Genomic DNA, 128,759 nt, shown 5'->3' on the forward strand with positions numbered 1-128,759 from the left:
CTAAAGTCCTTTCAGGGTATCACTGTGGTGATGATTGATAAATGCATCAATGATAATTTCAATGTGTTTGATACACTTAGATACTATTTATATTAATTAATTAATTACCGTCATTAATAATTATAGTTTTATATATCTTAGGTTTATGGTGCTGAACAAAATATGAACAACAGGTTCGTGTGTATATTTTAGGACAATGGATATTGAACATTAGAAACCTCAAATAACTTCTACAGTTTAGTGCAATGGAAGAACATAGTATTATTATTGTCCCGACGTTAAATTTTTGGGGTTTTTTTTTAAACTATACAAGGACTTTATTTTTTCAAAATTATTTTTTATAGTGATACAAAGAGTTTGGACGAATCGTATTAGAGTCTTAGAGGATGATAAATCATAAACAATATAGTATACATTATGTATATAATATGATCAGATGAACGGAGACTCCCTTTTTACTGAGCATACGGACCATGGAACCAGTTGAGGAAAGAGGGGCGTTACCCTGGAGCGTTGTTTTCCGAGGGAAGCTGATCCGGTTTAGTTCGGAAACATGGCCGCGGGTATGTTTTATGGGTACCTAATACTACCTACACGAATGCCACGGATACAAATAGCTGCTAGCTATAATAGTGTAAAAACTCATCGTAATGCCTATTCTTCGAGCCATTAGGGTTTCATATGTTTATTCGGATAAACATTTGTCCCCACAGACAAATCCGGTGGTGTCACTGACGACAATATTTATGGTCTGCAAACAAAAGCGATTCGAATTATTATTACTGTGGTTCGGCTGGGCTGTTAAACGACCAGATTGGCCGTGGTTGAGAGGGGTAGAAAACTGCAGAGATTATTAAATGCTCCATTTACTGTTGTAGTTGTGTTGTACGCTGCTAATGTTTAATACACACGAGACTAATATATACTATAAAAGTACTATTCGGCCGAAAGTCATTCGGTGTTTATTTTATATTTTGAATATAAAAATAAAAAAGATATTTTTACAAGACTATTTAAATAAAAAAAATTATGACTTATACAGGGGCGTTTGGGATAAAAAGAGATGAATTATGTTTTTGTGAATTAGGAATCAAACGCTCAGTGTAACGGTACAGGCGTACAGCGATATTCAATTGCAAAACGTTGTAAAGAATATTATTACAAAAAAATTCTTTTAAATTCGAAAAATGTATTTGAGAAAAAAATTATATCAAAAAAGGGGAGGCCGTAATGACCAATGATCACTTATCTCATTAAATATAAAAAAAGCATAATTAAGCTTTAAAAAGTATTCATAGTGATAACATCCTATTATTAAAATTAATATTAAAATATTAATTAGGTAATTAGGTAATTTAATGAAGATATTTTTTTATACCTACAAAGCCTTTGTTAATCAATCAACTTATATCAATTATAGCCTATAGGTACATATTTTTAATTTAAAACTAAATATTTACAGTGAAATTATATATAAGTTCAGTTTTTTACAAAAATAAGACGCAGATGATAAAGATAACAATATTTGTATTACATAATTAGTAGTAACTATACCTAACCATGTTTAACGATTTCACATAATATTAGCTACTTTTGACGAAAGGTGAATATTTGATACACGGAGGACTTTAACGTATATCTTACAAATTGAAAAAAGTTATGCCTATTACATAATATTTAAAATATTATAATTTGAATCAACTTATAATAAATAGTAATAAACTTCATTGTTCTTAATTATTATATAATATTATATAATATATGTAATTTAATAAATATTTTCTATCTACCATCTTGTTTATTTATATATTATTAGGTATGCAGGTTATTCATTTTCTAGTATAAGTTATTAAAAAATAAATTGTTTCTAAAAATCCAATATAATAATTAATTTATGCCAAGTTGATGAAACATTGGTTTATTAAAAATTAATTTTTTTTTTTTTTAATAATACCCATATATTATTTAAAACTTTTAGTCCAGTCTTAGTAGAATTAATCAAAAAAACAATAATAATTATAGGTAAGTTGAAACTCTTTCTAAAGTAATATAACTTAGACATTGCTAATAGTCAGTGTTGAGCCGAGATAAATATAATTGTATCTAGATAAAGATTAAGATAAATTATCGGATAATTTTTTTTTATATTGGTTTATGGAACTCTCTGTAGGCTCGTAGAAATATAGAATAACTTAATAGTATGTTATCAAAAATGTCGCTAGTTGTTAATAAAAATCACCTACTTAATAAATTACTTAATTGTCTACTTATAAATTATAATGAATAAAAGCCGTTTAATAAATTAAACTATCTGGATAAATTCATCTAGATAATGGTGATTTTTATCTTAGATAACTGTGTAAATTAATAATCTTTATTTATCTAGATAAGATAAAAGATAAAAGAATATTTATCTAGATAAACTCAACACTGCTAATAGTGGCCTGTACCTACCTAGTGAATACCTGTAAGTTTTTTTAATATAATAATCCTATAATATTTTAATGGGTATCGTTAAAACCACGGTATATTATAGCTATAATACAATTTTCATGTATTTAATTGAGGGGATGTACGATAAAATAAAAAAGGACCGATCAGCCATTAATAATTATTACGAGGTATAAATTAATGTATACAAAACTTCAAATTGGCAAAAACATTGGAAAAAACAAGACAAATTGACAATAATTGTCAATAGACAAAATGTTAGAATTTTGGTGCTTATTTTTCCGTGCATAAAACATATTAGGTTCAATTAAAAATGTGGAGAAAATCGTTTGAATATTTAAAAAAATTATAGGCAATTTGTATTCAGAAAGTTATAAGAGCTCTTCTTCACGTCTTACAAAACTTAGTGACATATAAGGCATAAAATATATACCTACCGAACTTACTTACTTAAAATTGATACCATAAAGTTTTAAATGTTTTCCGGTATACAGTACAATCCACTCAATTCTGAACTATCGATGGAAAACACTATTGTTACCTCATCACTGATGACTGCTTAAAAATAAAGTTTATTCGATGATCCTACACCATATCACCGTTCAACGACAGTGTAATGGTTTATTCGAAAACGATGCCAACGCTGCGACACGCTGATACGTTCATTCGTAAAACCTGAAGGTATCCATTTTTTTTTTTTTTTTTTTTATTATTTCTGACTATTCAATGTGTCCTCATTTTCCTTTGTACTATGCACCATAAACGTCTAAACTGTAAACGTCAAGTCGTATGGCAGTATAAATAATCGCAGCAGATTGAAACGATGCCCCGGAGACGACAATGAAACATGCCTATTGCCTATGGCCATTGCGAAATCCTTGTGATAAAAATCTTCAACAACTACGTGGCACATTCTCTTTATATTGCTCAGAGAGAGACTTGAAAAAAATACACCAAAACAAAAGAAAACGAGCCACTTAAAAAAAATAAAATATAAAGAGAGCGAAGATTCTGCAGCGTGACATATTGGCTCAAAAGCCAAACGTCGCGAAAACGAATTAAATTTTCAAAACAACCGCTCTGCATTATATAACAATTTTACCGCTGACATTTCCCGACGTCGAAAACCTTTTTATTTTTGTTTTTGTTTTATACCAATAATATATATTTATATATAACCTACCTACAATCCAAATTAGTGAAAAAGTAAATTGTAAATATTCAGTAACTGATACAATTTTAAGTTAAAATACCAGATAGGAAGCAATACCTCTACGGAGGCAGAGTATTCGTTACTATTTATTTTCCTAAGCACTAATCATTTGTTCAAAATTCAAAACATTTATAATGTGTAAGTCGCCATCAAAAACTATAGTAGTTATGCGTTATTGCTTTCATATACAACGTTAATAAATAGGTACATATAATGTAAGTACATTGTACATAATATAATATATTATAACATACATTTAAAAAATATTATATTTAATTATATACCAACGCCTACAGTGGCAAGAGGCCAAGATTTACATATTAGTTATTACATATAAATACGTTATAATATGTTATTCGACGATACAAACCTTATTTCGTCACTTGACTATCTTGATTAAGGTTGATTTTGTTTTACAGATTTAGAATATGTATGAGTAAGTCTCACAACTCTTCTTGTTTTGTGACTTAAAAATACAGTAAATCATCTCTATAACGGACCCCTTATTAGACGGAAATCTCCTTACAACGAAAAATAACAACAGTCCTTATATCCCGTATATTTTAGTCTCCCTATATAACGGGGACTTCTCTTCAGCGGAAAACTCAGTTGGTAATGAGCGATTCTGTTATAAGGAGATTTTACTGTATTTAATCTTTAAACAAAATATATTCTATATAGGTAATACAAATATTTTTAAGATTTCATATTTAGTATTATATTCTCATTGTTCTTCGTCAATTTTATTCAATTATACATTACAATTTACGTTTGCTTTTAATGTACGATAATAATATTATCGAGTCATGCTTATAGAATACATTGACAATAATAGGGATTTTTATACATACTTACACAAAGTTGACGAGGCCACATAGACATATTGTGCCTGCCTAAAGTCAATGTGGACTGAATTAGTCCTATGTTTTACATTGTACCCTATGCATATTGAAATACATAGGTAGTAAAAAAGAATAAACCACACAAATAAATTAACCAAAATTGTATTTACATATTAATCATATAAAAACTATTATCTACATAAAGCTATAAAGATAATAAATAATATACATTACTAGCTGACCCGGCAAACATTGTTTTGCCAAAAAGTTTTTTTAAATATTAAGTGGACCCGGCGAATTTAACGCCTTCTGATAAACTTTAGAATGATAATAAAACATATAGTTCAAGAATTTATTTATTGATTTATTTGAATTGAAACAGAAATATGATAAACAATGTTTTTCGTTTTGTTTTCTGGCGCAAAAACAAATAACGAAGACGGTTTGCCAACACGCGAACTGGCAACGTACAGCTGACCGTGCGAAAAACATGAAAATTCTAAATTGATCCCACAGACATCCAACGATTGGCCTTGCGATTTATTGATTGTCATCGCAAAAGCCAATCGAACGGGAAACTGAATCCGCTTGAATTGAAATGGAAGATCTGTTGGAATGATTGGAATTCGTGGGGTAAGGACTTCTTCTCCTTTGAATTTGCCCTTGATGATATTATAAATATATTTAGCTCTTATTTTTATACTAAGTCATCGTTTTAATTTACATAATCAACAATATTTTAATATTGCTGCTGTTACAAAAATATAATATTTAAAAATAAAATAGATTACAATTCACATTATAATTAGTATTTTCGAATCATACATGAATAATAATTATTGTTATCGTTAATGCGTTTTTAAATTCAATATTATACAATTTATAGGTATCGTTATTTTATTTAAAGTTTTAATACATATACTGTGAGAGTAATTTACCCATCAGTATATAACACGTGTCGTATCTTTTTCCAGAGTTCATAATAAAACATCCCTACTCCAATTTTGTCTGAGTATACGAGGGAGAAGTTTTTAGCAAGGGTGATTGAAAGCGTGTAGGATAAAAGTGGGTTGTTGTGGTTGTTGAGTTTGACGTGTAACCTTTAATAATGTCGCCAGGGGCAGAATAGCTGTTATAGTTTCTAGGGGCACATTAACTGATGTTGAATAATGTCGGTTTGAATAATTTTCAAGATAATTTATCAGGTATTTTCAGCAGTTGTAAAAAAATTAAACGAACACGATAATATATGCACTAATCAGCTTGCTATTAAAGTATAATACACTAATATGTATAGTTGAAGTTATTTTATAATTTATTATTAAATTATTATATGACGATTATTTATTTAAAATACTTACCTATACATATATACAGACATACAATATTATACGTAGATTAATTAATTATTATACATTAATATTATGTAATTATTCCATATGTACTGTATAATATTATTTATATAAATATTGAAGGCTTTATATTATGAATGCATATTCTGTATACATACCCTTTCCAAGGATTAAACCAATAACATAGGTACGTTTATCGTTTATGTCTAAATTAATTATTAAATTGCGTTTTTATCAATCGGTATTGTATTGTTAATCAATTGCTTAGACTTAAGGGAGTTGAAAGCGCACCTTTTCTAAGCATTATTCGATAGGCAATTATTTTAACTTGTGTGTTGGCTTCAGCTTTTGTGTGAGTAGTAAATGAACTTTAGTGTGAGTAACTCCAACACGCCACCACCGCCACCCGCACTTCGACATCAGACGCATGCACATATCAAAGAACACGAACAAAAGTATTTTTTCTATGGCATAACTATAAACAGTACCAAAAGCAAAAGAATAATTCACCTTGTTTAGATTGACTAATATAATATTAATTATGAAAACATATTTTAATGGATTAGGCAGCCTATTTTTTAGGTTTACTCGAAAATACATTTCCGATTTTGTTTGTTTAGTTAATATTGTGTGATGTATAATACGTTTACTTCTATTCACGAAATATACTTAACTTGACTTTTATTTAATATAATAATGGAATTAAAAAATAAAAATAAATTTCCGATCAAACTTACAAGCAAGGCATACAAATTAAGATTAGTTTTCAAAATTCAAGTCAAGCTGCTGCAGGAGTCTATATTTATTTTTCTTTCGTATATTTTGGTTTAATCACACGAACACTACATAATTTATTTCTCTGGCCCACTATATCTGTATAATTTACGATGTTGACCATATTTATTTGACTTTTAGTGATCCAATTTTATAACTATAATAATTAGTAAAATATGTGTAAAATATATTTCAAAATAGTTATAACATTAAATAAAGTGTTCAATAATTGTTTCTTTTTTTGAAACTGTTTTTTTTATATATAATAAATTCAAGAAATAACTACTCGACCTTTAAGATAAATAGTTATAAAAGCACTGGGTATTAAATAGATTGGATTTATTAAATAGTATTAACTAATAATAAATGAATAATTTGTCAGTCTGACAATCTACCGAACGTATACATTTGACATTATAAATTTTAAGTAGTCTCTATCTCTAAACATATATGTTTTTGCAGGCAGAATTTGAAATTGTTATAATCAGGTTATCATCGTTTATTTTAAGGGGACGCTGAAACTGCATGTGTTGCCTTTGTTATACAACCGTACAACATAGCCAATTTTCGTTCAGCAGCTGAACCATTCATTTTGTGTTGTTAGCTTTATTATTAAAGAGAATCAACCTAATATCAAACTTTGAGGTAAGAACATTATCCCCCAACTAATAGCCTTTTTTTTTTTTGATCTTTTAATTTTAAAGTAAGTGATAAACATTAAATACATTAAATTTATATTTAGTTTTAAAATGCTCATATAGTCCACTTCAAATTAAAATATAAATAAAAGCCCGAGAATTTTCCTAGATATTATAGATATTATTATTATACCTTTAAGTTTATAACAGGTTTCTTTATATGGATCAATTCACTCAAATAGTCTATTAAAGAATTAAAGTTTAAAACGAACAACATATAGGCGGGTTCATCATTCTCTTAGGATAGCCTTTTTTTTTTCTACTTGCAATGTATAAAATAATGTTATGTCGTACCTATTCCTTAATACTCCATGGGTACTCCATGGGTACCTCCTACTATAAAAGGGTTTTAGATTTAACTTTCATATAATATTATAGAGTTTTAAAAGTACTGCAATTTATTTAATAAGTACTAAAAAATCGCTAGTTAGAATATAATATAATGAAATGAAATATAACTTTCCATTAATTGTTATAATTTTAAATATTATTTAATTGATTTATAAGATATTTTTAAGTTAATGATGATTTTTAAAAGTCTTAAAAACCCGTTAATGATAAATTAAACAACTTAATTCAATATTAATTTTATATAATCTTAAATATTTTCTCGGATATTACAGTATTTTTATTTTAATGATATTGCTCCAATAACGTCGAGTAAATGTAATCATCAAATAAAAAAAATTAAAACGTTTTTTATTTGAACCTACGTACATTTTAATATTATCAATTTTATTAAATTTGTAAATATTGTAAAGTACATTATAATCAATAAAATTCATGAATGTTTTTTAACATTTTCAAGTGAAGTGAAAAACAATTGATTCTGCAATTATGTTTTTTTCGTTTAAAGGTATTTAAACCAATCCAACTCCGGGTCCATCTGGGTATCTTGTACGGATTTGGACTAAGTTTTATTTCGATTGTTTGTACTACTATTACACGTATCGTAGCTAGGCATTTTCGATGAATAGACTAACTTTAAAATTTGATGAAATCATCTAAAAATGTATGTCTCATTTGGAAAATTTAAAAACTGGTCTATTTATGGAATTTACACTCATTATTATAGGTAGCACTAGGTACTATTTATTTAATAAATTATCAGCCATTTTTATCTCACTACTTATATAATTGGGCATTGATTATGAATGTTATATGATTGGACATATATTTAAATATATTTAATCTATAATAGTAATTCGTTAGCATTTGATTTTTATGTTATCTTTATTATATTGTACTGAAGGTATATTATATTATAATATGGTGCAATGTCTGCTTTCAATTGGATGAAAATTAATGTAATTTTTCGATTGTAAAATGTTATATGGTGCCAAGCTTGCTTCTTCTTGCGATAAAGTGTGATCAATGGTCTATGTTTTTTTTTCTTTAATATTACCCATAAGAAAATATATACTGCAAAGTCTTTAAAGTTCTATGATTCATAATGAGGATTCATGGATTCACGGATCAGCTTCAAATTCTCATCAAAATGTCTGAGCTTTTCATTCAGTAAGGCACTGGGGCCATTTTAAAATATGTTACTATACTTTCTACTGTATAGGTACTATTGATCGGAAAGTTTTTATCAATATATATAAATCGACTCGGACGCTATTTATAACGTCAGTTACGTCTTAAAAATTGAAAAAGTTTTACTTTTTAGATAAATCACATATTTTTTAAGTCCCGATAATGACAATTTATTGTCCGTAATTCTATAAATTATTTTGATCGTATTAAGTTTTTTGTACAGTCCTATTATGTTCCTTTTTTTTATATAATTTTCACAAAATATTTAATATTTATACTTACCACAATGTGCTTCCATGAATTTGGACTATTAGATTTTACAATTATGTGTTCAATATAATTATTTTGAGTACCTAGATATGCAGACCAACTATATTGATAGTTCAGATTATTAGTTCTAAAGTTCCACACTTTACACGAGATTAAAAAGGTGATGTCCATCAACGAACGTCTTTCTAAATAAAAACAAGATAAGAATAAAACAATTCAGTATTATATTTTATTGCACATAAAATACACAACTATTTAAACGTAATATAATAATATATATTAAACTAAGTATAGTAATAATTTAGTGGTATACAATAACTTATTTTTTGATAAAATATTTTAGATAATTTGTAAGAGACATAAATCATTAATTAAAATATAGATTTGATAACATAAATGTAGCCTTACATAGCCACGTAATTATTATTAATAATATACCTATAAACAGTTTTGATGTAATTATATAAAGTTTGATTCCTTAAATTGTGTTTGGTGTTTTATTACAATTATCTAAATAAGGAATTTGTCTGTAGAAATAACGAAAAAAAATATTTAAGAACAACAGTAAAATCTTAATAAAAAAAAAAAACTGAAACTTATAAATTAATATTTTATAACAAAAATCTAACTTAAATCCTGTAATAATATTATATGATACATAAAATTGTAACTAAATGTAGTTATTAGGTAATTAATTAAGTCAAATAATACATTACATACATGGTTAAAGTATACCTAATGCTTTTCTACAATAATAAATAATTATTTATTCATCTTAACAAGTTAAATAAATGACCCATTTATATTCTTTAAATTATTTTACAAATTATCCAGTAACATTATTATTATAAAATACTTTAGTATAAATTGACCATAATATCGAGACTGTATCTAAAACAGTTTGATTTTTTTCAATTGTATGAAACAAATTATTTATTATTATCATACATTTATTGATAATTTGTATTATCAATTATCATAATATAATATAATTTAAAATTATTTTTTAGTACAATTCAAGATATTTATTATTGATTTTAATGTTAGTTTAGGCTTGTGCAGGATTTGTAGGTTAATTGAAAGCATTTGTTTTTTGAGTATTTAATTGTTAACGAATCATTTTGAAAACGTCGTATAACCACGTAGAATTTTATTTCGCGTATACTATTGTGTTGTAGTAGCCTACGTGAACCCTAAATATATATATATATATGTGGAATGTTGAATTATATCCTTTACTAAAGGTGACTTTTTTAACGGGTTATTCTAATATAAAGGAGAAATCCATCTGTTGAAGTACAGGAAAATGAAAAATGTCTTTTGTTCTTTTTAAGATAGTTAAAGTCAGGTTAATTTAGGATTTGTTTTCTCTAGACCAAAATCAAACTTAATTTGAAATTAAATATAATAATTATTATTTTAAAGTTAACAGTTATTAAGAATAAATTAATATAAAAATGTACTTATTTTACAGTTTGTAGGTAAATACATTAATACATTTAAAAACTTAATAAGTTTAGTAAATATGACCTAATTAATTGCCTGTTTAAATCAAGAAAAAAATGTATTTTTAAAACTGAAGAAACGGACTTAGGTAGTCTTATTATGAAACGGATTTTTATGTCAGAGTTACAATTATATATATATTTTTTTAGTTCAGCTTTCCAAATTGTTTTCTCATTGTTGCTTACACAATAATAATATAATTTTTGAAAATTAAAACGAGTTTCCATAATAATTTAATAATAGTACAATAATCATATTATTTATGAACAGCTAATAAGTTAATTAATGTGTTATTAGTTATTACTAATAGTTAACAATTCGATTTACTCTTTTTTTAAGTTGTATCAAAAAACTAATATTATTTGGAATGTACCAATCGTTATATTTTAAGGTAAAACAATAATTTAGGGTATATGATATAATATGCAAAATTGTGTTTAATGCAATATATGTAGGTATACATGTCTAGTTTACAGGAAACTCGAAGAATTTTTTTTTTAATTTTCTATTATTATATTATATCTTTAACAGATAGAAAAAATCACACATTTTGTTAGATGAAATGTAATATTTTCTCACTAACAGCGAAAACGTTCATAAGCATGAGGTTTTGAATTGTATCTATTCGTTTCAAACCGATATTATTTACAATTCAAGAAGTATTTTCGATCCGTGTTATTAATTGGCTGTAGGTATTGATGAGGAGTCCTAACTAAGAGTACACCTACTTTTATAGCAAAGATATCCAATTTAAGAATTATCATTAAACAGCGTATTTAATTATTTATAATTTTATCAACCAATAATTAATTATATTACAGTGATAACTTGAAATTTAAGTATACATTTTCTCAAATATTTAATTCATCGTTTTCAACTTATTGGTCTTGAGAAAAAATGGAAATCGATCAACATTCCTATTTCCTATGTGTATCTGATCTATATTATATTTAACAATAGCACAACGTATAATATGTTTTGAACACAAAGTTTTTACATAATAATATATTATTCAAAGTAGTTTTTCTCTGCATCATTAAAATGATAATTATGAATTTGGTTCATGCCAACTATAATACTTGATTAAAATACATATGTGATATTAAGTACATATTTAACAACGCAAAGACGATTTTTTATAGAAATAAATTATAACATTGAATTGTTATTTTTTTTTTTGTTCTAAAATAACATCAAAAATTATCGATAGTTTTTATTTTTAACTACCCATTTCAGTAAATATTTACGGCAATATTAAAATATCTGTATAGTAAATAATGATTGTAAAACTGTATATTAAACAAAAATTAGGTTACGGTTGCACAACAAAAAAAAATCAATATAGGTACAGCTAAAATATTAACGATTTTGTGTTTTATAAAAGTTCGTACGAAGATCTTTAATATTATACGAGTGTTTATGTTTTAACCTTTATTATTCATTATTGTATTATAATATCGACAAATTTAATTTCCATAAAAACTGTTGTACAGGAATATCATATACAATTTTGTTGGAATCTCTAATTATGAGTTTTAAAATAATTACTCTCAACGCAAATTATTATATTTTAAAAATAATTTTAAATATTAGTTTTTAATTTATGGGTATACATTAGGAATTCAAAACGCCGTATTTTAGTTATACTAAATGTATAGAAAATATATTAAAAATATTGGGTATCTTAAGGAAACAAGAAGGTACTTATGGCTTAAACAAATAAATGTTAAAAATATAATTATAGGCTATACTTTTATTACATTGAAGTATAGTAAGTCAAAGTAAACATAATTTCATTGAAAATATTAATTTTTATATATAGGTTTATGCCAAAAATATAGAACTTAAAAGGAAAAAAATTTGATTATTTTTATAATCTATAATACGATCACATCTTTGATATTTTTAGTATGATATGGTTAGTATTGGTTTAGGAAATATTATTTAATACATACATTATAAATTATATTCTATAAAGACTCGATTGAATTATATAAATTCTACTATTTTGGTCCCAGCATTTATAATATTGTTAATTGTGTAATCTGTATGAAACAGATAAGTTTAAACACGAACCTCATTTTTGATGTAGGTACATATCGATAATAATTCAATATAAATCCACAAATCTACAAACAATTAAATGCACATGGTCATACAGGACAATATTTGAAATAAATAATATTATATTTAACTGTATTAAAGAAATCAAATGTGGTTTAAAAACTATTCGTGTTATAGGAAGATCGGATGGATAAAAAATATAAATACATGGTTATATTATAGAATTTTAATTTAATAGTATTAAATTCCTATAAAACAAATGATTTACCACTTTTAATTATAATTTATAAATACTTAATTTTTGGGTTTACATTGCTGAAACATGTTTTCATTATTGTGTTGACACTAGGTACTGAATGATTCGTTTTTAATTTCACATATTGTCTTTAAGTTTGTATACAATTGTGTACGGTGTAAACATGAGCAGGAAGGCTCTTGAGAGAAAATTGAAACGAATTGTTAGAAACACCAAAAACCCTAGGGGACAACAAAATACAGGGATTTGCCGTTTACATTTGGACAATAATAATTTATTGTTAGGTAGTTTATATCGACACTGGGAGAGCGACCGAGTTAATTGCAAACGTAAACACCGGTATATAGTGAATAAATAAAATCATTGTCACGCCTTAGGCAGGGAGATGATTCTGGGAAACAAAAATAATAAAAACACCAACTTAAGTATTAACGGACGGACAGGATATTTGGAAATTGGATTATTTGGTTATAAAATATCAATCTTTTCAATGATAGGTTATAGATACAACGATGTGAAACAATGTCAGTTTCAAGTCTTTCATCCCGAGTTCTAATGTTTTATTTGTATATAATATAATATTATATATTTATATAACATAAATGACCTGCAGTTCAATTATAGTCCCAGAATTATTTTTGTTTTAGAACAATAATTAAATGTATCAATTTTTGACCAAGACTATACACTTTTGCTGATAAAATGTTTACATAGAAACCTATTTTGAATTTTAGGAGCATAAATAAAACTATTTGCGACAAATATAATATAATTTAATATCTTGACATTATATTTACTGGACTTGAATAAATACAATTTTGTACAAACAATTTGAATGGCTTATTTGGATTTTGTTACGTACCTATAGTATACATACCAATTTATTTTAAATGATTCGAATATAATTTTAACAGTTAATTATTGAAGATTATAGTACAATATTATAAACATTAAATACCATTAAACGTTTTTAACCAAAAACCAAATTTAATTTTAATGGTAGTATTTAATTTTGAATATTGATTCATATTAAATTAGACCAATTCATTACAGACATTAAAAATAATAAAAGAAACTTTATTTTATTTGTCACAAATTAATTTTTATTTGACTCTAAAGGTTAAATCCTATTTTTTTATAGTTAGATATTTTAACCCTAAATGTTTTTTTTCAATATCAAATTTGACGGATAAACTGACACGAATTTTCGATCACAATGGCCTAAGTCATAATTTTTTCTACACACACAATTTAAAAATGATAAACATGATAAATAACATATTATTTACGTTTATATTGATATTGTATATTATAACAATAATGACAATTACCTAACACTAAATTCATTGTTATTTATTATCTAGGTAGCTATTTTACCGTAAAAGAGTCCATTAATTGTTATAAATTCAGGTCACTCTGAACCTGCGCACTAAAAAATATATCTAGACGGTGAGAATAATTTTGACGGTTACCTGCGGGACTTAATGTAAGCATTAAAGTGCTAACTCGCAACCTTCCGCCATTGTCGTCCTCAACTTAACTCATGTCACGTACTCACGTCCAAACACTTAAAATCTTTTAGTCATTGATACCAATGGTCATAAATCAGAATGATATATCTGTTTTGCATTCATGCGAATACTCGTTAAACGAGTAGAATATTAATTTAACTTTTAAAAGTATTCTTACTGAATTATTTTTGTTGTATTCACGAAAATAATAAAATAATTAATAATCAATGAACGCGCAGAGTGCGTAATATATGAACACGCACTTATGCATATGAGTTTAATATACGAGATAATAACATGACGAAACGTCGTAAAAAAAACATTCAAAACCAAATTTAATAAAATAACACGCACCGTAGAACAATTATTATTGTGATACATTATGCGTGATTAAATTTAGGTTCACAGAATAAATTTAATAGGCCATCCTCTTACCATAATCCAAATCACGCATGACATAGCTATAATTACTTTTAAAACTTTTACCAAATTTAAGTGTTAAGTACAATGCCAGTACCTAGTGACTGTTTACTTGAACCATTTTATGATATCATAATTAAAATTTACAAAAGCAACAGAAATATTTAAATTGAATGACAGTTTATATTAACCTATGTTTAATTGTATGCAATATACAAACAATTATTTCTCCAGATACGAGTAGCTTAGTTCAGACATAACAATAATGAACTAATATAGCTAACTTCACTATACGATGTAATAAATATTAAAGGGACTTAATCGTTTGCTTTAGAATCTTTATGACTGCGATTAACTTGTTTGTTAGGTGAGTTAAACTATTATTTTCCCCTTCTTAATCAATCTAAAATAAGCATTGTACTTATATTAAATATATATTACAACACATTTGAATTTTGAATTAATCTGAGTATTGAATAAAGTCACTGTAAAATACTAAAGTATATTGTAAATTTAAGTATGTTTTCATTTTTCAAAAATGCATATTACCTATAAATTATAATAGAGTAGGTATAGACTCAACTGTAATAATTTATATCATAATAATATATGATTAATACATTTAACATGACATGTCAGGAGACACAATACTTTTATTACAATTATAACAATAATAGAACGAATCATATACACATTTTCTTTTAGTTTTTAATTAAGTAGATATAATATATATAGTGTTGAAACAACGAAGGTCTCTTATTATAATAATATGTCTTATGTATGTATATATATTTTTTTAATACTTATTAATTTAAAAATGACGAATATTACACTGTGTTACAAGTTAAAATACATTATTTTATAATAGCAAATTAAATATTATAGTAATATTATCCATCAAAATGTATTAAATAATTTAAATGCAAAGATAAATCAAATTGTCGGTTGAACAACGAAACGCATTTAAACATTTTTAAATTGTTTCAGTTCGTTAAACACGTGTTGGGCACCAAACTTTTAAGTAAAACAGAGAACAAGGATTTCGAAAAGGACGAAATGACTTCAATAATTAAAACGTGAATTTATACGATAAAAATAACAATAACAATAATGGAGCGAAACGAACGAGAATTGCTAACGAAATAGCATACGTACATATGAGCACATGATGCATTTATACACAATGATAGGTGAACTAGCGTACGATGTAGGAATAATAAGAAGTTAGTTTAAGTTAGTTTTCCTGGTGAGCGTTGACCCGTGTGCAGTGAAACAGGCCGGGAATCGAGGGGGGGGGGGTGCATTATTATTATTATTATTATTGTTATTATATGGGTGTCACATATAGGGTTGTGGATTAAAAAAGACCATTCTGAGGGAAGCAAAGAATGTAAAACGTTTATAGTGACTTACATTCGTTAAATTACACTTAAAGTTACACAGGGTATCTCACCGTTTTTATCTGTATCCCACATATATTATCCGTCACCCGACAATATATTATATTCCTCTACCCACCGGCTGCATGAACTTTAAAACTTTCTTAACTATTTAAATAGGTAATGAAAATTAGTAATTCTACTTTTAAAATATTTACAATCGATTTTTACGAAACACGGTTTCTAAAGTTTAGATATATCGTACAAATATGAGAAATTATATTATTAACTGCAACTTGGTAATGCAATAATCGTAAAAAAAAAGTTATTTACGGGAACGAACACGGTGAGACACGGGCGATAAATATCCTACAATGCGGCGCACATAAATTACAAATTATAAATTATACGCCATAAATTATTATACCTACGCGTCTTACATGGTGTCGGATCTGTGCCACAACACATCGGTCGTATATTTCGACAATGAGCGAAACAACTCGACGACGCGACAACTAGTGCACATGACACAGACGCCGTACCTACCTACTAAGGTACCTAACTAATAATGTGGATGCACACGAAATGACTTTGCGTAGCGACGCGTAATGCGACGATCGCAATATTATTATGATGAATACAAAGAGGACACCGATACGAGTGATACTTACCAGTTACCAGCAAACGTTACATTATACACACAACGTTATACCATTATAATATTATTAATATTTGTAGATTTCTCAGCCGTAATCTATTCGATTAAGAGGTGTTCCTCATAACTTTACCCTAACGCTGCAAACGCTGATATAATGATCGTGATGTTGAGATCCTTACACCGCCGCAGCCGTACACGAGAGTTCTAACCTAACCGTACATTTAAGGCAAAACAATATTTTTATACTTTTAAAATTATTTTTGTAAATATAATACATCTATATACATAACCGTAAACAAGTATTAATTCTCAATAGCCCGTAGTATTTTATTGACTCAATACACGTTATTTCATATTTGTCACGCTTTAATATTGTTTTATTAGACGTTTCACGAGTGGCCACCTATATTAGAATATTAATTTATGGATTTTGTTAGTTATGTTGAGGAAAAAGTCTGAATTATTGTATTTGAAAACTGTATAAATTCTTTCGAATATCGCATGTCATGTATCGTAAGTGCCCGAATATCGATGAGTTCCCATACTTACACTGTGGCACGATCAGCTGGATGCGTGCAAAATAATGTGTACGACGATCGTATACGACTGCAACAAGTCGCAACCACCTTTCGACCATCGTCCGAGGCATCGCAGTGGTCTTGGCGTTGGGGATGAGCGTCGGGGGTCGGGACCGTGGAGGAGTGTCGGGTGAGGGTGGCGTAGCGGGATGGTCAACACGACTACAGGGCCACGTCACATCCACCGTCGTCGACTGGTTGGGTGACGCTGATGTGTATGGCGCTGTACGGCAGTATGCTGGTGATGGTCATGCGGCGGCTGCCGTGGTGGCCGTGGGCGCAACCGCACAGCGCCGTGTTGGCCGTATGCTATTTGAACCGGAGCGCGCACTGCTGGAACACCAGCACGGCCACGACGGCGGCGAGCACTACAGCGCCGGCCACGTACACGAGTGCCAGGTGTACGAGGCTGGTGACGTACAGCGTCCGGTTGCACCACACGTTCGGCTCGTACAGCGACGACGGTTCCGAGTCGGGCCAGTACACGGACAGGATCCAATAGTTGCCCAGCGCGAACCAACCGGCCAGGAACGCGGCCAGCCCGACGGACGCTATGCGCGACCCCATGGACGACACCATGTCCTCCCGCGTGCCCATGTCCGGCCGCCGGCGCTTGTTGTACCGCAGCGACTTGACCTGCCGGCACAGCAGCCACACCATTTTGATCATGCCGAATATGCCGCCCACGATCATGTACACTGGTATGTGCGGTTCCCGCGGACAGTCCCGGACGAACTCCACGCCTGCAACACGCCAAAACCGACGACGACGAGCGCCGTCGTCATCCGCCGCATTATAATCATACGATCATTTATAACGTTATATTTATTCATACGGCCTATTCGCTGGCTGGCACTGTCACGACATTGACTATCGTTACATAATAATATACCTGGCAAAGTGTGATGTGCATGTGCAAACGCGCGTGGTATATCGTGTCATGTCAGGGTGATTATTATAACCCGGGACAATCGATATTCCTTGACCCGACCTATAGCGCCCACGCCTGTATAGCTCCGACTGAGTTCGGTTCGGTTGGTTTCGTTTGGGTCGGGGATTAGTTTTGAGCTAATCAATTCGTGCGCAGCGGTCCTAGAGCTGCGGGTAAAAAGGTGGATATTATTAGGATACGACAAAGCGTATATTATCCGCCGGCGAGACAATCATACTGTGATATTTTTAAAATTTTTAAAATTTTTTTTTCTTGTCATATCCGTTTTAGCGTGTGGCGCACAACCCTCAGGTAATATTGGTAATATTTATTTCACCGAAAAGCGATGCATAATAGTAGAAAAGTAGTGCCTGAAAAGGAAGTAAAAGTACTGAAAAGTAGTGAAATTACGAGTCGGTTTCTCCGCCATCTCTGCACAAAGATCTGTCTATTCACGTAACTGTTATATTACTATTATTATTATAAACTATTCTTGTTGTCCAAGTTGCTAACTAAAACCTATGTAACAGTTGGTTAATATATAAAATTATGTTGAAATAACACACACTTCATTAAAAGAACGAATTAAACTGATTGATGCGACATATAAATTAGCATAATATAATTCATGAACTAATTAAAGGTATATTCTATATAATAAACACAGTGTGTCTCTTTATTTTATCCCGTCAATGGCTCTTCTACTAATTAGTGTTTTGAAAAATAATTACCAGGTAATAATTGCAAGTCACAATTAGTATGTATCTAATAACATAATTTAAAAAAAAATTGTTTACCTAAACTACTTAAATGGATGTAATTAATGTTCAAAAAAGTCTTTAGTCTAAATCAATGTTTATTACAAACATGTATATTACCTATGCATTATGTATCTTCTGAATAGGCATTACTTTATATCTTAGTTTATATTTGTAATTACTGGAGTAGGTAGGTAGTTATGTTTAAAATAATTTCTTCAAATAGGCAATACCATATAAAATAAATAATGCATTTACAAAAGTTAAATTTTTGGTGTAAAATAAATAATTTTCTGCCTCCCTTCCTATAAGCTGAGTTTCAAAACATGCAATTTCCAATGGTAAAATAAAATATTTCCATTTTTTTTCCAATTGACACTACAATTATAGTATGCACCAATACTTTTAACAATTAATACATTAAATGTTGACTATTCAGCTAATTTGGTTCCCACCTGTGAGCTGAAATTGTACAATAATATTGTTAGACTGCACACATTATGATTGTTATCTCTTCTTAACTTGTTACTAAAGTAAATTTCAGTATAATACATTACGGCAGAAAATAAAAGTTACAAATAAGTTTTTAAGAAATTATAATTTATCAGAGAATTAGAAACATTTCATCAATATTGCCCCTACTATTTTTTTTAGTATGTATTAACTATAGAACACACTATTTCTGAAAACCGAAGAATTGTATAATTAAATAAAAACCAAAAACACGGAATTTGCTGTAGCTGAACTCACTTAATGTGTTGGCTTATAAATGTATTTATTTTTTAGACGTCTAGTATCCACATTACATATTGACATAATAAATTTAATTTATATATTAGGCTTTAACGAAAAATCTACAACAAATGCGAAAAACAATCTTGAAAGAGTTGATGGTTCCTTATTTTTATTTTATGAAATTCACACTAGAAAACAATATCCAACATTTCAAACAGTTATTCAACAATAGGTAACCTCTAAGGCTCTACATCGTGTGATATACATATTATGTACCTAATGAATTATATTATAAAACTGAAGAGTTATTCAATCATAATGTAGTCTGTACATTTTTTAATTGCAATCTACTACGTCAAATATTAATATTTAACAGTGAACTGACCGAATAAATAAACTACTAAACGTTTAATATAAGATTAAATTATTTTGAGTCGTAGGTATAAAATATCTCCCCAAAATGGATTTTAATTAATTTTATAATTCTTAGAAACTATGGCTTGCTTACTTAAGTTTATATTTTGTAAAGTCATATTATGCCAGATAAAAAATGTATTTTAAAATGTATATTTTGTGGCTTCATTTTGATTAAATCAAATAATTCGGTGATTATTAATCATTGTTAACGTAGGTAATTAAAAATTGTATTTGATACCAGGCATGACACTGCGTTCACTTAAACCCTAGAAGGAGAAATTTAAATAGTAAATATAAGAATGACCATTTAACAATTAGGTACAATGAATTTGCGGTTTCTGGAAGATCAATAAGTATCTAAGAAAAGTCAAACGTTGGCTACCTAAGTATTTTTCATTTGTTTCTAATTTATGACAACTATAACATAAGAACGCATGTATCGATCTTACGCTATTTTTGTTTATTTAAGTCATATCAACTTTTGATTTTTAAATTAAATATATTTTTTTATTTTTTTTTTTTTATTAGATACAAATAGAGTACTTACAATCTATAATATTTATATACAATACAATAAGTAAATTTGATACCTAATATAAGGTACATAACATGAAATGGCGTGAGGAGGGAGGCCCACCAGTGTGGATACCCTTTAACTTGGGGTAGAGAGTTTTATTTTTTTTTTAATTAGTGCAGGTCGGGATTCAGGAGATCTCGACACCAGTGTCTTTTTAATCGACGTGGGGGGTTATTTGGCATGAATTCACTGGCTAAGTTAGAAAAAGATGAATTTGTGTGGTTAACTGTTTTGGTGTTAACATTTTTATAGTAATTTGTAGCTGTTTTAGAGACTGTTTCAATTTTAAGATCTTTATGTAGTGAGAGGTTCGAGACGTACCATGGCGCAGATGTTATTTGGCGAAGGGAAATAGACTGGAAGGCTTGTATAGTCCGTATTTGGGAAGGTTTGACACATCCCCATATTTGGATGCCCAGATAGGTTTTAACATTGATTTGTATATTAATAATTTGTTGTCAATAGAAAGTTTGGACTTAAGGATAGGCCGTAAAAGATGAAGTCTGGTGTTAAGAGCCTTTCTTTTAATTTTGAGGTGTGGGCCCCAGGTTAGACGCGTGTCTAAAATTGGACCTAAGTATTTGGTTTGAGTTGTGGTTTGGATTGGATTGTTTTGGAAATAGATTGTAGGTAGAACAGCTTTTCTTAAAGTAAAAGGAATGTGAAAGGACTTATCTATATTGATTTTTATTCTCCATTTGGTGGACCATTTTGAAATTGTATCAAGATGTATTTGGAAGTTTTGGTATGCTGTTGTGGAATCGGAATGGGATGAGAAATATATTTTATATTTCTTTATTAGAAGAGAACTTTGACCAACAGTTTTATCAAAATAAGAATGTTTTGAGTTAACACATCATAAACTATTTATTTAGTCATTACATAATCGTAGTATAAAATCATAAATAAATAATATAAATTGATATAACTATATAAAAATATAAACATATAATATTTAAGATTTATTGTTATCTTATAATATGTATTATATAGTGAAACTGTAATGTTCATATTAAAAAGTTAAAAATAATACACCCCATGTGTATTTATTATTTTTGTTATATTAATATCGTCCGTAAAATATTTAAGTATAGAATTTCGAAGTTGACTAAATTGTACAACTGTTCAACTTCTTCATATACTTATTCTAATATTCAGTTATTGTTTGTCGAATTAAATAATTGAATATAAACATTTTTAATATTATATTTTTATAAGTACTTACTTTACATAAAACAACAATATTACATAAGTAAAGTAGTTAGACTAAAAGATATGGGTATAATGATTAATATGATCATTCATACATAAACATCCCAAAATATTTTGTACATTTAAATTTGATTTCCAATACCTATCTGAAATACTTAGGGAAATTTACCTGTACTATTTATATATTATTATAAATTGTAATTAAATGCCGATCGATGTTTTAAAAAATAAAATTAAAAAAATTAAAAAATAACTTATTACAATGATAAAATTTATATAATTCATAAACCTTCGATATGCTTGCATATTACATGTTTACATTAACTATAGGCAAATTGATTAAAAAACTGTAAATAATGACGTTTGAGGTTTTTTTTAAACCACCATATTTGATAAACATGAAAATATTAAATTAAACTTTAAAATTACTTTAATTAATTGTATATTTGTATAGGCACTGGGCAGTAAGTACACATAGACAATATTATACTTTAAAATTATTTTTGATAGTTAATATATATGCTTGCATTCGCATAATGTGATTAAATAGTATTTGCTTTGATCAAAAGTATATTTTATATTATAACAAAACTTACCAACAACGAACATAATTAAAGGCACCACCGTGAAAATGGACAAAATTACCGTCATTATCACTGAAATCATAAAAATTATAAATCCATTATTATAATTGAGCAGTCAAGAACTATAAAATTCAACGATTCACAATATTTATAACGTAATTTGAAGAATTTCTTGTTAAGAATAACTGAAATACTAAATAATAAGTTTAATATATCCGGCATGTTAGTCAATGCAATCCGTGTCAAAGTTATTGACAAAAAATGATCTATTTAGTATAATATTTATTCTTAAAATATATATTTCATATTTATTGAATTTCTAATCCTATTATTGCTACACCCTAGTTTTTAGAATTACTTTTAGTATGTTTTATTTACCTATCTGATAATTAATTCTATCAGAAATATAAATAATAGACTTAACATTGGATGATACTTTAATACGTTTACTTATTAGTTTTGTCATTGTGTTAAGTATGTAACATTAGTTCAAAATACAATATAACATTATATTCAAAAGAATAGGATTCCCCCACAAATTGTATTTCTTTTTCAATAACGATAATAAGACACAAATGGTTGGTAGGGAACTATTTCTTCAAGTGGCTCACAAGTGAATTTTATTGTCCTCTGGTCCGGTGAGTTCGTGGTTCAGTAGTTCGAAATCCTTTTCAGGTAAATTTACCGGAGAAACCAATAAAATACAACAGCTCTCTGTGAGAATCGTAACATATAACATAATCTCGTGGGAACTTCTAAAATCTTTGTTAGTGCCAATTAATCTCGAGACAGGGACAGATTTATAGGGAGACATTGAAATAATTGTTCAGATTATATAACGTACCTACATATTATATAATACGTTTTCAAAAAACATTTTTATAGACAATTATAACTTAATATTAATAATACAATTTATTATGATACCTAACACACATTTTTGTTGGATTCCCGTTATTAGTATTTCAACAGTATTCTCTCTTTCCGAACTATACCTACACAGTTTAAATGTTTATTAACCATTACTTCAATGCTCGAGTGTCTTAAAGCACACTTAAAAAACAAATTTTATTGTAGGTAGATTCATGATATTTTTTAATTTGTTAAGTGCTTAATGATATTGTATATTTTACAAACTTATAAATTCCTAATTTATAGTGTCAATTTTATTTTTCATGAAAACTATACAAGGCCAATGTATATTAATATATTATTCTATTTTTCATTTATTGCAATATACCTAATGGCTTAATCATTCTATTAAATACAGCAATAATTTTTATCAACCAGCTTTAAGTTATTAAATATTAAAATTAATGTTACACGTCAAATTATATGCTTTCATTTCACAATATCTAAAAAACATTTTCTAAAAGTTTCTATAAATATAAATAAGTAGAATCAGTATGATTTTCCAATTTGTCATAGATAAAAGTTAATTTGTTGTATAAAAAAGTGTTTTGATATTAATTTACTGTCGTGTATAAGTAATAATACCTACTTATACATTTTTAGTATTACCTATTGTTTTTATTTTATAATATTATTTATAGAAAATAATTATAAATCCGAAAATTTATAAATATGATAACTAAAGAACATAAATGGATTTTGTTACATACATTTTCAATTTAGAAACTGAATCAAATTAAAATCAAATTTTATTAACTCATGCACGCCCCGGGCAAGCATCATAATGGACTATTATTAACATAATTCGTAGAAGCAAGGGAGAAGCATGAAAACAAATTATTTTTAATTAATATAATATACATAATAGTGTTTATTTACTTTTGTTTTTAACCATCGTTAATCTGAAACTAAATTAATCTTAATAATCAAATATGCCAACTTATAATTTAAATTTAAATAAATACTTGTTTAAATTAATATTTATTTGCGGTGTTATTATAATATATACATATAGTATGTTATGTTAATTCTTGAAATAATAATTGATTAGTACCTCTATAAATAATACGCTGTGGTCGGAAATATTTAATATGATATTAACAGTTCAATCCGACCTACATTTTTGTCACTGGAATCAATACGTTTTATAAATCTGTGGGTGCTTTATACTCTTTAATCAACAATCGTATTATACTAGTAGGTATACAATAATAATTTGCAATTTGCACATGATGTGAATATTTTCATTTACTAAAATTATTTTAAAATTGAAAATATTATCTATACCATATAACGTTTACATGTCAATAATCTATAATTGGTATTAATTCATGCAAACTTTTGTAATTTTTTAACCTTGTTCAATATAGATGGGATACATGGATGATAATGATATTTTTTTTAAAAACTCAGTTAATATATTAAATACAATTTAAAAAAAAATCCTTATGTTCCATAAAAAAATTAATGTATATACAGTATGAATACATCACTCGGTAGATGTATTAACTAGTAAGGTAATATTTTCTTCTAATATAAAATTAAGTAGTTATTATATTTTTGGTAATATCAAATAAATATTAATAATTGTACAAACATTTATTTACGACATAAGTTAAAATGAGAAATTAAGTAAAATTCCACTATAGCTTTAAAATAATATCAGCAGAGAGCATATGAATCATTAAATTCAAAAAGGGCACATGTCGATCTTTTTCATAAAATCACATTTTTAAAAATGTTTGTTTAGGTGATAAATACATCTTCTATACAAACGAGGCACATTTCCAGTTTACAGGTACCTACATTATAGTACAATGTCTATTTAGGTAATGTGAGTTTTTCAATTTGTTTCTTCAATTTTTCCGGTGGATATTAAGTTTTTTGTCCCTGCTGAACAATTTATGAAATTTGGATGTGTGCCCTTTTTGCATTTAGTGATTTATTTCATATAATATTCCATATGCACCCCCATTAGAATTTAAAACGTCGAAGCACCATGTGACTCAACAGCATATTATCGATAAACATTGAAATGTATTTCCTTATTCTATTATTAAATATTGCGATTATTTATTTATTTTAAAAAAACCATGTTATATTTTCCTTAAATAAACATTTGTAACAAAAGTAATATTTAGTCAACAATTTGTGTTATGCCATTGTTATCCCCATGAATAGCGTTTTGAAAAAAACGCCACGGGTAATGTAAATATAAATATTTAAGTTTCTTTATCACATTTACTATAATTGTATTAAGGTACAATAAAATAATTTATTATTCGTACAATTATACTTGCATTTTGAAATACCCCTAAACAACCTAAACATATTGGTTTTAAAGGGCTCTATTTTTTTTTTTTAAGTATTATCATTTTTTGAAACATTTAAACACGAGCAAAAAGACTTACGGAGCAATTTTATTAATTGAATACCTTTAAAGATGATTTTAAAGTTATGTTTCATGTTTGGTTTTTCTTGTACAGTTATACTAATTTAAAAGCGTGAACCATTTAGTCTAAACAGTATAATATAAGGTGATCAATTTTAGTTTTTACGCTCGTTATTTAAAAAAGTTTTATACAATTTTTTAATTTTTTGTTTTAATATAATTCAATAATATAGTAAAACAACATTTAAAATAAATGATACATTTTACGATATTTTTTTTTTTTTTTTTTTTTTTTATTGGTCTTGAAATCTATAAAATTTCTGCTTCGACAACTTGGTCATTAGCATGTTACTATAAATAATAGATACATAATATTTATAGTGGGTAACAGATCTAAGAATTAAATACAAAAAGATACAATAGAAACAGTTTTAGATTAGTTCGTTTAGTAATTTGTACATTGAAAAGGGGTTGACTAGAGTAGCTTGAGTAATTTGGTTGTCTTAAAGAATTCGATGGTGTTGATCTCATTTTCAGGATTTGGGCCTAGACTTGCTCCAATTTGGTGGCTTATATTGAGCTCCTCTCTTTGTTGTACGTAAATTCTACATTCTTCGAATATGTGTTTTATTGTAATTGTTGTGCCACATGATTGGCATATTGGTGGATCTCCTTTGCTCATTATGTACTCATGAGTTAGTCTTGTGTGGCCAATTCTGGCCCTATTTAGTTTTTTTTCATTTGTGGTACTAATATTGGGATTTCTTCTCCATCTTTGGACCGTTTGTTTAACTTGGTTTAATTTGGTGTTTTGGATGTTCCATATATTTTGCCATATTATAGTGGTGTCTCTTTGAATTTGTTTTCTTATGTCAGAGTATGATGAAATGTTAATATATTGTGAATTCGGTGAATTGATTGCTAATTTAGCTTGTTTATCTGCCCTTTCGTTGCCGATTATTCCAATGTGTCCAGGTATCCAGATTAATTTTATATTGTTGTTCTTTTGGTTTGCTTCCTCTAGTCTATTCTGAATTTGAATTGCTATGTCGCTCGGATTGAATTTATTTTTTACACTAATTAGTGTACTTAACGAGTCGCTTAGAATGATATGTTTTTGGTTTTCCTTTTTGTTTATATATTTTATGGCTAGCAATATAGCAAGTGCTTCGGCTGTATATATGGAACATGTCGATGGTAGTTTGAATGATGTCTGTGAATTGTTTTTTATTATGGCTATTCCTACCCCTTCGTCATTTTTGGAGGCATCTGTATATAGTTCTTGAAATTCATTTTGGTTCTCTAGAGTATTTTTCAGAAGGTTTTTGTATATAAGTGGAGGCGTGTTTTCTTTACGTAGAGTATTCAATTCTGTGTTTATTTTATATATGCTTGTCCATGGAGGACAAATTATTTTTTCTTTTTTTATTATTTGTGGAATCTTGGTGTAGTTTTTATTATTTTGTAGATCAAGGGTTATGTTGCTAGTTGAAGCTGGGTTATTTGTTAATCTGGTTAGTCTCGCAGCGTATAGGAGTGTCAACTCTGTTCTTTTTAGGTCTGGTGTTGGTTCACCCGCTATATTATAAATACTTTTAATTGGGCTGCTTTTAAAGGCCCCTATAGCCATTCGCATCCCCGTGTTGTGGTTTGAGTCTATATATTTTATTAATGTGTTTTTGGCCGTGTTATAAAGAAATGAACCGTAATATAATTTTGCTTGAATTGTTGATTTAAATATTTTGATCAATGTTTCTGTTTCACATCCCCAATTTGTGTGCGATAATAGTTTTATTAAATTAAGCGCTTTATTTGTAGATACTTTCAATGATTTTATGTGCTGCGACCACGTGAGCCTAGAATCGAATGTTATACCCAATATTTTTATACATGTTTTGTTGGGTATATTTTTATTATTCATTTTGATATTTAGTTCTCCTACATTTGATTTCCTGGTAAAGGTTATGCTCTTTGATTTTTCTATTGAAAAACCGAATCCCGTTTTTGCTGACCATTTTTCTAGGTGATTTGCTGTTGCTTGCAGGTGGTATTTAACTGTTTTGATATTTTTACTTCTACATGAGAAATTAGCATCATCTGCAAATATGTTGGCTTTTATCGGAAATTTACAATGTTTATCAATTTTGTTAATTGCCACTAAAAATAGTGTAACTGAAAGTGCGGATCCTTGTGGTACTCCATTTTCCTGTGTAAAGGTATCAGAGATATGGTTTGATGTTTTGACTTGGAATGTTCTATTTTTTAGGAAGTTCGTTATAAAATTTAGCATATTACCTTGGCATATGACTTTATTTAGCTTAGAAAGAATGTAGTGTCTCCAGGTGACGTCATATGCTTTTGAAATGTCTATACTAAGTAAGCCTAAGATTTGTTTATTTTGAAGAGCTTGCTGAGCTTCTTCCTTTATTGCGATGAGGTTGTCGTATGTGGAGCGATTTTTTCTAAAGCCACTTTGGAACGGCGTTAGGTAATTAATTTTTTCTAGATACCAAATAAGTCTAAAATTTACAATTTTTTCTATGACCTTACACATGGTGTTTAATAATGTGATTGGCCGATAACTTTCTGTGTTGAATCTACATTTTCCTGGTTTGTTAATAGGGATGACTATGCCCTTTTTCCATGTTGAGGGGAAGATACCGTTACACCAAATGGTGTTGTATATATTTTCGAGTAAGAGTTGACTTTTTGGACCAAAATATTGTATAAAAATAAATGGAATCCCATCAGGTCCTGGGCTTAGACTTTTACATTTTTTTAGTGTATATGCTATTTCTTCCCTTGTTATCTTTGAATTAATTTGAAGTTGATTTTCATTGTTGTGGTCAACTATATTAATGATGGGTGTATTTTCTTTTATGTGTTTGAGATTGATAAAGTTTGGACTGTATGATGTGTTATTACTGTTTAAATGGAAGTACTGTCCTAATTTGTTAGAAATTTCATTTGGATTTGTTATTAGTTTATTGTTGATTTCATCGATTAGGTTTATTTTATAGTTACGTTTAATTCCTTTAAGAGAGTGTATTTTATTCCATATGAGTTTGGTATCTGCCTTTTCGTTTATATTATTGATGAAGAATTCCCATGACTTTTTTTTACTTGATTTAATTATATATTTAGTTGCTGCCCTATGTTTTTTTAAATTAATATAATCACTTTGGTTTTTTGTTTTTTTGAATTTATTAAGGGCTTTATTTTTAGTTTTTATTGCGTTTTTGATGGTCTCATTCCACCAGGGTACCTTTGGTTTTTTCCCCCATTTCTTATTTTTTCCTATCGTAAGTTCAGCTGTTTTTATTATTGCGTCCGTGAATAATTTTGTTAGACTGTCTATGTTTAATGAGTCCATATATTGTATGTTGTCCACTTCCAGTTCTAGTGTCTCTGTGTATCTGGCCCAATTTGGGTCTTTTTTACGATATTTTATCGTTGTCATTTTTAAGAGTTTTACTTTTATGAATGTCAATTTTCATTTTCAATTTCATAACCTGAAGCATAATATTTTTCGGAATACTTCGCGATACCTACATATAAAACTTGAATTTCGAACGAGTAGTAATTATTTAATTATTTAATTAGTTAATTAGTTAATTAGTTAATTAGTTATACCTACCTAGTTTATAAGTATTCAAAGTTTGTATGAGCGGAGTAGTGAACCAACATTTTACAGAGTAATGTGTTATGTGACAATACTAAATAATCCGCTCATTATACCTTTTTAATACTGACGACTGATAAGTAATAATTAATAACAAGACATGTACGAAATTAGATTATTATGTATCGAAATATTTTAAGAAATATTCTGCTTCAATATATACAATTTTAAATGTATACTAGTATGTTTGCAATAACTTAAAATTATGTAAAAATGGTATTTTGAAAGTAATGTAAGAGTTATCGAAATAATTAGTATAACAGACACTTAAGACGATCACGTTGTATAATATTGTTCTTTGATAACTCTTATTGAGTATTACAAATTTAAATATAATTTACTTCGTGTTCGAAGTTCAATTATGTCATCATTCTAAATCCTTGAAAAAAATTCTGCTTCAGAATAAGATAAAGTATCATGTACCTATGTGTTGTATTCAAAAAAAAATTATTACTTAAAAAATAATGACACAAATAGTAATAAAGTTGTTTTTAATAAATTTAAATTATGTGAATAGGTGTTATTGAAAATATTAATAATTTTAAAGATTATGCGTGTTTACTGTTAAAATGTTAAAGAATGACACTGTAGATTTTCTTGCTAATATGTCAAGTGTAATAAAATAATCAGAATATAATTATTATTTCGAAGTTCGAGCCATGCTATTAAAGATATAATTAGTAATATATTTAGTCGTAACTTATAAAAAAAATACATTTTAATTTATTGGAATATAAAAAACGATAATAAGTACTATTTTTGTTAGAAACTATTAAGAATTCTACGAATTCATTATTTGAAAATAACGAACCTTTAATTATTTTTGGAAACCATATTATACATACCCATAAAACATTTTAGTACTAGAATTACACGTGCATAATAAATTATCATTATTATTGTTTTATATTCATCATAAACAAAGTGTAACCCAACCTAAAAATTATGTACCATCTAATATATTATTATTTTAAACCTAATATTTGGCTATTACACGAGGGGAAGTAATGAATACTAATTATACCTATTCATAAAACTATTACCATATCTCATGAAATAGAAATAAGCTTTTGAGTAGGTTTATGGTTTTATTTCATTTTTATCTGTATTATGAATTAATATAGGTAATAAATGTTATTTATAGAAAGCTTAGAAACATTACGTTTGTATTGGTGATCGCATAATTATCATAACCCATCACATCAACTCACATGATCGGGATAAAAAAGATATCCTTGATTTTCATTTTTTATTACCTACCTCTAATTATTTTCATTCACATAATTTATGTTCTTACTTAATTGTTAATTTTCTTTAAATATGTCATTCCTTATATAAATATATAATCATGAACACAAATTTTAAATTCATTATATTATTATAGGTATTAAATTTTCATTTTAACTAAAATCTAGTTACTGTTTAGTATATTGTATGTGTGATTATTTTGTTTGTATGATAAAAGTGTTATAATATAAAGTATAATCAACTTGACCAATAGAATATAGTAAATTATACATTAAATATTGTTTCTATACCATAATTTATTGTAAGTAACTCTCCTCACTAATGATGTTCCTTTAATGCGTAAGTTGTAACAATTAAAACTATAAAATAAATAAGAACTAAGTATATAAATATAGTAGGGACTTCTTATATACACTTTGTAATTAATAATTATCTTTTAATCATTGTATGTTTTCATGAAATACGGTCCTCATTATAAATGTATAATTTATAAATTTAAGAAATATACATCAAATTAATATTTATATTATATCAACTTTTATACACAAATATTTGGTTAAGACTTAATATTTTTCCATGGGTCTGCATAAATGAATAAGATGAGTATAATTATATGTCAAAAAGATTAATAATATTAATGAAATTAGTATCTACATTTTACATTTACCTATTTTAAAATATAAATTTAATTTTTACTTTTTAATCGAACTGCCATTTAATAAGTAGGTATACAATAATTGGATTTCTTACGTGCGTGTATATTTCCATTTCATTTTCAACGTATAGGTAACATTCATAGTAGTATTCATCTAGGTATCTTATAATTATTATGTTCTAAAAATTTAAAAGAACCGTACAAATCATATGATATAATAATATTATGTCAATTAAAGAAATTTCAGATAACTAAAGAAAAATATTTTGATTAACTTGTAATTAAATATTATTGAACTATAACATATTAGTTATTTGGTATTATTATTATTTATTGAAAATTGTTACTTGTATATGTTAAGAAGTAATTCAATCCTTAACTATAATAAAAAGAACTATTCCTATCAATTATTCCAAAACGTACGATTGCCTTGTATTACATTAAATACATAGCCTGTAAATGTAGAAGAAATAAAAAAGTTGGTGCAAAACATACTAAAATGTAATGTTAAATTAAGCTATTACTACAATATTACGATGTTTGAAATTAAATCGAGAATATAATTCTAGATTTTTGAACACGTTTGAACCGTTTGGATGGGAAATAATATAAGTATCATTAAACAAATTAAAAAAATACTTAATCATCAAAATTACTTTTCGATTAAAAAAAAAAATGGTTTGTTTTTATTGACAATTGTGTACTATAGTATATATGTATATAGTTCTCGCGAATGTTTTTTTTGTCGACAACTAACGTCATTGTTATCTTTTCTTTTGAACTTACATTTTTTCATTTTCTTATGAAAAGTATGATTTATTTTGAATGTTTGTATAGTCTTTACACTTTTTATATTTCATAATATTAATCTTTTTCAATTATTAATGCATTTGTAAGTAGCTATACAATATTTTAATATTAATACCTAAATTAGTAAGTACCTATAAACAATACATTACTACCTATACTATCTGTTAAAAATTTGAAATATAATTTAAATTATAAACAGTTAGATTATTGGGGTTTCTTCAATGTATGCGTCAATATAATTTGAATTTCCTTTGTCTACTGGTAAGATACATAAACAATAGGTATCTACCAAAATTCTAACTAGAGTTGGAGTCATAAATATAAATACCATTATACCAATCCTAAAAATATTTGCCCAGCTGATAACCTTCCCAAACAAAATCATGTCGAGTTGGTAAAGAAGAAATATGTTATTAAATAAACTACATATTTTGAAATTCCACCTGATGCGAAAGTATTTTACAAAGACAAAACACAATTTAATGATATTGAAAATGATGAAAACGGAATTTATGAAGAATGATTTAATGATAAAATTTTAGTAAAGTACAGTTAAACATAAATATAAAAAGGTGGGTAAGTGGATGTCGCTCTGTTGTATAGAAGGTTACAAGTGGGTCACTATAATGGATGGTGTTAAATTTGAATTCAATGATATAATATCATTGTATTAGAAAAACGATTCTAAGCGAAAACGGTCAGTCAGCCTATGATATTACCAAGTATATATGATGATATTATTGTGAATAAGTTATTCATTTATAACCTATTTACGTGGAGCCATGTTTTAAATTTTAAAACCTTAGCTATAATTAAAAGTTGAACATTTTATGAAATTTTAACTACAAAATAATTATTAAATTTAAAATTTGATAAATTTTGTAAAAATTTAAACTTTAAATGCTTATAAAAAAAATTGTGCCTATGTATATTTGATTTTTTTCAACTACTATTGTAACAATATAACAGGAGCCTTGCATTAATAGAAAAAAAAAAACGAAAAAAATTTAAAACTGACAATGTCCGTAAACAGCTCAAAAAGAGTCAAATTATTTTCAAAATTTGATCGTGTATATAAAATGCTAATATTGCTTTCAGTGAAATTTTCAAGTATCTACAATCATAGGTTATTTAATTACAACAAAATAAGAAAATCGTTACATGAGAAATCGAGTGAATATCAAATGTTGTAAAAATATGAATTTCCTTGTTTTTCCTTAATTTTTCTTTTGTTTTTCCCGTCGCGTTTGAAAACTACTGAGACATTTTTACTTTAGACCCCTCCAACTACATTCACTTTCCTATCAGAAAAGTTACTGTTGAAGAAAATCCAAGCATTCTGTCCTAAAAGATGATGACAGACACAAAAAAAAAAAAAATACATACACATCAATATAAAATCAATACATTTATCGATTCGCTCAGAATCTAAAACACACATCATTATAAAATCAATACATCCATCGTTCCACCTTCCACTCAGAATCTAAAATATAATAATAAATGAATATTTTTTTCTAATGCTGCAGTATGTATTTTAAGTACTTAAAAATAATAATACAATTAATAACATTAAGAAATCAAAATTTTTGCTTTGGAATATGTTTATTAGTTAATTTTAATACTTTTTCCAAAAATAACAAATGTTATGACATTTTCTCTAAAATTTCCTAAAAGTTAATATTTTGGCAATAGTACGTTTTTCCACCCCTCATTTATGTTCACATGTAAGAATTAATTATTATTTATTACTGTTATGCTGATTGATAAAAAAAACACTTTGAAATAGTTATTAATAAAATATTATCAAACCAAATAGTCGGTTTGGGATTGTCACGTTATAAAATGTATTTTACTTGTGGTCTTTGGTTAGTATTCTACGCAAGAAGCCTTGTGCCCTTGTCACGCAAACTACAAACTAAATGGTTCATGGGTATTTTAACCCAGCTTTCGATAACAACGTAAAACCACCGACAAAACAATCCAGTGTGTGGACAAACAAGCAGATTACCAGTGAGTAGTTATGTCTATGGGGTTCAACCGAAAACTCAAGCGAACATGCGAGGTTATGGGATTTGGTCAAATTTCATTTGAACGCTTACTGGGTAAAACGTTTGAAAGTTCGGGTACGTGACTTCAGTAGATGAGACCTGTTGTGACAAACGTGATGGGAATGCACGGTCATCAAAATTAATCTGAACGAAAAATAAAAATAATGGGACAAACATAATAATAAAACTTACTAAAAATTATTTTCTTACAAATTTCGAGTTCACTTTGTTGAATAGACTTGAAGAGTTAGAGCTTTTATTGCAAGTGAATATGTAGTACAGCTATTGTACCTACTCCTTATACCTCTAACCATGTCTATAAGATGAAATCACCAAGAGAGTACTTTTGAATTTTTGTACATAGATTGTCAGTCAGCAATTTTCAAATCGAGTAAAACAAAAGGACATTCGAGTTGCTTAAGTGTAGTAAGGTTCAACAACTTGTAACTTGGGTATACTCGTAAATTATTGGATAGGTACCTAATTTTTCTTAGGCTGACTACAAACTGAAATAATTATTAAAAATTATTTTTGAAATACGTACTATTTGTATAGTTTTTAAACAGCGTATTCAGAATATTTATTTAAAAACTTAAAATAGTATTATTCTTAAAATACTATTTGAGTACAATTGTTTAACATTAACCAATGTTTATTTTAACCGTCAATTAAATTATTAATATTTTAAAAAAAAGTATTTTTATAATACTAAAAAATACCCTAAAACTGTATAACTATTAGTATTCCGATAATACAAATTATAAACAAATTGAACAGTGTAATACATATTATTATATCTTACAACATATAGTATTTGTTCATAAAAAAAAAGTGTAACACAAATTAGACAATTTATTATTACATTACTTATTACAATGGCTATTTAGTCTACGTTTATCAAGATCAATAAAACAAAAGCTAAGACGACAGTCAGTTATTAAAAGTAATTTATATTGAAAGTAAATTATTAACAAACAAAAGTTTGGCCATATATTAATATATTATTTTGATGTTATTTAAGATAAGTTCAACGGATAAAATAATCAATATTATTGCCAAAATATTTAAATAAGGGATGCTGAACCACATTACCCTTAATCTATTATAATGCGTACAATTTTGAGTTTAAAATATCACGAAACAGAGACTGTTCCACAATAGAACATTTTAAGAGAACTTATTTAGTAAATAGGTTTAGCTGGTATATGGAAATTACGTCTCGATACAAATGTCATTAAAAATCAATCACGAATTTTGTTAAATATAAATTTCCATTATTTAAATTGGTTTTTAAATGATATTCAAAATAGGTACGTCATCGGTATAATAAGTAAGTATATAACATATGCATGATATATTTAAAATAAATCTTCGTAAAACTACCTATCTCATGAATAATATTTTTGACAAACCAAGCGTCAGTCATCACTTATTTTTGAAAAAATCACCGTATTTTACTTATCTTTAAAAAATAAGATTTTAACCCATATTAAAAATAAAATATATATTTTTTTTTAATTTGATATATTTTAGATTCTGAGCGAAGCGATGAATGTATTGATTTTACAATGATGTGTGTTTTTTTTTTTTATTTTTTTTATTTTTGTGTCTGTCATCACCTTTTAAGACAGTAAAAGTGCTTGGATTTTCTTCAACAGTAACTTTTCTGATAGGAAAGTGAATCTAGTTGGTACTTTGAGGGGTCAAAAGTAAAAATTTCCCAGTAGTTTTAAAAGCGACGAGAAAAACAAAAGAAAAATTAAGGAAAAACGGGAATTTTTACGCAAAATCTGTTTTTGGTGCAACTCTGAAACAAATGACCGTAGGTACATGCAATTTTGACTGTATGTTTATATTAGCATTCTCTATACACCATAACATTTTCCAAATATTTTGATTTATTTTGAGCTGTTTACGGACATTGTCAATTTCCATTTTTTTAGTTTTTTTTCTATAAATATCAATACAATTTTATTTGTTGAGTGAAAAAGCTTGAAAATTTAATAGAAGGCTCCTAGGTTATTGTTTCAAAGGCAGATGAAAAAAATTAAAAATCCTTCGTCACAGTTTTTATTTATAAGCATTTAAAGTTCAAATATTGACAAAATGCGGAAAAATCACAAAAATTAGCAAACTATTCTGAGTTGAGATTTCATAAAAATTTTTCTTTTTAAATCTAAGATTTGAAAATGTAATATAAGATTACTCATAAGTTTGTCTACCTTTATCAAAAAAAAAATGTCTACAAGAAAGTCAAATTAAATTTTTATGAGCATTTGAAATTCATATTTTTACAACATTTGATATTCACTCGATTTCTCATGTAACAATTTTCTTATTTTATTGTAATTAAAAAACGAATGACTGTAGAATGTAGATACTTGAAAATTTCACTGAATGTTTATATTAGCATTTTCTATACACGATAAAATTTTGAAAATATTTTGACTCTTTTTGAGCTGTTTACGGACGTTGTCAGTTTTCAATTTTTTTAGTTTTTATTTTTATAAATATCAATAAAATTTTATTTGCTGGGTAAAAAAGCGTGACAATTTAATATAAGACTCCTGATACATCATTCTAATAGTAGTTAAAAAATATTAAAAATACATAGGCACAATTTTTTTTTATAAGCATTTAAAGTTCAAATTTTGACAACATTTATCAAATTTATAATTTATTAATTATTTTGTGGTTAAAAATGTATAAAATGTTTAACTTTTATGGCTAAGGATTGAAAATTTAAAACAAGGCTCCACGTAAATACGTTATATATAAATTACTTTATTCACAATAATATCATCAAATATACTTGGTAATATCATAGGCTGACTGACCGTTTTCGCTCAGAATCGTTTTTCTTATTCAATGATATTATATCATTGAATTCAAATTTAACACCATCCATTACAGTGACCCACTTGTCATCTACTGTACAGCAGAGCGACATCCACTTACCCACCTTTTTTTAATTAAAACTAAACAACTAAAAAAAATTAATTATTTAACTTACATTTTTAACATTACCTATAGTGGATTAAACTATTACAAAACATAAAGGTAAGAATATTATTGTCCAGGGTCTGTGTAAGGCATTCGGTGAAAATATGTTTAATGATGATTTAAACTATCAAGAGGTTTGGCCAAGCATTGCATTTCGATGTAAGATTTAATATTCTATTTTATTTATACCTAATGTTTTGATTGATTTAAAAATCATAATGATGAACATTTAAAAAGAAATGTCAAAACTAAAAGCATATTCATTCTAAAGCTCAATTTTGCGGAAAAACTTAACATAATTAAATCATAAATAAATCTTTAAAGACAGAATGCATTATATGATCAAAACGTTCAAAGGTTTTATTATTTTATTAATTGATTTTATTACAAATACATAATATTATTAACAAATTAATTGTTTCAGTGACGGAAGTGGTATGTACATTTTTTTACAGCATATTATTCAACCATGTCGTCAGACTTAAACGAAAATAATAATTTAAAGTAATTATATTGGATAGTAAACAAATAATAATAATAATACCATTATACTTAATACTATTATAGTGTTGATGGTTTGTAAATTTATGAAACTATTGAAACTCACCTGTTCTGTGAATAATGCTCAGTGCTTTTATGATAAAATCGAATATGCCTGTCGACTCCATATTGGCATGGTTCAATTGATATGTCAACGAACCATAGACGGTTAGGCCACTGTCGCAAGGCTTAACATGCTCGCACAAGCGTTTCCTTTCGTCACCGGAAACCTGAAACACATCATGAAGTTCAGATGAACGTGATATCAGCACCTATTATATCACTATGATAAATACGTTTAATTTTATTTACTGAATACACATTTAAAAGAATAATATTCCAACATAGTGCAACATTAATTAAAATATCATTCAAAACTTTTGAATTATTAAAATAATATTAAATGAGTAATTTTTATTACTGATTTTGAACTTTACTTTTTAAATTTATGTATAAAAATAAATGTACCTACCTACTTAAAAAAAAATAATATGAAGAATATACTATGACTATTATATTGTGACATTTCCTAAGTTAAAAAATATTAACTCATTGTACAGTATAATTAAAAGTAATAACAAATGTTGTATAATATCTTTTATTTTCGATATATGAATCGAAAATAAATCAATATTAGAATGTTTTTATCAAAAAATAATATTCACTCGTATTATCAAATTGTTATTATTTTTAAATCAAAAATAATCTACACAACTTTACAATTATTATTATTTTTTATGTTGAACCCTCTAATAAATTCTGATCCATCTTGTAAATTTGAATGAAAAATATATATTTATTAATGCCAAGGAGCTTATCATATACGATAAATATGAAATACCATAATATAATATAAAATCATAATTAAAGTACTATACAAATTATTTTTTGCCATCCTTGTATAATTAGGATAATATAATGATATATAATTCTAATATATTAAAATAGGTGTACATTTGGAAATTTAAAATAAATAGAAAGCATAAAACAAATTAACCAAGCTAACAAAAATCAAAATAATATAACATCATATTATATACAATACCATAGGGATTGGCAAAAAGGGACATATTCATATATTTCTGACTCGTGTACGTGAACTGTGGGTTTTAATAATGGTGAGTATTAACTAATTTTATTCAGATGTTCTAAATTGTTATTTTAAAACGTTTATACTACACAGTTTATTGTCTACTCTCGTAACTTTAATTTGAAGCTTTGAAAGAGGTCCGTAAATTACCACAGGATCATTAAGTACAAATTATTTTTCTTAATTCATCTGATGTGTATTTTTGTGCCAATGACGACAGTGAAAATGAAATCAAAATTTAAAACAGCGTTTAGTTTTTGTTTTTAAGATTTCAAATCTATAATAGTAGTTTTCAATTTTTTTAGAGAAAGATATACAATTGTGACAGTTATTGAAATAAGCCTTAGAGAAACTGTTTAATTGATAATTATTTGTCGTCTATTAACTGTCTTATACTACTATTTACAATGATTAATAATTTACTCAACAGTCAAAAGTCATAGCAACTAAGTTCTAAAAGACATTTAAGGTTAATGACATTTTACGGTGACATTAAACGACCGTTTAAAAAACATTATTTCTTTAATAAAAAAAACCTCTATCCGGAAAAAAAAAGATAAATTAATTTCTTGAAAATAATTGTAATATTCTGAATGAAAATGATGTTATTTAATACACTTATACCTTAAATTCTACGTAATTAATCGTTTTAGAAGCTTTAAGGAAAAACATAATAGATAAAATATGTTGTAAACCATAATTCGTAAACCATTAATTATTATATTAAAATGGTCATAAATCAACTTTGATAGGTTATAGTTAGGTAAATAAAAATAACTACCTATAATATATATTATACAATATACAATGTACAATTTAAATAGACACATACGTACATACATCATAATATATTTAATATTTATATTATTCACACACTTAAGTATTATTTTCATTAAGTTCAATACAGTACCAGGATGAAAATATCATCACCATTCACCAAATATAAATATAACATTTAAAATAGCTATTAACTGAATCAACAGTGACATAATAGTTATCCGTTTATGCTGTATTAAATTATAGTTGGATTTAATAATGGAAAATAAATAAATATATTTTAAATTTATATTATGTTTTGTGATTATAATTAGTTACGTTTTTGTTTACATGCACGTATTTAATAAATTACTATTAGAAATTATAAAATTAATGGAATAAGTTAAGCTTTAATTTTAATAAAAATTAATAAAAATAAAATAAATTACTGTCATTAAAGTGTCTATCAAATTGAGATAAAATGTCTGGAGTTCTTACTTGACTAACGCTACTACTAGCTCTTCTCGATTCATCGGGAAACATCTGTTTTTGTGTATATTGTGTATTCTTATACGGCGAAGAACTTTTTTGAGTGTCTTTGAGAGTTCCTTTTGGAGATCCATTTCCTAAAAATAAAAATAAAACCATCATTAGCTATGTGATAAATTTGTTAATCAATATTAAATAAAAACTTAGTTAGGTTAATTTTAATTTTATTTTTATAAATCACGTTAGGTAATAAATAAAACGCTTTGGAGTTAAAAGACAAAACTATCTAAGATCGTATACTTAAACTTAATACAATAAACTCATTCATATTAAACTTATTTTTTATATTATAATATTTAAAGCAGATTGAGTCTTTGGGTGGGCACTGGAATATGTTACTTTAATTTGAATAAGCAATATTATAATTAATTTTATAACCAATAGGACGATCACAATTCTAAATAGATTGTTTTTTTAGATTTTGAGCTGAAATTGATTAAATCTTCAATTTTTAAAGCTAATAGGATTAAAAATTTAAAACAAGGTTTCTCATACCTTAGTAGTTAATATTGTGACCAAAAAATTAAAAAATGTATTAACACTGTTTTACATGGACATTTTTGTATATAACGATGTTACTTATTTCGTTGTAATTAAAATCATAATTTTTACTGTATGCAATGAAATATCCAAAATATTTAGTTTAATTTTAAACTATTGCCTATTTATACCATTAACCTCTTCGCACTGTTCTATGGTAAGATGGTATTGACTGAAAAGTTAATAACAATAATATCATATGATAGAAATATAGATTGTTATAATAATTAAATATTAATTGATATAACAAATGCAATGTTTTTGGCAAAAATTAAATCAACCTTCGTAATAGTAAAATAATTTTAAATAAGTTACTTTAATAGCAATATCAAAAACCATATCGTGAAATATACTTGACATAGGCTGACAGACCATCACCGCTCAGAATCGTTTTTGGTATAGGTACAATGATATTTCATTAAATTTAAATTCAGGGCATTTACACATCCATAAATCCATTACAGTGACCCACTTATCACCTACTGTATAGCAGACAGGTACCCACTTACCTATTTCATAATAGAATAACTGTGTTTGTATGTATACAGTATACATAGTAAATATACCTTTTTATTTTTAATAGTATTTTAACTTTATTGTAGTTGTCATTTTTAAGTTAAACCAATGTCTAGTAATAATTATAATTCTTGGTCTAAGCTCCTTGAGTGAGTGAAAACTTTTCAAATTTTTTTTTTTATGTGCACCACATTTTGGAGCCGCAAAAATACTTCAATCTTTAACTTTAAGAGTGGTTTCTGGTAGCAACCCGGATATAGTTAGTAAGTACTTTGAAAGTGGTAAAAACTTTTCAAAATAATCAAGAATAACAAAAAAAAAATTAAGAAAAACTGAAATTATTTTACGAAATCAGTTTTTGTATAAATTGATTTTGTATTATGTTGCAATAACTGTAGGGACTTGGATTTTTTACCAAAAATGTATATTATAATTTTTTGAAGGTAATATAAATTAAAAAATATTTTAGCTCTTTTTTTTGTTTATAGTTATATTAAATAGTCAACTTATATAGTTCTCTATTCATCTATATGTATAGTATATTTTTTTGTTTTTGAGTATAAAAAGCTTGAAAATGTATTACAAACTCTCATAAGTTATTTTAAATTCATCAAAATCACGAAAAATAATTAAATTATTTTGTAGTAAACAATTTATTAAATAATTTTTTTAAGTCAATTGAAGCATTTCGGAAAGTGATAACAGTATAACACTATGACATACATAAAAATAAACACACACACATCATTGTAAAATCAATACATTCATCGCTGAGAACCTAAAATTAATATGATGACCAGATAACAATATTGTCTTTTTAACTAATCTAAAATAATGACACGCCTGAAATTTCAAATATTGTTTCTTTTATAAATACACATCTTATCAAACACTACAAATATGCAACTATACAATTTCAAAATAGGAAAATTTGAACAAATCTAAAATATAAAACAAAATCTTCAGACTGTATTTATTAAAATTACTTATAAAAATAATATTGATCTTTAATTAGTTTTGCTGGGCATCCTAAATATTCTTACATCCACTGTATTGCGCCCTACATACGAGCCAGTCACGCAATGTTCCAGTGGCCTTTTTATGTTAGTTTTACCATTATTTATATAAAGAAAAATATTAAGCTACTTTCTGAGTGGTCAACCCACAATGTCATTTTTAGAATGTATTAAAAATTATTCATACATTATATGAGTTAGAGCTTTCATTTTTTACTTAATCATAATATTATTTCTGGTCTAGAATTAGGTAAGTACTGAAAAAATATACCTTCATTAGATTTTGACCCATTCTAACGTTATAAATTTATAATATTTTCATATAGAACATTATAATATAGCTATTAGTTCATAATTTATTAGGTACACAGTTTAAAAGGTATAAAATAATCATTTTTAAATTTAAATATAGTTAACTATTGATTAGCCATTTATTTATAATATTTATTACAATTATCATTATTGTTTTTAATAAATTACCTTTATATTTTGTCTATCAATTTAGGATTAATGGATTGGCTTGGATTTCAAATACACAAATGTATTAATAACAGTTCGAACTACATATTTTTTTATAAAAAATATACATATTACATTTAAATAATATGATTTAAATTAACTTGTATACAATTATACAAATAAAGAATATAAGTATTTTGTTATTACAGATATTACGAAAATGAATATCAATAATTTATTTATTACATTAAATATTTTATTTGTACTAACTATTTGTCATAAATACCTAATACAGTAAAATATAAAATATATAATGTACCAAATGTTGAAATTATAAAGTATTGAAATGTTAGACAATATTAAAAACTGTAATTACAAATAATTATTACAAAAAGTAAAACGTTAAGTTCTTATTCATTGTTTTATTTTTTTTATTTTAACTATCGACATAGAAACAAACGATGAGAAGGACACAATCCAGTGAACATTGACAAGTGATCATAAAGTGTGAATGTCTATACTCAATACAAATAATGAAAATTAAAAACAATAGAACTCACAATTTGGATCTATACCTGTATAAAATTATAAGAATAATGTTTTAAAAATAATGATTTGAAAAAAGTTTTTGTTAAATAAAGAGGAGACTTAAATGTTAATGTTTCAAAATACTCTATTATTGATAATCTGAAGATATGAATTGAATTTATACAACTTTTTTTAAAACGATAATTATTATTTTAGATTGTGAGCGTAGCGATGAATATATTTGTTTTACAATGATGTCTGTTGACTTTTTTCTGTTTTTCTGACTTTGTCATTAACTTTTGGGGTAGTAGAAAATCTCTGGTTTTTAACTTCAGTATATTTTCTGATAAGAAAGTGAATCTAGAGGTCAAAGTTGTAAATTTTTCAAAAGCATCGATAAAAACAAAAATATAAATGAAGAAAAAATGGGAATTTTACCTTCCTAACCTAACCAATTTTTGACAGTCTATTTTATTTTTTTGGTGTAACTCGAAAACTAATAATCGTATAATATACTTTAAATCTTCCCTAAATGTTAATAATATGATAATTTTTTTACAAAAGATAAAATTTTCAAAATATTTTGACTCTTTTGGGTTGCTGTTTACGGGCATTGTCAGTTTTCAATTCATTTGGTTTTTTTTTCTACAATTATCAATAAAATATTATTTGTTAGTCATAAGAGCGTGAAAATTTAATACAAGGCTCCTCATATATTGTTACAATAGCAGTTGAAAAATATTAAAATACATAAGCAGAGTTTTTTTTATAAGCATTTAAAGTTCGAATTTTGACGACATTTTCGAAATTTATAAAATGTTCAACTTTTATATCTAAAGATTATTTATACATTACTTTATTCACAATAATGTCATAAAATATACTTAGTAATATCATAGGCTGTCTTCGCTTCAGTTTTTCTTATACAATGATATTATATCATTGAATTCAAATTTAACACCATACCACGTCCTACTGCACAGCAAAGCGATATCCACTTGCCCACCTTTTTTATAATTATTATTGTCGATAACAAATTTTCCATTAAATAAAAAAGCTGATTAATTTATGCAAAGTTTCTCATAAGTGATTTTAATAGCAGATCCAAAATATTAAAGATACATATACGATATACACGATTATTTTTTATATGCATTTAAAGTTCAAATTTTGACAACATTAATCAAAATCCCGAAAATGCGCAAATCATTTTTCAGTTAGAAATTCATAAAAATTTTTATTTTTATAACTTACACTTTTAAATTGAATAGAATATTCCTCATATGTTTTCTGCCTTTAACAAAAAAAAAAACCAAAAGTCAGCTTTTTATAGCCATGTGATATTTTTGATTTTAATTTTTTTTTTTAATTATTCAATTGGATTATTTATACAAATATGGTAGTCTGACATATGGTCTCCGCTCAGAATCATTTTTTGTATATAAGTATATAATGATTAATCATTGAATTCAAATTTAACATCTATAAAAATGACATACTCGACAACTACTATACAGCAGAGCGGTGCCTACTTGTCTACCTTTTTAAGATTTGTAAATAACCAATTTCATATATTTTCATGAATGACTGCTAAATAATGATTCTTTATAAAGTATAGTGATAAAAATATTAATGCAAATATGTTGTATTTTAACAATAATTAGTTCAGTATATACTTCCATAGTGAATGCTGACCATGAAACATAGCTCATTTACAAGAACCAGTTTTTCTTAATTTGTCTTAATATATTATGAAAATAACTTACCTAACCAATTTTTTTTTCTTATTTAAAAAATTCAATAAGACACCAATGGCAGCTATATCACCTCTATTAAAGTTAAACGCCTATACTCACATTTCCAATCACAAAATTCTAAATTTACTACCAAAATGTTCATTTGACAAAATCAATTCTCGTTATTCGGAATCTTATTTTAAAATGCATTATACCATTATATTATAATGTATAGTTTATAGTAGAAACCTTGCAAACAACTTGTTGGAATTCAGTAAATGTAAATAAATTACAGCATCGGATATATTTTATTACATTAGATATTGCATGAAATTCTTGAATACTTAAATAGAATAAACTAAAACTCATTTTTATTTTGAATGAAATTCATTAATAATTTTAGTCGTCGTTAGTCTTTGTAGAAATATGTAAATGTCAACTTTAAACATATTTATTATTATACTTCATTTCCAAATTGGAATTAAGTATAATATTATGACGTATAAACATGCAAATACTAAAAGAAAAATGAGCACCAAAAGTTAATTTAAGCGACACGATGATTTAATTAAAAACATTTTTCTTTATGTAGAAGAGAATAAAAATATTATTTCCAACAAAAGTCATCATTAAATATATATTATAATGTTAAGAAAACAAACATATTCTACTGAAAAAAAATGTAAAAACCCATAGAACATAATATTATTCTGGTTATTCAGATTTGTTGCGTTAAAAAATCTGATTTGAATGAATAACAAAAGACGTGACTGACGTCACCAGACTGAAATGATTATAAACTCAATATTGTATAAACGATTGGCCAAAATTGTATTTTCGTAATTAACTTTAAATGATTTAATATCAAAAAATAGTTATTGTATCAGTCTTATAATATTAAAATGTACGGCATTTATTTTAAATTTTATATCGGTTTTAAAATATATCATATTTGATTAAATCATTAAGTGTAATTTCGTATTGCTGTAATTTTTTCAACGATGTAATTTCCGTCAATGAAAAAATAGTGAACCCACTTCAATCAAATGATATAAATAAACTAGTATAGTTGTATAATTTAATTAGTTCAGTCAAGTCACTGGAATGAATAAATTACGGTTTTGAAATATTCACACTGAGTTAATACGAAAAATATGCTTTTACAATTCAATCCGTTTTTGGATTAATGGAGATCGGGATAGGCGTTATGCTTAAAACAACACGGTCCACATTGAATATTTTATTATAAATAAATAAATTCTATTGATAAAATATTGTACACTGTGTTCCACAAATAATGTCGATTGGTATTGTAACAATCATAATAAATGTTTAAAATGTCAGCGTTTGAAACAGACGAAGTATTGCTCAAAAAACTGCACTTAAAATTACTGAAACGAGATTTATTTTTATATACCATTATAGTTATTGTATATGAGTATATGACTTAAAATGTTAGCTTTTTAGTAAACGAATAAAAAAATTATAATAAATATGCATACATAAATCGTTGCATAAATGGTTATGTAACAGGTAAGTACAATGTATACACAAAACACGTACAAATATAAGTATAAAACACCAAATAAATTGCTTGTAACTCCATAAATAATGTGCAAAATCAGTTTCGGTCTGGCTTAATGATTGGGCACGCAGCACAAAATAGGCTCTTTAAAAAAAAAAAAGAAAAGTTTTAACCTAGATAATTATATTTTCCGAGTACAATTAATATCATAAATTCATAACTATAACAATACTAGAATCCAATCTTATAAACATATTATTATAATTGTTAGATAGAATTCTTTTGTGTTAAATTTATTTAAATTAATATAAATAAAATAATGTACACAGCCTTCATAAAATATAATTTCACAGTTTGACAGTTATTTTGGTAAAATGTTGGTATATATATTATGATATATAATGATCAAAATATAGAATAAATACAAAATAAAGAAATGCGTGAGAATCGCGAGTAAACTTAAATGTTTTTTTATTTCTTTCCCATTTGGCTAAGGCCTTCAATATATAAAAAAAATTTATCCAAGGGCTCTGGGTGATCACCGGGTAGCTGGTGCAAGGACCAGACCGACACTGTGCAAAATTAACAAGCCCTAAAATATAAATAAACTTAGTAACTTAATTTAAAATATTATTGAATACAATAATTAAATATGCCATTGCCAATTTTTTAAGTAGTGTGTCGATAATTAATTTATTCTAAGTTTCTAGGACATCTTACATTGTCGGGTAGGTTAAATGTTTGGTTAGGTGGACCGAAGTCAGTGGCGTGCCGATGGGGTGGCACGGCGAGCAAGTGCCACCGGCCCAGAGGGAGGGAGGGATTTTCAAAATATGTGACGCATCAAAAAAACAGATCACCATTATTACAGAATTTTAGTTTTTGATAAAACGAAGTTCTAGAAAATTAAATCACTTTAAAATAAAATACATTTAATAACTATAAAAATGACAGATACGCGCAACATGCTTATAGGTAGATTATAGATTATTTTTTTATGTGCAGCGTGAGCCCGTATACGCGTTTGCGATATTAGTATTATAGATAATATTATATAAATATAATAATTATTCTAGAACAGAAATAACAAGGAAACGCACTCTATATTTAAAGCTGTATAACCTCAAGTCTAAGAAACCGTATTGAAGTCTGTCGATTACTCGATTCGTTATCCCACATCGTAATATACAGTCTATTATACAGCCCGGCTGAAACAGCCGTCGTTTTTTGATATTATTTTGACATTAGTTATTCTGTTGTCAGTCGTCACCCGTGGATCGAAATAAATATTGCCAATTGTCAAAAATAATTTTCATAAAATTAAATGTTATATATTATTTTAAAAAATGAGAAACATATTATAATGTGTTATAAAAAGTGACCATATTATTCATAATTGTATAATAAATATGTTTTTAATTATTTATTACCTATTATATATAGCAGGGGATTATTTTGCACGGGCAATCGAAGTTCTAGTTACGCCACTGACCGAAGTTTATAGTCCTCACTAGTGTAAGATCAATGACAGCACATGCCACAAAAATATAAACTATGATATGTAATATTAAATATTGTGTGCTTTAATACTTTATACAGCACAAGTTTAACGAGTTTTGCACTACTTATATATACTATAACTTGTAGGCTGGGAGAAACATTGTATTTAATAACAATATATAAAGGTAAGTTAACATTTTTATATATTTATTTTTATTATAATCATACTTTTTTGTGAGTAGTTTTTTTTCAAAATTATGTTTAAGTTTGTTAAAAATATTAATAACTTAGGCATCTCAGTTTATAAACAGCTTAGGTATGCAATACAACATTTTTCTACTGATTTTAAACAAATAATTTACTTCAGATAAGAAATTACGTTTGTTACAACAAAACAGAAAAACCATTATATTGTTTATGTTAAAAATCTAAATGAACATGAATCACGTATCAAACCCTCCTAAATATAACTTCCGTTTATTATAATATAATACCCACACTGATACCTACCTACCTGCAATCTAATTAGGATATAATACTATAATCAGTATAATTAGTGAATTAAAAATGATTAAATATGACAGTATGTCTTCCAAGTATGTTTATTTAACAATTATAACAATTATATACTACAATATATATTAATCTTATATATAACAATATATATAATTAATGATTAATTATATATAATATAATATATATTTAAGAATAAGTAAATAAATTTAATTATAAAAAATAATAATAATACAATTATTTTGGTGCAACTATGTAAGTAAAATAAAAATAAAATATTTTTGCTACACAACTTTTGTCACTTTCTTTGACTTTTGATGAAAAGTTTAAGTGTCGTCTTCTTTAGTTGTCGAATGAAGATTTTTATGAGCAATAAAGTTTACGATTTTTATTAGTTCAACAATAAGGTTTTATACTTAAAAATCACTCTCAAAACTTACGGTCGAAAAATACATGGTTGTATTTATATAATATTCAGCGGTTGAAACGTTCATTCAACAGAATTAAATTATAATCAAAGACTTTTGAAAAGGCTATGAAAAATAAACTAAAAAGAAAAATCATTGAAACGTATACATGGTTTTTTTGATAATATAATTTATTATTTATTATTTAATGGCACTCTTTCTTATACACCTACGTAGCTTACAGTTCAATAATCACAATGAATAATAATGATTTATGAGTTTCTTTAGTATGGACAAACATCATTACAAGTTGCACTATACAGTATAGTCAATACTATAATCATAGTAAAGAATTAAAAATTAAGGAATAATATGTATATATTAATGTAATATTGAAAAATGCCTATCTAATCTTAGAAGACGATTTTTTTTTTTTTTTTTTTTTTTTTTTTTTTTTTTTTTTTTATTGATCTTATAAACAACCCGGCATCTGTGGCCATTAGTTACAGCTATGGTGGCACAAAAGTTAATAACAATAGGGGTTAATTATGGTATCGTATTCTAATAACTAAAAACTGTGGAAAAAAAAAAGAACATAATATTTAGATTGAGTTATATAAATTAGTTGATTTTAGGAAGTTTATTATCTTGTTGTTGTCCTCGGATTCTGGTCCCAGTGCGGAGCCGAGTGTCGCGTCGATTCCGATCTTTCGTCTATCTTGTTCGTACTTGAAACATTCCGTGATTATGTGTTTCACGGACAATCTTAAACCACAAGCATCACATAAAGGAGCTTCTTCCTTGGCCATTAAGTATCCGTGGGTAAGTCTAGTATGTCCGATGCGCAGGCGGTTTAATATTATTTCTTCTTTCCTTTTTAAAGAACTGTTAATCCATCGGTTGATGGAACTTTTAATTGTGTTCAGTTTGGTAGTTTGTTGCTTCCATACCCGAAGCCATTTGTCGTTGGACATCTCACTAATATGGGATTTTAAGTCATCGTATGTTAGCCCTGGTAATACTGTTACTCCCGAGTTTGAGGTGGCAATTTTAGCCTGTTGGTCTGCTATTTCGTTACCAATGATGCCCGAATGTCCGGGAACCCACATGAGCGTGATATGTTTGTTTCTAATTGAGGCCTCGTTTAGTTTATTTTGTATTTTTATTGCGATATCTCCAGGATGGAATTGGTTTTTGATGCTGGTGAGGGTACTCAGGGAGTCACTACATATAATATGTTTTGGGTGGTCTTCGTGTAATATTATTTTTAATTCCTCAAGTATTGCAATTGCTTCAGCCGAGAAGATGGAGCATGTTCTTGGAAGTTTGAATAGTAGATTTCTGTTTTGGAATATTATTGAAAACCCTACTTCGTCATGAGACTTAGAAGCGTCAGTGTATACTTTTTGGTAGTCTTTATATTGTTCTAATATACTGAGAAAGTGACTTCTGTATACTGAGGGAGGGGTTTGGGGTTTTAGGAAGGAAGTTAATTCTGTATTTATTGAATAATGGGCTATCCACGGGGGATAGTTCATTGGTTCTCTTGATATTATTAGAGCCGGGTCAATGCCGTTTACATTTAATTCTTGGTGAATTTCAGTATTTTCCTCAGTGAGTGGAATGAATTTGGCTCTGACTGTTCTAACCAAGTTTACTACCTATAATAAATTAATATTATAATGAATATCTATACGAAAAAAAAAGAAGCAATAACGATTAAGGAAAGTAAACCAATGGGCCATGAATAAAATAGACAATCAAGAAAATATATGTATTCAACTTATACAAAAAATATTAATACCAGTTTTGTGTAAAAATAAAAATAAAATAGATATATTTTTATAGGCCTATTGGTGGAAATTGATTTGTATAATAATATTATACAAACACATTTAAAGATGATTTCCCTTTATATATGAAAAAATTATAAATAAAAAACTCTAAAATATATCTTTTACTACAAAATTATGATTAAACTCTAAATTTGAGTCTTATCTTCATCTCACCGTTTAATTTTGAGTAATCAATTCAATCATGATGATTATGATAATACTATTAATCATTGACACGTGAATGAAAATGGATACACAATCGAATCACATCATAAAAGAAGCGTAGTGATATTGAAACAAGTGTTATGATTGTGATTCTATATTGTCACAATAATATAACTTAATGAGTTATAAGTTGACACGATTAATAGTTTAATAAGGTATTTATATTTATTTTTTATTAAACAATCATATATTGTTTTAATATGTAATGGGTCTATAACTCGATAAAATAAATTGCAATAACCTTATGTTATACCTTACAATTTATTTAGAACTTCATAGAATGTTACTGACCCGCTTTTAGGAATCAGGTGTTACTAGTTCTGTTTTAGAGAAATAAGAAATTGGCAGGAAAATCTTTAAAAATCTAGAGCCAAATATGGTACAAAAATGATTATAAACCACAAAAACTTGAGAGAGAATATGTTGTAAAGTAGACAAAAACAAATTGGCACGGTTACGGTAAAAAGTAAAAAACGAACAAGATTTGTTATAGAAAATCCGTTGATGTTTCTGTTATAAAATACAATTAAAGCCATATTGTATACTTCAACATAATATAAAATGCATAAATATATTGGCAGGTTTATCGAATTTTATGTATATAATTAGTGTGTCTAAAAGTATTATGGTTAAATTAATTTCATTAATACTGATCGGTCTGATCGATCTTTGTATGATTTGCATTATTATTAAATTTAAAAAATATTATTATCCTGGCGCGAATGTTTAAGTTAAAATATATTAGTACTGTTAGTAATTATATTATATGCTATAATGATTAATGTAAGTACGCATATTATACTATAGTTTTCTGTTTTCCGGGATAATAGATAAACAAATAAAAAAAAACCAGGAAAGCCGCTCTGTTTTTAGTAGGTTTTGAATGTACTCCGTTATTGAATAGGTCACTGTATTGAATGTGTTAAAATATAGGTAATTCAATGATAATATCATTCATGATAAACAATTCGTAGAGGTAATGTTCTATCAGCCCATATTTCAAAGCATATTTCATTATACAACGCTATAAGTAATTTATTTTTTTATTAGAAATATGGAAAGTCCTACTAACTTTTCCTAAAAATATATTGCATACCTATATTATTACAATATTTTATCATGTATTATTGACTATTGTTATTAACTTATAAAGATACCTCGTACCATAAAACAGTGTTTATGGTATAAATAACATACAATTATTCTAAATATTTTGTAGGTACTTATATATTATTATAATAATATACGTAATTCCGAAAAGTTTGAAACTACCTATACTCTACGATTAATATTTTTTAAATTACAATATAGTAACTAAAATCGTTTGAGGTGAAATTGTTATTATATATTTATATAATTATATGTTTGAATATGCAATCGCGTCAAGATTTGAACTTCAAACGCTCATCAAATATTTATGAATTTTCAACTACAAAACAATTTACATATTTTCGTGATTTATCAAAGGCTGAACTTAAAACACTTTAAAAAAAATTGTGATTATGTATTATCGATATTTTTAATTGCTACATCGACAATATTCGAGGAACCTTATATTATCAATTCTTTAAAAGGGGATGATAGATACAAAAATAACACATTGTACAACTAATACATTTACTACTCAACTCAGAATCTAATATAATGAAACAAAAAAGTATTGTTTCAATCAAATTTATTTTGAATTGATTATTGTAGCTAACTTAAACTCAATACTTCTCCTTTCTTATTCTGTACAGTTAAAATTTATAGTGGCATACTGTATTAAAAATATGAACTACATGGAAGTTAAAAATACTTACAAAATCGCTAATTGATTTAGCTTTAATAAGTTGTCTACTTTTGTTCGATTTTATGTTAAATACAAATGTTTGATTCCTCGGCATGATTCTGAAATATGTTATATTCAGTTCAATTTTAAACTTTAAGAAGATTTACTTATTTTATCCATTAACTACAATTGCATTTCAAGTTCCAATATTACAGTTCATATTCACTGAATACATTATTAAAGTTTTTCAAGTACAACCAAGTTTTATATATTGCACTCAAAGAACGTTATAAGTATCTATACCACTCGGTAAACTTATTCTATAAAAATCATAGTAGCCAAGTGTTGAAGATATTTGTATTTTATCCTTAGCTTTTTTAATACAAATTTCGAAACGACCTTCATTAATTTGTGGTAAAATCCGATGGTATTTAAATTACCGTACATCTTATTTATCGTCAATTTTATATTTAACCTAAATTCTGGGAAAGTCAAAATGTATAATAAACTCATTATAAAATGTATGGTTTATACCTAAACAAATAAATTTAAAAAAACACCATATTGTGCTGGTTTATTTTTTTATTCAACGTATTCGGAATTATATTTTAAACATGGTTGTAATCACCTCAGACATTTTCTAAAGTAACATAATAACCTTTATTATCTACTTGAAACAGTGGTCTATTCAACGTAATAGGTAGGTAGTATATTGATTATATTTTTATAATAAATACTAATATTTTAAAAGCACAAATATGTTTAATTATTAATTATTTATTATACCATTCACTATTAAATTAGTTTTAATTTGAAATTAAATAACAAAAAGTTGAATTATTTTATAAAATATTAAATAACATTCATTATTGTTTATAAACAAAAATAATTTTTACCGTTTGAACTTAAACATTGTTTTTTTTTTGTATTTTACCTAAATTCGTAATTTTATCATAATTCTCTAAGAAAAATAACATTGTAATAAATTATAAGTACGGAAAAGTCAAACTTCAGTCGTATAGATATCGATTGATACTTTCATTTAATATGTTGTATAAGCTTCAAAACGTTTTAAATACATTAATATATATTTAGAATTCGATAACTATCACGTTCGAATCTAGTTTACTAACATGCTTTTGTGAACTTACCAAACCTAAAAACAGCAATTTCCCCAATACGAGTACAACAATTTACTTTTTATTTTCTATAAGTGCCCAATATGAAATAATATTATTAAATTGTGTGTTATAATATTTTAATCTAACATTGCCAACTCTTAGAACTTATAAGACAGTACATTATATATTATTCAAATTCCGCCAATACCAATAAGTACCATACAGCAAAAAGCTTAAGCCAAAAGTCGACCGTAGTAGTGAACAGAAAATCGATTGAAAAAATAAAATAATATTTAAAATGTAAATAATTGTAATTTATTGTAAAGTTGGCAAATAACCACGCAGTTGATGTCTTAGAATAATAAAAAAATTTATTATTTAACCAAACATGTATATTTTAAGTTAAGAAATATCTTACTTACCACTATTTTTTCCTATATAGTGATATATTAGTTTTAACAAAGTTACGTAATTTATCTGTATCTTTTAATAAAGCGTTGCGAAGAAGGTTTTATAAAAAGAAAAAAAATATCATAACAGTATTTTCAAATAATCCAAACGTCTTATTGCCAGATAAAATCAATACATTTGAAAATACCTAGCGGAAGCGAAAAACCTCTTCACTCTGCCTTATCAAACATGACAGTCCTGTCGTAGAAATTATTAATTTTAAAACCCCCTAGCAACTATTCTGATGAATTGATTTTAAAGTCTAGTATATTTTAAATCTTCCATTTTCGTGGTGGATAATGTTTTTAATCCCTAATAAGAACATTACCCATTCATGCAATTTAATCTAGAGTAATATGTATGTGCACATCACACGTGATCAAAGATAAATTATTGAAAATTATTCCCTATGAATGACTGATTAAAACATTTCCATTATATTTTGCCATTACTCGCTTCCGGTTTCCTTTTAATTTCATTTTAAAGGGGCTTATTATCTAATAACAAATTCCTCATAAACTGCCCTTACTGAAACAAGTCGATGCATATAAAATTCAAACTTGAAGCCACGTGAACGGATGTCATTGCGGTAAGGACTTCTATGAATACGCACGTGCCTATCACTCCGGTAAATCGTCCAACCATGAAATTACCATAATTTCAATACAAAACTACCAGCTATTATAGACACACAAAATATACCACAATTCTATTTTAAATGCTTTTTATTTGTTTAATTTAATCGAACATAGAACCGTGCTCATTTCATTATAAATATTACCTATGCGAACGTATAATATACGCTTAATGCCGCTATTTAATTTATTCATTGGTTCTTGTCAATGTATTTAATCCATAATATATTTTATAATATGGGTTGGTACATTTTACAAAAGATACTCTTTGTTTCAGAATATTATGTTTCTTAAATATTTTATTTTCTACGTTTCAATAATTAAACATATTTTTCTTATTAGCTATGCGAGGTTGTAGACTTATATAAATAATATAATATAATACTAAACATTTATAAGTTATAACTAGTCTAATCTTTATTTTTTAAATAAAAACCCAGAGTTATTACTTTGTAATAACAATACTTTACTTTACAATTATTGTCATTAAAATATATTTTAAATATGTTTGTGTATCCCTATCGTATATTCCAAGTATAGTTTAATGGTTTTAATAATTCAAAGTTGATAATAAAAATATTTCTATGTTTAGAAAAACGAAAATTTATTATTTCATCATTAAATACATTTAAAAAAAATTAAAATCAACAAATAAGCAACTTAGTTTTAACATAATAAATGTATCATGCTAATTTTAAAAATATAAGTAGGTGGGTAGCTATAAATTATTCATTATTTAATCTAAAAATAAATATTTTAAAATGTTTTAACCATTATAATAATATAATAATTCTCTATATTCTCAGATGAGGCAGAGACAATCTCATATGCCCTGGACCTTATTAAAACAAGATGTATACTCGAAGCAGTAATACCAAGTGACTCGTTAAGCACTCTAAGGAGTATCAAAAATTAATCCACTACAAATGAGATCACAAGAAAAATTCAAAACCAACTGCATAACCTTACAAATACCGGATACTCTACCATCTTGATATGGATTCCTAGTCACAACCAAATCACGAAAAACGAAAGAGCCGATGAAAAAGCACGCAATGTAATAATCTCTTCGGATGCCATAAGACTCAATTATTTTACCTTACACGACGCTAAACCTATAACCAAATTAATTTCGAACAACATATGGCTACGAGCATGGACACAAGGTTCTTAGAAACCACAATCAACAGAATGCGAATCGGACACACATCGTTAACCCACCAGTAACTGATGAAGAGGGAAGACCCACCTATATATGTGTCAGTTGTGGCACACCTCTCACAATCAAACACATCATATGAGAATGCCTCTCTTTTGAAAAAGATAAACGGGAAACAAGAGTACCAAACATTCCTTCAGAAGCCCTCCAAGACAACATAAAAAAAAACAATTACATTTATAATATTAAGACCAAGTTAATTAATAATTTGTGACTTATGACCTGTACATAATATTAATGTAATTTAAGAAAAAATGTGAACCTTTATAAAGTTGATGAAGCCAATGGACTTAGACGCCAAGGCATTGCAGAACTTGAAACTGATATTGGATACCAATTTTAAATACCGTTAAAAACCGGAATAAAAAAAAAAAAAAATCATAACTAGAAATCAAAACCAAAATTGAAATCGGCAAAAATAAAAACCGGTATTCAAACCCAAAAATAAAATTAAAAAAAATAAATATCAATATCCGAAACCGAAATCATAATCGGAAAAAATAAATACCGATAACCAAAACCGAAATCAAAATAGGAAGAAATATTTACGATTTCAAGACATGACACTTTTAAGCCTTAAAACTATATAGGTACTATCTAGTCACTAGTGTTTATTTATAGTGTATGCTGTATGTGGCATTGGGGCTCCTATACTGTCAGATAAATTCAAAAAAGATTGTATTCGTAATGAAAATTACACGAAGGAAGTCATTCAGTAATAAAATATATAATATAAGTCAATAAACACGAAAATATTAGGTTATTAAATTGCACAGTAGCTGCCATGTGTCAAAATGTACCAGTCAACCATCAACGTGTATTTATGAATTGTCAGAGTTCTGGTAGTCGGTAGGTATGAAGCGGGAGTCTTACCCCGAAATGCTTATGGAAAAAAAATTAAACTAAAGAGCATTCCACCAACATTTTGTTTACTCTGAAGGAAGTTAAAAGCTTTATTATGATACATTTTTCTACAAAAATAATTGTGAATAATTTTTACATTTATTTTTATCATGGCAGAGCATTATAACAATATTATTTTGTTATTTTTGTTTTGAATTTTCAACTCTAAAATATTTGAGTAGGTATAAAGTAAAATTTTAAAGATTTTATTAATCGGTTTATTATTGACATAACCTTACAGTAAAATATATTATAGATAGATATTTATTTATATTTATTACCTATATTATTTTATTTTTATATTTAACAAAAAATAATTAGTGTCATAAATATAGTTGTAGGTGGATATAAGGTATATAGTCTTTATAGTATTTTAATTATAATATTAGATTTTTAGTTCAGTTAGGTAAGATAACTTCCTAATGCGTAATGATAGACTTTATTAGATTAATTTTAAATAAAATCATATTTTTATAACTTACCTGGTTCAATTGAATTCCTAGTTGATTTTAACTGTGGATCGAAATGGACACATGACACTGAGCCTATGCTTCCTCTTGGCGTTCTTCCCAAAGAAGCTGATTCGGCCATCGGTATACTGCTTCTTGCTGACCGACTCATATTATACGCACCTTCTGATACCACACTACCTCGGGGACTTTTTCCGGGGTCTGGTATCAAGCTACCTCTTGGACTCCGATTGGCATCTGGTGTTACTGCCAAACTACCCCTAGGACTACGATTTAAATCATAAGCAATGCTTCCTCTAGGTGATCGACTTGGGTCCGGCACTAAACTATTTTTTGGACTTCTTGATGGATCCAAGCCAGCAGTACTTGATCTTGGGCTTCGGTTAAAACTTTCCACGTCCAATCGCAGTCCTGACCGTAATTCCGAGTAATCATCTTCTGGCACCATACTACCTCTTGGACTTCTCGGACTTCTCGGATCTGGATGCTCACATGTAAGACTATGCCTAGGACTCCGATTGACATCGACTTCAAGTCTTGAAGGACTAGACCGTGCATATGAGTCTTGTTGTTCGTCTGGTAATAATCGTGGGGGTTTTCGATGATCAGATGGTACCAAACTGGTTCGTGGACTTCTTGACATATCTGGAACCAAACTATTTCTAGGACTCTTATCAACATACAGTACTTTAGTTTCCGATACAAAACTCGGTCTAGGACTTCGTTTATGCGTGTATTCAAAGAACTCCTCCTCCGGCGATACCCTAGTCCTTTGTCGCATTTCAAAGCCATCGGAAGGTGACGTAGCTGCTATACTAGCTCTTCTATGTTGTGGGGACTGCTGCGTCTGTTGCCTTCCTCCTTCCGTGAGTCTCGTTGACTGACTTTCCAGATTAAACGCCACACTGGTTCGACGTGAGTCATTGTTGGCGGCACGCCTCTTCCTCGATGATGGAGATCTCTGAAGCATTATGGCTTTCAAAACATTCGCAATAAGATGCTAGGAATGTAACCTAATTTCACATAAACAAAAAAGATCAAATTAGTATTTCATTATGGTATACAAAAGTATAAAATGAGTTTAAAGAGGTAGGTGTAATGTTTTCTAATTATTTGTATCATAACATGAAAAATGTGAAAATATCATACTTGAACAATCAATATTAAATTGCATTATTCTGAGACACACATACCATATTTTAAATAAAATTAAATCCAAGATGTGTATTTTACACGGTCTTGTATATATAAAGTAATTAACTACTAAGTTAATTCCAGTTCTTTTTTTATTCTTGTGGTTCCAAAATGCTACAATATTTAATTAAATGATAAATCCATTCTATTCGTTTACATAACACTGGCTGTCCCGCCCGGCGTTGCCCGTGCCAAAGATTAGTTTTTTTTAACTTCTATATAGAAACGCACCTCATAATAATATTATGTACCTACCTACGAACGATGTCAAGGAGCTTACAAACAACCAATAACTATAATATTATTAGTACGAATTCATTACTTTTTTTTTTTATTTGGGTTAAGGCTTCGACTACTCAGGCATTTATTACTTTATGTAGTAGTTCGTGATTATAAAAATTGACGTCGTACGGTGCACATACATGTACATTGTACCTATTCTAGCAGCCCGATATTCCTTTGGAGATAAAATGTAAACAATTAAAAACACAGTTGGCTGCACTGCTGAGTCGTGCACATGCACTTTGTGTTGAAATGAGACAACGTTATTGGTAAAATTGTTGTGGGAAAGAGAGGTCCAACCAATACTATTTTGTGCAGCAAAATATTTAAAAACGTCAATAATCAATATTTAGTCAAATTATAATCACGATGATAAAATAATAGGTACCTAATATAAATCAAAACAAATTAACATTGTAATATTTTTTATAATACTAATTGTCTATTTTAAACTGATTGATTTTTTAATCTCACATTTTTCAAATATTCTATTCTATTTATTTCTTCAACTGTAAAATTATTCCCTCATGAGATGTCCATAATTTAAGAAGCAGAAGAATTAATAAATAAATATGTTTTGACTGTATCATTTTAATAAGACATAAATTACCTACTAAAATAATATGAACTGAGGAATGAGCAACATAAAATTGGTCTTCTAGATTTCTAAAGAATGAAGTGTACTAGAATCAATAATGTATATCTCTAAAATGTAATCATTGGCCATTTCTCTTAAAGGAATTATTGTAATTGTTTTTGTATTAATTGTTGTTATAGTTTACATGAAATGCAAATGCTTAGGTACTAAGTACATACCAACAATATAATGTTATAACTTTTAGAGACCGTAATTAAACCACTAAAGAGGTGCTAAATATGATGCGAATGATTAAAATGGCAAAATATGCTCCTATATGCACAAAAATTCAAAATATGCAGTATATGTATTAAAAATTTGCACTAAAATAAAATTAGGTTTATGAATTTTTTTTTTTTTTAATCAAGCTACAGTGATTTAATACAGAATATCTTAAGAGGATGTCAGCGCACTATTTGTTTTCTCTCTCTGACCTACGCGCAACATACATAGACAAAACGCATTTGCGCAGAATCGTTTTTTCTATGTTTTTAAGTAATTTTAGAATAAAATCACCTATTACAAAAAATATAGAGAATAATATTTTAGAGGGAATGACATATCGGTTTTATATTTTATTGTTATTTGACTTTGTATTCGACTTTCAAAATAAACAAAAAAATGTTGTAAATTTAAATTATGTTTAAATCGTTTTGAAACAATAATTAGAGAAAGCGATATGTCATTCCCTCAAAAATATTATTCTCTATCTTTTTTGTAATGAGTGATTTTACTCTAAGATTACTTAAAAACACAGAAAAAACGATTCTGTGCAAATGCATTTTGTCTATGTTGCGCGTGGGCTAGAGTGAGAAAACAAATAATGTGCTGACATCCTCTTAAGTAGACTGTACCCGTGGTAGTAACCATGTTATTATTTCATATCTATTCTTTGAGTAGCATAGTTATTAAAAATACAGTGTTGCAAAAATAAAACTATGTATACAAACAAAAAAAAATTAAATATATTTTGATTATCAAATAGATTTCCGTGATTATTTAAAATTAATTTTGATCAACATATTAATCATCGTTTTTATTTTAATGAGGACCAAGGAAAGAGTAAAATGTTATTATTTTTATTATAAGTGTTGACGATATGATTTATTTTCGTCCCATAGCTTTTGCATCTATGTGTCCAATCGAAACTTACTTTACTAATAATAAAAGGCCATTGACCTTTGTAATTGATGAATAAAAATGTATTGACTTAAGCAACACATACCATTAAAAAGTATAATTTTTATTCTTATAGTTTAAATTTCGAATCTAATATTGTAATTAAAAGGTTTATACATTATACCTATTTTGAAAACGGCAATAAATTAGTTTTACTTTCAAAATGTAATAATTTATTCATACATAGTGTAATACAATATTTCTAAGTATAATAATTATTATTTTTATAAATTAATATAATTTATTCGTATGATAATAACTTTAATTTAAATATTTATCAGCAAAATTAACATAATACATATCTGGAATGAACTTTTTTTCATATAATATTACGTACTTAACCTTTATTAAAAAAAAATTATTTTCTAGGTTTTAAAATATAAAAAAAATATTTAAAACTATTTAGGAAATCAATTGCTACAACTCTTGTGTAGACACACTTTCAATCGATTGGAAATTGTATCTAGTTGGTCCTTTAGATGGGTTTTATTTTTTTTTTCTCATTAATATTTAATACCACTTTTAAGTGTAAGAAAAACTCCCGAAAAATAAAATATATGCATGGCATTCCTTTTAATGAAATATAATTTGTATCTAAACTCTAAAATATAAATTAAACTCGATTGCTATCCAATTTAGTTTTTTAGCATAGGGTTTGTGCAGAAAAAATAATTTATTTAACATTCTTGATTTTGCTCAGGATCTAAAATTGTAGAAACTTAAATTATCTGAATTATTAAACTATCAGCCTTAAAGTTTTATAAACTGTTTATAATTATGTATATCTATATTATTAATGTATTTCTATAAAATAAGTTTTTTTTAAAAAGTTTCTTTTCAAAAATTATAGTATTTGTTACTTTAATACAAAACTTTAGATAAAAATGTTTACTACTTTATAAGTCATTTATAAAAATTTTAAATTGAAAAAATGTCTGAACTATAACTATTGACAATATTTATTCAAACTTAAATTTAATTATAACTCTGAATCACTCGCTTCAGTAGTAGGTAGGTATATGAATATGTTAATTTACTCAAATCAGTGATAATGGTCGAAATCAACCTGTCACAAACAAAAATGACCTGTTTATCCTTTTTAATTATTTTCATGTTAAAAACAATCATAAAAAAGATGGGTAAGTGGATGTCGCTCTGCTGTACAGTAGGTTACAAGTGAGTCACTGTAATGAATGGTGTTAAATTTGAATTCAATGATATAATATCGTTGTATAAGAAAAATGATTCTGAGCGAAAACGGTCAGTCAGCCTATGATATCACCAAGTCGGTATATTTGATGATATTATTGTGAATAAAGTAATTTATATAATATAACCTATTTACGTTGAACCTTGTTTTAAAATTTGAACATTTTATAAATTTTTAACTACAAAATAATTATTAATTTTAAATTTGATAAATGTTGTCAAAATTCTAACTTAAAATGCTTATAAAAAAAAATTGTACCTATGTATTTTTAATATTTTGCAACTGCTATTGTAACAAAATATCAGGAGCCTTGCATTAAATTTTCACGCTTTTTACCCAACAAATAAAATTTAATTGATAATTACTAAAAAAAATTGAAAACTGACAATGTCCGTCAACAGCTCAAAAAGAGGCAAAATATTTTCAAAATGTTATGGTGTATAGAAAATGAAAACATAAACATTCAGTGCAATTTGCAAGTATCTACAGTTATTCGTTTTTGAATAACAATAAAATAACAAAACCGCTACATGAGAAATGGAATGAATATCCAATACTGTAAAAATATGAACTTCGAACGCTCATAAACATTTAATTGGGGTACGGAGTGGCCGACCCGAGTTCGATACCTTGGTCGCGGGCGGCATTTTTCTTCGGGCAAGTCACGGTGTCCGGAGAACAAGTGCCGCCATCCCCCACCCGGACATGGCAGATACCTACGGGTGCCCAAATTAAAAATTCTGCCAAAACAAATCACGAGTAAACAAATCTACAGTACCCCCCCCCCTACAGTACCACAGGCTAATGACCTAAGTATTCGAAGCCTTAACCCAAATAAAAAAAAAAAAAACATTTTATTTGATTTGCTTGTAGACATTTTTTTTTTTGATAAAGGTAGACAAACTTATGAATATTTTTGTATTACATTTTCAAGTTTGAGATTTAAAAAGAAAAATTTCTATGAATTCTTAACTCAAAATAATTTGCTAATTTTCGTGATTTTTCCGTATTTTGTCAAAATTTGAATTTTAAATGCTTATAAAAAAAAATTGTGCCTATGTATTTTTAATAATTTTCAACTGCTATTTTAACAATATATCAGGAGCCTCGCATTAAATTTTCGCGCTTTTTTACCCAACGAATAAAATTTTATTCATATTTATAAAAAAAAAACTAAAAAAATGGAAACTGAAAATAAGTGATATGTTCATAATAATATTGTATATTTGTATATATGCATTATACATATATTTGTATACTCTATACAATATATTATGTATGTTTCGTACATTTCACACATCAATAATACCTAAAGCATAACATTTTTTGACATATTATATAATATTCAACATTTTAAAAAATCAAAATATTATTAACATTTTCATAAATATCTTGTTAAGTAAACCATTAGAAATTAAAAACATTAAACTATACTAATTACTAAGTATACACTAAAGTCTCCGTATTTTTTTTCTCATGACATTCTTTATTTCTATATAATATAATGCAGATACAATTAATACGTATCTTATATTTAATCAGAAATTTCGGTATATTTTAAAAATAATATGTTCCTGACATTCTATAAATTATTTTAAAATCAAGAGAAACGGTAGTATAGTACCTATAATTACCTAATTATTAGTTTCACAATGTCAAGGTTATATTATTCTGTTTTCAAAAACTACGTAGAAGTGGACCGTATCCTTTGAGTGTGAAACAGATAACGCATAATGTATTTAAAATTTAAATTCATCTTTAAGTGTTCATCTTCAAATGTTATTTGTTTTTCACCTATATTTTTAATATTTCTTAAATTTGGGTTGTTTTTACACATAAAGTTAAAAATCGTTTGTTATTATCTATGGTCATAGGCCTTTTTAAATGTTTCTTTTAAAATATCTAACAACCGCAATTGAGTAGTTTGATGTTAAAGCTAAGAATTAAGAAAGTTACTAAAAAAACTCTCCTTCTTAGTTCTTAACTACAAATTCCACAATGTTTTCAATCAAGAATTCAATTATTTAAATAGTTATGTACCTACTTAAAATCTAAATAACATGATTAAAATCACATGAAAAAGAAGTTTTGTGATTACATTTAAATAATTATTGTAGATACATAATAAGAATATACTTAAGTAACTTTCATGACATTAAAAGATAGTTTAATAAATATTTAAATATTGTTCTATTTTTACATTTTAAATGCATTTTTTTCTTCTTTATGCAAGATAACCTATCAATATTATTAAATTAAATCATTTAATAACAATACCTAGTAGTATTAAACATAATTTTATTGGAAACATTACAGAATAAAATTATGTTAATCATATGGAATAATTATAGTTTTAGGTTTACCTTCGACCTACCTTAACTAAGTTTATTAAAATGTACATCTCCTTACGTTAAAGATCGAGTTTTATTCATAGGTCATAAAGCCTGTCGTACCATATCTCAAAAATAAGTTTAAGCAAAATATTTGAAAATAAATAATAAGTAACTAATATAGAATTTAGTACATTCTAGGAACAGATTTAGATAAACCTGAAATGTTTATAGATAATTGTATAACACATTTGTTGAAGTAAACAGACACTATAAGTGCTGGCATTAATTTTATTTATGTTTATAAGGAGGTCAAAAGTCAAAAGTCCAACATTTTTATTTAATTAATTTTTCATTTTATTGTGTCACTTCCCTGCTGTTAAACAAATTGGTATAGCAATCGGTATACTATGTTATTGAATACAAGTTACTGGCACTGAATCATCAACGTATTCAAGGGTAAGTTAAAATGTTCAAAAAAAAACTAAAATACTTAGTATATTTTGAATCTCGTTTAAAAAAATGTGTTGATTACACCGAAAATACTCTAATGCTGGGTTGCATGAATAATCATTAAACATTTATTGAATCAATAGTGAGCTAATGGTCCCTTAAAATGATTTAGTGGCCCACGATTGGTCCATTAAATTTTATTGAACCATTAAATTAATTAATTTTACATGCAACCTGGAATAACAAATATATAATAAAAGCTAAATATAATCTAAAAATAATAAATACTAAACAAGTACACTACTATGTTTGTTTTAAAAGGTAAAGGTTAGAAGGATAAAATAAGTGCTGGGTGTATGGTCAACTCGACATTTCCCAGTATTTTATTACATGTTTTAAATGATTGTGCAAAATAAATTATTTATAAAATAATGTTTTCATAAATAATAATTTTTTAGGTTAAAGGTGGCTCATTAGTCCCATTCTGAATCTTTATTATAAATAATATTACTGTAAATCTTTAAACAGATTAATTTTACAATTTGAAACCAAATAATACAAATTTATTCATTTCAATAATGACTAATGTTGTATGCATTAGGTAGGTAATTAAATAATTAATATCCACTCAATCCGTATAAAATAAAGCTATATTTACAAAATAAATTGTTTTGTTTATTATTAAACGTTATATACGACGTAGTTAAAATAAAGGTACACCGTACCGCTTTTTTGGCCTATATCAAAGGCACCTAGAAATCGTTGCAGATACGTACATTATATAAATACATATTAGAAAATGATATAATTAATTATATTTGATATATCTGTACCTACTTAGGAGCTTCTTTATTAATCGACCATTAGTCTTATACAGTATCTAAACTTATAGTTTATTTCCATTGCATTTCTCCGGTCCCTCCTATCCCTGCCATTGTATCTAACTGTTCACCACCAACACTACCTCTCTTCCATATCATTCTTTTTTCTGTTATAGACGGTAACTTCGTGTATTCGTGTATTCGTGTCATACACCAAACACACGTATCTAAATTCAAAACAGCGAGGCAGTGAGTAGCGACGCCCCTGTATGATGATGACGGCCATGGCAGCCGTAAGAAAATCACGTCGAAATGTTCATTAAAACGACAATACGGGGCCCACCACCAATTGCAAATTTGACCCCGCTTTGTACCTCGTCTCACGTTAACCCCATTGTTGGTTTAACATCGTTTCCTACATTGATTTCCTGTCAAACAACTATTTTGTTTTCTGATAGGTGTTTAGTCTGCAATTTACTATGGAAATGTTCAGTATTTTGATTGGTACATTAACATTTTAGTTACGACTTACGAATGACCAACGATAATTTCTACAATATTATGATACGACTGTGCAATTACTGCCAAAGAAATAGATTATATTTATGCTAAAATTAAAATATCATAAAAATAGACAAAGTTCTAACATTTAAGTTTCAAAATAGATCAATTAACTCTAATAATTAATTTGATAAATATAGAAATTTGATGTACATTGTTCACGATATCTTGAAAAAATACATAGAATAAGCTGAATAAACGTGATATTTACTGATTATCATTACGGAATAACATTCGAAAAATCTCCATTCATATCAAGTTTCATCTTAATTATATATTATATGTAACATTTTCAATAGTATTTTGTGTACGTAAATCGAATACTCTATGTAAATTAAAATTATTTTTGTGAACCAATTATAAGCTATGCAATTATAAATAATATCTACAACTCGTAAATTCGTGAATAACTGTTGAAAGTCAAAATATAAGTATTTTATTCAATTTAGAAAAATATAAATAAAATATTTAATTTAAATATACATCATTAAAATTATTATATTAACGATTTAAACAATTTTATGTTATACATTTATTTAAAACTAATCACAATATTTGCAACAACATATTAAGTAGGTACCTATTAGCTTTTTATTTAATTAATCACATAAAGAAATGTATTATTATATCTGGAAAAACGGTACCAGAAGAAATAGAGGTTATAAATTTCCCTCAACTATTGTCATAGGTTAGCTAGAACCAATCATAACATTTATCTCTCAAAATAATAACTAAAACGACTGATGGATGAAAACTCAATAAATCTACCTCAAATAATGACCTGCACACATTTCAGAAGCTCCGTGGACATGTTTATATGAAATAAACCTAGAAATATGTACCTTAACCAAACAATAGACATCTCATACGATATATACAAAAGATACTTCCAAAGTATACTGGAAAACTATAAAGAGTAAAGACTACTATGAAGTCTATACAGATACTCCTAAAACCAACGATGAAGGAGGTTTCTCAATAAAACCGACTGTACAAATTTAGCTGTTAGTTTTTTCTGCTGGCAATACAGACAATAATATGAATGAGAAATATAGAAAATATGTAATACCTACACAGAAGTAAACTGTACTCTCAATAATGAATGTTTGCAACAATTTTATACCAAGGTATATTGCAACAAAAATTCGAAACAAAATAGTAACAGCATCGAAAATAAACAAACAAATATCACCTACTTATGCGGATAGGTACACACAGATATCTTTAAGCTGAAAAATAGCTTAAAGTAGCCACAACTAATAATGAAATATACTTTATCAATCATCTTACGATTACATAAAAATGTGTTGAAAGAATCCCGAATGTTAGGCAAATCATGACATTTATGGAGAATACAGGACATGAAATAAAGTTAAATTAAAAGAACTATCGCTAAATGAGAAAACACACTGTCTTATTGCAAAGGACGAAGGCCCAGCTAGAAACACAACCATATTATGTGAATACTTTGGTGTTGGACTGATAGAGCACATTTCAACTGAATTTTATAATCCTATCTATAATCCTTACAGTTTCCAACTCAACATAGGACACCGCCTATATGTCTCACACGGAACAGACCTAGAGGACAGACCTCAAATTGTTATTTTTTATAAAATAAATCAATCTGTTAGACAAAATTTAAAAATATGTGTAAATTAAAATTGCAACAATAGCCATTTGGTAGCCCAAGTTATAATAATTGTAACTTAGGCTTAATTATTAAAGTTAATAAAAAAAAAAAATTACCAATCAATATTCAATATTTATTAGTTATTATACACAAATACAGGCACCTACTATTGATTACTATACACTCTCATCTGTATATACTCATGCCTGTTTTTAAAAATATACGGCAGACTTTTTAATTGAAATCTTTAAATGTTTTTGACAGTTAATTTAACAATCAAACAATATGCAATATTGTATTACTCTTTAGTCTTTTATGGGAATATAAATTAAAATTGTCATTCTTATAAATATTAATCATTTACAAATATATACAATATATTTTATATTATATATATAATTATTTCACATTGCCCCCCCCCCCCACTCTAGTACTCAATGGTGACAACATACCGTGGTCACCAACTATAAAAATCTAGGCGTTATCCTAAATAAAAAATTAACTTGGAACCCGCATATTTCTTTGAAACTACAACAAGGTTACCAACGTCTTAAAATTCTTTACCCCTTAATCAACCGTCAAACCGCCTTAAGCTGGAATTGCTCCCTGCTTCTTTACAAGCAAATTCTACGGCATTTAGTTCTCTATGCTGCCCCTATCTGGGGAAATTGTTCCAAAACTCACATAAATAATATCCAAGTATTCCAATCCAAGATATTACGTACAATATCCAACGCGCCTTGGTTCATCAGAAACTTAGCACTCCACACCGACTTCAAACTCCCATCAATCAGAGACTAAATACAAGATCTCACGATCAATTTTTTAGCCAACTAAACAACGCCAGTAGCGCGAAACATTTCAAACTCAGTGATAAGCCTACCCTCAATGACGCCCTATCTCAACTCCTATAATATTTTTAAAAAAATACTACACCTTTAAATTTATAATTATTTTTATTGTACCATTATATATATTCATCGATGTAAATGCCTGAAATTTATTGTAAATAATTGTAATTAATTAAGCTTATCAACTGTCTAAATGTTAATTATTGTTACTATTTTATCATTAAGTTAGATGGCCTTGTATGTCAGGAACACTTTAAACTAATAATAATAAAAAAAAAAAATTTCACATTGTAGAATCAACAATAGTTTATTAATATAATAGTCATATGAAATTATTAAATTCTCAGTACAATTATTATTATTATTAGGTATTTATAATTTTTGTTTTTATTTATTCTAACGGTTTTTTAAACAAATGTATTCATAATTGTAAAACATTAGATATACACAAAGTTAATATTTAATATTTCAGAGATCTGAACTATTCAGCTAATATTTCACAAAAAAAAAACACACACACATTCTCGTGACACGTAGGATGCTTAAAGACCAAATGACACGAGTTAATTAAACTACGTTATATTTAACCTCAAAATGTTTGGGAATATTGCGATGTTTTTGTTTATTTCGTTGTTGTTATAGGCTTAGTTTTATTACATATTACATGGTAGTCTTATCCCCTAAATGTCCATCCTCGTAGTTGATTGCTTCTTCATTCACTTGTAATAGGTCATCCTAAAACAATATGCTCTTTCACGCGATATCGACGTATTATGTTTTGAGTACTTAAGGATTTTAATGATATAGGAGTAATGAGTATAGGATATGACTAACCTCAACTTCTAAAGTAGCAAGCTACAACAATCAATATCGACTTGAGATAGATAATTTCTTCCCAACCCTATATATTTTTTTTTAGTAATAATCAATAAGGTCAAACTAGTATTTATTACAATACTACTTATTTATTATTATTATAATAATAATAATATATATTTTATACAATTCCAGGTTAAAAAAAGTGAGCAAGTGAATACCATATCTGAAGTACAGTATAGGTGTCTCCTGGTCGCTATAATGGACCGGGTTGAATTTGACTTCATTGATAAAAACGATTAATTAAGCTTTTTTCTAAGCCCTAATTCACTGTTCAGTGTATACCATAGATAATGGAACATTTTAAAGCTTAGTAATTTTTTATAAAATATTTCCAAAGAATGATCTTACTAATGTTACAAATACAAATTACAATTTTACAAAAATATTGAAACATATTTTTATTAAACATATAGATATATTAACGAACATAACATAAATAAATAAATAAATATTATCGCATTACTTTTAGAAAAATACTTATAATGGTTGGAATATTGATTATAACAATAAATTATTACAATCTATAGAATTAATCTATAAGAAGTTTCGATAATAGTAAGTAAATCTACAATTTAAAAATACACGTGATTCAATCTCCATACATTTTATTCGGCAAAACTAACAACTATATTTTTAAAACGGGGGTAAATTACTTTGAAAAGTAATTTCATTATTTTAAAAAAAGAAATATTTTGATAGTAAATATCTAAAGCACCTGCCTCAAAATCTTTTTACAAAATCGTTTTACCCCTACGTGTGTCTTGTCGTTCAGTATAAATATTATTGAAACATATTTTTTTAGCACCTAACTAAATCATTTGACAAGTCCATTCAAGCGTTTTTTGACAATCAGTTGTGTAAAAGAAATAAATGTTTACATAAGTTATAAATCAATGTTTTTATTTTATTTCAGACTTTTAAAGGCGATGGTATCTTTGAATAAAACATGTGAAAAGAAGATACAGAATCAGTTGATACAGAAACACGTGACAAATCTTTTACCCTTACTTGCATCACCATCACCCACCATAACTTACATAAATAATGATGGTTAAAACTTAAATATAAAGTGCACTATCTAACATTCTGTATTATTCATTCTATTAAAAATATAATTGAGTCAACTTTCATCAACAATATAATAATTATAAATTATTTAAATTTTTAATATTCATTATTATAGCTATAGTATATCGGTATAGCTATGGGTATTTAAATTTAAAATTAAACAATCTCTACATTTTATGTTGTTAATCATAAACTTAAGAATATAGGACTTTACACATAGGTATCAACATTCTCGGAATAACAAAATAATATTTATAAATTATATTTTTATATTTAAAAATAAGCAAGTATGATGTACAATGCTCAATGAGTGGTGGTGGATAATCAGTTTAGTGATTATTTTGCCCTACTGTAAGTAAGTTTAATGTTTATAGACTCGTAGTATACTGCAGTTTATACTACTTCAAGTATTGATTATTATTATTCAAAGAATAATTTATTAAAACCCAAGAAGGAATGTCTGCTAAGAAACTAAAATTATAAGTTCAATCAAATAATAATATGTAGGTAATATGTTTGATAGTAGGTATGCTTTGAATTTTTTATTTTACATTTTAGTCTTATTCATAATACTTTTTCACTAATCCACTACCCGTTACGGTGATACCTATTTAGTGGGGGGGGGGGGGGTGATAGGTGTATTATAACAACAAAAAAGACTTGACAGGAAAATTTGATAGGCCTTATAGAATTGTCAGATTTAGTAATTTAGATAACTAATTTTTTATCCGAAACAAGAAGACTTCCTACAGGCCACATTGAACTCTGATTTAAAATAATGGTATAAAATAGTTTGTAAAAAAGCTTAAAATTGACTTATTTTTAAAGAAACGGCATTATAAAGTTTTAGATTAAAATATTGAAAAACGGAATTCAATGTAGTCTGTAGAATATATTATTCTCTCTATTAGTTTAAAAAAAACAAATGATCACATTTAGTTGATTCTACAGGACAAGATCATCATTCCCGTAAAGTGTATTTTTGTGGACAAAATTACATTGACAGCCACCTATCAACACATGCTCAATGACGAGTTATACTCATCTTCTACAATAACAACTTTCCTCCTTTTTTTTTGTATGTTTCTAAAGGCACTCTTTTTAGTAAGAAAAATGCTCCAATCTTAGGGACTGTAGAAAATTGGATCTAAAGTGTACTTTTGGGAGTTAAAAGTAAAAATTCCCGATACTTCACGTCTTTACAAAATGATCACGAAAAAAAAACAAAATATATTTTGTAGTTACATTTTTTATTCAATTTTTAATTTTTATACCCGAGATTTGAAAATTTTATTTTGCTTACAAGAATTAAAATGTTTGGTGTAAAGGACACATTCATTTTCTTACGAGTGTGTGTCCGAACATAAAATGTTGATAAAATTTGTCAATATCACAAATTAATTTGTAGACTGTACGCTCAGAAACGTTTTTCATCTTAAACAATGATTTATTATTGAATTCAAATTTAATACATCCTAAATCCTAATAGAAATAATTGTAATCAATTTACACTTTACAGTTTACACAATGACCTGCTCAATGACGATGGTACGCACGACACCTATAATACGGCTGGATTTGGGGATATTATTCCGGTTTTCTCCTTTAGTAATGAATTTATTCAAATTCTGATTCAAACAGTTTTTAAGTATACCTAAAAACCATATTTGGAAATCCTTATATTTTATATGCGATCGTTCTTTAGTAGGTACATAAAGCTTAATAATTATAAAATACCTATAATGTATTAATTATTATCATTAACGAGTGTGATAGACTCCCTACTCTCACCACAAACTATTGCTTATAGATATCAACTAATAAATGTAAATGTTTTGTTATGAAGTTGAATCAATGAATAAATAACTCATATATTAAATGTTTCAATTTCGATTTAAGTGCGTTAGAATTTTCAAAAAAAATCTTCTAAAACAGCAAAAGGCGTTTTTATTGGGAAAAATTAGTTTATATCGTCACAGCTCCTACTTGAATGAAAAAAAATCTAAGTTTTTGAAATATGGTCCTTACTCCTTAGGTATACTTAAAAATTCCAAAAATAATAATTTCAACAAATTTTAGCATTAAACTAAAGGGTGGGGTAAGCGCGCTTGGTGAATCCACACTGTATAAAATATCTATAGTATAGTATATATAGATAGTATAACTGTATAAGGTATATTATTCATGTGAAACTTGTTGTACAATTCACGGCGTGCAGATATACACCCGTATACAAATCAAATCGGATTGTGACATTGTGGACTCCTTATTCTTACCCTTAATACAATATATTGTTTAAACGTATACACGACAATGTATGAAATATTTTTTTATGTTAATAAGCTGGAATTTAATTAATTCAAGACACGATTTTTCTCTATAAACACTGAGTAAGTACAATGTATATATTTAAGTGGAAATCATGAACTTTTGTAAAAAAAAATAACATTTCCATCATGCAAATGTAATAATAAAAACTATTTGATTAGCTTAATAGTGAAAAATATAATATAACGCATTGTAAAAAGTTGTATATACTTTTTTAATATATTATAATAACTTGAAAAAAAATTTAGTACAATGTATACAAACATATTGCATTCATTTATAAAATCAGATTAAAATGTAAATTTCTTATAGTATAAATATAGACTTGGTTTTGTTATAGTATAAGAATTGACTCAAAATAACATGATTACAGAATAACATAAGGAATTTCATATAATTCTATCTTAAATTAGTTAAATAAATCATAAAATTAAAAATTACTTAGAAATGTATTTTATTTTATTTAATAAATAAAAAGTAACTGTAGATTTATTATTTTTATATATTAATATTTTATATTCCTTGGAGGGAATAATAATTGTTATAATTTATGAACAATTATTGTATTCAATACAAAAAATATTAATCAATGAAAATACTAAGTACCTACTCTGTTATATAGGTACCAACATATGTTGAACCAATAAAAACAAATCGTAAAATAAATATATTCTTCAACGATGAATACTAAATTCAGCTATTAATAATATTATATCAACATTAACATTAAAATAATTTTACAATGTTTTCTTCATTTTTAATTCATGAATCATGAAAAAAATATAAACAAGTACCTACCCAGAAGTAAATCCATTATAAATAATTAATTTTATATACTGCATAAATAACAAATATAAACACTAAACAAAGATTAAAAATAATAATGACGGATACACTTTATACAAACGTTAGTACTTTATGGACTTATGGTCTATCAGTTAGTAAAAAAAAAATTATAATAAAAAAATCAACGTATGAGTGTCATTAATGATTAATGGATTGCTCACATCAAAACTTATCTCTAAAATATTATATACCTATCTATCTACCTCTTTCTTATTATTAGTTCATTAACGTGATTGATTAATATCAATATGTATAATTATGTATCTCCCCATTAACACTTAATATAATATAGGTACTAATTGTTTTAAACAAAGACATTTGGATACTTCATATCCAGCTTTGTTAAAAATTAAACTTCAAAACGCTCCTCTAAAATTAAAATAAACTGAGAATTTTAATTTAAAAATATCAAGTGAAGTTTTTTTTTTTTATTTAAATTATAATTACAATCTATACAACAATTTAGTACAATAAGTAATTTAGATATAGTATTTACATATCGAGAATAACAGATGGGGAGGGCACTCAATAGTGCCACCCGACAGATTAAATTAGAAGGTCTCTAGGCCAGGAGCGTTTTAAACGTCTCTGGGGGTTATCAGGGATTGTTAGAGAAGATATGCGTTCTATTAATGGATTGTAGTGTTGGATTAACTTGGAATAAAAGGAGACGTAGTCAGACTTTGTTAATTGAGAGAGCGATGGAATATTTAGATCTTTGTGGAGATTGTTATTTGTGATAAATCATGGAGCAGAGACAATTTGCCTCAGACAGATAGACTGGAATGCCTGGATTGTTCTCGTGTTGGAGGGTTTGGCAGAGCCCCAAATCTGGATGCCATAGGACCAAACAGGTCTGATGATGGTTTTGTATATTAATAGTTTATTTTTTAATGATGTCTTGGATCTAAGAAGTGGGCGGAGTAAATGGAGTCTGGAGTTGACTGTCTTTCTTTTTATTTTAAGGTGTTGGGCCCATGTGAGGCGCCTGTCAAAGATTAAACCTAGGTATCTTATTATCGGGGTGATTGGGATTTGGTTATTATTAAACGATACAGAGGGGCAGTCCCCTGGTCTAAGAGAGAAAGTGATAAAGGATGATTTAGCTTCATTAATTTTGTTCTTCCAGCGGTTTGACCATAGTTGAATCGAGTTGAGATGATTTTGTAGCCGGAGAGATACTACCTGGGGGTCATGGTTTGAAGCCAGGATTATCGTGTCGTCAGCATATGTACCCAGTGATGTATGAGGAGAGGTCGGAGTGTCGTGGGCGAATATAGAGTATAAGAAGGGAGCTTTGTCACATCCTTGAGGGACTCCAGCTAGTATTTGGAAGTTTATCAAGTGAAGTTATGAAATAAAAGTTTATCATATTATCAAACTTACATTATTTGCAAAATGTATTATTTTCACAAATTACAAATAATATGTATTAGGCCTTTTTATTGTTCATTTAATATAGTTTTATAATAGTTTAAGACTGTTAGTCTTGAAATTGAAATACAAGATTACTCACTTGCGCTCTTACTTATATTACAATATTTATGAACTAGTCTTTACTTAATATTGAACGTTTCTATTTCTATGAGTTAGGTAGGTACCTACTTAACATTTTTAAAATAACACCATACAAATACTATGGTAGTAATAAGTTCATAGTTCCATACAAGACCGTTTTCCAAGTACAAGTATTTTTATTTCATACGAATTTATAAAAATATTATACTACTAATAGACACGAGGACGAAGTTAGAAGTGAACACAGCGACAGTGTGACACGCCATTTATGAATCAGTATGACGGTATCTGCAAAGTGCAGCCTGCCAGCCTGTAGGTATATTAAGTCACTCGTTCTGCAGTTACTTGTTCTCGGCTACCGATTAAGCTATACGCAGTACACGATGTAATTCAGTCAAGTTTAACAACTATAGTTATTGAGATTAAACCAAAAATTTACTAGTAAGTAGTAAGTATTAGGTATCTTGACACCGAAATTACGCGATCGCTGTACATCCCTAGTTTTTTTTTTCAATGCAATTATAATTATTTTCTAAAATAACTTTGAGTGCATTAAAATAGGTACCTACATGGCTACATGGTATAATAGTACAGTATAATATTTAGATTTGTATTGTTATAGTGGTATAGATAAATTATATGTTTTAAAATATTTCCATCATAATTTTTATTAGCTAATGGTTGTTTACTTCCTAGTTCCTATAAATTATTTTTTTATTTAATATGAGAAGATTTAGTTTAAAAATATTGGTCCTATAAATACATATTTTTATTCAATTCAGACCTAAAGGATTTATTACAATTCCATTTAAACATTAAAGGTTTACTGGATCTTTATCTTCCGAAGTTATAGAATATTTTTCAAACTATCTTACTTATCAATTATCATAGCTTTGAAGCTCGTATTAATTTTAATAAAAAAAATTATAAGCCACTATTTTTCACCAAAGTCCAAGATGAACAATAAACGATACGAATGCCCAACACCACCGGTAACTGTTTCTTATCCAGGTTATTAAAAAATATTATGCATTAACCAATACCTAAATTAATAACCAGTGATTACTTACAGATGTATACAGTTATAGGTACTCCTTAATATACTAAGACTTTCAAATGCAAATATGCAATAATAAATGTATACAAATGTAAAAAGTGAACAATTGAACCTACAGTTTAGATTAATATTCAATGTACATAACTTATGGTAAATGAATTAAATAACATTAGATCGTCTATTTCATTAGGTATGTCCTATATCAAAATATATTAAACCACAGTCTCTAGATATTTAATCTCTATTCGTTGTGTAAGTACTTTTAAAGTACTTAAGGTTTAAAACACAAAATAAATACAACACACAGTAAACTTCAGATCCTCATTTAGATTTCTCATTAAAAATGTTATAATATAGTCGCATTAAGTATTGTATCTGTATGGATGCCTATTTAAAAAGATTCAGTGTAGCCAAATTTACAAGGTCATACCTTTCGACTTAATAAACGTATGCAAATTAATTGCATGATTTAAAATAATCAATAGAGTAGGACCCCTCACCCACCAATATTATTTTCAAGCAATTAAATATTATGTTAAAATAAATATAATATTTCAGAGTCTAGGTATATATTATATAAATTAGCAAATAATACAGTTGGGTATAACATTGATTAATTATTTACGCACCTACTTTATATTTAATCAGTGGGTTTATAATAACAACAATTATGAGGGGTTAGTACCGAATCCTGATCTTCACAATGATAATTTAATTAGACAGATAAGATCTGGTAAAAATGGACTTTTTTACCTTTACAATATCACTCATATAGTCATATTTTATAAACCATAATACAATACAGTACATACTACATACCTACATATTATAGGTAGGTACTATTATATTACAGAAACTCGATATTATATTATAAAAACTGTACAGAATTCTAATCCTAACTGTGCACTAACAAAACTGGTAAAGCAATATATTCAGTATTATAATTAAATAGCGTGGTCTGCGTGTTCCATACCGGCATAAAAATCCCCGAGGACTTATTAGTTTAGGTACATGTTATATACTTATATATGACGGTAGTTAAAGTAAGTTTCTTTACCGTTTGTGTAACGTAAGTAGAAGTAAAACTATTTTCTTCCTTACAATGTTTACTTTTTATAATTATTTATTTGTTTTATTTTATTTCATATGCATAATATAAATCCTGGACTCACTCTAGCCCACTTGAAATAATTAGTAATACACGTTTTTTTTTTATAATTATTATTTCACCCCCCTCCCATCAGTTAATCCGAAAACAGAGCACCAGTTTTGTTTAAATAATTTTATAAAAAAAAAAATCAATTAGTAAATGTCATTAGTGTATGAGTTCTCACCTCAAGTGTAGCCTGCTGTAATTTACTCTAACCATATAAACTTATTGTGCCCCTAAGGTACAGATTGTTTATCTCAAATAAAAAAAAAAAAAATAATCATTATTTATTACGGTTCTGGTAAACTCTATGGTCAAATACTTAAATTACAATATTCTACCCCAAATTTTTTAGATACCTATATATTTCAAATATTTAAATTCATAAAACATACAAATTTGTATATAAAAACTGTCATGATGCAGATACAAATTTCAATTGCACCTACAATTTTTTCAAATAATTTTTTTTTATAGTGTATTTATGTCATTAAAAATTCGTTAATGATATTACCGACTATTATGTGTACCTAATACGATTTAGATATATTTAACATAATGAAATAAATATCAAGGAATTAGATACGCAATAATTGAAATACATTTATAAATTCTTAAGTCTAAAACTAGATATGTCGGTATATACTATAATTGAAAGTTGAATGCGTAGGGCGTTATTGTTTTCTTCTGTAATATTAATATAAAATAGAAGGCTTTTATAAATTTTCTTATTTTATAAATTTTACTCAGAATTGTGTGCCAGTGTATATTTATTTATACAATAATACAATATACCTACTATATCAATAGCATTTTACAGAACAGTTGGTAAGTAATATAGGTATGTATATAAATTGTCGAAAAAATTACGATAGTTACGTTTTCCTATATTAAACATATTTACATTAAAATATTTTAAAATAAAGAGTATAAAATACGAGTACGTTCATACAACCATATCCCATAAGTAGTACATACACGCATACCCACGTTTATGTATACTAGCTGAGTGGAATTTAAATTAGATAAATATTCCTTAGTTACAAAGTACCCAAAAATAATTATTGTCACTCGGTTTCCCAATACATATCAATTATATATCGGGTATTAAAGGTAAATACACTACTGTCAGAAGTCAAAACGACCCGAGCTAAACGTTTCTGTAAAATAATCAATTGGTGTCTGATAATCAAGGGTTACGAGTAAAAAAATATATCTACCTATATATCACGTGGTGCAAAATACAAACAAAGTGAAAAACGTCAAAGAATCGCACGAAAAAGTTTACTCAGTATATATCATATATTATATATATTCATTCCTAACCTTCGAAACCGAGTCTTAGACGACGCCACACATCAATAATGCAACGGACCCACACCGTCCACGTATCATTCACTGCAGGGACCTAGCTGCAGCAGGAACCGTTGTCTGCCTATATTGCCAATAATAATGTCCCGAGATTTTATTATTATCCTCCGTGGTCTTTGGTCAGTGATAACACATAAACTATATAAGAGCATACTATATGCTTCGCAAGTCGTAACTGATGAATATTGTATTTTACCTCATATTTTTCTATCCCATAATATAATATATTGCTCTCCATATTCATATTCACTAGCACTGCGTTATTTTATAGCATTAACAATTTCATCAAATTGTTAGGAATGAAAATAAATCATATACTTACGCGTCTTCTTACGTCTTGGTACTATATAACCCTTTATTTTTACGCTTAATTTATACTGCTATATACCCGTGGTCCCCAAACGAGGGGGGGATTCTCCCCATGAGGGAATTTAGATAAACTACACGGGGGGAATATAGTAATAATGAATTAATAACGAAAATTTTGTTGTTAAAATAATTATGCCATTTTACAATAAGTAAAATTGAAAACATTAAATTAATATTAGGTACTTATATAATATTTATAAAATTGTAGGTAGGTATTCAAAAATATATTATTAATTATTAAGTTGATTTAGGTATATTTTATTTTTTAAATTATGAAAAAAAGAAAAAGTCATTAGTTGTATAATAAATAGTTATTTTGTATCACTAAAAAAAAAGTCACCTAAACTAAAACTAAATAAAAAAGGTTGAGAACCACTGCTATAGACTGTAGTACTACTCTCATTTTGGCTAGCATAACTATAAATAAATTAAATTATAAATATAAAAAAAAAATAGTTTTTTAAAATCAAATATCGCTTATTCTATTCCGTTTCTCCAATAAGCACATAATTTATTCACGAACATGATTCGCAACAGCATTTATGATTGATTCGTATTAACGCGTGTTTTATCGGGCTGTATAATGTACCTATATATAAATAATTTGTCACGAGCGTGGCGAGAGATACTACATGAAAACTGATAGCAAATCTTGATGTGACGTCAACGACTGATTGCGACGGCCACTGTGATAAGTCGCAGTAAATCTCTTCAAAAACTTCTTACGATAAACGCTTGTTTACAACTCGTGTTAAGCTCGACTATACATATACACTAAAAATATTATTGTTTGTAAAGAATTACAATTAAACATATTGTCTAAATAATTAGTGTAAACTGTAAACTGTTAACGCACTCAGTTTTGGAACATCTAAGTCACATCGGCGATATTTTACTGTAAATATTCGTTAGTGTTGCGAGGTTCACTTGAAAATCGAATTCTTATTTCGTTTGAAACCGACCACATCAAATAATAGTATATGACATATGGTGTGGCAAGGGTGGGAAGTGAGCCATTTCAGTCGCGGGCGACGTGTGTGGCACGAGCCGCAGGCGAGGACCGCATTTCACCCAAGACTGAAATTGCCTTCCCGCACGAGCCACACATACAAATTATTGTCACGCCTCTGCATTCATTGATCACTTCAAAGGTAATGCAGGGATCTATGCAACAACTAGACTATAATTATTCTACGACAACAGTATTTTACATGGACAAAACGATTTGATTTTATTTATTTTAAGCGTCATGCATGGAGGTTATAATATGAATATAAGTGTAACCTAAAGTGTATGTTTTGTAAGTACCGTGGTATAGATTTTAATATAAATAATAATTGTTATATAAAAATAAAATAAGAATAAAAAATGTAATCACAGCAAAGGTAATGCACTATGTAGGGATCTATCATCTATGCAACAATCAGATTATTCTACAAAAACAATTTCAAGAAGTTAAAATGTTTAAGCGTCGTGCAAGGAGGTTAGGTTAGGTTAGGCTAAGGACTGTGGTATAGATTTCAGTGTCTGGTTGTGCAGGAGATACGCGAGTGCGCCCAGCACTTTTGGAGATTTCTACTTTACCACCCGGCACTTTTTGAGATTTCCACTTTACCGCCGGGAACTATTAGGGAATCCCACTTTATTGCCCGCTGGATAAAAAAGGCCGCTTTCAAACGCTTCAACCGCTATCGAAAACCAAACTTTCGAAGCAGGCGTGACAAAAAATATTTTTTCAATGTTATAATTCCAATAAATTCCTCTTTGGAAAGCTTTTATAAAACACGTATGTCTGGTATGGTAACTAAGCTTTAGCCCCTCTATTGTTTTTCAAATTGAAATACATTTATATTTTTAATTATTTAAAAATAAGATATAATACAAGAGTTTCAGTGTAAACTCAGAAGTCGGAACTTAGAAGTGGTATAGAGATGTTTAAAACAAAGATGAATCATCAGAAACAATTTATAGGTACAGAGGTAACCCAAAAATTCTTAAAATTGGAAATCTTCCCATGTCTAATAATATAATCAGTATTAATCACTGACAAATGTTGAGTCCCTAAGATGATCTTAGATTTCATCGCTCTGATGAATGTATATTGATTTTACAATGATGTATTTTTTATTTTATATTTTAATTTTGTGTCCGCTCACACGAAATTAGTTAAGAAAATGCTTCGATTTTCCATTTGTGGGTGATTTTTGGTATAAAATTGGATCTAAATGGTACTTTTAAGAAGTCAAAATCGAAAGTTCTAGTCATTTTTAATAGCGTCGGATAATTAAAAGAAGAATTAAGAGAAAACGGATTTTTATATTAACTCAAAAACAAATAACCATAGATATTTGAAATTTTCACTAAATGTTTATTATTAGATTCTGAGCGAAGCGATGAATGTATTGATTCTACAATGATGTGTGTTTTTTTTTTATTTTATTTTTTTATTTTTTTTTTATTTTTTTATTTTTTTATTTTTTTTTATTTTTGTGTCTGTCATCACCTTTTAGGACAGTAAAAGTGCTTGGATTTTCTTCAATAGTAACTTTTCTGATAGGAAAGTGAATCTAGTTGGTACTTTGGGTGGTCAAAAGTAAAAATTTCCCAGTAGTTTTCACAAGCGACGTGAAAAACAAAAGAAAAATTAAGGAAAAACGGGAATTTTTACGCAAAATCTGTTTTCGAGAAAATCGATTTTGGTTTTTGGTGTAACTCTAAAACAAATTAGGGACATGAAATTTTGACTGAATGTTTATATTAGCATTTTCTATACACCATAAAATTTACAAAATATTTTGATTCTTTTTGAGCTGTTTACGGCCATTGTCAGTTTTCAATTTTTTTAGTTTTTTTTTCTATAAATATCAATAAAATTTTATCTGTTGAGTAAAAAAGCTTGAAAATTTAATAGAAGGCTCCTAGGTTATTGTTTCAAAGGCAGATGAAAAAAATTAAAAATCCTTAGTCACAGTTTTTAATTATAAGCATTTAAAGTTCAAATTTTGACAAAATACGGAAAAATCACGAAAATTAGCAAATTATTTTGAGTTGAGAATTCATAAAAATTTTTCTTTTTAAATCTAAGATTTGAAAATGTAATATAAGATTACTCATAAATTTGTCTACCTTTATCAAAAAAAAAATGTCTAGAAGAAACTTAAATTAAATTTTTATGAGCGTCTGAAATTTATATTTTTACAACATTTGATATTTACTCGATTTCTCATGTAACAATTTTCTTATTTTATTGTAATTAAAAAACGAATGACTGTAGATACTTGAAAATTTCACTGAATGTTTATATTAGCATTTTCTATACACTATAAAATGTTGAAAATATTTTGACTCTTTTTAAGCTGTTTACGAAAATTGTCAGTTTTCAATTTTTTTAGTTTTTTTTCTATAAATATCAATAAATTTTTATTTGTTGGGTAAAAAAGCATGAAAATTTAATATAAGGCTCCTGATATATCGTTCTAATAGCAGTTGAAAAATATTAATAATACATATGCACAATTTTTTTTTATAAGCATTTAAAGTTCAAATTTTGACAACATTTATCAAATTTATAATTTATTAATTATTTTGTAGTTAAAAATTTATAACTTTTATGGCTAAGGATTGAAAATTTAAAACAAGGCTCCACGTAAATAGGTTATATATAAATTACTTTATTCACAATAATATCATCAAATATACTTGGTAATATCATAGAATGACTGACTGTTTTCGCTCAGAATCGTTTTTCTTATACAATGATATTATATCATTGAATTCAAATTTAACACCATCCATTACAGTGACCCACTTGTAACCTACCGTACAGCAGAGCGACATCCACTTATCCACCTTTTTTTTTAATTATATTGACTCTTTTTAAGCTACCAATAGACACTTTAAATTCTCATATTTGTTTTGTTTTTTTTTTTATAAATGTGGATAACAATTTTTCACTTGGTCAAAAAGTTTGAAAATGTTTTCTACCTTAAATTAAATAAAAAGTTTACCAAACAATCACATAAGTTTTAAAATTTTAAAGAAATTGTGAAATTATGGATATTCATTTCTCTTTGAACTATTTTCTTATTTTGTTGCATTTCAAAAACAAATAACCATACATTTTCTTGAAATCTTGTCTTTAAATATATCTGTATATTTAAAAAATCCAAATATTAGAATTTGCATAAATTCATTATTAAAGAAAAATGGGAGTGAGCATACTGTATAGAACAACTCATATCAAACAATATCAAAATAATGAAAACCATACAACTAGGTTTATTCTTTTTTAAAATTATGAACAAACAATATTATTGAATAGTACCTATTACTATTATATGATACATTTCATCTAGAATCAGCCGAGGATTGCGTACAAAAAAACCAATTAAATTAAAAACTGATTTTTTGCTTTCACAACGTTTTGACGAATTCTCGAATTTACAAAATTAATTTGTTCCACGTAAAAAAATTATTAAATGAGTTGCGTATATTTTATAGTTGGAATTAATATATATTATAGTGATCAATAAATAAATAACTTGGTTAACTTCGAAAAAAAATCCTCTTATGTTTATATTACCTACCGATAAATAGTGAAGTACCTATAAAAAAATATCAGATAACAATATTTATAAACACAGTAGGTACCTAACCTATAAGTAAAAGCTATACAAAAGATATAAAAATAAAAATAGTGAATTCATATTATTAATAACGACGATACACCTGTTTTTTTACTGGCGCAAATATTTAAGTATTTTTTGTTGTCTTCATTGGGCAAACCTACTAAACGTTATGCAATAAAAAAAGAATAGTACCTACGTTTAATTTTTAGTTTGAATAAGTGGACTGATTTTTGAATTAATTTCAAATAATGCCAGGAAAAAAATTTCAAAATACTAAAAAAAAAATAGGATTATTTAAACGTCTATGCCAACTTTTAATAGGTAGGGTACCTAATTGAGTTTTTAAATTAAAATCAAATGCGAACTATCTAAAGGGGCATTGCCGTTTTCGACCAAAAACGTATCTTTCCCTTTCAGCGATTCACTTTTTGATCAAACTAAAAAGTTCAATAATAATTATTATTATATACTTTAGATCAGCGGTTCCCAACCTGGGGGTAATTACCCCCTAAGGGGTAAAAACACGATTTTTTGAGGGGTAAAAGTTAAATTATTTATTTTTATTTTAAATACTCATTTTAAGTTTACTCATGTAAATGATCATTATTTTTTTTATTACTCAACTTTTTTTTGATAGGGAGGGGTATTTGTTAATATCTAACCTGACTTATGGGTAATAGTCTCAAAAAGGTTGGGAACCACTGCTTTAGATCTTTATGTTATACTCATAGAAGATTATTAAATATTTATTATACCTAATAAAAATATATAAATAAATAATAATAATTATAATAGGTAATATGAAATAGTTGTCAATAATTATTAAACATAATAGTAATATGTGTATAGTGTGTATAATATATTTAAAAATCGGGTAACTGGATGGTGCTCTGCTGTACAGTAGGTTACAGCTTACAAGAGGGTCACTGTATAATGGTTTGTATATTTGTATTAAACTTGAATTCAATGATATAATATCATTGTATACGAAAAAGATTCTGAGCGGAGACGGTTTGTCAGTCTGGATATTTTATATTGTAATTATTTACTATAGCCTGTAAGTTTATCTGTAAATTGCTCAACTTTTATAGCTAAGGATTAAAAACTTACAAAGTTCCACGTAAGTAGGTTATTCTGAAAAAAATCTCAAAAATATAAATCATGGTTTTTTTTTATAGTTATTTTATGTTTAAATTTGGAAGAAATTACTTATTGAATAACCAAGAATAACGATTTTAGTTATTTCTTGTTGTAATTTTATAATATTAATTCAACTTATCGGCTACCGTATTAATAATAAATACCTAATAACAATATAAATATAATATAAAATATCCACACTGACAACCCGTCACCGCTCAGAATCGTTTTTCGTATACAATGATATTATATCATTGCATTCAAATTTAATACCATCCTTTATGTAGTGACCCACTTGAATCTACCGTACAGCAGAGCGACATCCACTTACCCACCCTTTTTTTTTCTTTCTTTGAATGTCAATAAAATCGTATTTGTTAGGTAAAAAAACTTGACAATTTAATACAAGGTTCTTAATATTTGTTACAATGACATTTATTTAAATATTAAAAATCCACTTGAGGTCTGTTATTATATTTAAGAATTATTATTGCAAATCATTAGTTCACCATCACCAATCACATACCTAGTATTTTAATATTTAATGTTTTAATATTTAATTAGTGATGAAACCAAAAAAGTTATTTTTCAATCACGGTGTTTCATTACCTTAACATTTAAAATAATAATAGTATACGATTAACCAACACCTAATGTTTTTATAATTTTTGTACTTAGGATAATATAACGAGTATATTATAAGTTGTCATCAGTTTTTGAAATAGTATTCAAATTGTATTAACAAGTAAACAAAATTCGATCACGGAATTGTTCACACAATATAACAGTAAATGGGTAGATACCTAGGTTTTACCTAATAAAACAAGTCCATAAATTTATTTTGTTTAGGTACGAGGCGAGTTTAGCTGCTTTAAATAGAGAACACAAAATATGTTCAATTGCATTGGGGTATGGTATTCAAATTGTTGTTTAATCATTCTCTTCCGCTGGATTAGAACTTGACTTAATATGTACATGCCTTAATAGTAGTAAGTGTGATAATTATTATGAGAATGGTGAATTTCAGAGTAATTACATTGAGTAATTCGCATATATATTTTATAAAGTACGCAGAATTTTCGATTGGTCTAGTGCAGGGGTGGCCACTAACCTTAATTTTGGGAGCCGCAAATTTATAAAGCTAATTACAGTTAGTACATTTTATATCAATTTATTTTCACTCTACCTACACATATACACTACTATATTTAGATTTAATGCGTTTAATGCTATTCAAACGTTGTGTACAATGATTTACACACATAAGTAGTCCCAAAGATTGAAATAAGTCTCTTGCACACTCTTTTGTTAGTGGGTATTTTTCTTCTGGGATATAGGCTACACAATTTGGGCTACACATCTGTAATAATCTGTAAAAATCTGTAATAACGACTGTAATGATAACGAAACTGACGGCGATAAAAACACTATATCTTACAATTCTAACGGAATTATATTTATTAATTTTAGTCTAAGCTTGGGTAGTTGGTTCAAGAGCCACACGAAACTGATTTAAGAGCCACATGCGTGACCTGGTGTCCTGGTCTAGTGTCTTAATATTTCACCAAGAACTCCCACAAACACACAAAATAAATACAATAATTGCAATTGTATTATTTTATTGCTAAGTGTATACCTGTAAAGCGTATATTATCATATACAGTATACAGTGAATCCCGGGAAAAAATGAACAAAAATTTAAAATATTGATCATGAAACTTAAAAAATATAAAAAAACATTTATATTTAATATAATTTTTAAAAATATTGAAATATGAAAATTAAATTTTTTTTTTTAAATGTTGTTTTTTTAATTGCATAAAATTTTGTGAAAAATTGTATTTTTAAAAAAGTTAAAAGTTTTTAAAATAATGAGTGGTTGCAAGATATCTTTTATTCTCGTCGTTATAATATGGTCTATTTTTATATATTAATAAAAATATACAATATAACTTGTGGTATAATATAGAGTGAAATAAATGTTTGTTACTGGAAGTTCCCTATGTAAGGAACATAATTACCTTTTAGGTGACCATAGTCCATAGGTGATATTTTCAAACTTTATCATAAAATATAATAAGTGGTATAATATAAAGTAAAATAACTTTTCCTTACTGGAAATTTCCTATGTAGACCTTTTAATACTTTCATATTTGATTGAACAAAATTTAGTCTGTAGGCAGTCACTGAAGTGTTAATGTTTATTTGAACGAACCATTTATGTTAATATATTATAGACGATTCGACTTATTGTCTTTTTTACAGGTTTGCAGTGTTACCGGTGATTAATTATAGTAATTTTTTTGTCATAATCAAATTTATTTTTTCCATGTTCATTTTTTCCTTGGTCTTTTTTACCGATTACCGTGTATTTACACTATACAGTATACTCCCTGTTATTTTTTAGGTTTAAACATTCCAAGGGTGCCGTCACGAACATATAATAGGGTGCCGTATAAATGTAGATTCCTTATGTATTTTAATCGTTATCACTTCTTTTGTTTTGGTCACTATATATCCATTATCCTGTCACACTACCATGCACAAAGACGATTAATCAAATTTATATTATTACCTTTACGTGGCCACCACGACCACCACTGACGCCACAGACGGACTACAGCCGCGGTCTACGTGGCCCCGTAGGCCATATACGATTTCGCGCACGAGACAAGAAAATTATGGGTAAGTGACAAACATTCCGAAATTGCGCAAATTTCTATATGTTTGATATTAATGTTTTAATATTTCTCTCGTCCTTTACCGTTTCAAAATCAAAATAGGTAAGTGGTTATTATAATACCGTGACCATCAACCAATAGATTTGGCTTTCAAGTAACAATGTTTTTTGTTTTTACACTCTAAAAGTCTAAATAATCCTATTTCATACGGACGAACGAATGTTTGCACGCGACGAGAACACGACGACGAGTGTACCGCGGCGAGCGTGTTGCACGGCTATAGCGGACGGGAAAACTGACTACACCGAGACTGTAGTAGCGGGAAAATCGGCGGTTTCCCCGCAGGTCACGTGACAAGCGTTTTCTTTTTTCGTACCCGATTTTAACGACACGATCGCATGACCACTACCGTGTTGTCTGATGTTGTTTTTGTTTTGATTATTATATTTTTTTTTTCCTGAAAAAAAAATCACACCACTAAACTGGCGGTGTGCAGCCGCCGCCGACAGCTAAACTGAATACACATAGGTACCTACTAAATAATGTATTATAACTTTTAGTCATTAGAGTAGGTAGTTGGGTTTGATTTAGTTTGATTTGATTTAATATTTTTATTGTTAGCTTAGGAAATCATTCCTTACACAAGTTCGTGATTCCTGCTTGTGCTTATTATTTTAACATTTTTCTTAGATTCAAAAACTTAGATAGTAAATGAGTTTACTACATAGCAACTACACAATTATTTTCTAATTTTGTATTATACATAATCAAAAACCATGAACAATTATACAACGTACCTACTTCATTGCACTTAAACCCTGAAATATTTTACCCACAACTACGACATGTGACGACTAAAAAGTAAAAATCTATGTCCGAGATCAAACAAATATTTCTGGTCTATAATAATATTGTATTAAAGTTGAAACAATTCTAACCTACCCAACCTAACAGAATATAATCAATACAAGTGTAAAAATAAAATTTAAAACGGACCAATAAGCAAGAGGAAGTGGTCACTGCGTCATCTATCCCTTTAAATCCAACACTCAACTATATATTATAGTCCCGTTGTTATTGTATAGGTAACACCTGCGTGCTTTAATAATTATTATCACTCACATGCACGACGCATCCCCGTTGATTATTAGCGACTGTCTGGGGGATGATAACGCTCCCCCCTTGATCACTCCAGCAGCCTATCAATGTGTGTAATGAAAAATCATGATAATATTATTGTTATGAGTTATGACTCACGTTGAGTCTGTATTTATTTTGATATTAATAATTAGGTATTACCTATAAAATATACCTATTATGTTAGGTACCTACGCTTCAACACTTGTCACTTGCGCATAAATACAGCACAAACAACAAATTGTGTGGCTTACGTCATTGCAAATTATTTTGAGATACCACCATTACACAGTGACCCATTTATACAGAAGAGCGACATCCACTTACCCGCTTTTTTTATACGTACATTTTAAGTTAACATTTGGATTAAATTAGATATTTGAACACAAGGGCGACCGCAGGGGGGATGGGAGACATGCTACCCGCTATTTTAGTTAGGTACTATTAATTGTTTTATCACAAAAAATAGTAAGTGCTGTATTGTAGTAGGTACCTAATGTGAAAATAGGATGTGTGCAAATATATACGTATTTACCTCTTTTTTTTATTTATATAATATGATTTACTATTTATGTATATTGCATACACACTCTAAATTATTACCTTCTTGTACACATACGTAAGTATATATATATATATATATATATATATATAAGGATTTAATTATTTAATAAATTAACTTACCCTAATTCGACTAATTTCTATTTAAGAAATAGGTTTAATATTGATTTACTTATAATTTAATACTAATCAAGAACACAATTGATATATTAGAGATATTTAAAAGAATAAATTTATTATTTGAGACACAGATGTATTATACTGAACACATATTATTATATATAGCTCATCACGTGTGACTGGCGACTGCCACTAAGGGAGTAAGGAGCAGGGAGAGTGGTCGATGGTCGACGCATGTCGCCCGAGCCGATGGAACAGTTTATTTACAAAATGACATAAGAATATATGACCACAGATGTCTGTTATAATATAAATATCAGTGTGACTGTACATACAATATTATAATCTATAGTATAAAAATGAATCGCTAAATGTGTTGCTAAGCGCAAATCTCGAGAGCAGCTGAACTGATTTCGATAATTCTTTTTTTATAATATTCCTTGAAGTACGAGGATAGTTCTTACGGAGAGAAAAATTTAAAAAAATTAAAAAAAGTCTAAAAAACTAAATACAAAAACGATAATATATAAGTAATTAACCAGTAACCAATTATCATGAAAAAAAAATATATCTGTCATAACAAATAACTATAGCAATAATCACTTATTTAACATTACTCAAAAACAATGGTATGTTGTATAATATGGTCTATGCCAGGGGTCACCAATTAATACTTTCCGCGGGCCATATTAAGAATTTGGACAATTCTCGCGGGCCATACAAATTCAAAGTACATATATTATGTACTATATATACATATTATAATATTTATTATTTTATTATCATAATATGCCTATTGGCCAAAACTATTTCATTCCTTAATAAAAAAATATACACGTATTATATAACTATAACTAATGAGAATAGAATTACATTTAATAAATAAGTGAAACAATTATGAATTAATATTTTTAATATGATAAATGGCAGATCTTACTCTCAACTAGCTGCTTTAAGTTGGGGTTATGGTTTGTGGTCGCTATCTTCATCATTATTTTAAGGTGTTCGTTGGTGAGTCGGGATATGAATTTGTTTTTAATATAATTCATGTTTACGTATTAAATTGCTTCTTTTCTCCTTATTAGCGGGCCGGTTAAAATTCATCCGCGGGCCGAATGCGGCCCTCGGCTCGCCATTTGGTGACCCCTGGTCTATGGTCCATGGTAAAATGTAAACGTCTCTTTGCTGTGCATCTATAATATTACTAAATCTAAAAGCCACAAATTTCTATAAAATTTAAAGTGTTATGTGTTTGTGACTTACTAAATATGCCTCCTATAAGGCGGCGGACAAATTTAGGCAGAATAACCCGAAATGCAACGAATCAAATTAATTATCAATCTAATCGTACTGCCCAGGAACGTGAAGATAGCAAATAATAAATTTAACGAAAACTAAAACTATCGTGACGGAACCGAATTACGAAGAACGTATAAGTCAAAAATAATCGTCACCGAGTGGTAGGTATAATCTGCTATAAACTTACAAATCATATTAAATAACATTAATCATTATATATTTTATTATTTTATTAGGTAGGTATAAATACCTACCATCCTACTTATAAAAGCATTGCCTAATCATTGATTTCAAATGTTAAAAATTATTCTACTATAACAATAAATTAACAGCTGTAGGTAGAGTATTATAATTTTAGGTATTTTTCATAATATCCTAATTTGTGTACACCTATAAGGCTATAACAACTGGATTTTTTTAAACTACTCTACGTCTGGCAGGTATATAAGTTTGACGACAGTAAATATTTACATTAGGTCTACCGCCTCAAAAGTGTAGAAGGTCAAAACTTACGTAATTATTTATCCTCCCGGCGAAACGCGTTCCCTTCGAGTGTATAATATTGTCTAGTGTCAGAGCTGTGCATCTCCGCCAAGGAAAATGCAGTGCGCGTCTTCATATCTCTGAAGTTCAATCTGGACGTATTGAGATTAATGACATTTGTAAAAATAGACACCAAGCTTAATAACCAGAATGGAACGAAATATGTGAGTACGTATTGGAATCGCTGTTCGTCTCAGACGATTGTCATTTGCCATAAATTATTTATAATTATAACCTAATCGTCATAACCGATGGATGAAGGATATTTTCACATTATCTTTAAAAAACATTTATTTGTTTCTACTAGAAGCAAATGCGGTAAATTAAATTCAAATTTATAATAGATAACGGTTGGTTACTTGGTAAACATTTATTTTTTACTTGGTTTATTAACAAATTCTAATTGATACAAAATAATAATTAAATAAAAATTTAGTAAAATTCATTTTACGTGTATTTTTTAAACATTTTGTTGTATAATATTTAAAAATAGTATATTCGTGGATTTATAAAACTTTTAGAGTATAATAGTACTGGTGGTACTTCTGCCGATGTGGCGGGCATTTAAATTGTACCGAAGTCCGAATCATCGGGAACGCTGCCTCCATATATGACCACGATTAGAGAGGACGTACCTAAAACGTAACACGCGGGCATTTTATTCTCTCAGTTTTGTATAGGTAATTTACGATCAGCAGTACACAATTAGCATCGCTAGTTTAAAAATTAGAGTGAATTGACCTTTTATAAAACTATTAGCAAATTTACGCAATGCGTAGGTAATACATTTTTTTTTTATTTTGTCTGTGTACACGACAAGTAGTCGAAATAATGCTTTGCTTCTCATCTTTCCGGCAGGAAAGTGAATCTATTTGGTCCATTGGGGAGGTCGAAATTCCAAGTACCTAGTCTCCAAAACCAGACGTGAAAAACAAAAAAAAATTAAGGTTAAACGGGAATATATACGTAAAATCCAGTTTTTGACAAAATCGATTTTGGTTTTTGGTGTAAGTGGTGTAACTCTAAAATAAATTACTTATGTACCGTTGATACATGAAATATTAAAAATATTTTGATTCGTGTTGAACTATTTATAGGCATATGAAATGGTCGACTATTTTAGGTTTTTCTTAATAATTTATGTCGATAAAAAATGTTTTGCTCCATCAAATAACTTGAAAATGTAAATATCTACAATACGTTCATAGTGAATTGCTGTTAAAGGAAATTTAAAAAAGTTGAGCTTAAATCCACAATAGCTTTTTTATGAGCGTCTGAAATTAGAATTTTGACAAAATTCGTAAAAATCACGAACATTTGCAAACTATTTTGAGTTAGAAATTCATAAATTTATATTTTTATTCGAAAATTGAATATAATATACGATTCCAATTTCCTGTTTTTCTACCATTGACCCAAATAAAACATTATTCAAATTCGATTAACATATTAAAAATTAAAATGCCACCACTGAAATGATTGCAAGAAAGCAATGACAAATTGATTTATTTAGAATCAGAATGACATTAAACAATTAATGTATGTATACAAATTAGATTTCTGTATCTCATATAGAAAAAAAGAAGCATATAGTATAAGAAAACAATGCGTGTTCCCAAGTATATTCCTTTTGCCAGTATCGCTATAGTAATTAATTCAAAAATGTCTAAAAAAAAAAGAAGAAAAAAACAGAAATATGCAATTAAAATCGTAAAATAAGTCATTAAAATGAAAAACAATGAGTTATTTGTCGAGATATGCAGCCCAAAAGTTTCATAGTTTAAATTGTTATGGTCATGAAACAAATTCTATGCTCACTTAGAATATCATTCCATAAACCAGAATAAATATGCAAACGCATACAAATCTGCACTCTAATCATAATAAAATGTAAATAAAAAACGGTAAAACTTATTAATCATAAGATTTAGTTTAAAGTTCTGTGATATCCATATACATAAAAAACAAAATGTTTTAATTATTGTATATGCCTACGGTTATATCTTATATTATATTATAATTTATTTCTTCTTAGTTCTTACTTAATAAGGATTTTTTATTTAGTATGAACAAATAACTGCTGCAAGTATAACAATAAATTACAACACATTAGTCATATATTTTTAAATTAACAATTTTAACATAACAATTAAACTATAAATACGACAAACATGAAAAGTATGATTGCATAATTTATTTAGATTTTAAATACATTACTTTTTACTATAAAATTAAGAAATAAAGTTTTCTTATAATGATAAATAAGTCATTGACAAATAATTTTATTCACAAACATGATTCAGAGTGCAACTGAAGGCATTGGCGTTTGCTTAGTCTTCTTTCAAAGAAGTTTGTCTTTCCTTGTTGAGAAGTAAGTTCCATGAATGGAAACGGATTTGACGATCTATTAATTAAATATTAAAATTAATCTTACTATGATCAATAAATGTACGTACTATAGGACATCCCATTTCTATTAACAGTCTTTCAGCAACAAATTCAATAAATATAGCCATATTTTCACAGCTCATGCCAATCAACCTAACTGGTAAAGCATTAAATTTGTCAAAAAATCTTGTTCAATAGTCATGGCTCCACAAATGATCTGTGTGATAACAGCTTGAGGAGACTTTTGATCTAAATGTTTAAATAAGAGACAGGTAAAATCGGTGTGTAAACCCTAAATAAACATTAAAATAATAAAATGTGTTATATGCATTATTATATTATCCTTGAAAACGTTAACATACCTCGTCTCTAGAAATCAGCTCGTGGCTAAAAGTTAAGCCTGGCATTAATCCTCTTTTCCTCCTTCATTGGAGGAACAATTCCAGATAAAAATATATCTTTAACAACAGCAAATGCCACTAACCTTTCGCCAAAATTTGTTTTACTATCAGTAATCCATTTAAGAGCCCAATCTGCCATTTTTTACACATGACATGATTTTAGAAGCATTAAGTCTCTATATATATATAAAAAAACAAGAGAAATTAGTCATAATTATAATAATAAAAATAATCAAAAAATGTATAAATGTACTTTTCTTTCAGGTCTTGAATATATGTATCAATTAATAAGCTACACATTTCTAAATGTATATTCTCAATCATAATTTGGAACCCACAAAAACATCTAGATCTAGCCTCAGTTACTTGAACTTCTTGAGAAAATTGTTTGACAAGATTTTCATTAACTATGCCATTTGAAGCAGTAAAAAATGCTAATACCCTGATACAAAGTGACCCTCTTCATCAGTCAATCTCATCCAATCTTCCAGATCCTAAAAACAAAAGTCCACTTTAATTAGAAAATTACTTTTAGTCACTTTGATGAACTAGAGTTTACAGTTTGCAAATCGACTTCTTCTATATTTCAAAAAGAAGCTTCTTTTTTTTTGTACATGGCCAAATATCGTCATATATAATAGGAAATATGACAAAACGTCTTGGATTATCTTTCAATAAAGGTTACATTGTCGCATCAAAATTTTCTCTATAAGCAGTCACAGATTCCAAAAAATTTATTTTTGTCAACTGAAAACAAAATAAATAATTAGAATACAAAATTAGTTGAATAAATAATATTTTAAATTCTGAGCACAGCAATGAATGTATTGATTTTACAATTGTCTTAATTTTTTTTTTGTGTCTGTATACACGATTAGTAGTCAAAATAATTTTTCAATTTTCAACTTAAGTATCTTTTCCGGTGGGAAAGTGATTCTAGATGGTGCATTGGGGAGGTCAAAATTGCAGGGAAAAACTAAAAACATTAAAGAAAAACAAGACATTTTATGCAAAATAGATTTTAGTTTTTGTATACCTAACTCTAAAAAAAAATACCCTAAATACGTGAAATTGTAACTGATTGTTTACATTAGCATTTTCTATACGCCATATAATATTTAAAATATTTTGACTCGTGTTGAGCTATTTATAGGCATATGACAATTTCCATTATTATTAGTTTTTTTAAAATTGATGTCGATAAAAAAATGTTTGTTTAGTCAATAACTTGAAAATATTATACAACATTTTTTGTAAAATTGTAAGTGGAAATAAAAAAAAAAGTTTAACGTAAATTTACAATAGTTTTTCATGAGTGTCTGAAGTTAGAATTTTGACAAAATTCTTAAAAATAAAGAAAATTTACAAACTATTTTGAGTTGTAAATTCATAATTATATCTAAGATTTGTTAAGTAAATACAAGATTCCTCATAAATTTGTCCATTATATCAAAAAATAATGTCTACCGGAATGTCAAATTAAATTTTTGAGAGCGGTAAAGTTCAAATTTTTACAACATTAGATATTTACTCGATTTGTCATGTAGCGATTTTCTTATTTTGTTGTAATTAAAAAACGTATGACTATAGATACTTGAAAATTTCACTGAATGTTTATATTAGCATTTTCTATACTCGATAAAATTTTGAAAATAATTTGACTCTTTTTGAGCTGTTGACGGACTTTGTCAGTTTTCAATTTTTTTAGTTTTTTTTTCTAAACATATCGATAAAATTTTATTTGTTGGGTAAAAAAGCGTGAACATTTAATGCAAGGCTCCTGATATATTATTACAATGTTACTCAGAAAATCCCTTAAGTTATAATTATTTGGTATTAACTAAGAATTAAGTAATGCTTAAATAAAGCTTTACTGTACATTGCGTGTCGTGTAGGTGGTGGCTGGTGGGTCAGTATTATGGATGTGTTAAATTTAATTTAATGATATAAAATAATTTTATACAAAAAAACGATACTGAGTGAAGAGACAAAGACTGTCAGCCTATATTACAATGTAAGTACCTATATTTTATGGTAATACTGTTAAGTAATTTATTCTACTTTTAGTAAAACAGTAAATTAAATTAATTTTTACCAAAACATTTCATTTGGTATACTATAAAAGATTCAAGTAGGTACAGGAGTCTCCGGGTTTTGTGGCTCTCGCCTACCGTCATCAGTCCGTGCCTTAGCGCTGGGCGCTACTTACGGGCGGAGGTGGAGCTAGGACGTCGACGGCTGACCACCTACGGCCTAGGGTTGTCTGTGGACCACCAGCACCTTGCCCCGTACCTTTTCTGAGGGCCGGGATGACTCAGTTAAGTGCCACCTTGGGTACCGGACCTCCCACTAGGTGTTGTGGTTTGTGTACTACTATCTGGCGCCTGTCCCACAGCCACCACGTTTCAGCCGAGGTAGGCTCCTCAACCTTGAGGGGCACCACTCACAGCTCCGGCTGGCCGTATTTGTGCGCGGTGGGGCTCTCCTCTCCCGTGGTACTGACTGGGTTTTTAGTTGATGTCAGTGGATCAACCCGGGGCGTAAACCCCTACCACTATTTTGGCTCCCCAGCCGGCTAGTGGTGGGCCTTAATTCAAGTAGGTACAGTATGAACAGTACTTATGAAAAATCTAAAATAATGTGAACCCTTGACTATTGAACATTTTATACATTTTTAACTACAAAATAATTTCCAAATTGTTGATGAATTTTGTCGAAATTTGAACTTTAAATGCATATGAAAAATAGTGGCTAGTATCTTTAATATATTTGAACCAATATTATAGAAACTATAAGGATCCTTGTGTTACATTTTCAAACTCTTTGACATAGCAATGAACTATTTTTGACACTAATTGTAATAACATAACTAATCAAAATGTCTTATCCTTATAATTAGCTCAAAAAGAGTAAAATTGTTTTAAAATTGTATGGTGTATAGAAAATGTTAATCAGAATATTCGGTGAAAAAATCATGTATCTATAGTGTTTTTTTTAGTCACACCAAAAAACAAAATCAAATTTTGTCAAAAATATTTTTTAAGGAACCTTATAGAGAAGCACTAAGCATTTGTTTGTATTTTACTTTTAAACAAACTAAGGATATTTTAAGATTGTAACATATAAATATTCATTTATATTGACTAAACAGGCTAAGCCCTTTGGATACAGATATAAGTTCACGCACACAATTATATATACAATGTGTCCTGTGAACAGATGGGTATGTTAGTTAATGGCATATTAAAATGGCTTTAAAATGAAAACCTATCAATAATATTCTCACCTTTAAGCTTCATAATTCAATCCAATATTGTATGGCTTCATCTGAGCTGGCAGAATGATCTTCGAGAAAGTCAACGTCTGAAAAATTGTCAATACATTGGCTTGACTTCCTAGTTCCTTGTATATGGTACATCATATATTTCAGTTTTGAAATTCATAATAGGTATAATCCACTGTATGAACTAAAAATTATAAACCACTAAGTAACTTTCGGTTTTGGCAAACATTTAAAATCGGAGACTTGAGTAATATACTTACATAAGTGTGTGTGAATTAGACATTATTAAGTTTTTAAGGCTTTTCTGGGTAAATTAAAATCATCAACTGTAACGTCTCCAAATCCTTTATTTTCTTCAAACTCACCGTTGGAGAAATATAATTTTCTGAAAATGTCAAGTTATAAAAAATATCTGAATACCTAATTCATGAATTATATTAAAAGATTTTACCTCTTAGATGATTTACTAGTCGTGCTCAGAGTAGTACCAGTGTCGCTGTAAATTATTAAAATTTATTTTATATTGTTTATTTTACATCTCTATCCTAGACAAAAGGTTTGGATTATGTTTTGTGACAGCCTCAGGCCATAATATCTACTATATACTGAGCCTTGTTTATAATCACTGATTGTGAAATTATTACTGCAGATTCTATGACAGATAAAAATTGGGTAATCATTTAATATGAAGATTATTAGCCATTATTTCCTTCAATTTTCATTTTTTTGAAATCTATATTTGTGAACAAATTAGCAAATTATACAGATCCCATATTATTAAGAAAATATAATCAGTAGAACTAGAAAATAATACTTACAGATGAAAATTAAAGTTATGTGGCGAGACGATACTTTGGATGTTTTATTAAAAAGAATACACTTATGCATGGTAATTATTAACTAAAATGTATGAAAAGTTTGTACGAATCCAAGTAGTCAAATTTCAAATAATCGAATGATTCAAATGTTGGCGAACAATAAAATAAATTTTAAATAATATTATTATGTTGTTATTTATTTGATAACAATTATTACTAGCTTAGTGATAAGCCAGAATGGTTATCTATTGGTGGCACTTCTAGTAGATGTGGCGGGCATTTAAATTTTACCGAATTCCGAATGATCGGGAACGCTAACGCCATGACCACGTTTAAGAGGACGTGAAACGTAACACGGGCATTTTATTGTCTCCGTCTTGTATAGCAAATTTACGATCAGCAGATCACATTTAGCATCGTTAGTTTAAAAACTAGAGTGAATCGACCTATTATGAATATTATCAAATTAGCAAATCATAAAAACCAGAATAATTATGATATATCCATTATTTCAGCCTTCAGGAAATATCGCAATGGGTTACTCTGTATATATATTTATGTATATGATATGACACATTTTAGATACTAAGCAGATAATATAATTAATTCGAATATAGTCAGGGCGGCTCCAGTCACATGGTTAGGGGGGGGGAAGGGGGAAGTCATAATTTTCAGAAAATGCCAATGATTTTTTTTGTAATTTTGTTTTTAACAGTATAAAATTGTTTAGAAATACAGCCCCTAGCCTCCCCTGAATATAACATGGGTATTGGGTACATATAATATAGCCGTGCGCAGACTTTAATCGTGAATGTAGCATACACAATAAAGCAGCCAAATAAATTTTAAACTGCCAATATTATTAATTGATTAAGATAAAATGTACGTAGACTGCAGCAGTCTGCCAGTCTAGTAGTCTACTGCGTTATTGTTACTACAGTGCCGCCCACGTTCGCCTTTCAATTTTTTTTTCAATTAACTCAATTGAATTTTTAATATAAATATTTTCAACATTGATAACCAGGTGGTCTCTGAATTAACATTATTTAATGAACTAATTATTGTGAATAGTTTTTTCTGTATGAAATCTTGAGATTGTAGTTTGCATTCTTAAGTTATTTTTTCTAAATTTTTTTTGTTTTCCTAAATGCATTTAGGACTAAATATAATATTAGTGATAATTAGAAAGTATTTTTTTCGCTGGGCATGTTCAGGCAACACTGTTTTTGCTATCACAGGACAGTTGAAATGGAATCGGTCCCGTCCCAGATTTTAGTATTTATATCTTAGTCCGTGGTATTACCCTATGGCCTATCATAGAAGTCGATAGAACAATACCAAATTGACCCTATCAAAGCTTAACAATTGTTACTAGCTAATATCCGAATTACATTTTGAGCCTTTGAGGCAGCATATTTTATCCACAGCTCTACAGGGTCATTTATGAAACATGCTCACCCACATTTTCTCATTTAATAATTATTGAAATTCTGATTTTTGAAATTTTTAAGTATATTGAACCGTATTTTATTCAGTCAGATTTTTTTTTTTTATAATCATTATAAGTCGTAAATTAAGAATCAAATGAGTTTTCGAAAATTTTCTTCAAACGAGTAGTTAATGAGTTATTCAAATATAATATACTCCAAGAATGATTATAGTCCTTAAAAAAGTTGAATTAAATTAGTCTTTAAATTAGATGTAAGATTTGATTTATAACTTGTTATACTCGATATAAACTAATCTGTCGATTCACAATAACCGCTCTATAACACGAACAACTTGACAACTCAACTTTTTTTTTACTCCCCTCGAGGTAGGTTAGGTAGGTTGGATTAAATTTTAATTAGAAATCTCAAATAATACATAGCTATGAGCGGCGATTTAAGTAAAAATTATTTTTCACATAATATCATACAATTTGATAGCTATGAATATTATGTAGTTTGATATGTTTTTCATCATGATTGACCAACAAGCAAGCTCTAAAATGTTTCAATGATTACGCCACATTGCCTCCCCACTTTCACCCAACCGGCGGAAGTGTGTATAAAGGTATCTATGATCTCGATTCCAGCCAAATTCTTTGGTTAATAGGAAACAATAGTTTTATTTTGATTTCAAATTAATAATAATTTTTTCAGCTTTCAGTTCTCACATCATTACTTTAATTCTCAAAAGCCAATCTATTGATTGTTGTAGTGAATACGACTTATTCACCAATTTAAACATTTACCGTAATAATTATAGTTCCACACTATATTGTGTGCCTAGAACTTAGAAGACTTATTTTAATATATATTCAGCAAACACCTACAATATGTATAGATGACATTTTATTTTGCTTCTTTTTTCCTTATACCTACATAACACAACAAATCATCATTCATATTTTAATACTTTTCTAAACTACCTATACCTATATACCTACGTAAGCGTTAGATTGATGTTTAATATTATACATAAAATATAAATCTAACGTTAAAGGAAAAAAATTTTTTATAATTTGAATTATTCCAAGTATTGGCTAATCATAAAAAAGAATTTCAAAAAAATATCACCCCCCCCCCCCCACCAAAAAAAAAAAAATACGGGTCTGTGCACACAGCATACTAGAATTGGGTTTAGCCGTTTGGTACATGCCAATATCTACTCAGAACAATAGTAATTTAACTATAATTTATGGATACTTATTTAAGATATATTTGTACGCAAATACAATTACATATTAGATATGTTTGTACATCATTTTGAACTTCAATATAATCTCACGTAGACGTAGGAGCAACATTTTTGAAGTAGTAACACCTTGCACATCATCGTAATTCGTAACAACTAACAAGTACAATGTAGTAATGTACAAATAATAATTATTAATCACAATGTAGAGAAGATATCTTAAATTCGGAGTATTATTAAATCTTTGCAGTTGATTCTCGAAGTAGTTGTAGCAACCCTATGCTTAACTGCAGTATGTACGATCTCCTTGGTTCCTAAAACAGCTGCTTTGATTGATAAAAAAAAAATGGCTGATTGGAGGGAAAAACTATTTTGTTTTTTGTTAACAGAATGCACTATGCTCAAATACCGTAATGGCGTAACAACTAATGGTCAATGGACATAAATACAAACGCTATTTCCTATTTGTATAATGTCGCTAATCGCTTTTTCGGTTATTAATTTTTGTGTGCTTTAGTACTTAGTAGCGCTTGTGTCTTCCGTTGAAATTTGTGAAATACGCGTGAACTGTTTTTCCGTATTATAAATTTAAACGTTTTTTTTGTTAGTGTTGTGTATTATAATTAAATACGTTTTGAATTAAATAGGTGGGTTTTTTTTTAAAAATAATTATTATTTATTTTTATTTATACATCGTACTGTTGTTACAGATTAATTGCATTCCAGTATCTATTATTTTTAGTATTTTAAGGGTCAGCAGCATATTACTTCAAATTTACTTACCGTGAGTATATTAACCTAAACTGTCCTAAACTACTGATTTGGCAAATTAGTTTATTATTAATTATTTATTTTATTCTCAATATATCATAGTAGGTACTAGGTGTCTAGATAGGTATAATCATGTTTTTACTTTTAGTTATCACTTATAAACACTATTTTAAGCGTAGAGATTTGTCAATAATTTCAACGTTCCCAGTTTATTTTTTTCATCAATCTAATTATAAACAACTTCAAAGGCCTCTTATGTATAATATTGTTAGTAGTTTTATTTCTTCTGTTGTTGATTTTTTTTATCATTTATTACTACCTATATAAGTTGTTGTATTTAGTTAAGATAACTATAGGTACATAACCTAATCATAATTTCTATCGAGTTTGTTTTACTCTACCTAAATTTATTTTATTATTTCATTATTTTTACTTTATATTTTATGAATATACCTAAGTACCTGTAAGTGACGCAACTAGGGCTAAAATGTTGGGTGGGGGGACTGTATTCCCCACAGTCCCCACCTGATAATACCCGAAAATAACCCTGTGGGAACTTTGCCCCACACCCCCTTTTATTTTCTCTTAAAACTATAAAAAATATTTTTAAAAAAAATACCAATATTTGTTTAGGTACTTTAATTTTAGTTGAGATTTTAGTTTTATTTTGGTCAGTAAATATGTGTTTATCCTCCTTATAGCTGAAAAGCAGCGATCTGATGTGGTGGATGTAATCGGCACAGTAATAGCTACTTGTAACATTTAATACAAATTTTTTTTTACCTATTAAATTAAAGTCCTTACTATTATCACCAATAACATTTTTGAACACCAACATTTTACTTTTCAGATAATTTTCGTTAATGTTTAAGAGGATGTGATACCCGCATGTGTTGTCTCCGTCATACAAGTGCGTAACATAGCAAATTCTACGCTCAGCAGAATACGTGTAACTCCGTCAGTTTAAAAATTGGAATTAATTTGACCTCTTATAAAATCTAAAGGTAAGATTATTATCTAGGCAATCTCATGGGATTTTTATTATATTTCAATTTTAAAGCGAGCTATGAGTATTTTAAAATTGGTAATTGTTTGTACATCTTAAAATACTCATAACTCGCTTAAAAATTAAAATATAATAAAACGTTTATGAGGTTGCCTAAATAATAATCTTACCTTTAGATTTTATAAGAGGTAAATTTACTAAATTTTTTAATTAACGGAGCTACACTTGTTTTGCTGAGCGTACAATTTGCTATGTTATGCACTTGTAAGACGGATACAACACATGCAGGTATCACATCCTTTTATACAACAATAAATACAGGCATACTTACAGCTAATGTTGTTTACCATATTATAGGCAATATAAAACAAATATGAACTTAAAATAAAAATATTAGGATTAGATGCAGTTGAATTTCAAAAGGTGTATTACTATTTTAGGAAACAATTGAATTATTTATTTCAGGGGGACTAAGCCCCACCTCCCCCCTAGTTGCGCTTACGTTTACTCTTTACATTTTGTATATAATGTATTTACCATGTACCTCTGGTTTATGCATAAAATACATAATATTGCACACATATATTATGTAGGTACAAGATTAAATCATGCATGTGCATTCCACACATTAATCGCTAAAAATTATCAAATAAACATCAATACTATGCTTCTCTCGTATATACTTGTTTAGTTATGTGCACATAATATGTTCATTAATTATGAGGGAATACAAAGAAATCAAACCTTCCATAACTCTGTATTCAGAAAATTAATTGATAGTCCTTCATATATCTAATTACAGTCTAACCTATTATGTTGGTACCTACCAAAAGAAGAAATCAAAATGTTTTTATAAAAGATTCTATATCTAAATAATTTTCCATTAGAATTCTCTGGTTTAATACTTTTTTGTAACTACTCTGTTCCACAGAGAAGGGCGTCCCCACATGGAACAGTAAATTCCTAAATATCTAGGAATCTCCATGTATATTTTATCTGCAAATCACATATTATGAAGTGTGCTTTCCATCAATATCGTCTGTATATTTTGTCCTCTTCGTCATACATTATTATCGTTCTGTGTATGTAATAATAATGAATTAAACTTATTTTTAATTAATTTATAAGTATCTATATATTTATAGTTTCAATAAGCAGATATTATTTGGTGTATAAAATAGTTCACTATTAGTATGTGTAGGTAATAGGTAGGTATTTATGTTAACTTAAAATGCTTATAAACAATTAATCAAATAGATTAATATTAGTAATATTGAATACGGATTGAACATTATACATCATAATATTAAGAATATTAGATTAACAATTAAAATTATATATTGTCAATATAAAAATATAATATCTATATTTGTTTTCTCTTAGGCAGATATCAATAACATCATGGCTAAAGTACAACTGTCAAATGTGGTTGTCTTAGATAATCCGTCTCCATTTTTAAATCCTTTTCAATTTGAACTTACGTTTGAGTGTATTGAAGATTTAAACGAAGGTATTATCAAAGAATAAATACACCTATTTATTTCAGATAAATTTTTCATATATTATGGTCTTTAGATTTGGAATGGAAAATGATTTATGTTGGATCTGCTGAAAGTGAAGAACACGATCAAATACTAGATACTATTTATGTTGGCCCTGTTCCTGAAGGAAGACATATGTTTGTTTTTGAAGTAATGATTACATATTAATATTAAATTTTCTAGTTCTATACATAAACATATTTTTTAGGCAAATCCTCCAGATGTATCCAAAATTCCCGTAGAAGATGCTGTTGGTGTAACTGTTGTACTATTGACTTGTTGCTATCGTAATCAGGAATTTGTTAGAGTTGGATACTTCATTAACAATGAATATACTGATCCAGAGCTGCAAGAAAATCCTCCAGCTACACCTCAATTTGATAAGGTATTATAAAAAAATTGTATATGTATGTTTATGTATGAACTAAAATAGTGGTTTAAATGTAAGAAAACAAATTAAATTACTTAAATAATTATTTTATAAATTGTCAATTGATTATATAATGAAATACCGATCAGATTTTATTTAAATATTATACATATGATGTTAACCTTAAAGTTTTCGGTGCCAGCCATTTAATAAGTTGCAAAATTCAGGCAATTTCTAGTTATATTGTGAGGGCCGTGTAACAGTCTATATGGAAAATTAAAAATAAAAACCATTTCAACAATGGCATGAAGCATGCCCACTTCTATTTTTTCCTTTAATTATTTATTATAAGGACCATGTTTTCAAGTAATTACATTTTAGTACCGTTTAAAACAACAACCAGCCCTTTTTATTGTACATTTTTTAGAAAAAATTTCTCAATCACAATTTATAGTTTCTGAGTTATTAAAATAGGATTTTTAAAGATTATTACTAAAGTTTATAGTCCTTATAAATGGTTATTTATTATATAAATTTTTATTATCCCCAAAACAACTTTTATAAATAATAAAATGCTAAAAGATAAATAATAATTACTAAACTTTTCAAACCATCATAGCTCCCGTATTAGACTGTATACCAAATCCATTATCGTGGCCCTATCACATAGTTAAATAATAATTCAAAAACGGCTCATTAGAATTTTGATATAGATACATAAGAATGTTTTAAAAAAATATCTGGCAACAATTTACGGGGGGGGGGGGGGGGGGGGGGGGTAAATATTTTCATTTTTCTATAAAGAGACGAGGATGACATCAAATTTTTATTAAAATTAATAACATAACATAGTGCTTGATATTCTAACAAAATAATATTTTATATATTGTGAACTCATTATTATTATATAATTTATTGATTTTAAAATCACAATTTTACTTAGAATTTTGAGGTAGAATATAAAGCTTTTTAGAAATTCAATAAATAATTACTAGTGGAATAGGTTTAAGTAGGTCACTTATATTTATTAAAATGTAGTTTTAAAATATGCAACAGTTGTAATAGACAAATACATAGTTGAGTGGTTTAAATTATTTAAACAAAATAATTCTTGTAAGATTATAGGTGATTTAAAGTAATTGTTTTCTTTACAGTTCGCTACATTAATTTTTTAAAAAACAATAAACACTCAATTTTCTATTTTATTTTTATAATTATTTACATTATTAAGTATAATTTCTAATTTAATGTAACCCAACTAATAACGTATGGAATTAACTTTTTTTTAAAGTAATTTTATCAATGTATAATGATTAAATGCTTACACAATATATAAAAACTCATAAAGATTTGTTTTAAAATGAAAAAAGTTGGCACAATTATTTAATTCATCAATTAAGGTTTAAATTGTTATTAAAATATTGAATTCTAATAATCTGGACGGATTAAGTTATGTACATAATTTTTATCACATACTTATGAAAAACAGGATGTGAGTATTTTATTTATAGGTTTTAAGCTTGGGCATAGTGCCTATAGTCTAACCAGAGGTCAGCCACCTAACTCTTTAGGATTAGCATCAACACTTTTTTCTTTTCTTTATAATATAAATGATATATAGTAGAATTATATATTGTGGACACATTGGGTCCAAACTCATTTGCCCATATAAACCAAAATTAGTTAGTTAGTGTACGTTGGAATTGGGTCTAGACCATTTTGCCCATATTTGGTGGAATCCACTGTATTGTATAAATGAAAAATACATTTCTGGTTAAATAAGGTATTTTAAAAAAAAGCTGTAAGTAACATAATAATGACTAAAAAAAAAAAAAATTTAAAAAAAAAACTTCATCCTACAATTATTTTGCCGACCCAATATTACTATTATCTGCTATTTGAAAATATTTTTTATATTTCAATTTGCTAAGTAAAGTGATATTTATTTAATCGTTTTGTATATTCATATTTTATAGTTAATATGTATTTTTTAAAATCTAAATAAGTGATTCAATTGTATCTGCTTTAGATGACAAGAAATATATTGGGTACTGAACCTAGGGTAACAAGGTTTAAGATTAATTGGGATGACTCGGAACAACCTACTACTAGTAATGGAATACAAACTACCTGTCACGAAAATGAAGATTCAAACCTACAAGAAATGGATGAAGAAGTGTCATCTTTGTTATCTTCCCATGCAGACAACAGCCTTAGTCAAAGTCCAATGGAAGTATTGTAAATCGACTGATCCAATATCTCATCTATTTTAATATCAATATTTTTTCTAAGTACTACATTTTATTAAAAAAAGTAAAAGAAGTGTTATAATCATGTAATAAATTTAAAAGCAATTAATTTAAAATTGAAATAAAATAAAGACGTTTTTTATTCAATTTTGTTTGGTTTTGTTAAATAACTTCAGCCCTTTATTTTATATCTTAAATAAATTATGGAACACAATACAAAAAACAATATTGTATTAAAAAAAATAGCAAATTTATACAATGCATAGGATAATAATTTGTATTATTTATAACTCTTCCTTGACGTAAGATGGTTTTAATTCTTCAACTCTTTTGATATAATCTGTCTTTTCTAAACAACCATCACAAATTTCTCCCCAGTTATCCAATATTTTCTTCAAATCTTTAACTTTCATCTTCTTTAAGTTAACTGTTTTCCAATCAATTTCTTTGTCTAAAATAAATAAATTTTGTAATTAAAGCAAATTGGCTAAATATTTATGAATAATAATTGAAAATTTCATTTATAAATATAAAAAAATAAAATTTTTCCTACATACCATATTTAATATCGCAGACTTGAGCATCCATTTTCTTTAAACGTTCGCAGATTTTAAGTGCAGGCATGGACCACGATAAAGGTTTTGACATTTCACTTAATATACCAGTTGCAGAATCTTCTAATCCACCCAAATAGTAACACTAGAATTTTGAATAATATGAAATAATATAAAAATATAAATGAGGTATTATAAACTGTAAATAAAACGTGTTTTTCCTACACTGCATGGAAAAAGTGCACTGAAGGGTGATCCAATTAAGTATCTTCACTCATTATTTCGAAAATTTTAACCTTTTTTTGAAAATATTCTTTTTATATAATTCCAATGTCATTTAAAAACAACAATTCTGAAGAAATTATATGTTTTATTATTATAATTTTTTTACTTTTTTAATTTTATACTCCTGAGCAAGAATATTATTCTAAGTATTAAAATCTATTTAGATCAAATTATGGACATGTAGTTCATCAGTAACATTTAAAGTTTGGATAGGCAAAGTCATAGGCGCAACTACAACTAGCCCTATATTTTTGAGGGTGCACAAATTATAAAGAATTCCCAGACCCAGAATATAATATATAAAGTCTTTTATATTTTAGGGGTGCACAAGTCCCCTGTGCGCGCCCCTAGTTGCGCCAATGGGCAGGGTAGTGGACAACATTTTGTAGAGTACCCCTGTTCCACTACTCTACTTATATGACCTTTTAATGCTTATAAGTTATAACTTATAAATAATTAACTACTTGTCCGAAATTCGATCTTTATGGATTGTAGAATAATACTCAGAATAATATTTTTGATTAGGAATATAAAATTAAAAAAGTAAAAAATTAAAATAATAAAAAATAATAAAAATATAAATTTTTTCAGAAATGTTTTTAAATTACATTTATTAAATAAAAAGAATATTTTAAAAAAAAGTTGAAAGTTTTTGAAATAATGAGTGTAGACACTTAATCTTAGCCCAGAGTAGTGATATGTTGTGATGATACTAAATACACACGCAATCATCACAATATTCAAAAAATCAACTCCATGCAGAACTCAGTAAAATATCTTTTCTTTTTTTTAATTTTTGATCGTACAATAAGCATAATATTGTTTTTTTAAATAATTGTTACATAATATGTAGTTATGAGAAAAGGAGTCCCTCAACACTGACACTTGAATATGAGAAATTTAACTATAATAAGTTGCAGTACTATTTTCTATTGAGACGACTTGTATTAAACAAAATATTTTTGAAAATTGTTCTATGATAATATGTATATTAAATATCTTAATTGCTTGTCCTTATGCTAAGATAAAACCAAAAATAATCTCTATGAAGTTGAATTAAATAAATTTTCATATCCATAAATTGCTACACAAATCTTTTCCAATACTGTTTATACCCAAAATGTATTCTCTCAGGAAAAAAAAAATGATATTTCAATAACTGAGAGCACCACACATTTAAAACGTTTGACTAATTTTATAAAGTGAAAATATATTTTAATTGAATACCTACCAGTCTTTTTTCCTTATCAATCTTTGTAGACAAACAATATTTTTTGAATTGTTCTTCAATATTTTTTGGTTTTAATTCGCCTTCAAGTGATTTTGAAAACTTATCAATTGTAAGCACGCAAACTATAAATATAAATACAATTATAAATTATGTATTATGGTTGATCTCTGGCTTTTAGGTCTGGAGAAAAAAACCTTAGCACTAGCATAGTAAAAATAATATAGATAGTTAGTTACCAGGACAATCTTCTTCAGTAAATGTTCGCGATTGTGCTTGAAATACATTAACAATGAAAAACACACATACAAACAATATGTGTTTATCCATTGTCAAATAGAATTTTACAACTCAATATTCAGAATTATGTCAAGTTACTATTTTTTTTTATAAATAAACTAAATATATTAATATATATATATTATAGAAAAATTTAGAGATTGAGTACAAAAAAAGATTGTTTGAGTATTTTTAAAAAAGTTCACGACAGTTAATACTTTTTAATTGTATTGAAGCGGACAAGCGGAAACAAATTTTAAAGACACATCACTAATTTTGAACTTATCAAATACATATATAATAGTATCCCACTGTTTTAGCATATAATCCAAACACGACTTGGCGAAATCTCATTGGTCCGACACTCCGGTATGATTGAAGTATGGAACGCGCACATTACATCATACCATAGAACCACAATGTAGATAATACCAGTTTCGCTTATATATAAATTGTTCTATGATAATACCACAGAATAACTGGTATATTCTGTGATAAATGATAATATCAAGGTGGCTGGTGGATTGATATAATATTATAAATATTATTATTAATATATTAATAATCGTGGGATTTTTTATTAATTTTTTCCAATTCTCTAATTCCTTGGACATTTATCCCTCAATCTGTGTTCTGTTGATGATTAGAGGTAATCTTAAATAAATTATCCAATTATCCAATATGTATATTATCAATATATTCGTGGTTCTGTCTACGGTCCAACCACTTTAGCATGATTTTTATAATATGATATAAAAAACTAGATTCTTTCGATAGATCAAAGGATTTTTAAATCAAATTGGAAATGTGAAATCATTGTACTTAATTAGTTATACGCTAATCTATTATTTGTTTTATAAGTTTGTAACATTTAATATATTTTTATTCGTTAAAATATAAATTTTAGTTGTTTTTGGATAGTCTAGATTAATTAAAGAATTATATCGAATGTAAACATAGTATTGAGTTCATAACGACGTGTTAATATGTCAATTACGTAAGTATTCTATACATCTATAGAAAAAAAAAATTTTAAAAGGCCTATATTTTTCATGAATTATGATGTACATTATACATATTATTATGAGTTATGACTTATGACAAATATTACGTTTTAGGCATATACAATAATTTCGTTTATGCCTACCCACATGTATCAATTAAACTGTGTGACAAACCTATTTTTAATATTTTATAGTTTGGTATCTTAATTGCATGGTTTTATACCTAGAGCCTTAATATAATAACATACAGAGTATTTTTTTAAGAATGCTCACCCTATTTGAATGCTTAAATTATGCATATTATATTCGAATCCTGGATTTTGGAATTTTTAAATACACTTGAAGATCATATTTTCTACCCTATACTTATCTATGGTTCTACCTTATGTAAATTGTTTCGTTTTTAATATTTGTGTAATGATAGTATCATTAATAATAGTCATATTTTCGAATTTGTTTTATAGAATTATAATATTTTACGAGAAATAGTTACCTAAAAAAATGGTATGCACTGGAATATTAAAAAAGAGGGTGGTATAGTGGTATACCTATTAAAAACCACATGAAGTATAGTAATAACTTACATTAACAAAAAAGTTTTGTACCATCATTATTATCAAAATATTATAGAACAACTCATCATTTTTTTTTTGGTTATTGTTCTAACTTGTTAAAATATACAAGTGACAACTATAATATTATGTATCTTTATAACTATACATAGATCTATAAATATATGTCAACGGTTCATTAGTCTGTAGGCTGTAGTCTGTATTACTTGTACATTTATTGTTTGATAAAGTAAAAAATAAGCCCAATCACGGTGGCGTATCCGTTTGAACATAAACCTCCTCGCTTATTGTATACATCACTAACTTAAACATTATACATCTTGTCATAAACATTTGAATAAATTTAAAAATGTGTTTTAGGACCGACAAGAAAGGAAAAAAAATTACTCGCAAGCCAGTAGATAGCGAGCACATACAACATGCAGAGTTTATTAAAAAGTGCCATCTAAAATTAAGATTAAACTCTATGAAAATAGGTGCTGACGAAGCATGGCAAAATCACTGCTCAGATGATTCACTTTTAAAAGTAAAACCATTGTTTTTGTATACTTCAAATTAATACTCAATTATTATTTACTTGCATTTTTGTTCTATCACTCAAACAATAACTTAAGACATTTAAAGTTTGTCTGTATATTGTATTGCTTATTTATATTTATATGTTTCAGAGTTATTCTAATACTATGCACAAGCTTGCATCGCAGTTTTGGGATACAAATAATAAAAGTGAACCTTCAAGTTGTAGAATTTCATGGATATCAAACAATATATTAAAATATTTTCAAGAAGATTATGCACATGAAATAATCCGAGAAAAATCCTTAGCTCAAAGATTTAATGTATTTTGGAGCACAGATGATATAATCTGTACGCCTGAAAATCCTTTTTATCTACTTGATGTAGGAAGTTGTTATAATCCTTTTCATAAGTATTTATCATATAAAGTGTTGCCTATAGATATAGCACCAGCTATCAAAAACGTTGTTAAATGTGATTTTCTTACAGTACCTCTGGATGTTAAGTTAAATATCTTTGATAATGTTTGTCAAACATTACCACTGTCCAACTTTAATATAGTCGTATTTTCTTTATTTCTTGAATATTTTCCATTACCACAACAAAGATATAAATGTTGTGAAAAAGCTTATAATGTTCTTAAACCAGGTGGTATATTAGTTATTGCAACACCTGATTCTAGTCATGCATCATATAATTCCAAAATAATGAAAAATTGGAAAATATCATTAAGTAATTTAGGATTTTGGCGTATCAAATATGAAAAACTTACTCATATACATTGTATGGTATTTAGAAAATGTTTATTCAAACAAATTCCCAGAAATTGGTTGCATTCTTTGAATATTATAAATAACATTGAAGAGTTTATAACAATCCCACAAGACTCTAGAAATTATGACAAAATGAATGAACCATCAACTACTATAATACAGCGTGAAGATGATGATGAGGTTGCTAACTTATTTTCTGAATTAATTAATATATAAGTAAAGTATTGTTAAATGAAATTTTGAATTTTTAAATTATAGTTTTAAGCTTAACCTATAATAATCGGTTATTATTATTTTTATTTTATTTACTTATTTTTATTTATATGAATTAACTTGAAATAAATTAGAAAATTGTATATTTATTTTCTGAACTAGTATGAATAACCATTAACCATCTATTCTGACTATAAAGGATGATACCCTTAAAGTCTAAAGTGAAACATATACTAGACTAAATAAAACAACAGTCTTATTAGTTTCATTATTGATGGTTGAAAATCCCTGCTTCCTGAACCTTTCGGAGAAGACCTGTAGGCTACAGGTAACTGTGAAACAATATCAAATTAGCACTCCCTGGGCACTATTGTAAAACCAAAAATAATGTGAGAAATGAATTCTTTATTTTATGTGAAATTTTTTTTATTTTAAAAAACCAATTAAAGAAGAGGCTTTTCTGAACTTAAACAAGTTATTTCATATTGCAGTTACTATTATAATATTAATTATTTGTTATTAAAAAATAACACAGTTTTTAAGTTCTTATAGCCTATGCAGTATGCAACAAATTAAAAATTGTTTGGAGACAGGTATGTTACAATAAACATCGGTTTACTGATTTGTCCATTTTAAATATTGATTGGGATGTTGCAAGTAACATAAAATCAGAAACAATGTTAGAAATACAGCACAAAAACAATGAAAATAGTTTAATAATAATACTTTTAGGTACCTCTTATTAACCAATCTCCAATATCAAATGTATGTTATTTGTTATAATAAGACAATAAATTCTTTACTTTACAAGTGTAATATTGTTAGTTAATATACAAATTAATAATAACACCTATTGAAGTTGACAGTTGTGTTGCAACAATTTGGTATTAAAAGGACGCTACACCCACATGTGTTGTCTCCGTCTTACAAATGTACAACATAGCAAAAACTGATCCAAATTAATATACAATATAGTTCAGAAGTCTGAACATTATCTGTGGAATATTGTTTTTTATTTTTTTAATATCCCTTATATGAAAAAAGTTCTTATTGTTCCAAAATCCATTATTTTTTGTGTTTATCAAACTTCAATAACTTTTTTTGTAGTTCCAAATTTTTGGTTTCGAAAATATAAAAACTATAATATTTCACAGCTTAAGTTCTACTGATATGTAGTGAAAATATTTAAAACCTATATATAATTTTTATCATTAATTATTTGATAGGTGATATAATATTAATTATTATTAATAATATTTGCCATTATTTTACAACAATTGCTTTATTTTTTTATATATTATACACATTAGGTACTAATTTATTATTTACTAATTATTGACAAAGATTGTTTATTAATTTCATTATAAAATATTATACATATTGTGACATATTAACATAAAAAAATTATGTTAATAATTATAATTACCATAATATTACAAAAATTATAAACCAACTATTTTATTTTTTTACAAAATATATTATATAACTTTTTGTTTTGGTCGAAAAGGGAAGGTACGTTTTTGATCCAAAAGGGGCTTGCCCCACGTAATTTATCAAAATATACTTCCAGCATTACCAATTTTGTATTGTTGGTTTAAATATTACAAATTATAATGAATTCACCTATTTTCACATTTAAAACATTATCTCGTCGGTTTTACGATATTTTAATTTTTAAGTGATTTATGACTAAAATCTTATACCTACCTCGCCGCCGGGCGCCGGACAACTTTCTTACTCTGAATAGAGACTTATTAGTCAATACCCTGGACTAAGATCTAACGTAGAACGGTTAGGTATTAATATGTTAACCTTCAACTTTCAAGTGTGCACGCTATTAGCTGTAACAAGGTTAAGTAGCGGTAGCTGCCGTGAATTTTTTTTACTCAGGTGGCAGTTTTTTAGGGGTGGCATATTTTACATTTAATGTACCTATTGATTTTACAATGATGTGTGCAGTACTGCAATTTACTCTACAAATGGTGCTTTGATTTTCAACTTTAGGGAATTTATACTTTTGCGAGGTTAAAGTTTAAAATTCCCAGTAGTTTTATTTTTTCTAAAGCGCCGAGAAAAAATAAAATTGATAGTAAATAAAAAATGAATAAACTTCTTTTTAACTCCTTTTACAAGGCAACTGGCAAGTCGAAGTCTCATAAAACTATAAGAGTGCCTGCAGGTTTATTGGTGGAAAGTGGGTAGTCCACCTTCAGAAAATTAAGTGTTCTACTGTGCCATTTTAATAGTTGACCTATTACAATTAAAAAAAAAACATAATCTTCGTCTAGTATGTAATATAACTTTTTTATGAGGTGATGGGTGGAAAAACATTAGTATTTAGGTGCAGAATGTCTGCAGTATATCTACGTCTCTGAAATATTGTGTAGGTACCTATATATACGGTTAATCTATTTAAGTAGTTTGAGAATTAAGTAGATATAGCTTATTATATTATACAAAACTTTATTTATTCCGATATAGGTATATTATGGTAATCGGAAAGAAAATCCAAAATCCCCAAAGCAAATACTTATATATAATTGTCTGTCATTATAAAATATACTCATATAACTCGCTTTAAAATTAAAATATAATATAAAGCCTATGACATTGTTTAGATAATAATCTTAACTTTAAATTTTATAAGAAGTCAATTCACTCCAGTAACGTATATATTGGGTGGGCTATATAATATGATGGACTATTAAATCATATTTTAAGTTTACAGTAAAATCTAAACAAATTTGTTACTTAGGTATAAATTCGTCGAAATTACCTCCCACTAAATATAGATAATGGTGTTATTACTTTTTTCCGTCTAAATAATGTTATTACTTATTAGTTATTACTTTTAATTATAAAATTGATAATATTAGTATAATATACTTTAGTTAAAAAATAATTTTAAATAATAGGATTCATAAACAGGAATACGATTAATTTAAAAAAGGTGGATAAGTGGATGTCGCTCTGCTGTACAGTAGGTTACAAGTGGGTCACTGTAATGGATGGTGTTAAATTTGAATTCAATGATATAATATCATTGTATAAGAAAAACGATTCTGAGCGAAAACAGTCAGTCAGCCTATGATATTACCAAGTATATTTGTCATTTGATGATATTATTGTGAATAAAGTAATTTATAAATAACCTATTTACGTGGAGCCTTGTTTTCAATTTTCAATCCTTAGCTATAAAAGTTGAACATTTTATAAATTTTTAACTACAAAATAATTATTAAATTATAAATTTGATAAATTCTGTCCAAATTTGATCTTTAAATGCTTATAAAAAAAAACTGTGCCTATGTATTTTCAATATTTTTCAACTGCTATTGTAAAAATATATCAGGAGTCTTGTATTAAATTTTTACACTTTTTGGCCCAACAGATAAAACTTTATTGATATTTATAGAAAAAAAAACTAAAAAAATTGAAAACTGAAAATGCCCGTAAACAGCTCAAAAAGTGTCAAAATATTTTCAAAATTGTATGGTGTATAGGAAATGCTAATATAAACATTCAGTGAAATTTTCATGTATCTACAGTTATTCGTTTTTGAATTACAAGAAAATAAGGAAATCGGTACATGAGAAATCGAGTGAATATCTAATGTTGTAAAAATATGAATTTAAAACGCTCATAAAAATTTAATTTGACTTTCTTGTAGAAATTTTTTTTTTGATAAAGTTAGACAAACTTATGAGGAATCTTGTATTAGATTTTAAAATCTTAGATTTAAAAAGAAAATTTTTTATGAATTTCTAACTCAAAATAATTTGCAAATTTTCGTGATTTTTCCGTATTTTTTCAAGATTTGAACTTTAAACGTGTATAAAAAAAAACTGTGACTAAGGATTTTTAATTTTTTTCATCTGCCTTTGAAACAATAACCTAGGAGCCTTCTATTAAATTTTCAAGCTTTTTTACCCAACAAATAAAATTTTATTGATATTTATAGAAAAAAAATTTAAAAAAACTGAAAACTGACAATGTCCGTAAACAGTTCAAAAAAAGTCAAATTATTTTCAAAATTGTATTGTGTATAGAAAATGCAAATATAAACAACCAGTGAAAATTTCATGCATCTACGGTCATTTGTTTTAGAGTTACACCAATAACCAAAATCGATTTTGTTAAAAATCGATTTTGCGTAAAAATTCCCGTTTTTCCTTAATTTTTCTTTTGTTTTTCACATCGCTTTTGAAAACTACTGGGAAATTAAAATTTTGACCTCCCCAATGCACCAACGATACTCCCATCGAACAAGATACTGAAGTCGAAAATCGAAGCATTATTTCGACTACTTATCGTGTACACAGACACAAAAATAAAAAAAAAAATAAAAAAAAAAACACACATCATTGTAAAATCAATACATTCATCGTTTCACTCAGAATCTAAAAATATTAACTCATTTATAATATAATATAATTTAATTTCAGTATAATATTTTTCAAATTGAGATTCAACTTACTGTACTTTTAATTTTTATTACCAAAGGGTATACCTATCCGTTTATAAAATATAAATAAATATATATATAGCAATATCATAATATAATATAATATAATATTATGTTATGTATCTATTTATCAATATTATAATAATTATCATTTAAATTTTATATATTTTCATTATTATTAATTATTATTTTCGACGGATGTACGTTACAGTACGTTTAGGTATAGCTTTGGGGATTTTTTTTCCTAGATTCGGTGTATCATATTAATATATTATTCATATTAAAAAACAATCATCAATTTCGACAGGAACGTACATGTATTTTCATGTTTGGTACAAACCATACAATTATAGATAATACATTTTAAATTCCTACCTATGGGCGATGGGTATTATTTATCATAAAGGCTTGAGAGTGCAAGTCAGAGTCAATACAGACTACCGGTTATTACAGGTTACAGGTTTATCTGCAATGTATGTAGGTACCTATTATTATGAAGGTATAAACTATAATTATAATAAATATTATACATAGGTAGGTAGGACCTACACTATATGTCTGTATAATAATATTGCATTGGTATATTATAAACGTATATAGGTTCTAAATTCTAATATGCTTAGTATAATATATTATAATATATCAATTTAAGTTATAACTTTTATAAAATAAACACAATAATAATTACTCAAATTATTAAAACATTTGGTACAGATATTATATTTTGTCAACTCGTACCTACTGGCTATACCTACTATATTTTAATATTTTCTATTTTCACTATTACTCATATAACCCTAATATTAGTAATATTTATTACTAATTATATGAAAATAATCTTTCTAAAAAATTAAAACAGTGGCATTTTTATTATCGATCACCTGCCACAGAAAATTGAAACAATATTTGTATTGCTTATACCTCAGTGGCCCAGCCCCTCCCTCTCAAAATTTACAACTCCAGTCTCTAACTAGCCTCACTATTCCCATATGACGTGTCTAAGGAAATTATAGGTAAACCTATCGGCTACCGACATTGTTGGTTTCAGATTCATAACTCAATGACTCCACAGTTCTGCAGTAGTCCACACTATGAAACAATTATGTTTTTCTAACTATAGTAAATTTAAAATATTATGTGACACATCACACATATAATATATACATATGTGTATATCATACATTCATACATAGGTACCTACCAATTTATCGATTCAATCCAGTTTATTATAATATAATATTTACTTTATAAACATAAATAGTATAACTAAATTTAGTTCATTGTCTGCAACGGCCCACGGCCACATTACATAGCTAAAATAAGTATATTTACTTGGCCGATCACTTGACGATCACTTGTGCATCACTGCGGGTGCTTAAGTTTGTCGAAAATTTACCGAATGGTCTGCACTTGTCTCGCTATAACTACTCTGTTTTAAGGTAGGTTCCGCAACGTTCAAATTCAACCACTGCTCCTTTTTACGGACAATATTCAGCTAACAAGGCACTATATTATTTTACGATTAATGTCCAACGCTAGCGTGGACCCAAATTTAAATTTTTAAACAACAATTTTTTTCCTTTAGTTATGTTCAGTGGCGTAATTGCCAGGGGGGGGGGCACTTTGCCCCCCCAGAAATGTTTGTGGGGGCAAAAGTATAATTTTGCCCCTCCAAATAATCCACATTTAAAAAGTATACTTAACAAGACTGTTAACGTAATATTATTTTTATTTAATATTTTTTTCCTCAAATTACTTTATAAAAGTTTATATTTATTTTAGGTTTCTCTTGTTGAATAATATTATGTTGACGTAGGTATTGTCAGTGTTACTATTATTGCAATAACCGCATTATTCGTGACTATTATTATCCGTGATTTGTGAACACGTTATTATCTTGAAATCGCGATTATGACTACAGGAACGGCCGAACAGGAGGTTAATTTTTTTGCCTCCACTAGATTTTTATCCAGTTACGCCACTGGTTATGGTTGACGGTTGTAATCGTTTATACCACTCTTAGTACTTACATTTTGCACTATACAATATTTGTTACAGTATATTTACCATATATAGTTTACCATTGTTAATATTTTAATCATCTATAGTCTATACCTAGTGTTATGATATTATAAGCATGTTTGTATTAAGAATTGTACATATAGGCTACAGGCAGGACCGGATTGTGTATATTCTCGTCACTTAGTCAGTCAGACTATGTTATTACTAAATACTAAGTACCTATATTTGATGATATTATACTGTGAATAAAGTAATTTATATATTATGACCTATTTACTTGGAACCTTGTTTTAAATTTTCAATCTATATCTATAAAAGTTGAACATTTTATAAATTTCTAACTACAAAATAATTATTAAATTTTAAATTTGATAAATGTTGTCAAAATTTGAACTTTCAATGCTTATAAAAAAAATTGTGCCTGTGTACTTTTAATATTTTTCAACTGCTATTTTAACAATATATCTGCAGGAGCTTTGTATTAAAATTTCATGCTTTTTGAACCAACAAATAAAATTTAATTGACATTTATAGAAAAAAAAACTAAATAAATTAAAAATTGAAAATTTTCGTAAACAGCTCAAAATGTTCAAATTTTATCAAGTATAGGAATTGTCAAAATAAACATATGGTTTAAATTTCAAGTATCTACAGTTTTTCGTTTTTGAATTACAGCAAAATAAGAAAATCGTTACTTGAGAAATCGAGTGAATATACAATGTTGTAAAATTTAATTTGACTTTCTTATGGACATTATTTTTTTTGATAAAAGTAGAAAAACTTATAAGGAATCTTGTATTGCATCTTAAATATTTAGATTAAAAAAGGTGGATAATTGGTTGTCGCTCTGCTGTACAGTAGGTTACAAATGGGTCACTGTAATGGATGGTGTTAAATTTGAATTCAATGATATATTATCATTGTATAAGAAAAACGATTCTGAGCGAAAACGGTCAGTCAGCCTATGATATTACCAAGTATATTTGATGATATTATTGTGAATAAAGTAATTTATATATAACCTATTTACGTGGAGCCTTGTTTTAAATGTTCAATTCTTAGCCATAAAAGTTAAACATTTTATACATTTTTAAATACAAAATAATTAATAAATTATAAATTTGATAAATGTTGTCAAAATTTGAACTTTAAATGCTTATAAAAAAAAATTGTGCCAATGTATTTTTAATATTTTTCAACTGCTATTAGAACGATATATCAGGAGCCTTATATTAAATTTTCAATCTTAGATTTAAAAAGAAAAATTTTTATGAATTCTCAACTCAAAATAATTTGCTAATTTTCGTGATTTTTCCGTATTTTGTCAAAATTTGAACTTTAAATGCTTATAAATAAAAACTGTGACTAAGGATTTTTAATTTTTTTCATCTGCCTTTGGAACAATAGCCTAGGAGCCTTCTATTAAATTTTCAAGTTTTTTTACTCGACAGATAAAATTACAACTTACGTATTACATTTTTAAGCTTTTTGACCGGATAAATAATTTTTTATTGACATTTATAGAGCTGGTTACCAAACAATTTTAATAAATTTTCATTTCTTTTTCTCCAGTTATTTTAAAAAGCACTGAGCATTTTCAATTTCAACCTCTAAAAGTACAATTTGCTTCCAAAAACATACATCGGGCATCGAAGTTTATGATCAGAGCATTTTTCTACCAGAAAAGTTGAGAAGTTACAAACATTTTAAAATACCTCAAATAAACGTCTGAAATTATTAGACTGGACAAAATGAAAATAAAATTGTAACTAATTTTCAAGCCTCCCCCATTGAAAAATCCTGCCTACGCCACTGCCACCCCTACTATTAATTTATCTGGGGTTGAAAAAATAAGGCTTTTCCAATGCACGGAATACGGACCAATACATTGTATGTATACGTTATCCATCACTTTGGTCTATAGTCTATACTTATAATGATTATAATTTAGTGAGAGGATAAAGTCCACTTATTCTAATCTACATTCAATTCTACAAAATAACGGAGTCTAAATCTGAGTCTAATCATGTTTATATTTTATTTTACGAAAGTCTATTGTTGATATTTTATTTTCCTTTCATAATATTATTTTATTGCAATTTTTTTTTACATAAGGTACCTAAAGCGTTAGTAGATATAGTACCATCGCGTATATATTGCTATTCATCCGTTCAAGTTATAATTTAAAAAATGATAGGATACAAGTATACAATACTATTTAAAATACGAACGTGGTCATAAAGTTTTCTTTTTCTATAATAGTTTATAAATCAGTTATAATTGGTTGATTGTTGTTTTTAAAATATACGATTCTTTTAGTAATTGTTTAAATTAATTTTCAAGAGGTTCAAAAAATGAAAGACGCGTAATATCAAGCTGTGCCTCGACTATTGGAATTAAATTGTAGGCTCATGGAATTAGAAATAATACATTTATTGTACCCAAGTATATGACAATCTAGTAATATAGGCATATAGCACCATGTAGATAACAATTATTAAACAATAGACACGAGTGCACTGACATTTTTTGTAGATACTCTTGAATCTCTAAGTAGGGGCTAAAAAACAAATGTAAATAACGCATCTATAAATTCAGTACAACAGGTAACTATTACCACCATATTTGGCAATTATTACACACTGAAGGCATTTAAGTGCGGACGTGCGGACGTGCAGAGATATCTAAAATTAATATTTAAGATTACAATATTGTGACGAGTGATGACTGATGGAGTGGCTCAATAGAAAGAATAAACTACATAATTGATTTCCTATTTTAAAATTCTTAGCAAAACAACAAATACGTACATATTGGTTTTACTATATGATATAGCTTGTTTTTTTAGTTTCATCTGATATCATTTTATCTAGTACAAGAAGTGCTCCAATAGTTTCTAATGATTACTTGATTCTATATATTATACTAATTGGAAATGTTATCTAAAGACTAGTTCATATACTTGCTTAAGAAGGTCACTTTGATTTTCTTGTTATATTATATTTTAAGCTAGGAGGTTCGAGCAAACTGTATTTTTTTCATGTAAGCAATTGGACCTTAGACCAGAAAAATAAATTAACTTCCAGCTGCTCGATTTGAATTTTAAAAACTAGATTTAATTTTTATATGCCTCTTTTCTAGGTTTGCCCGAAAATTTATTTTTATTTTTTCATTACTTTTTAAAATATTAGCTAAATAAAGAATATTTTGAGAAAATATTTAAATTTACTATATATACTAGAAACCTATTTTAACTAAAAATAAAATCAAAAATCTATTTCCAAGCAGACTTAAACATTGAACTCAAATATATTTTTTAAAAGAATCATTGTAATAGCAAATTTATAATCAAGGCGGTATTTTCTTTCTTTTTTGGTACTTATACTGTCGTGCTGGAGCAAAAATATTTTTGTACGTGTATTTTGACATGCTCGTATGTGTGAATGCAGTCGATGGTGGAGATCAGGGCCGTCATTTGAGGGGGCGTGGAGGGGGGTGTCTCACCCCCCAACTCAAGATTTTTTTCAAATATTTAGTCGGCAAATTTGGCACATGGTCAAAGTTTTCAGCAATTAAATCAGCATCGTCAGTATTTAATAGTATTTTTATTATTTAAAAAAAATATTTGTATGTGTATTTGATATTTGATTAAAACGACGACAACGACATTTCGAATACACCGAATTCTAAAAATAGACGAGTTTATCTACTATCAGTGTGTTGCGCGACTGTACAATAGCACGTAACCCGTAGGTATTCTATTGACTTATTCTTGATATTATAAAATATTAGCAATTTTAACTTTTTTAGTCGATAGTTGTCGTCTATTCGACTATTCGTCTAAGGTAAGTGGTAACATCTTGTTCTGTAGGAGGTACTATAGACATGATAATTTTAATATTACCTATATAATATGTTTTTTTTCATATTATTCATAAGTCTTAACATATTTGCATATTTATGCTATTTTAATAATAATTAATATTGACAATAAAAATGAAAAATATTCCGGCAAACAAAAGTGGATTAAATTTGACTACACAAAACTAAAATCATTCTTCTTCGTTTAAATATTTAATTTAAAAACTGGGCGAATATAGATAATGTCAAAAATAATTTACTCACCCAAAATTACAGCTTTTTTGAATTGTTGGCATTATTTTCCATTTAAAGGTATACTTAAAATGTTTTATTCATTGAGAAAAAAAAAATAAAACATAAAATTTAATTTTTCCAAAATTTTTTTTTTTTATTTGATCTTGAACCCGGCAACTATGACCATTAGCTATTATTATTTTTTGTTAGGTTTTTATGTTGATAGGGGGAGGAACACGTGTGTATTTGTTTTGGCAGAATTTTTGTTTTGGACACCTGTAGGTATCTGCCACATAGATAATACATAATGTATTATCTATGATCTGCCATGCTCAGGTGGGGGATGGCGGCACTTATTCTCCGGACACCGTGACTTGTCAGAAGAAAATTGCCACCCATGACCGAGGAATCGAGCCAGCTTCAGCTGCGTCGCAGCCGACGCCTTAGACCGCTTGGCCACTCCGTCCCCCTTTTCCAAAAATTATTTTTACTGCATAGTTGCAGATTGTACTAGTAGTCCCCAATGTATTAGAAGGGGAGCAGTTTCTCAAATGATATTATTAAATTCTCTTTAGACGAGGAGTCGAAAATAGTACCTAATGAAAAAGTACTGATAAATTAAAAAGAAAGTTTAAAGTTTTGTAGGCATATTCAGTTCAAATGTCGACCAAATTGGATATTTAAACAAAAAATTAGTATTTAATTTTACTATTTTAGTGACTTTTCGCCCCTTCGTATATTACTTTTTTACTGAACACAATACAAATTATATAAAAATATTTAGATTTCCACTAGAATCATTTGTATTCGATGACAAATAACTCATCGTTAGATTAAAATTTGACAAATTAAATTCAGTGACCATATGACGAAGTACATTTAATGTTTTGTTTCAATGCCAAAATTTGAAATAAGTGCGTGCTCATTGCTTTGGTTTAAGGCTTTAAGAATTATTTCTCGTATGCATAGTCAAGTATGTGTCACATAAGACACGTCAAACGTTAAACTATGCCTTATGTGACACATAAATTTAGTATGCGTATGGATATGAGACTCATAATTTATTATACTCCTAAATCCCTTCCTCATTTTTTCGTCAATAATTAAAAATATAAATAAATTAAATAATATACCTTTTTAAATTTAAATAATAACTTTAGAGTTTTAAAATCTTGGTTATTTGTCTTTATTAGGTGCTGCATTAAGATAAATATGTTTAATTATTTGAATGTACATTTAGATATTTTATACTGCTGTAATGGCGTATTACTGTTATCATTTATAAATTATCAACAGTGAATATTTTTAGTTTTAAAAGATTTTTATTTCTATCACCTATTTATTGTAATTAAAAATCGCAAATGTATGTCATTAAAAACGGATGTTCACCCGTGAATTATTTTACTGTTATTTTTTATGTGTTTGTCGTATTATTTTAGAAACTATACTAGATGACTTCGTAGTAAGACTTCTATAAATTAATGTTTCACTAATGATATTATATAATTTTGACTTACAATTCGACATTCGTTAGTACCTATACTTATAGAGTTCTATACCACCTACGTACGGACGTAAAATAGAAACTTAATTGTTTCCTTACTATAGTCACGGACTTTGTTATCTACCATACTTTTTATATATAGCATACTATTCTGTACATCCCATTGTTAATTTGATGTTTTTTTCCCTATACTTCTAAAAGTACCTAATCATTGTGTCTTAAATATATTGCTTTATAGTTGATATATTTTAAACAACTAAATAATTTCTTTACGATCTACTATTATTTCGTTCATTTATATAGATACCTGCTGATTACAGCGGATATATTATTTTAGTAGTAGCCCGTGTTCATCACGTGTTGGTTATATATATTTATTTCATAATTTATTATCTTATAAAATGTAACATAGTTCTTTGAAATTTTCTCGAAAATTAGCGAGAAATTCGAAAGTCATAAAAAAAATGGTGACAATATGTCTAACTTCCAATAACCTTCCGTGAAAGGTGTTACATAATGTTTTTTCAACCCTCAAGTCGCAACTCAACCAGGTGTCAACAGAAAAGAAACTAACAAAAATGACAAATCAATAACTATCGTAAGACTGATAACTATAATAAATTAATAAGTAATAACTAATAAGTAATATATCCTTTGCCATTATAGAATTTTTCAAATCAAGAAATACGACCAATAATATTGAGAAACAAATTAGACTTTTGTATTAATAACAATTACATATTAATGTACATACATAGTATTTTAATATTAAATACCTATACCTATAACATATTATATTTAATAGATATTCATTGAACAATAAATTTGTATAACTAAAACCAAATGTAAAACAGTTTTAACAGTTTCACAGGTCAATAATTTATAAACAATACAATATTATTACATGTCGATAGTAAACTGTAGATTATGTATGTGTTTAGAATTTCGGGCGTCTATCAATTTCACTCAGATGACCTTTTTACCTGCAGTAAGAAACTTATCGATTGCGTCGGCTATCGACTCCACTGAATTTTTTTTTTATGTATCTACCTATTTGATTCTGCCGACTCAAACATCATTATATTATTATCAAACACTATTAAACTAAAATTTGTAGTCGATTCATAACAAAATAACTTTGTTGAACACTAAATGTAACATAAACCTATATTATTATAGCTATATATAGCTATATATTATTATATCGTAAACATAGGCGCAACTGGTGAAATTTTTCTGAGGGGGGGGCTAAAATTTTATCAGCAGCACAAACCCTGATAGTTAGGTATTTTAAAACTAAAATATGATTAAAAAACTGGGGGGCGGCTACGGATAAAACTGGGAGGCTTTTTCAATTCCCTCCCTGATTGCGCCTTTATGATGGTAAATATATATTTCGCGGAGATCGATATTGCATTCATATCGTAATCTATATAATACCTATATTATAATCAGAAATATCGGAAATAAAAGTACAAGTTTTGTCTATCATAATCTTAAATTTTTAAATAATAGTACCTAGTGTTCGAATACTACTATTAGATTTACTCGATACTTAATAAATAATAACAGTTGTAGTCTTGTGTGTAGTTTCATGCTGCCTGGGTACGTCGTGTAAAAATGAATTTTGAAATTGTAATTAATGGACGAAAAATCAATTAATACATTAATTATTTACATTTTAATATTTTATAATAAAGTTTAATTACTAATTATTAGGTAATAACTACTAGGTATGTGAAAATGTGAAATACTTCAACTCTTATAGATGGAAATGTCAAATGTGTCAGTATAAAGACTGCAAAAATTGATATTGCTCGGAAAAGATGAAAGTGTACACTATACATATAGGTATTTGTATATTTTATTGTTTTTTTCCCATACCATGTGGCATGTATGTTTGAGTTTTTCCGTGAAAGACGGCAATGTTAAACGATAATTTAAATAAAAAATAACATATTAGGTATTTGAGTTATTTTATTTTGCTTATGTATTATATTGTAGTATTGTATTATAAACAGACAGAATCAAAATATTTTACAATTGTGCTGAGGAATCATATTACAGACCTAATACCTACTAAGTATAAGGTCAATGAGAGGAATTGATATTAAAATGGTGGAGTCGATAAAATCCCAGAATTTCAAAGTATTATTATAACACTTATAACTAATAACTAATAAGTAATAACCAAATAATCAGTCATAAATATTTCATATTATAATGTATAAATAAACTAACACAGGTACCTATAACATTTGCGTTAAAATATAAACTTATAGTACTATAGATGACACCATATTATGTCCTATATTTTTGGAGTTATGATATCGCCAATATCAGTAAGCGTATATGTGTTTAAATAATTAAACAGTTCAATGTTCATATTTAAATTGTACATATTTAATCTTAATTATATTTACCAAGTATTTTTATTATCATTTTACTTATTTAATTAATTGATTCATTTTAACTGGTAGGTACCTATACTATAGCCTGTAGGTATACTAGTAATATTGTAATTTGTATACATCACGCCAGGAGTGCAGATTTCTCTCTGTATCTATGACTGGCGACTGTATAAATTTCAAAATACTTATTTAACAATGTTAATAATTGTGTTATTTGTTCATTAAAACTATATTGATAATTTATTCTGTAATACAGTAACGTCGATGGGTAGTTAATAGTAACTTTAATTATTATGTTGTAATACATATTATTGTAATAAATTTAAAAATTGAGATAAAATATTCTTCAAAACGTTTAAATACAGGTGCTAACACTGCTAACATAAATACTTTATAAGTACTTACATGACAATATTCACAATCATTGAATCATGATATACAGTATCTATACAGTCATACAGACGAACGATTTAAGCAGTTTATCGTTTATGGTTTAGTTATAATACTTAAATAGTATTATACGTTATAACTAACTATCGGATACTAGGCATAGGTATAGGTAATGGGTACCTATCGGCTATCAGATATCATCATTGTAATAAGTAATAAGTAATAACTAATAATAATATTATATTATAATATTCATTATAAGGGTAATTTTATCAATGTAGTCGGTTAAGTTGTAAATAAAGTAATTGAGATTTTAATTCATCTCGTGGAAGGATATTCTCCAAGATCCAAATCAAAATTGTTATTATCATGTCATCTTACGTCATATTATTATACCTAGGTACTACTTTATTTTTTTCCAAAATATAAAAATATTAAAGATATTTTTAAATATGATATCTGTACAATACTTTGCAAAAAAAATAATACATTTTTGTAACTTTTGGAGTACTTATTAAAGAGAACGGTCCAGTGTCCACTAGATCATTTGCTCAAATAATTTGATGGTGGACCTATTGGTTCCACCCTCTGTTTATACGCACCTATTCATTTTAACTACATACTAGGTATTGATGTTCCATGTTTAAATTTTTCACAAATCATAAAAGATGAAGACATCAATACATCATGATCAAGCCCGGATTAAAATAACTTTGGGCCATTATCCATAACTTATAGAAAACGAACTACCACCCAAGGGCCGGCCCAGGTTCATGGCCCCCCTGGTTCTCCCTTAATCCGGGATTGATCATGATTGACTAATAAAATGTACGTTGAATGAAAATTATTAGACATAGTAGGTTTCTACTTACTTCATTACTTCTCAACAAAAGTGATATAATAATTCAGAGATGGACTGGCCTATTGGTAAATCAGGAATCTTTCCGATGGGCCGGTCCTTGGGGGATGCTTTAAAACAAAAATTTTTTTTTGTAAAATATGCATAGAAATATTATCACAATTCACAACAACAAATATATTATACGTATTACCTTAGTGTATTACTTATGTTATCTTTTGAATGTACTCAATTACGGTGATAATGTAATATACATTATAATATAGGTAGGTAGACACATTTTTAAAAAATTGTAAATTCATTTATACTCATTGAATATTTTATGTATACTAATTAAAATTTTTCTTTTTTCTGTCTTATTTTTAATAATAAAAAAACAGTTTAGATAAAAATATGTTTGATAAAGTAAAAAAAAAAAACGCTATAATATATGGTATAAAATGTTTCTATCTATA

At 27.4% G+C, this 128,759-nt stretch overlaps 4 protein-coding genes and 1 pseudogene across 6 annotated transcripts; 2 read left to right on the forward strand and 3 right to left on the reverse strand.

Annotated features, from left to right (window-relative positions):
- Positions 1-13,810: 13,810 nt before the first annotated feature.
- Positions 13,811-88,231, reverse strand: LOC132941583 (uncharacterized). The gene is made up of 6 exons (XM_061009696.1): positions 87,863-88,231; positions 57,795-58,795; positions 40,363-40,490; positions 38,086-38,248; positions 22,738-22,797; positions 13,811-18,254 (listed from the first exon to the last, which is right to left on the reverse strand). The coding sequence occupies exons 2-6, from the start codon at positions 58,750-58,752 to the stop codon at positions 17,821-17,823; spliced, it is 1,743 nt and encodes a 580-aa protein (XP_060865679.1). The 5' UTR covers positions 58,753-58,795; positions 87,863-88,231; the 3' UTR covers positions 13,811-17,820.
- A 5,484-nt stretch (positions 88,232-93,715) lies between these two features.
- LOC132941573 (ribonucleoside-diphosphate reductase subunit M2-like) lies at positions 93,716-95,098 on the reverse strand (annotated as a pseudogene).
- A 6,478-nt stretch (positions 95,099-101,576) lies between these two features.
- LOC132941363 (histone chaperone asf1) lies at positions 101,577-107,281 on the forward strand. Of its 2 annotated transcripts, none has more exons than XM_061009390.1 (6): positions 101,577-101,844; positions 101,908-101,981; positions 104,362-104,484; positions 104,550-104,665; positions 104,724-104,900; positions 106,915-107,281. In XM_061009390.1, exons 3-6 carry the CDS (start codon positions 104,376-104,378, stop codon positions 107,125-107,127), a joined length of 615 nt encoding a protein of 204 aa, XP_060865373.1. In that variant the 5' UTR covers positions 101,577-101,844; positions 101,908-101,981; positions 104,362-104,375; the 3' UTR covers positions 107,128-107,281. The 2 variants fall into 2 exon arrangements, with proteins under 2 accessions (XP_060865373.1, XP_060865372.1); XM_061009389.1 differs by having other exon boundaries at positions 101,578-101,844; positions 104,358-104,484.
- A 67-nt stretch (positions 107,282-107,348) lies between these two features.
- Positions 107,349-109,758, reverse strand: LOC132941364 (mesencephalic astrocyte-derived neurotrophic factor homolog). Its single transcript, XM_061009391.1, has 4 exons — positions 109,441-109,758; positions 109,205-109,326; positions 107,692-107,833; positions 107,349-107,585 (listed from the first exon to the last, which is right to left on the reverse strand). Exons 1-4 carry the CDS (start codon positions 109,529-109,531, stop codon positions 107,419-107,421), a joined length of 522 nt encoding a protein of 173 aa, XP_060865374.1. The 5' UTR covers positions 109,532-109,758; the 3' UTR covers positions 107,349-107,418.
- A 238-nt stretch (positions 109,759-109,996) lies between these two features.
- LOC132940990 (S-adenosylmethionine sensor upstream of mTORC1) lies at positions 109,997-112,707 on the forward strand. Of its 2 annotated transcripts, none has more exons than XM_061008837.1 (3): positions 109,997-110,129; positions 111,417-111,582; positions 111,725-112,707. In XM_061008837.1, exons 2-3 carry the CDS (start codon positions 111,523-111,525, stop codon positions 112,559-112,561), a joined length of 897 nt encoding a protein of 298 aa, XP_060864820.1. In that variant the 5' UTR covers positions 109,997-110,129; positions 111,417-111,522; the 3' UTR covers positions 112,562-112,707. The 2 variants fall into 2 exon arrangements, with proteins under 2 accessions (XP_060864820.1, XP_060864819.1); XM_061008836.1 differs by having other exon boundaries at positions 110,026-110,477.
- The last annotated feature ends 16,052 nt before the right edge of the window (positions 112,708-128,759 follow it).

This window comes from Metopolophium dirhodum, chromosome 3 (assembly GCF_019925205.1).
Source record: "Metopolophium dirhodum isolate CAU chromosome 3, ASM1992520v1, whole genome shotgun sequence".
Taxonomy (NCBI): domain Eukaryota; kingdom Metazoa; phylum Arthropoda; class Insecta; order Hemiptera; family Aphididae; genus Metopolophium; species Metopolophium dirhodum.

Bases quoted from the DNA above. Each gene is read 5' to 3' on its own strand.
- LOC132941583 (XM_061009696.1), bottom strand. From the start codon at position 58,752: ATGCTTCAGAGATCTCCATCATCGAGGAAGAGGCGTGCCGCCAACAAT. The intron at 40,491-57,794 runs GTAAGTTATAAA...TTTTATTTTTAG, and splicing joins TAGGAATTCAATTGAACCAG to GAAATGGATCTCCAAAAGGA. The intron at 38,249-40,362 runs GTAAGAACTCCA...GATGTGTTTCAG, and splicing joins CTAGTAGTAGCGTTAGTCAA to GTTTCCGGTGACGAAAGGAA.
- LOC132941363 (XM_061009390.1), top strand. From the start codon at position 104,376: ATGGCTAAAGTACAACTGTCAAATGTGGTTGTCTTAGATAATCCGTCT. The intron at 104,485-104,549 runs GTATTATCAAAG...TATGGTCTTTAG, and splicing joins TATTGAAGATTTAAACGAAG to ATTTGGAATGGAAAATGATT. The intron at 104,666-104,723 runs GTAATGATTACA...CATATTTTTTAG, and splicing joins GACATATGTTTGTTTTTGAA to GCAAATCCTCCAGATGTATC.
- LOC132941364 (XM_061009391.1), bottom strand. From the start codon at position 109,531: ATGGATAAACACATATTGTTTGTATGTGTGTTTTTCATTGTTAATGTA. The intron at 107,834-109,204 runs GTAGGTATTCAA...TCAAAATTCTAG, and splicing joins TTGATAAGGAAAAAAGACTG to TGTTACTATTTGGGTGGATT. The intron at 107,586-107,691 runs GTATGTAGGAAA...TATTTATTTTAG, and splicing joins AGTCTGCGATATTAAATATG to ACAAAGAAATTGATTGGAAA.
- LOC132940990 (XM_061008836.1), top strand. The intron at 111,583-111,724 runs GTAAAACCATTG...TATATGTTTCAG, and splicing joins CAGATGATTCACTTTTAAAA to AGTTATTCTAATACTATGCA.